This window comes from Phacochoerus africanus, chromosome 2 (genome assembly GCF_016906955.1).
Source record: "Phacochoerus africanus isolate WHEZ1 chromosome 2, ROS_Pafr_v1, whole genome shotgun sequence".
Lineage (NCBI taxonomy): Eukaryota > Metazoa > Chordata > Mammalia > Artiodactyla > Suidae > Phacochoerus > Phacochoerus africanus.
In genome coordinates this window covers 66,614,459-66,758,637 of record NC_062545.1, presented here as the reverse complement: position 1 = coordinate 66,758,637, position 144,179 = coordinate 66,614,459, and the positions used below count along the sequence as shown (strand labels likewise).

Below are 144,179 nucleotides of genomic sequence, written 5' to 3'. Positions count from 1 at the left end.
GAAATGCTGGGTGGCCGGGCCTTTAAACCACACTGGCCCAATTAGACCGGGAAGAATTTTCATTCAGAGGGTGATCATTGCTTCCTCTTTTCCACAGTGTGAACTGCAAAGCCTTACTACAAACAGACATCTTACAATCAAAAGGAAAGTTGCCCTGAGGACAAAGCCCAAAGGAGAAAGAGCAAAGAATCACCAGGAGGTGTGCTTTGCTATACACTTGAAACTAGCACATTATAAATTAACCATACTTCAATTTTTTTAAAAAGACAATACAGTTTAACCCAACCTGCAAGCCTCACACATAGGCCCAGTGTCTCTCCACCTTCATTCTATGCCCAGGTCACCCACCTTGATTTCTCCATTTCTTCCATGAATGGGTCCCACAGTGTTATTGCCATCCTCCAATGCCAGAAACTTTGCACAGAGGCCAGAAACCCTCTTAGCTCTTCTCTTTGCCTAGTTAACCCTTAAGCTTCCTTTGAAGTTCAACAGAAGGTTGCTTCCTTAAAGAAGACCTCCTTGATGTCATCTTCAAAATTTTCCTTGAGAAAAAATTTATTTGAGTGGTTAATTGCCTGTCTCCTCCACTAAACCATAAATTCCAGGGATTAAATTTGATTTTGCTCACATCAGATCTCCTGCAATACTGTCACCTAGCACCATGTAAACAATTGATAAATAAATGTGAAGTAAGTTAATGAGTTAATAGAGGTTGAAATCTGAAGGATAACAGGGTTTAGAACAACACCAAGAGGCTTTGAGCTCTCCACTCTTGCACTGACTTCTTTCTCTGCTGAATTTCTCACTTTGAGCAAAATGTAAAGTGGGAGCTTTCTTCCACCCAAACTTGCAGAAGCCATCTGGAGAAAAACATTAAAAGCTTTGTTGTCACAGGACCTGACCAAGACATGATGACCAATGGCTGCAAAGTTTGGCAGGAAGGGGAAGTGAATCTTTGCATTTTCCTGTTGTGCCTGTCGCACGTCAGAACCTGTCAAATCATTCCCTTCGTACTCAATTTACATTTTTTAAAAAGTGAAACACTATATTTCCTCAATTTTTTATATCCCATCTCTTTGGGGTCATAATTTGGGCAACAGATTGCATCTATGATGAATTTTGTGTGGCCCATCCCAAAATGGTGATGCCCATCAACAGACAATTGGCTTAAGAAGATGTGAGTAATATATATTACTCTGCCATAAAAATGAATGAAATATTGCCATTTGCAACAACATGAATGGATCTAAAGAATATACCACTTAGTGAAATAAGTCAGAGAGAGAATGACAAATACTATATGATATCACTTATATGTGGAATCAAAAAATAATACGATCTGAATCTATATTCAAAACAGAAACAGACTCACAGACATAGAAAACAAACTTAAAGTTGCCTATTCTACATAAAATAGATAAACAATAAGGATATACTGTATTGCACAGGGACTTATACCCAATATCTTATAATAACCTATAATGGAATAAAGTCTGAAAAAAAAGAATCACTGTGCTGTATATCTGAAACAAACACAATATTGTAAATCAACTATACTTCAGTTTTTTAAAATGATCTTGTTATTTGGATCAGCCCACTCTTCAAACATGTCAAAATACATATTGAATTCTATGCTCTGATATACCATCCATTCTTTTTTCAGATCATCTGCAAACTTAATCATCATGAAGACTCTTGTCGACAAAGTTTTTAACATGCTAAACACCTGAGGTAATATGAGAGCAAGTTAAAAATTGAAAAATTTACTCATTTTTCTTATTTTTATAATCATTTTTACATTTTACTTTTTTTTTCCGTTGTTGCTATTTTATTAAGTGCTTTGGATTTGTTTCTGTTGGCATTTTTTCTTCCCTGTTCTCTTCTCTTGTGGTTCGATGACTTTCTACCCCAAACAATGTAAAAATTCCTTCCCTTTTTTCCCGGATTCTTAGTGCTCCTCCAAGTCCTTATCAATGTGTGTTCAATTAGTTTTGTGAACATCTTTCCATCCTGTGTACAGTGGGCTCTCTTCCCATCCTCCCCTCTCCCATATACATATTCTCTTGTTCTCTTAACTTAGACATTTTTGTATTTTACTGCCTGGTTTTCATTTTTTGAGCATTGCATTTCCCTCTTAAGCTACCTTCCTAACTCAGTCATCTATTTATTCAATAAAAGTATATTCAGCAAAAACTATACGCTTGGCAGTGTGCTGGGCAATGAGACATCAAAGATTAAAAATATATTCTTCAAAATGTATTGTATAATGGGAAAACCCACACATAAACAACTGAAACACTATGAGCTGAGTTCAATAAAGAGGCATAGGCAGTGTTTTGGAAGTGGAAGCACACAAAGAAATGACTACATGGATGGTACTCCAAATTTAACCCAAAAAAGGGAGGCAGCAAGGTCGAGGAGGCCCAGGGAAGTGACAGACACGGAAAAGGAAAGAAGGTTCTGGCAGCCGTGTGCCAGAATTGGCTCACATCAGCTCAAGAGAGCAACACCTCTTCCCAACTTTGTCTTTAGTGACTTCGGGTTGGTAGTTGAATTCGGCCATGGAGGAAGTTATTACATGACAGAAATTGGCAAATGCTACAAATGTAGGCACTTTTATTTATTTTTATCAGGAAGCCAGTTGTTAAATATTTACCAGCACACTGCAGAATCAATGGATCCGAGGAGCTATTGTAATAAATAAATAAATAAATACATCACTAGAGTCTGAGTTCTAGAGGGAATGTGTTGGAAAGCTGGAAGAAGGGAGTCAGGGACTTGAACCCTGACACTGAGATTTTAGCATCTGGTCCTGAGTTCCCGCTGTTTCCTCTCCATGCCCCTCCCACAATTGCCCTCGCTTCACCACATTTCTCTGGACCAGATTTACTCCTCTCTACATCCCAGTTTCCTCCTAGGAGTATTTCTTCTGACCTGCTCAAGCCATCAATTACAGTCTAAGCTAATAACCTTTATCATTTTTGATACACTGAAGTTATTTTCTGCATTGGGACAGAATTTGCCTGGCCACTTCTGCACAGATTTGTAAAAAGGAATTTCTTTGGAATCTTTATTTGGCAACTAATGGCTGAACTGGCCTGAACACTGCAGAGGGAGAGAAGAAGGAAAGTGGACAGGGTGGTCTGTGAGTGATTATACCATGACAAGTAAACTCAGTCTAGGGCGGGCATACAGAATCAAAATTGGCATCTCATTTCTGCTCTAATCTAAGTGAGCCCATTACCTTTGGAGCATATCATTGAGTAAAAATTACTACAGAGTTTCAAAATATACTCTATCTGCGGAGTTCCCGTCATGGCTCAGTGGTTAACGAATCCGACTAGGAACCATGAGGTTGCGGGTTCTATCCCTGGCCTTGCTCAGTGGGTTAAGGATCCGGCGTTGCCGTGAGCTGTGGTGTAGGTTGCAGACGTGGCTCGGATCTGGCGTTGCTGTGGCTCTGGCATAAGCTGGCAGCTACAGCTCCGATTCAACTCCTAGCCTGGGAACCTCCATATGCCGTGGGAGCAGCCCTAGAAAAGGCCAAAAAAAAAAAAAATATATATATATATATATATATATATATATATACACACACACACACTCTCTCTCTCTGCAAGTGAGAATGATAAAAAGAATGCCTGGCATTAGGTTTTGTCCTGCTGTCTAATATTACACTAATTTTCTGATGCTCATTTTTGCCCCTGGGCATTCAGAAATATTTTCTTTCTGTTTATAAATATGTCAAGTATTCCCTTCTGTTGCTTTGATCATGTACAGCTGTTAAGTTAGGGCTAGTTTCAGAAAATGGCACTACAGGGTGAAAAGCACTGCATTCAGACTTTATCAACCATCTGGAGTGGTGAGCTGCTTTGATGTCCTAATATCTCTCTGATTTGATTTCGACAAAGTAGGAGAGTTTCTAGTAAAAAGTTCATTAGCATAGATGTAATTGAGCAATGCTCATACCTCCAGAAATTTGTGTTTATTGGAGAAAGCACAGTCTTTGCTGCAGCCATTTTGACAGGATTATCAAGTGAACCTCTTTTAGCCTGTCAACAAGGATGAACAGGAATTGTTTCTGATACTTAATATCAGGTAGCAGCTGCTGTTGATAGAATCTTCTTCACTCCACCCATTCTTTATTTCACATCAGCTTGGAAACTTCTATGAGAAGGTCCTGGGTATGCACTCAAGCGTCTTCTACAACAAGATTGATGCAACCTATACACCCAGAAAACTCAAATTCTTCCTGCCAGAATGAAACTTACAGTGTGGTACTTTTAATTCAAGCAGACACCTGCACCATTCCCTGCCAATTTTTGAGAGTACCTCATCAGAGGAACAAAACAAGAATTATAATGATACGTCAGTGAATTGTTTCATTCCTTTCCCTTCATAATGAAAATGCGGCCACAGAAATTACCTCTTCTACTAAGAACTGCAATTAATTTCATACATGTCTATGTCATTAATTTAAAATAAAAATGCATTTAAAAATAACTTTGTAGGCATTCCTGTCATGGCACAGTGGTTAACGAATCCGACTAGGAAACATGAGGCTGCAGGTTCGATTTCTGGCCTTGCTCAGTGGGTTAAGGATCCGGTGTTGTGGGTTTTGGTGTAGGTCACAGGCATGTCTCGGATCTGGCGTTGCAGTGGCTCTGGCATAGGCTGGCAGCTATAGCTCTGATTAGACCCCTAGCCTGGGAACCTCCGTATGACACAGGAAGCGGCCCTAGAAAAGGCAAAAAGACAAAAATAAAATAAAATAAAATAAAATAAAATAACTTGGTAAATGTAGTTTTAGAGAAGGAAAGATGCCAAGTAGTATACCTTGATTTACCCTCAGTCCTGATATTTCACAGTGTTAATTTGCAAGCTGTTTACATATATTCTGAGCACTGTGCATCAGGGATATACATTTTTGCAAACATAATAAATATGCAATTACCTAAAATAATGTATAATTTGAAAGGTTTTCAACTTCATATAATGGAAATCCCAACTCATATATAGGCTTACATTAACAGGAAAACCAACTATCCCACATGACAAGTTCTGAGGTGGGACAGCTCCAGAACTGGTTGATTGATGCAAGGGATGTCATAAAATACCCAAGTCTTTAATCTCTCTGTTCTGGATCCTTTTATGTCAGCTGTGTCTCTGCTACCTCCCCCTCATGATCACCAGGTGGTTGCTATAGCTGTCATCCTTATATACACAAAAAGCAATATCTGGCAGAGATCTAGCCCTTCCTTGTGTTCCTTTATAAGAACAAGGAAATATTTCCCAGAAGTGTCCATCCAATCACCCTTCTGCCTCATTGGCTCTACCCCAAAGCAGTCACTAGTAAGGGGAATGGGACTACCCAGATAAGCTTAGATTGTTCCAGATTGACCCTTGGGTCATGAAGAGGAGGCTGCCCTTAAACACAAAATCAGGATCTCTCAGCAAGTAAAAATTTTCTGCTACATCAGTAAGGCTCTTCAGTGATGGAGTTAGCCCAAGATTCTATCCTGTTGCCTTTATTCTCACTTTATTCAGATTGCATGATTTTACATATCTCCCTGCTACCTATTTACCAAAGACTTGAATTTAAGTCTCTAGCCCACAACTGTAGCTCTAGCTTTAGACACAAAATTCAAACTGCTAACTACTGCAGACTCTACAAACTCAACACATACATGGATTAGCTATCTTTTCTCCTTCATGTGGTCTGCATCTGATATTCTTTTTTTTTTTTTTCTCATGCCTGGCCTGTAGAGTTCCCAGGCCAGGGATCAAACCCACCTCACAGCAGCAACCTGAGCAGCTGAGTGACAATGTCAGATTCTTGATCCACCATGCCACAAGGGAACTCTGCATCAAATATTCTTTATCACAACTAATAAATTATGTAACATGTCTACCAAGCTAGATAACTCAATATCACTCTTAATTTTCTCCTGATTCATTTATTTGATTTCTAAACTGCTGATTCAGTGTTCTAAATATTCCTCAAAGCCTCTCCTATACAGTCTCCAATTTGTTCTATGTGACTCAAATTTATCTGTACCCTTTTCTACCTCCATTTCCATAGAATGATCTTTCTCAAACTAAAGGGAACTATCAGTGCCCTCCTTAAGTGTTCTATGAAATCTCAGTGGCCTACAGGGAAAAAAGAAAAGAAAAGAAAGAAAACCAGAATCATCTCAAGGCCCTTTACAATCCAGTCCCATCCAGGATAGCCTTCTCTTCCAACCCTCCCAAGAAGTACCCTCTAAATACCCGGACACTGAACAAAACAGGGAAAGGGGGAATTCCCATCATGCCTCAGCTGAAATGAATCTGACTAGTGTCCGTGAGGACGCAGGTTCAATCCCTGGCCTCACTCAGTCAGTTAAGGATCTGGCATTGCCATGAGCTGTGGTATAGGTCACAGATGAGGCTCGGATCTGGTGTTGCTGTGGCTGTGGTATAGGCCAGCGGCTACAGCTCCGATTAGACCCCTAGTCTGGGAACCTCCATATGCCCTAAAAAGACCAAAAAAAAAAAAAAAAAAAAAAAAGCAAGCAAAGGGGCTACACACAATCCCATTTATATCAAATGTTAGAAATATCAAAATTACAGTGACAAGAAACAGATCAGAGATTGCCTGAGACCAGGAGTAAAAGCCAGGATGTCTGAAGGACACGAGGAAACTTTCTGGGGGAAATGGAAACGTTCTAACTCTGTGCTGTGGTGGTTACATGACTGTTTTTCAAAATTCATCAAACTGTACATTTAAAATTGGTGAGCTTTTGATATGAAAATTAGACTTTAATAAAGATATTAAAAATACTCCTGTACCCAAACTCTAAAGAAACACTTTAAAAGCAATACTGAAAAGCTTCACCTATTAAACTGGCAAAGGTTCAATTTATACTACCCAGTGTTGATAGAAATTCATTAAAGGGTATATTTCCTACATGCCTGAATGGGAGCAATCATTGATAGTAATTTGAAAATGTGTATATCAAGAAACTTGATTTTTTTTTAATGAACTTGATTTTATTATTACCTTTTAATCAGTTAATTTGACTTCTGGGGATTTTTCTAAAGAAATAATCCAGGGAGTTCCCTTCATGGCTCAGCAGTTAACAAACCAACTAGGATCCATAAGGATACAGGTTTGATCCCTGGCCTTGCTCAGTGGTTCAGGGATCTGGTGTTGCTACAAGCTGTGGTGTAGGTCACAGACGTGGCTTGGATCCCTCGTTGCTGTGGCTGGGGTGTAGGCCAGCAGCTGTAGCTCCGATTTGACCCCTAGCCTTGGAACCTCCATAAACTACAGGTGGAGACATAAAAAGCCAAAAAGCCAAAAAAAAAAAGGGAAGAAAAGAAAAAATAAATAATCCAAAATACACTTTTAAAGGCTTATGCATAAATATGTTCATTGAAACATTTCATTATATGAGACCTCAGAAACAATCCAATGGTGGCAACAGAGGAAAATAATTAAGTAAGTCATTAGAAATCATTTCCTCATGGACTTCCCAAATGTCCCAGGCAGTCTTTCCTGACTCCATGGTTCTGCAGACCTGCATCCGTGTACCTATGACAGCACTGTTGACTGTGTCTTATTTTTATCAGTAGCTACCCCACCGGACTGTGACCTCTCAACATCAGGAATGCATACTATTCATCTTCAGAGCCCACTACCCAGTACAGGCCTGGCACATAATAGATGCTCAATTCAAATAAATAAAAATCTTTTGCTGGGAAACATTTGCCTGAGGTCCACCAGACATTGTTTGGAGTGATCTGCAGGGAACTTTTCATTAAGGACATGGTGGCCACTGCATAATATTGTCATCTCATTCTAGAGGCTTTGCATTGATCAGCTAGACAGATATCAATGTCATATGATCTTCAGGGTCTTTATTTTTACCACTAGATGTTTAATCATTCTAATTACAGGTATTTGGTGGCGTGAGCAAAGTTTGTCTGCAAATGAGATTTAAGGATCAGTGTCTGTACTGCAGCTTCAATCAGAGGCCTAATGGGGGCTACTGTTGTCCTCCTTGGGGTCTAGTAGAATTTAATTCCAATCCAGCCACACCATCCCATAAGTATCCAAGTTCAGCTGGCTTCCAGCTGTTGTTTTGCAGCTGAACATTTCACTCTGAATGTTAAAAAGAGAGGAAGTGCTCCCAGAACTCTACCAAGTTCCATGTAAATCACTTATCTGGTGACTGTAACTCAGGTCTCACTAGACACAGAATAATTTATGTTGCTTACAAGTTTGTTTATTCTGCCTCTTAATTCTAAATGATCTTTGAGGTCTTGTACTCTGTTCCTCAAAACCTCCAGCTACCTAATATAATGTTTTATATTTTACACTTTGAGAGAATTCAATAAATGCTTGTTATTATCTGATTGACTGTCCATTTTATTTATTTATTTGTTTTGCTATTTCTTGGGCTGCTCCCGCGGCATATGGAGGTTCCCAGGCTAGGGGTCGAATCGGAGCTGTAGCCACCGGCCTACGCCAAAGCCACAGCATCGTGGGATCCGAGCCGTGTCTGCAACCTACACCGCAGCTCACGGCAACGCCAGATCATTTAACCCACTGAGCAAGGCCAGGGACCGAACCCACAACCTCATGGTTCCTAGTCGGATTTGTTAACCACTATGCCACGACAGGAACTCCTTTTTTTTTTTTTTTTTTTTGACTGTCCATTTTAAAATCTGGATAATATTGAAGGTAATTATAGATGGCATGTGTATAGTACTTTAAAGTTTACTAAGTACTTTCAGGTGAATATCAAGAGAAAGGATAAAATACACTCCAACATTTCAGGCAAAGTCTGGTAGGTAACAATGCAATGCTATATACATTTGAGTGTACTTCTTATTAAGATTTATATGGGCAGCTGCATGTAAATCAATGAAGCCGGAACACACTCTCACACCACGCACAAAAATAAACTCAAAATGGCTTAAAGACTTAAATGTAAGACAAGACACCATCAAACTCCTAGAAGAAAACATAGGCAAAACATTATCTGATATCAACCTTACAAATGTTTTCTCAGGTCAGTCTTCTAAAGCAACAGAAATAAAAGCAAAAATACCATATGGTATTTGTCTTTCTCTTTCTGACTTACCTCACTTAGTATGAGAGTCTCTAGTTCTGTCCATGCTGCTGAAAATGGCATTATTTTGTTCTTTTTTATGGCTGAGTAGTATTTCACTGTGTATACATACCACATCTTCTTAATCCAATCATCTGTCAATGGACATTTGGGTTGTTTCCATGTCTTGGCTATTGTGAATATTGCTTTAATGAACATGCAGGTGCATGTGTCTTTTTCAAGGAAAGTTTTGTCCAGATAAAAGAAAGTATACATGTATGTGTAACTGGGTCATCTTGCTATACAGTAGAAAATTGACAGAACACTGTAAACCAGTTACAATGGAAAAAATAAAATTCATTATAAATAAAAAAGAAATAAAAGCAAAAATAAAACAATGGGACCTAATCAAACTGACAAGCTTTTGCACAGCAAAGGAAAACATTAAAAAAAAGACAGCTTACAGAATGGGAGAAAATAGTTTCAAATGATGCAACGGACAAGGGCTTAAACTCTAAAATATACGAACAACTTATACAACTCAACAGCAAAAAAGCCCACAACCCAATGGAAAAATGGACAAAAGACCTGAATAGACATTTCTCCGAGGAAGATGTACAGATGGCCAACACACACATGAAAAAATGCTCAACATCCCTGATTATTAGAGTAAGGCAAATCAAAAATACCACGAGATACCATCTCACACCAGTCAGAATGGCCATCATTAAGAAGTCCACAAATAACAAGTGCTGGAGGGGGTGTGGAGAAAAGGGAACCCTCCTGCACTGTGGGTGGGAATGTAACCTGGTACAACCACTATGGAGATCAGTATGGAGAGACCTTAGAAATCTATACATAGAACTACCATATGACCCAGCAATCCCACTCTTGGGCATATATCCAGACAAAACTTGCCTTGAAAAAGACACATGCACCTGCATGTTCATTAAAGCAATATTCACAATAGCCAAGACATGGAAACAACCCAAATGTCCGTTGACAGATGATTGGCTTAGGAAGATGTGGTGTATATATACACAGTGAAATACTACTCAGCCATAAAAAAGAACAAAATAATGCCATTTTCAGCAGCATGGACAGAACTAGAGACTCTCATACTGAGTGAAGTAAGTTGGAGAGAGAAAGACAAATACCACAAGATATCACTTATATCTGGAACCTAATATACTGCACCAACGAACCTTTGCACAGAAAAGAAAATCATGGACTTGGAGAATAAACTTGTGGTTGCTAAGGGTGAGGGGGGAGAGAGTGAGATGGGCTGGGAACTTGGGGTTAATAGATGCAGACTATTTATTACCTTTAGAATGGATAAGCAATGAGATTCTGCTGTATAGCACTGGGAACTATGTCTAGTCACTTATGATGTGCATGATAATGTGAGCAAAAATAATATATATTTGCATGTGTAACTGGGTCACCATGCTGTATAGTAGAAAACTGACAGAACTCTGTAAACTATCTATAATGAAAAAAAATAAAAATCATTATATAAAAAAATAAAACTCACTGCATAGGTACATATATATAAAAAAGAAAAGAAAAGAAAATCATAGACATGGAGAACAAACTTGTGGTTGCCAAGGGGGAGGGGGAGGGAGTAGGATGGATTGGGAATTCGGGATTATTAGATGCAAACTATTGCCTTTGGAATGGATAAGCAATGAGATCCTGCTGTATAGCACTGGGAACTATATCTAGTCACTTATGATGGAACATGATAATGTGAGAAAAAAGTATATATTCACGTATGTGTGACTGGGTCACCTTGCTGTACAGTGGAAAATTGACAGAACACTGAAAACCAGCTATAATGGAAAAAATTAAAATCATTATAACATAAAAAAAGATTTATAGCTTTTCACATGAGATGAAAGAAAATAAAAAATAATAATAAATTCCAAGAATTACAAAACGAAGAAAATGAGAGGTCAAAAACTGTTTTTGTAAATAAAATGTTACTGGGGGGAAAAAAAGAAGAAAATGGAATTTCTTACCCCTCTATACAAGAAGGCATCAAACTACAAAAGATCTTATAGCTCATGAAAATTACATCTTTGTGTTTCCTTAGCAAAAATAAAGTTTAAAAACCCTACAGAGTAATAGCATAAAACAAACTTCATTTTGCCCAAGCCCAAATTCATTACACCATGAACTAATTCCTTAATCTCCCCCAAACAACTCCTACTGAGCTTCTCAGCCCCAGTTAGGCACCTCCACCTGGTTACCCAACTAGTACATGCGGATATCCATGGAATGGCAATTAGATGTATGACTGACATTTCAGTGAATGCTTTAAAAATGCTGAAATATAGGCAAAACATTCATTTGCATAAATCATTTGACAAATCTAGAGATATGGACCCACTCTGAATACCTGGACCTGCAAATCCACCTAATTCAGATTATTTAACAAATTTTAAAATGGTGCTTTAACTTGATGCTATATAAAGACAGCAGGGCCTCTAAAAATATGTATACTATGGACAAATTCAATACAGTAGCGTACTGAAGAGTTAACTTTAGCACAATTACACATGCAACAAACCATACAACAGGGATTTGCAAAAGTCTCAGCCAGATCACTAAGGAACATATTTCTGCTCTGGTCTTGTCCAGATTTTTACTTCCTTTGCCATTCTAACTCTTATTTTCCACTGATCTTTTCCTGTGTTTGAGGCTGGCCCATAGTCTTGCAATACAGTGAGCATTTCCTTATATATGGATGTCTCAGAGATTATTATGAATGAGAATTTGTATAAGAATTCTCATCTCAGGATTCCCATTATGGTTCAGTGGGTTAAGGACCTGACATTGTCTCTGTGAGGATGCAGGTTCAATCCCTGGCTTCACTCAATGGGTTACAGATCCAGTGTTGCTGTGGCTGTGATATAGCCCTGAGGCTGCAGCTCTCATACAACCACTAGCCTGGGAAATTCCATATGGCACAGGTGTGGCCATAGAAAGAAAAATATATTCTCCTCTCATGTAAGAATTCATATATAAAAATATAAATTTTCACCTGCGTTTGTTCAAAGTTCAAATTCTAAGTTCAATGTTGTTTTGTCACAGCATATTTTCTATTGCAGGGATCTACACAAGGTCTGTTCACCTTTTGACAATACAAGATGCTGCCTCTAGGTGTGCTGCTGGACTCAGTGCCCCTATTTTGTGAGTTCCCTGGTCTTCTTTGTGTTTCAGTGGAAGTTCCATAAAATCCTGGGTTTGGAAAGGAAAGGGTAGCTTCTTGGCTTGGTTCTCTCCAGCCTATGAAACTTCTGTGTTGCTCTAGTGAACCTCATGCCTGGCTAGAGCACCCCCAGGTGTCTTAGATACCCCTATTTACAGGCTAAGGCTTTTGTACAACAACCTGAAGCTTTGCAGGTCCTCTTCATATGGAATTTAGCTCTTCCCACCAAGAGATAAAAAGCAAGTAGGGTTGGGTAGTAGCACCAAAGAGTATAATTGCATTTGAGAAAGAAAGAAAGAAAAGAAAATGCAAAGTATTTTGCCTAGTATCAGTCTTGCTCCAAAAGCAGGCTAATTGCAAACATTATCTCCAATGGTAGCATCTGGAATGTTGTAAGTCCAAATGCCATTATATTGAGAATGTACTTGGGACTGCTTACCTAGAAAGTTACTGCATTAAAAACCAGAGCTCATCTGAAAGTTACTAGGCATCATAAGGTAGCCATTTTGTTACAAGAATCATTGAAATAAGAATGCTTGAGAAAATTATGCTTATCAAAGGGGCAAGTGCGAGAGGGATAAATGAGGAATTTGAGATGAACAGATATATACTACTATATATAAAATAGATAACCAACAAGGACCTACTGTATAGCACAGGAAACTATATGCAGTTATCTTGCAATAATTTATAAGGAAAGAGAATCCGAAAACACACACACACACACACATATATATATATGTATAACTGAATCATTTTGCTATACACCTGAAACTAAAACAACATTGTAAACCAACTATACTTCAATTAAAAAAAAAAAGAATGCTTGGCATTCCCATCATGGCTCAGCAGTTAGCAAATCTGACCAGCAGCCATGAGGACGAAGGTTCAATCCCTGGCCTCGCTCAGTGGGTTAAGGACCCAGCATTGCCATGAGCTGTGGTGTAGGTCGAAGATGCGGCTCAGATCTAGTGTTGCTGTGGCTGTGGGCCAGCAGCTACAGCTCTGATTCAACCCCTAGCCTGGGAATCTCCATATGCTGCAAGTGCGGCCCTAAAACAAACAAACAAACAAACAAACAAAAAGAATGCTTGAGAAAATATAGATAACAGTAAATATTCCTTAGACAGCACTGGAATCTCAGCCAAAAGGAAAAATCCCAATAGCCAGGCATTTGGAGTGTCTAGCACATTCCCACAGCCATGCCTGGGTTAATCGGTACTTTGTGCTCTCCACTTTTGAATGTAAAGGTTTTCCTATCAACCCACCCCCTTGCTGTGCACCATTCCTGGCATTGGACAAACTGTATGTGTCCTTCCAACAAGGGCTCCCTTGTTTACAACGGAGCATCGTGGAAACCTTACTTATTACAAGGCACTGTTCTAGTGATTGCCACTTAGAAATTACAATTTCTTAGAGTGCCAATAAAAAAGAAAATCAGATTTTTCAGAGGTGAGTGTGTAACACCATGAAGCATGCAGACCTTCAGTAAAAACTAATCTCAAACACCCTGGAAGATTAATCCGTTTTTAATGAAGCTCAAAGCAATGATGCTGATACAGTTGTCTGAGCTCCACACGTGCACATTAATCCTAAATACACTTTTGGTTTTGTTTGGGAAGCAATTTCCACTTTCAAACTTTGGAAAATGTATCAGAACCCAAGGAGATATTTGCATTTAAATTATAGTACATGCTTTTCATATCAACTACTCTGGGGGGAGAAAAAAGGCAATCCTGATGAGATGACCAAAATAAAATTGACACAATGTTATTTATACAGTTTGCTTTCAACATTCACTGAGCAAAAGAAAAAAAAGGCCACCAAGATAGAAAATTTACTTTGATCACATAGAGAAAATATGCTGTGGAAACAGGATGTACTTTCTTTATTAAAGTATAGTTGATTTACAGTGTTGTGCCAATTTCTGCTGTATAGCAAAGTGACCCAGTCATACATAGATATGCATTCTTTTTCTTATATTATCTTCCATCATGTTCTATCCCAAGAGACTGGATATCGTTCCCTGTGCTATACAGTAGGACCTCATAGTTTATCCATTCTAAATGTAATAGTTTGCATCTACTAATCCCAAACTCCCAGTCCATCCCACTCCCTCTCTCTCCCCCTTGTTGAGTCTATTTCTGTTCTATAGATAGTTTCATGTGAGCCATATTTTAGACTCTATTCATCTTTCTTTCTGACTTACTTCACTTAGTATGTTAACCTCTAGTTATATCCATGTTGCTGCAAATGGCATTGTTCTGTTCTTTTTTTTTTTTTTTGTCTTTTTTCCTTTTCTAGGGCCGCTCCTGTGACATATGGAGATTCCCAGGCTAGGGGTTTAATTGGGCCGTAGCCACCAGCCTATGCCACAGCCACAGCAATGCAGGTTCTGAGCCACGTCTGCAACCTACACCACAGCTCAAGGCAACACCGAATCCTCAACCCACCGGGCAAGGCCAGGTATCGAACCCACAACCTCATGGTTCCTAGTCGGATTTGTTAACCACTGGTGTTCTGTTCTTTTTATGGCTAAGCGGTATTCCATTGTGTAAATGTACCACATCTTCCTAATTCATCTGTCCATGCACATTTAGGTTGTTTCCATATCTTGGCTATTGTACATAGTGCTGCTATGAACATAGGGATGCATGTATTTTTTTGAATTATAGTTTTTGTCTGAATATATACCCAGGAGGGAGATTGCTGGATCATACAGTAGTTTTATTTTTAGTTTTCTGAGGAACCTCTGTACTGTTTTCCATAGTGGTTGTACCAATTTGCATTCCCACCAACAGTGCAAGAAGGTTCTCTTTCTCTACACCCTGTCCAGCATTTATTATTTGTAGTCTTATTAACAATGGCCATTCTGACTAGTGTGAAGTGGTACATCACTGCAATTTTGATTTACATTTATCTAATAATGAGTGATGTTGAGCATCATTTCACGTGCCCACTGGCCATCCAAATGTATTTTTTGGAGAAATCTCTATTTAGGTCTTCTGCCCATTTTTTTCAATTGGGTTGTTTGTTTTTTTATTGTTGAGTTGTATGAGTTGTTTGTATATTTTGGAGATTAAGCCCTTGTCAGTTGCATCATTTGCAACTATTTTCTCCCAATCCAAGGGTTGTTTTTTCTATTTTGTTTATGGTTTCCTTTGCTGCACAAAATCTTATAAGTTTGTTTATTTTTGTTTTCATTTCTATTGCCTTGGGAGACTGACCTAAGAAAACACTGCTACAGAATATGTCAGAGAATATTTTGCCAGTGTTCTCTTCTAGGAGTTTCATGGTGTCATGGCTTATGCTTAAGGTTTAAGCCATTTTGAGTTTATTTTTGTGCGTGGTGTGAGAGTGTGTTCTAATTTCGTTAATTTACATGCAGCTGTCCAGTCTTCCCAACACCACTTGCTGAAGAGACTTTTTCCCATTTTATATTCTTGCCTCCTTTGTTGAAGATTAATTGACTGCAGGTATCTAGGTTTACTTCTGGGCTCTCTATTCTGTTCCATTGATCCGTATGTTTGTTTTTGCACCAATACCACACTGTTTTTATTACTGTAACTTTATAATACTGTCTGAAGTCTGGGAGAGCTATGCCTTAAAAGCAGGATTTTGTTTTTGTTTTTGTTTTTGTTTTTGTTTTTGTTTTGTTTTGGACCCGGCTGGGGCATGCAGAAGTTCCTGGGCCAGGAATCACCTGTACCACAGCTGTGACCCAAGCTGCTACAATAACAATCCTGGATCCTTAATCTGCTGTACCACAGAAGAATTCCAACAGGATGTCCTTCCAACTCACTTCCAGAACTTTGTTACCAGTTAACAAAAGGCTCATATGGAATGAGTCCACAATGTTAACTATGCCAGTTTAAAAGCACAGACTTCCCTCCTCACCTCACTGCATCCCAAGAAGAACAATTCCAAAACACAACTTAGATCCCCTAGCCCAGAAGTGGGCCCTGACTACCTCTGCAGCCCTCTCTGCTGCCATCATTTCATGACAAGCCTGTTCTCATGTCAGGGTCTTTATCAATCCTCTGCCTGGAACCTCTTCCATCAGATTTTGCTTATCACATCATTTAGGCCATTGCTCAAATGTCAGTTCCTCAGGAATGCCTTTCTCAACTATCCTAAAATTCCCCATCCTGCCCTCCCTACCATAATATGACCCATAAGTCTGCTTTATTGTCTCTTCACAACCCTTGTAACTACCTACAACTATATTGTTCATTTGGCAACTTGTGTGTTTTGTCTCCTCACTAGAATGGAGACTCAGGAAAACAGAGACTTAGGAGTCTTCATTTCTGTATCACCTGCACTTTTCCATCCTCTTTAAATGCTATGGGAGGACATGAGGGAGGGTAGATGCAAAGGTGGATGGAAGGATGAAAGATGGATGACAGGACAGTAAGAGGACAGATGGAAAAACAGATTTCCTTATCTAGTACCTACTTCCTCATAAATACATTCTTGCTCCTCCTTTTAAAAATATAGTTACCAGGAGTTCCCATTGTGGCTCAGCAGGCTAAGAACCCAACATTGTGTCCATAAGATGTGGGTTTGATCCCTGGCCTCACACAGTGAGTTAAGGATCTGGAATTGCTCCAAGCTGTGGCATAGACGAACAGCTGCAGCTCCAATTCAACCCCTAGCCTGGGAACTTCCATATGCCGCAGGTGTGACCATAAAAAGAAATACATATAGTTACCAACTTCCCTGAACTCTATATACCACCCTATTTCTTCCCTTCCCTTCATAGCTAAGTTCTCTTAGTAATAGCCTCCACTCACTTTAGTACTAATACCACTTTTCTCTTATAATTTATTGAGTAACATGATAACAAAACTAATAAGTGCCAACTATGGCAATTTAGTATGTATTTTCTCAAAGTTTTTATTTTGTTTATACAAATATATAAAGTTTTTTAAGGCAAAAAAATAAATAAAACTAAATTTTAAAAATTAAAAAAATGAAGAAACAGAGTATGCTTACTAAACTATAACTTTTTTATTTAATGAAGTGTTGAGGATATCTTCTGAGACCAAACATGCAGATTTACTCCTTTCTTTTTAATAGCTGCATAATATTCCATAGCATGCATGTACTATATTTTATTCAACCCTCTTGACAGACATTCAGATTGCACCCAGATTTCCACTATTATAACCATACTGCAATAAACCTACTCATACATATGTCTTCACATACTCACACTTTTATTTATATTGCATAAACTCCCTGTTCAGCTTTAAACTAGCTACAATTAATCTTCTGCCCACTCTCCCAGCTCCAATCACTCTGCAACAGCAGATGTCAACCAAAACCCTACCACTAACTCCTTCCTCCCCTGGAGTTCTATAGGAAAAGTACACAAGTAAGAATGATAGTCAAATGGGAACAAGAACTTGCCTATTTCAATAGTTGGATAAGCCTCAGTGCTTGGCTCTCTAATAAAAGTCAAGCTAGTGAATTCAGCTAAAGCCAGGAGCCTCAAGGAGGCTGTCAAGAACAGGGAGGGCCTAGAATTTTACCCAATCTTCAAGTTAATAATTCAGCCTGCTACAGTGTCATGGATGCTGGCAGAACATGCAATACTCTTATGTCAGAGACAAAAGATGTATTACTTCACTGCATAGCAAAAGCCCTGAGCTTCATGATCATGTTAATTACTCTTTCCCCCAGGTCCCCTGGGACAACACAAAGCAACCCAGGAAGATGCTGTTCACACAGTGGTCTGCATCACAGCTGAGGAATCTCAAGCTTAGGAGACCTCAATCTTTTATAATGGGCTACAAGTAAAGCTGCCTGAACTTTGCCCAAAGGGAGACTATTTTTATTGTACTGGAGAATAAATAAACCTTCCCTTTGCTCCAAAAGAAGACACTATCTTTATCTTCCAAGGCTTTTCGCTATACAAATATCCTTAAAGATGTAGTCAGTTCCTCTTCTTGCAAGAGGTGCAAACACGAAAGAGACCCATGTAGAATTGTCTCCAGCAGAGTCTCCCTCCCTCCAACTTTAAGATGGCCAGTTTGATGGAAAAAAAAACCTAGAAAACTATATATAGAACTACCATATAACCCAGCAATGCCACTCTTAGGCATATATCTGGACAAAACTTTCCTTAAAAAAGACACATGAACGCACATGTTCATTGCAGCTCTATTCACAATAGCCAAGACATGGAAACAACCCAATGTCCATCGACAGATGATTGGATTAAGAAGATGGGTATATATACACAATGGAATACTACTCAGCCATAAAAAAGAACAAAATAATGCCATTTGCAGCAACATGGATGGAACTAGAGACTCCCATACTGAGTGAAGTAAGTTGGAGAGAGAAAGACAAATACCACACGATATCACTTATATCTGGAATCTAACATACAGCACAAATGAACATTTCCACAGAAAAGAAAATCATGGACTTGGAGAATAGACTTGTGGTTGCCAAGGCAGAGGGGGAGGGAGTGGGATGGATGGGGTGCTTGGGGTTAATAGATGCAGACTATTGCCTTTGGAATGGATAAGCAATGAGATCCTGCTGTGTAGCACTGGGAACTATGTCTGGTCACTTCCGATGGAGCAGAATGTATACATGTATGTGTAACTGGGTCACCATGCTATACGGTAGAAAACTGACAGAACGCTATAAACCAGCTCTAATGGAAAAAAATAAAAATCACTATATAAAAATAAACTGACCTGGGTTATCACCTCCATGAAGAACAAAGAAATAAAGGAAAAAACAAAGAGATTGGAAGATGGCTGAATTTATTACAAGACAGCATACCCTGATGAGATGTGCTTAGCACACCAGAGAAAGCAGTAACAACAAGAAAGAGCCTCCACATAGATTTGGGAAGCATAAGTCCTCCTCATGCCTGTACCAGTGCAAATGGAACTGGTGAATGCTACTTTATTCGGGGGAAAAAAAAAAAAAAAAAGGTTCTTTTCAGATGTAATTAAGCTAAGTTTTGGCCTCCAGAACTGTGAGAATAAATTTCTGGGGTTTTTTTTAAAGCCACCCAGTTTGTGGTAGTCAGTTACTGGAGCCACACAAAACAACCATGGTGGCCAACATATTTCTGACCAACAATGTATTTATTATTTCTCCCCTAGCTTGGGTTTCTAAAGTGCATTAAAGTCCAGGACGGCTTCCTACCATTTTTGAATATTCAGAAAACCTCATACTCTTTCAATGGCTGTGCTTTAAATGCCTTTTGCCACATTTTCCCTCTAGTATCCCTTTTTCGTCTCTTGTTCTCAGAGTCTTTTCAGGCACATATAGCTAAATTTTAAAATCTTAGCTATTGGCATATTTTTTCTTGATTTATTGGATTCATTGTTGGATCTGAATGCCTTTCTTCCTTCTCCCTTGTGACTTTTGCTATCTAATCCAGAATTTTTTTCCTAACATCTATCTCCAGATTCCACCTTTTTCGATACCTTATAGAAAGTGATATGAGATAAATAGGTTCCACGTCTGCCAAAACAAATCCTGTCCACCTTTCCTTTCCTGAAAAGGGTAATTCTTACATACAAGTACACCATCCATCAGTCCCATCCTTAATCCATGCCTGAACTCATTGTGTTGGAATGCTGTCTGACTCCCATTTAATACATCTCATTGTCTCTTTTTTAAGAGTCCCATCACCATAAAATTTCCCAAATATGTTCCCTCATGACAAGAGCCAAATCTTCCTCCCCACATATACTAACCACGACACCTTTAAACTCCCTTATTAATGACCAATGTACTCTATGCTGACTTTCCCAGCCTTCCAATATCAAACTTTCCAAATCTTATATAACGTCTAGAGGCTGCCCCAGTCACCAAGGATAGGTTCCCCATTTTTTCTTATTATTGATTCCCTGCCTGCCAGCTTTCAAGGGACCTTTCAATAGTTTCTGGTGTTCAGGGCTCCTTCTCTGCCAAGGTGGGGGATGTTGGGGGGTGGGGCAGAGAAGTCTTCCTAGTTCATTCTCTAAAATCTGAGTCTTCTTTCCTAGTTCTACCTTTAAGAACATTGAGAGAGGCATATATTTTCTTTTTCCTTCATCTGTGACTACCCTGGACTCTAAAATCACAGTTCTCATTAAAAAGTTTCTCCCTTTTCATTGTTTCTCAATCAATATATCTTCTCTGTCATCTGCTTTTTCTTAATACAAAACCTGAAGTTGAAGTTCCCCTTGTGGTGCAATGGATCAGCAGTGACTCTGGAGCACCAGGATGCAGGTTCAATGCCTGGCCAGTACAGTAGGTTAAGGATCCGTTATTGCCACACCTGTGCCATAGGTCACAACTGCAGCTCAGATCTGATCCCTGGCCTGGGAACTCCATATGCCACAGGGCAGCCAAAAAAGAAAAGAAAAGAAAAAAAACCTAAAGCTGTTGTTTCCTGGTAAGCATGTCATTATTCTCACTGTCTCTGAATAAACCTGACTCCTGTAGGCAAAGTTTCATAATCAAGACTTTCAAGTTTCCTCTCAATCCTTGAGTTTGTGAAATGCTTTAAGACTTTTGTCTATCATGGGCCCAAGGATATAACATCATTGCTGTATTCCCTTTCCTCTTTATCTCTTTATTAATAAGATTCTGGTGCCCCTTAATAATTAAATGCAAAGTCTGAGTTCCTGGAATCTACAACCCAGTTAATATCCAGTTTAGGAGTTCCTGTCATGGTACAGCGGAAACGAATCCTACTAGGAACCATGAGGTTGTTGGTTTGATCCCTGGCCTCACTCAGTGGGTTAAGGATCCAGCGTTGCCATGAGCTGTGGTGTATGTTTTAGACATAGATCAGATATGGTATTGCTGTGGCTGTGGCGTAGGCCTGCGGCTACAGCTCCAGTTAGACCCCTAGCCTGGGAACATCCATATGCCACAGATGCGGCCCTAAAAAGACCCCAAAAAAAAATATATATATATATAGATAGATAGATAGATAGATAGATAGATATAGATATATATATCTCCAGTTTAGAGTCAATAAGAGAATATACAGGATTTGAGGGCAGGGCAACCCCCAAAGCCTTTGGACAGATCAGAACCCAAGTCCCTGGAATTTGTTCAAACTAAGATAAAGAAGAGCAATTGGAAAGTAGTCTAGGGCATCTACCCATGCTTTACGATGCCTACCTCTGCCTGTGCCTAATCTTGAATTATTTCACATAGTGATACTTGCTCATTATACTAAATCTAGCTGTTTTATACTATAAAGGACTGATTTTTCCATCCTAACTGAAAAAAAAAAAAGGGATGAAGGAGAAAATAAACTTTGGTATCAACATTTGCTCCATTCCCAAATGTCTTCTAAAACAGAGCAAAAAGAAAAGGCTCATACATTGCTTATACAATCTCTCTTCCCAGCAAGCTACACATCAGCAGTATCTACAATGCCAAGGCTTCAGCCATGTCAAGAGCCCTGATCTCTTTGACTCTTTGATCTCAAAGGTTCTTTCTTAAGTAAATGTCCATTTAATAAACCTACTCTCATTGGGCACCCAGCATAATTTGGATTCATTGACAAGTCTTTGCCAATTTTACCTCCAAAACCCAATAGTGAGATTATATCTAAAAAATAAGCAACTATATATATATAGTTACAAGTTGAAAAAATGTAAGGGAAGCAATGAATAAAGAGTTGTGGTACAGAATAAAGGAAAGGACCTACTACCATATGACCCAGCAATTCCATTCCTGGGTGTATACCCAAAAAAACAAAAACACTAATTTGAAAAGATACATGCACCCTAATGCATTACTTACAACAGCCAAGATATAGAAGCAACCTAAGTGTCCATCAACAGATAAATGGTTAAAGAAGATGTGGTGTGTGTATGTATATGTGTTTCCATACACACACACAATGAAATATTACTCAGCCATAAAGAAGAATGAAATTTTGCTATCTGCAGCAACATGGATGTACTTGGAGGGCATTATGCTAAGTGAAAAAAGTCAGACAGAGAAAAACAAATACTGCATGATATCACTATATGTGGAATCTAAAAAAATACAACAAACTAGTGAATGTAACAAAAAAATAAGCAGACTCACAGATATAGAAAGTAAACTAGTGGTTACCAGAAGAGGGAAAGGGGAATAGGATGCTACAAACTACTGGATGCAAGATAGGCTCAAGGATGTATTTTACAACGTGGGGAACATAGCCAATATTTTGTAATAAGTATAAATGGAAAGTAAACTTTAAAAATTGTACAAAAAATAAAAATGGGGAGTTTCTGTTGTGGCTCAGCAGGTTAAGAACCTGACATAAGATCCATGAGGATGCACATTGGATCCCTGGCCTTTCTCAGTGGGTTAAGGATCCGGTGTTGTTGTGGCTGTGGCTTAGGCCAGCAGCTACAGCACCTATTCAACCCTTAGCCTGGGAACATCCATATGCCACAGGTGCAGCCATAAAAAGATAAATAAATGAATAAATGAATAAATAAATAAATAAATAAATAAATAAAAGAAACTCAGGCAAAGCCTCAGGAGGAAATAGTTAAGCTGACAACTAAAGGATAAATAGATTTGTAGGCTGACTCTATGTTTATCTCCTTTCTACCTTCCCTATATTTGCACAATATTAAATACACTTCATTTTGAAATATATTGAAACACATTAAAATAGAGCACTTTGTCAGTTGGCTTGACCTTATCTTCTTCCCAATTCAAATTTTGCAGAATCATAAATTTAATTTACAAATAAATTCATTTCATATGTAAATTTTTGAACTTTTTTATTATTAATTTAATTACACATCACTTAAATTCAAACACTTTTAATTACACATCACTTAAATTCAAACACTATCTTGAAACAATCAAATGCAATTTCTTTTAGTTAACAGGCATGTGCTTAACTATCTCAGCAGTTATTTGTTAAGTAGACAAAATACATCAAAGCATCATTCCCTCATGAAATGTAAACAAAGCTGAGAATTAACATTACTTAAGAGATTGAAGATATTTATTAAGTATCCACTAATAGGAGTTCCTGTCATGGCTCAGTGGTTAATGAATCCGACTAGGAACCATGAGGTTGCGGGTCCAATCCCTGGCTTTGCTCAGTGGGTTAGGAATCTGGCGTTGCCGTGAGCTGTGGTGTAGGTCCAAGACTCAGCTCGGATCCCATGTTGCTGTGGCTGAGGTATAGGCCAGCGGCTACTGCTCCAATTAGACCCCTAGTCTGGGAACCTCCATATGCCTTGGGTGCAGCCCTAGAAAAGATAAATAAATAAATAATATCCACTAATAAAAATCAGTGTTTGGAATTTTGTGGGTCTTTGCTATTAAAAATGAAAAAAAAATTCAGAATCACAAATGTGTAAATATAATATGTCTAACATTTGGCTAGAGGGATTGTAGTATTTAAAACTCAAACAAAATATTTCTTTAAATTAAAAAAACAACTTTGCATGTAAAAGATTTTCCTGATGAGAGATAATCTGGTAACTAGTTCTATAAAATTCATAAAGAAGAAAAATGTAGGTGGATTCCATGCAAGAGAGTAGAAAATGAATTTTCTCTGTCAGGAGCTGCATTCACAGATTTCATGGGATTGGCAGATGGAGCTTGGCTGCTTAGTCTTTTTATCCCTGTAAGTCTACTCAGTACCAATTAAGCAGTCCATTTCAATCAATTAGCTAATTCCAGCAACAGGATAAATTACTATCCAAAGCGATTCTTATAAATACATCCCTCTTCATCTAGAAGTGGAGGGGGAACAAAATTAAAGTAAGGAAAGAAAGGGAGCATATTTCCATCAAAGACTAGTACACAAATGTTGATAGCATCTTTCTTCATGACAGCCAAAAATTAGAAACAACCCAAATGATTAGGAACAGGTGACTGAATAGATAAACGGTGGTATGTCCACACAAGGGAATACTTTACCCTACATCACAGCCACAGTAACGCCAGATCTGAGCCTCATCTGCAACCTACACCACAGCTCATGGCAATGCTGGATCCTTAACCCACTGAACGAGGCCAGGGATCGAACCTGCATCCTCATGGATACTAGTCAGGTTTGTTACTGCTGAGCCACATCGAGAATTCCTTGAGCCCAAAATACTTTAAATGCATACTATATCATCTGTTCAAGCTTCCATCCAAAAATATTTATATGTACACAAACACACACACAAACACACATCCATCATTTCACTTTTGAGTGAAAAAAATAATTATCCAATGTCAAAGGATGAATCTGAGCACATTCACCCTGGTACTTAAGTCCATATCGATTTAGTACTTATTATTACTTAACATCTATCCAGGATATTTAATTTAAGCTACATTGTAATCCAGATGAAAAGAATTAATCAAATTGCTCACCAAAAATGACACTTAGAATATAATTTTAGTGGATGAGAAAAATTAATTTGTTCATCTGAAAGCACAAGGGAGTCTTCAACAGTATTACACATCAAGGGTGGGGACCAAACCCTGCCTTGCTTGACCAAGTCTTCTCACTCCAGTCCTGAGAAAACTACCACTTAAAGTCCCAGAGCATGAAAAATCCAACTGCCTCCATCTAGTTAGCTGGGCACGCAGGTCTTCCTGCACAGGCATTTGTGAAAATTCTGGATGGCAGTGCCTGGCCTAGGCCTTGAGGCAAAGCAGGGCCTCTCTGTTGCTATTAAATCTCAACACCGGAGTTCCTCTTGTGGTTCAGTGGTTAACAAACCCGACAGTATCCATGAGGACACGGGTTCAATCCCTGGCCATGCTCAGTGGGTTAAGGATCCAGAACTGCCATAAGCTGTGGTGTAGGTCGCAGACACGGTTCAGATCCCGTGTTGCTGTGGCTGTGATATAGGCCAACAGCTATAGCTCCAATTCGACCCCTAGCCTGGGAACCTCCATATGACACAGGTGTGGACCTAAAAAGACAAAAGACAAAAAAATAATAATAATAATTAAAAAAAAAATCTCAATACCATCACCAACCACAGCCTGAAACAATGAGAATTCCCAAGCATCTAAGTTTCTTTGTGAGATGGGGGAGAAAGCATGATAATAAGTCCCAAAGGAGCCCATGGTTCATTTTCAGTATCCTTGGGCCTACAGGCAAGAGGAAAAGAAGGGAGGGCATCCCTTTTAATACTGCTTGCCTGGCTCCCCTGGTAAAGGCAGCCCAGTCAAAGTCCTGAAATCTGGGCAGAGGAGCACCTCCTTTGGGGACTTGAAGAAATAAGAAAGAAGAGGTGAAAGGGTTATGTGCCATTCACATATCCAAATGTTTTATTCAAATCTTCTTGAAACAGAAACCTGTCCTGGCAGTCAGTAAAACATAGTGTTAAATATATAGATAGTTTTAGATATATATAAAAGCACAATGATATACATAAAAATCATGTACACACAAACACACACACACACACACACGAAAAGATTTATAACAAAGGCAATGTTTAACTCCATGGACTGATTCCTAAAAGGATAAGAATTTGTATGTATACCTCTTATGCAAGCTTTGTTGCGGAAGCATTTTAGTACATGTAAACAAACCATCACTGTAGCTAAAAATACAGAAATAGTCTCATTGTACAGATAGTATATCAGACTCACTAAAACAAGATACAACTTGTAGAGCACTTTGACTTTCTGTAAAAGAAACATAATATTAAATAAACAATATCAAAAGTAACAAGTTGAAAAATAATGTGAAATTTGAAATAAGATTGCCAGATGAAAAAGAAAGGTGCATTTTCAAATAATTTTGTGTCTAGTTGTTAAAATGGATGTATTATATAGCAATTTGGAACATGTTTCTAACTAAATGAAGTTCTATTTATAGGTAGTCAAGTTCATGTACATGCATGTATTTTAATATTTTAGAATAATACCGTCCTTTCTGGTAACACTAGAAATAAAAATACTGACATTATTCCATAAAACAGAGGCCTTCTCTTAGAAGTTACCTTTGTAATAAGCCCCTAATTCATGAGCTGACAACTTCACTTTATTTTGAAAGAGGATAACAATAATATCTACTACTTATTAAATATCTAACCTGTTCTAAACACTTTATATTAAAAAATAGCTCTAGTAGATGGGCAACATCATCCACATTTTTCAGATGAGGAGAGAGAGGTTCAAAGAAGTAACTAATACAGCATCTCTGATGGGATCTGGGATTGGCACCAATCTGTGTCACTACATGCATGTGACAATGTGGCTCTACCCCAGTCACCTGTAATTCTGTTTCATGAAGCCCCAGGGGTCCTCCTAAGGTGCCTCAGAGGAAAAGATAAAATTGCTGAACAGGCAATGCCCCAGCTCCCCCACCCCAGTATCAATTCAAACAGCCTTCAAAAAATACTGAGCGCCACAGCTCTGCATGCCCATTATGATCTTGAGCATTCCCAAACCCCAGGCCTGACCTGCAGTCAGAGGTTCCTGTGGCCCCTCCACCCACACCCACTTCATCCATTCATTCCTTAAATAAACATTTGTGAACTCATGCATGTGTCAAGCACTGCTAAGAAGGAAATTTTAAAATAAGACATGTTTAAGTTGTTTATTTGGGATTTTTCTTTTTCCTGAGATAAGTCTGTGAGGCTATCAACTTTTTTCTTAGAACTGCTTTTGCAGTGTCCCATAGGTTTTGCATTGTCGGTGTTTTTCTTCAAAAAAACCAAAAACACCCCACAAATAGCAAATGTCGGCAAGGATGTGGAGAAAGGGAAAACCTCATATACTGTTGGTGGGAATGGATATTGATACAGCACCACTGAGGAAAACAGTGCTGAGGTGTTTCAGGACACTAAAAATAGAATACCATATGATCCAGCAACTCAACTATTGGGTATATATCCAAAAAATGAAAACACGAATTTGAAAAGACAATGCACCCCAATGTTTACAGCAGTTTAAAACCACCAAGACATGGCAGCAACCTAATCGTTCATCAACAGATGAATGGATAAAGATGTGATACACACACACACACACACACACACACAAACACACACAATAGAATACTACTCAGCTACAAAAAAAGAAGGAAATTTTGTCATTTGCAATGATGTGGATGGACTTGGAGGGTATTATGCTAAGTGAAATAAGTCAGACAGAGAAAGACAAATATTGTATGATATCACCTAATATGTAGAATCTAAAAATTACAACCAACTAGTGAATATAACAAAAAAGAAACAGACTCATGGATTAGTGGTTACCAAATAAATTAGTTTTATCAGTGGGTTACCAGTGAGGAGTAGTTACCGTGAGGAAGAGGCAATATAGGGTAGAGGATTATATGGTACAAGTTATTATATATAAAATAAGCTACAAGGATATAGCCTACAAGACAGGGAAGATAGCCAAGATCCTATAACTATAACTGGAGTATAACCTTTAAAAATTGTGAATCACTATATTGAATACTTGTAACTTTTATATAATATTGTACATAAACTACACTTCAATTAAAAAAAATAAAACATAGATAAGCCCTTCAAACACTTATGTACACCCAGACCAGGAATCTGTAACTCAAGAGCCCTTGAAGTCGAGATGGATAATAAAAATGAAGCAAGTCCCAATGTAAGCAGCAGTGAGGTGCTGAAACATGGGGTGATGAGGGCACCCAGAAATTAAACATCACAGGAAGCTGCTACCACCCATCTGACTGAGAACCAAGGGAGGCGGTGCTACTAGAGCCCCAGAGGTTGGTCCTGGGGGCAGCAGGGGGTCCTACAGTGGGGACACCAACAGCAACTGCAACTACTAAGGAGGCACAACCAATGGCTTTTCCTCTCCCCTATTACTCCCGCTTCCCTCACCTCTCACCTCCTCCCATTGGCCACACCAAACCAGAAGCCAGTGAGTAAGGACGTCAGAGAATAGTAATGTGAAGCAGATAGGCTCTGGGACACTGCGCAGAGCTGGGGAAAGCCAGGGGGTGGAGCTGACAGCACACTAGCCAATAACCCATACTATCCTATTTCTGCGCTACAGGACTGATTTCCAGATACTCCAAGTGCCCCTTCTCCTGCCATGCCATCAATCTCCCTACCTACATCCCGGACACCCTGCCTTGCACTGCCTTTGTTTGCTGCAGATGTCTTATCTTAATGCCTCCTCATCCCAGCCATAAAATCCTCCTTTGCTTGACCTGCTTCTCTCTATAGAACTCACATGGCTCTGAACCCCAGTTCCACCTTGCCATCTACTCCCAGAAGGCCCTCCTCTGCAGTAAGCCATGCCTAGGAGTTGTTCAATCAAGATTTAAATTGTTGGATGTAGACACTGTCACAGCTCCATGCAAGTTCTCAGCATGCAGCCAGCAGGCATCACTCAGAGGCTGACACTGTAGTAATATTCTTAAGTAACCGAAATAAAAATGAACGCTTCCTCGCCCTCACCAGGGCAGAGTAGGAAAAAAAAAAAAAAAAAAAAGTGGCACAATACAACCATTTGCATTTAATGAATAATTTACTTTTGAAACTAGATGAGAATCTGGACTGTGATAAATCTACTAATTACACATGAAAATAAGGCTCATTCACTGCTTCAAAACTGTTCCAAACCGCTTAGCCCAATTTCCATCTGAACTTTGACCTCTGATCTTACATTGAATAGCACTGATAGATCCTCCAAGCAAGAAATGTCACATTAATTATTTTACATTAATAAACACAGAACTGAGCAGGAGAATGTGGACATTAATTTTTTCAAAGTCTATTGAATCAGAAATCAAAAAGCTTATCAGCAAGTATTTTCAAATTTCACATATGAAAATGATCTCATCCAATATCTTTTTCTAAGGAAAAAAATCACCTGCTTAGCGGTTTTTTTCTTCCCTTAAAGAATATGCAAATAAATTCCTTCCTAATTGTCCCTCTCCTGGAATGTTCACACCCTAACAACAGCACTCCAAGCATAGACTACTTCTTCAAACTCCAATTTTATAGCTTTCCAATTTTTAATTCCTTTGGGTTTTACTGAAATAAAATCTCCTTCACAGGTGCATTGGAATTGTGCCTAATAGAAAAAGAACATGAGCAGGAACCATCAGACTGCCTACATCATTGGTGAAATTCTAGATGGGCAACTCATTGACAATTGAGAAAAACTGGAGTTGAGATAATCACCACAAATTTAAGAAATTAGTATTAAGTGCCTTCTCAGATCTATAAGTCTTAGCTGATATTTTTGGAAGCTCATTTGTGGAAGATGATTATTCAACGGCATTTAGATTTCTTAATAAAGTCATGATTATGCTGTCTGGAACTCCAGTGATATATAAATTTAAATATAAATTCCCTTGGTATCATGCATATTTTAGCATATAATAGTTCTACTAGATAACATAGTAAAAACATTTTGTTTGGTTCCAATGAAGGTAAATCCACCCAGTACACTGATTTTTCTCCCCAAGTCATTTATCCTTTGAATACTTGTGCAGCCCCTCTGAGGAATACAGGTTTTCCCAGTGAGAGACTTGTTATATCTCATCATGCGCCCTATCTGCGGGGAAGACACTCATCCTACCCTTTGAATTATCCAAGAAAGCATGGCTTGATGTGCCTTCCACAGGACCCTAGTACCTCAGGATGTGAACAGTTATTTAACATATCCTTATATCTACACACATAAAGGAGTATAGTCAAATAATTTTGAGAAATGCTAGATCAAATAAAGCTAAAGTTTTTTTCCTACAGGACTGCTCAGAGAATTTAACATGCTAATGTGTACTGTGAGTCTCCACCAAGACGATATAATCAGCTTTGTCACAAAGCATCTCTTAGGACTAATGTGCTTACTCTTCAGGAAGATCCTGTTCCATGATGTAGGAGACAGATGCTCACACGAAAGTAATTGAGGCCAACCAGGAGACACACCAAGTAAGAGAAGCACAGAAAGCCCAATCAGGCCTAGAAATAAAAGAGGACAAATTAGGAATATTGAACAAGAGCTACCATTTATTTACTCTCTCCTACATACTCAGTGTTTTTTCCTATCCTTTTTTTAAAAATTGAGGTCTAGGAGTTCCTGTCGTGGCTCAGCGGAAATGAATCTGACTAGCATCCATGAGCACACAGGTTCAATCCCTGGCCCCACTCAGTGGGTTAAGGATCTGGCATTGCCGTGAGCTGTGGTGTATGTCGCAGGCGTGGCCTCAGATCCCGAGTTGCTGTGGCTGTGGCATAGGCCAACAGCTACAGCTCCAATTCAACCCCTAGACTGGGAACCTCCATATGCTGTGGATGAGGCCCTAAAAGACAAAAATAATTGAGGTATAATTAACTTATTATATGAGTCTCAGGTGTACAACATAATGGTTCAACATTTGTATCTACTGCAAAATTATCACCTCAATAAGTCACCATACATAGTTAACAGAATTTTTTTCCCTTGTAATGAGAACTTTTTAGATCTACCCTCTTACTAACTTTCATATACACAATATAATATTACTAACTGTAGTCATAGCCACCATGCTGTATGTACATTATATCCCCATGATTTGTTTATTTTATAACTGGAAGTGAGTACCTTATGGCCCCCTCCACCCATTTGGCCCACCCTGTTATCCTTCTCAATACTTCCACCAACACTTGAGTGTAAATCATATCTCCATGTTAAAGATCTGAAAACTAGTGTTTAGTAAGATTAAATGGATTTCCCAAGATCCCATAGCTCTCAGGTGGCCCTTGGAAATCAAAATGACGAGTGCCTTGACTCCGGCATACTCTCTCCTCTGTGCTATACTCCCAGCCAGCCAGAAAAACATAAAAGGCAGAATAAAAGAGTAAGTGGTCATAGAGAAGCAAAAAGAAAGACCATCTGCCCCACAGACACACTTGCCAGAGTCTGCTGCCCTGAGGAAAAGCTGACTTCTCAAAAACAAATGGATATTGCTTATGGCTACTCTGTTTTCAAGGCTGCCCTTCAGGATCCTGCTTCACTCTGGTTGCAGGTACATGAACCGAGGTCACTGAGGCCTCTTCATCACTGCCATAGACTAAGCAATACCCTGGTCACACCCCACCCCAGTCAGCCCTAGAGGCTGCAGCTGGCTGGAGTAATCCAGTAGGGTCCTAGAACTGACCCTTCCCAGCTCACAGGAGCCAATTTTCTTTTCTGTTTTAAAATTTAAAATGTATTTTTAAAAAGAAAAAAAAATAAAAACAAATATAGTAAACCTAAAAAGCAAAAAAATAATAATAATAATAACCAGCATTACTAAGTATTATTTTTTAATTTGGTACACAATTCATACAAGAAATACCTAGAAACAACTACTAGAACATTTTCATCATTCCACAGGAGCCAGTTTTGTGTATCTCTTCCCAAATCCACATTCACTGATGCCAGGTTGGGAGCCTGCAACTGGCCATGGTGAGAGTATTTACACAACAGAAACTGGCAAACACTACAAAGCAGGGAATCTGTGGTGGAATTTTTTCCAGAGAGCCATTTTATTCACATGCCACTGACTGAGTCTTAACCACAAAATAGAAGAAAAAAAAAGTGGCAAGATTTCTAGCTAAACAAAATACCATAGTAATTATCCTCCTTAATGTCAAAGTCAAATATTAATAATCTGTATACATATGTGCTAATGGGGACTGGTACCGTGTATAATGAGAGATTTGATTATTTCCTACTGTCCTCTAATAAGCTGTATGATGTAGGACAAAGCAGAGAACTACCTGAACAGTAGCTGTCTCCAGCCCCATCCCATCCTGGGATCACAGTGCCCAGGCCCTGAAGAGTCTGGGTTACTTGTTCAAATAGTACAAATGGGACTAGGTCTCATGTCCCTTTCCTACATAGGTCCATGGACCCCAAGCTGCAATGTTGGTTCCCCAAAAGCTCACAGGAGCAGAAGTGAAGATATAGGGCTGCACGAGCTACTTCCAATATTCAAAAGGTCTAACATAAATAATACATTAATTTCTCATAAAACCATAAGTAAATCTTGAAATTCTTACATTTGCTTTTTGTTGTGGTTGTTTTGCTTTTGCTTATAACATTTCAGTCTGGTCGTTTGAGTTACCTCAAGCTGTTGCAGTCTTTCCAATGGAAAACCACTTCTGACAAATTTTTAAAAATTAGACAATGAGCTGATTATGCCATAAATGATTTTCGTGTGATAAAGTCACCTAAACTGGAGTGGAAAAGTGCGGAACCATTGAACATATATAACAATATTTGAAAGATAAAACTGGTTCTTTTAGAAAGTTAGACTCACTCAGAGGAAGATATTCTCCCCAGATAGTGAAAAGCCAGAGGAGACATCCCATTTTCTTCCTGGCAGTCCTCTTGAAAAGAGGCTTTGCACACTGGACTCTTCAGCACCTGCCACTAGCTTAGTAACAGTGAGTGTCCACAGCCTTAGAGAAGAAACTTCACAGGCTGAGACAGAAAGTCTCCACCTAACATCTCCTAGACCACTTGCCCCACACCCTACCTTGCCCTCTCTCTGCAGTGAAATGTTTGAGCCATCCCAGATCTTCCCTGAGGACAGACAGCACTAGGAAAACTGTAAACCATATTTCAGGAGCATCATCTAAAAGAAAACAATCATGAGCCCCTGCCCAGCTCTTGTGTACACAAACCATCAGCAGATGGAGCCCTTCGCTAATTCAACAGTTCTTCCGGGCCAGCTTCCATGGCCTGTCCTAGTTGCATTTTCGATTTCAGGTTCACACTGAATTCCTATTGTTATTAGGATTTGCTCATTATTATATTTTGTAGGGAAGCATGAAGGAACTGCTTCTGCAACTGAATGTTTGGAAAATTAAGATGACTTTTGTTAGTATTAGAGACAATATTTGATGTGCTGTCCTTATATTGTTGAGTGTGTGGAAATGGAGCTTTAGTTCATTCATGCCATGAATATTAAGACCTGTGTGTGTTGCAAGAAATATCACATCTCTTTATTCTCTATAAATCAATCTAATATTGATTTGGGTCTCCATCTCATAAGGCTGTGGGGAAATTTAGTAATAAGTAGGACTTCCTCAACTCCCAAATTCAGGTCCTATAGATGTTCAAGAGTTTATGCAATTTCAAAGGAAGAGAAAGCATGGAGGGAGCCTCTGGCCATTGTTCATCTCTTTGGCCAAGTTACCAAGATGCGTCTTATTGGATCCTTCTCTGCTCCCTCTAAACCAAATGTAAGACATAGGAATCATCTTTGGGGCTGGAAAATTCTGAAGGCACATCTGGTCTTACATCCCTAGAGGGGAGAGCACACAGCCATCCTTCTTTGGGGTATTGCCAGAACCACAGCCAAATTCCCTTCTTCTCTGGGAAGCACAGATTTCTCTGTTCTCGGCTCTCAGGAGTCTCATCTTTAAGTCAGATAAAATGCTTTTCTCTCCCTATTTCCCTTAGAGCAACAGTCATCAGCCTTGGCAGTACATTGGGATAACCTGGAGAGCTGTTAAAAAAAAAAAAAACCAACAATGCAGATTCCTGGTTCCCACTCCCGGAGATACTGACCTAATTGATGAACAGTATGGCTGGGACACTGAGTATCTTAAAACTCCTCAAGTGATTCTAATGTGCAGCCTAGGTTAAGAATTATGCCTTTTCTCATAACTTTCCCAACAAAGGCTTTCTCTTCCCTCAGGGGGCTTGGCCTTTGGAAGCACAAGCCAGACAAATAAGGGTCTCTTCTTTCCACCCTGAGGGTGTGCTACCACCTACCTGAATGGACAAAAGGGAAATACTGAGAGTAAAAAAATGTATATATCATCTTCACATTATTCAACCTTGTGAATTACACACCATGCAATAGACAAAGACAGTCCTTTCCACAAACTAATTTGCATTCTCACTTGAATCAGAGAGCACATTTCCTTTCAAGTATTTTCTATCTTTGAACATTGAAAGGTGATATCATAATAGCTAAACAACAAACTTATGAGATATACTACCCAAAATAAGATTTTAGTTGTATAAATCTTTTTGTTAAGTTTTCTTTAAATATTTGTATTTAGGGAGTTTCCATTGTGGCTCAGTGGTAACAAACCTGATTAGCATCCATAAGGATGGAGGTTCAATCCACTCAGTGGGTTGAGGATCCAGTGTTGCTTTGAGCTGTGATGTAGGTCGCAGACACGGCTCAGATCTGGCATTGCTGTGGCTGTGGTGGAGGCCAGAAGTGGCAGCTCCAATTCAACCCCTAGCCTGGGAAATTCCACATGCTGTAAGTTCAGCCATAAAAAGCAATAAATAAACAAACAAATAAATAAATACATGTGTTTAAATTTTTTATTTTTTATTTATAATGAAAAATGCTCTCTGCATAGTTCGAATGATAAATTATGTGTGTCATAAATTCTGACCAAACAAAAATAAACCAGTGGGACCTAATTAAACTTAAAAGCTTTTACACAGCAAAAACAACCATTAAAAAAAAAAAAAAAAACACAGAATGGGAGAAAATCTCTGCAAACTAAACAGCTGACAAGGGACTCCAAAGCATACAAACATCTCATGGAGCTTTATATTTTTAAAAAGCCAATCAAAAAAAAAAAAAAAAAAGGGAAGAAGATCTAAATAGACATTTCTCCAAAGAAGACAAACAGAAGACCAGAAAACACACGAAAAGATGCTCAACTTCACTAATTACTAGAAAAATGCAAGTCAAAACTACAATGAGGTATCACCTCATGCCAATCAGAACGGCCATCATTAAAAAGTCTATAAACAATAAATGCTGGAGAGGATGTGGAGAAAAGAGAACCCTCCTACTTTGCTGGGAATGTAAATTGCCACAACCACTATGGAAAACCCTATGGAGCTTCCTTTAAAAACTAAATATAGAACTACCATATGATCCAGCAATCCCACTCTTAGGCACCTACCCAAAGAAAAACATAATTCAAAAAGATATATGCACCCCAGTGTTCACTGCAGCACTATCTACAATAGCCAAGACATGGCAGCAACCTAAATGCCCACTGACAGAGAAATGAATAAAGAAAATGTGGTACATATATACAATGTAATATTATTCAGCCATAAAAAGAACAAAATAAGGCCATTTGTAGCAACATGGATGCAACTAGAGTTTCCCCTAGAAAGTTAAGTAAATCAGAGAAAGATAAATATTGTATATTACTTATATGCAGTATCTAATAAAAATGATACAAAAGAACTTATTTATAAAGCAGAAGCAAACTCACAGATTTCAAAACCAATCTTATTGTTCCCATAGGTGAAACCATTGAGGGGAGGGAAGAACTGGGAAGGTGGGAATAACATACACACTACTGTATAAGATAATCAATGAGAACCTACTGTACAGCACAGAAAAATCTAGTCAATAGTTTGTAATAACCTATATGGGGAAAAAATGAATATACCTATATGTATGACTGATTCACTTTTCTGTACACCTGAAATGAATACAACATTGTAAGTCAACTATACTCCAATAAAATTAAATTAAAAATAGAAATTCTGACCAGCAAAACTCTAATTTGTATATGTATAAAATGGACATAATGATTTAATAGCTTGGCGTTGCAAGGTTAAAGTTCTCTGTAATTTGAAACATAGGAAAATGTGATTCTTCCTTCACAAAACATGTTGAGCAAACACTAACTTCTGGGGAGTTGCTTTATTAAATATTTTCTTCCATCTTAATCCACGACACCGTTACCTATGACTATGAAATCTGAGGGAGTGAGAACTCTATAGCAGAGCTATTCTTCACCCTTCTACAGTTCTGAACATTAAACATGATTCTCAATTTGGATATGCCATCCTTTATATTAAGTTTTCAGTGTTAGCTATATTTAATTGAATTTTAATTTCATTTATATAATTGACAAAATTGTAATATATTTAAAGCAATGATTGACTACATCATGAAAGAACCCCTTCCCCCAAGTTAATTAACACATCCGTCACCTCACATATTTACTTTTGTATGTGTAAGAACATTTAAGTTCTACTCTCTTAGCAAATTTCAGTTATAAAATACAGTGTTCTCCACTATAGTCACCATGTTATACTTTAGATCCTCAGACCTTACTCATCTTCTAACTGAATGTTCACACCCTTTAGCCAACCTCTCCCTACTTTCTTCACCCCTATGGCCCCTAGAAACAACTCTCCACTCTCTGTTTCTGAGTTTGACTTCATTTGTTGGTTTTTTAGATTCTAGATGTAAGTGTCGCTATGCAGTATCTTTCTCTGTCTGGTTTATTTCACTTAGCATAATGCCCTCCATGTTCGTCTATGTTGTTGCAAATGACTGGGTTCCTTCTTTTTAAAGCTGAATAATATGCTCTTGACTATATCCCACATTTTCTTGACCCATTCGTCCACTGATGGATACTTAGATTGTTTCCATGTTTTGGCTCTTGTGAATAATGCTACAATGAACTTGAAAGTACAGATATCTCTTCAAGATAATGCTTTCATTTCCTTTGGATATACACTCAGAAGCAGACTTGCTAGACCATATGGTAGTTTTATTTATAATTTCTATTTTTTTTTTGGTTTGTTTGTTTCTTTTGGTTTTTTTGGGGGGGGTGTTTTTTGTTTTTTTGTCTTTTTTCTATTTCTTGGGCCACTCCCGCGGCATATGGAGATTCCCAGGCTAGGGGTCGAATCGGAGCTGTAGCCACCGGCCTACGCCAGAGCCACAGCAAAGATGACCCCTTTATAAGGAAGTGAGACACCAAAAGATTTGTTTTTTAAAAAAATAAGTTTTTTCCATAGAAAGCAATTTATCCAAATTTAGAAAATTTGTGAAGTGCAGTAATGCACAATAGAAAAGTCATGTGTTCTCTCAATTTAAAAGGTGAGGGAAAAATCACCTATACTCGTGAGAATGAACTTTTAACATAACAAAAATTTATATTTTTAGTGTTTTCTATAAAAAATAAAGTTTTTATTTATTAGAAGTAATAAAGTTGTTTTCAAAAAAATGTAAATGCAGGGAGTTCCTGTTGTGGCACAGCAGAAATGAATCTGAATAGTATCCATGAGGATGAGGGTTCTATCCCTGGCCTCACTCAATGGGTTAAAGATCCAGCATTGCCGTGAGCTGTGGTGTAGGTGGCAGATGCGGCTCAGATCCTGAGTTGCTGTGGCTGTGGCTAGGCCTGTATCTGAAGCTCTGATTCGACCCCTAGCCTGGGAACCTCCACATCCCACAGGTGCGGCTCTAAAAAGCAGAAAAAAAGAAAAAAAGGAAAAAATGTAAATGCAGAAATGCAGAAGAAAAAAATCACCAAAATTCATAAGAAAACTGATTATTTTATTATAAAAATTACTTTATATTATTTGATCCCCGATTGGAAAATACATGCCAAAAATACTGAACAGTGTATAGTATAAAGAGTAAAATCACTGATGTTCTTATGAGCTTCTGAGAAGCTTCCTTTCCCCTCTGTATTTCAGTGTACAAGGATGAGAATATATGCTATTGTAAAAACTACACATATACACGTTGTGATTTAGGAAAATGTATATGATCAAAAGTTAGGTAAAGCAAGAATAATGCAATCATATATTTACAGTCAAAATCTCAACTAAATAGATGAGGTTATATATCTTGAAATTATATTGACCATTTTGTTTGTACTATGCTTGATTTACTTAATTTTAAATACTTCCGTTTATGCATGTCAGCAAATACTACTCACCATAAATATAAAAAGTGAGTGGGATGGACTTGGAGTCTGGAGTTAGTAGATGCAAACTATTGCATTTTGAGTGGATAAGCAATGAGATCATGATGGAGGATAATGTTAATAACAAAAAGAATGTATGTATATATATGTATATATATACATATATATATATATATATATATATATATGTATAACTGGGTTACTTTGCTGTATAGCAGAAATTGACAGAACATTGTAAAAAAAAACTGTAATAAAAAAAATTTTAAGTGAAAGGGGCGGTCTTCCTAAAGTATGGAGGATTGAAAACAAAATGGCACCTCTACCCCTTCCTTCTAATCTTTGGTCGCCAGAGCAGGATACCCCCAGAGTCCAGACACCTCTTTCTTCAAGTTGGTAAGAGGCTGAGGGGTGGGCTGAACCCCAAGGCATCAACCACCACAACAATCTCCCCCAGCCTGAGAACTCAGTCCTTTTCTAGGGCTCCATACCCCTTCCCCACAGACCACCAGAGAAGGGCCAACTCCCTGCAGGTGCAACTCTGCAAGCTCCACACACAACGGAATGGAAGCTGGCTTTTTATTGGTACATTGATTTCTAAGACCCACTCAGAAAAATAGGAGCTGATTAATATTATTAGCTCAGCCATTTATCTCACTTAGGGACACAAAGTTTAAACAGTACTAGGAATCAAAATATTTTATGTGACTAGGTTATGATGACCGGTACAAAATCATCTATAACTCATTTTTTTTTTCAAAACAGCATATTCTCAACCAAGCAAATTCAGTGTGACTTTTAATTTCTTATCCTTAAAAAAAAGGTAATAATCTTTTTAAGGAAATCCCTGCTCTTTTACAATTAGTTTTCCAGGAGTCTCTGCCTTTTGCTTGTGTTGAATGAGTATCTCAGTTCTGAATGGATTGCCTCATATGTTCCAGAAATTCCTCAACATTTCTTCTCTTCTGATATTTATTCTCTTCCTGGGGTCATTCCTGTGATGGGTTTGACGCGTCTGCTGATTTGGGAGTAGCTGCTTCTCATTTAGAGAGAACTCTGGCAGCAGTGAAGAGAATGAATGTAAGACTGGAGACCAGGTAACAGGCTTCCTTGACAATCCAGATGAGAAATAGTGAAAGCCAGAATCAGACCCACATCAATGCGATGGAAAAGAGGGAATATACTGATTCCTGTTTTTGAGGAAATTTACTGGGTTGGTGGAAAGTCAAAACACAAACTGTCTTTCTCGTGCTTTTTATCAGCCTATTATAGGTCATATAAAGACCATACAAGAGTTCCCGCTGTGGTGCAATGGGATTGGCGACACTTTGGAAGCACTGGCTCACAGGTTCCATCCACAGCTCAGCATAGTGGGTTAAGGATCCGGCATTGCCATGGCTGCAGCTTAAGTATTGACTGCAGCTGTAGCTCAGATCTGATCCCTGGCCCAGGAACTCCATATCCTATGGGGCAGTGAAAAAAAAAAAAATAGGGAAAAAAAGGAACTGTTTGAAGAATAACATCTCAATGTCACCAGTTTCCCCACCTGCTCAACCAGGACCCCAGCCCTGGTGGGGTGCCCCTTTGTTATTTGAGAAGTTGCCAAAAGAAGGCTCACATGTGTACACAATGTGTCTAATCCTGCTAGGCTCCACTGCTCCAATGATCACCTCCAGGGACCAAGTCCTTATAGAACTACACAGTGGCTTGAAATAATGCCCAGGCCATAAGCAAATTGACAAATAAAACTCCCTTATGGGGCAAGCTCAGTATTGCCTTTTTCTCAGAATGAGTACTCACCCAAAAGAATTTCAGTTCTCATGTGAATGGACCTCTAGTATGATCATGTCCACCAGCCAATGTCCACTGGATTTACATGGATGTAACTGAATCACATTGGAGTTCAAACTGTAACCACCCTGCTCACCACTCTCATTACACCCCAGATAAACATTTAAAATAATAAAGTAGCAATTTGTGAAATTATGAACATATAATAGAGACAACAATTAATATACACATTCACAGATTAAAAAGAGTACTATCGTTAAGGAGAAACTGTCCGAAACTAAGGATCTTTAAAGATCCTTGTGTGGCCAAGGTACCCAGAGCAGTTAAAAGCAGGAGGAGTTCCAGGAAAATTAATCTGCAGAATGAAAGCTGTAGAGGCAGGACTGTGTTCACACGTCTAATGAATATGTGCAGGTACTATGCTAGCACTTGGAGATACACAGATCATTAGGGTAGGACTCTGCCCTCTGTAGCTTAAAGTCTATCTTAGATAATAAGGTCTGTTAAATGCAGAAAATACTGTATCTACCACATTTAACAGTGTCAATATTCAGAGGAAGAGGTGACAAAAAGCTGTAAGGAGGAGGTGATATTAACGTTGGACCTAGAAGAATAGGAAATAGGAAAACAGGACACAAATAGGAAACACGCACAAATAGGAAAAAGAGAATCTCATGCAAAAGAAAGAACATAAGCAAATATACAGGATGTGTTCCAGAAATTACACCTATTGCTTAGATGGACCAGGAACATGGTAGGAGGCAGGATAAGAACATTAGGCCAGGCTCAAGCTGTGGAAAAACTTGAATCCCAAGACTGTGGGCTTTGTTCTGCAAGCAGTGGGGATTCCCTGAAGAGCAAGCTATAGAACCTGAGCTGAGGGGTTTTTTTGGGGGGAGGAGTTTGAGGGGGGAGATCTGAAAATAGTGCATGGTGTAGAAAACAAGAGTGGAGAGTGCATTTATCTACGGATGCAAAGATGAGTTAAGAACCTTACTGAAAATATTAAAGTAGAAAAATGGAAGGCTTTTAAAGTCAATGCCAAATGAACAGCCAGGAGGTGAAGAGTAAGAGAGATATGGCAGAGTAGAATAAGCCACTATGGAGAAATCAGCTTTTCTAGCTAGTGGCAAAGGAGGCTGGTGGTGCAGTTAAGAGACATGACTTGAGAGGGGAGGGAAGAAGATGACAAAGGACTTGCTAAGGCATGCAGTTGGGAAGTCATTCAGGGACCCAGCTCCTAGAATGGGCTTCTCAATACAACCTTTGGAAATCCATGAATCCCCAAAGTTCATGCAAATGTTGACTATGTTTTGCCTTATTTTTTTGTTTGTGTGAGGGTTTTTTTATTGATGTTTTTGTTCAGTTTTTTGGAAAAAATGCACAAACATATAAATATACTCTCAATCACATCTAGATTCCCTACCCCCACCCCCACAAAAAAAGCTTAGTTTAGTTCTACTGGTCTAAATGGACAGAAATGCTTCATGTTGAGGAGCAAGTGGTTAAAAGCAAATATGAAAAGGTTGGTAGACTGTGGAGGAACTTAAAAGCCAGGTGGAGGTGTCTTGAAAAAAGGGGGAACCAGCATTTTTGGAATTGGGGTGAGAAGCAAGGGAACTCATGTTTGAGAAGATTAATTTGAGGTGGAATGCAGAACTGAATAGAAAAAGAAACCAGAAGGAGAAAGTTCAGTTAAGAGGGCACTGCAACAATCTAGGTAACAAGAGGGCACTGGCAAGAATAGTGAGAGGAGAGCCTGGAGACAATGGAGGAGAACATGCAAGGACGAAGAGAATGGTTGAACATGGTGGGAGGAGAAAGGCAGGTCTGCCTGGTGATCATGACACTCTTAGCAGAAACAGGGATGGCAGGAAGGGATGGGGCTTAGTGAGCAGATATGTTGCATGTGCTCAGTGTAAGCAGTGCTGGAATATACAAGCAGAAATGTTCAGAAAGCCATAGGAGTCATCAGGGAAAAGTTTCAAGGTGGAGGTTGAATTCATATATCGACACCACCAATAAAAGCTGAAAGAGCAGTCATGAGAAAATGACTATTAAGAAAAATAGACTCAACCTTGAATCAGAATAAAAAGGAAACTACCCGAATCATAAAAACAGAAACAGGGCCTGGCCAAAAAAAAAGAGAGAGAGTTCCCTGATGGCTCAGTGGATTAAGGATCCAGCATTGTCACTGCTGAGGCTTGAGTTACAGCTGTGGTGTGGGTTCTATCCCTGGCCTGGGAACTTCCCCATGTTGAGGGCACAGCCAAAAAAAAAAAGAAACAAACTAACAAACAGCAGAGATGAACTAGATCCTGGTCCATGACCTTCCGCTAAATAAAAACAGCAATCTGGTGACCACATTGAGTGCTGCCAACCTTATTTTAGAGAGGAAAATAATAGAATGTCCAAGCTAAGGAAAGTGCTCAAAGGAACTTACTTTCTAACTTGATGTCAGAAAAAGATCACCTCATCTGAAAGCTCTGCTTCTCTATAAGTAGCGGTGTGGCCTTTCCGGGTCCCAGGGAGAACCTCTGAATTACACACATCTCCCTCAAGCAGGCATAGCCTTACAGTCTTGGCTGGAAGATGGTTCAAAATAACCAAAAGATAATCTGGAAGCACTTGCTTTTGCCCTTCACCCGTCTGCCTTACCTTCCTACCCACCCATGGCTCTCTTCTTTTCCCCGCCATGTCTATCCCAGCTCCACTGTTCATGCCCTCCAACAACCCATAATTGCTCCAGCTCCAACTTAGCTCTCAGGAAACAACAGCACCTGAAAGAAAGCACACTTTAGAAATGCCTGGAGAAGATGAGAAAAGAAGCACAGGAGTCACTTCAAACTGTAGCAGCCATAACTCCCATTTACCGACAGATCAGTACTAAAAGAAAGCCCAACTTGCTTTGTTCTTAGTCCACGAATTCTTCTTAAATGTCTGCTTTAGAATTAAGCAGTGAGGGGAGAGAGGGAGCGAAAGGCCAGAGAGAGGACTTGGGGAAAAAGAGGGAAAAGACTACTTTTATTTTTCCTATAACAAATAGAAGATGAAGAATTCTCATCTAGTTCATTGATCTTAGCTCTTCAGAGATTCTTTCAGGAGCAATTAGAAGCTTTGTTCATGTCCAACAATTCTGCCCTCAAGGAGAGCTCTTTCCTAGGTGAAAGGAATTGATCACTTTGAAGGAGGCAGTTTAGCATATTTAGACGATTTTAGGTTGAAAAAGTCAATTTGATAGGATGTTCCATTTAAATCACATGATGAAATACAATACTTGGTTTAGGCCAGTTTGTTGTTTTCCATATGGAAATGCAGCAAGAGATTCTTTAAATTATTTTTATAGATAAATAAATAAAACATGGATCAAACCATGCCTACCAGAAAGTGACTTTTAGTATACTACATGGAGTTATGCTAGAAAAGAAACAAAAGTCTGTTCATTCCTAAGGCATTTTTATTCATAGGTATTGAATGATTATATACAACTCTTTGAGATTTTCTCAAAGAAATTGAAATTTTTGGAGTATTTTTGGGCATGAATGCTATTTTAAATTCTTAGCAAATGTTATGTTAACCTAGCATTCCACCAGTGGTCACCCTCCACCAGTAGAGAAGCACTGAAGAAGTTAACAGCCACATAAAATAAAGGTATAAAAGAAGTAACAAAGCCAGCCTGGTGCTGTTGCTTGTATTAGCCAGGGCCCATTCAGGACACAGAAATACACTAGGTATTTTAGTGAAGAGAATTTAACATAAAGATTAGTTAACCCAGGTATTGGAGAATCAAAAATGGCAGGGGAATACTACTCAGCCATAAAAAAGAACAAACTACTGCCATTTGCAGCAACATGGATGCAACTAGGGATTCTCATAATAAGTGAAGTTAAGTCAGAAAGAGAAATACCATATGATATCACTTATATCTGGAATCTAAAATGTGGCACAAATGAACCTATCTACAGAACAGAAACAGACTTACAGACATAAAGAACAGACTTGTGGTTGCCAAGGGGGAGGGAGAAGGAGTGGGATGGACTGGGAGTTTGGGGTTAGTAGATGCAAATTATTACATTTAGAATGGGTAAGCAATGAGGTCCTAGGATATAGCAAGGGAACTGTGACCAATCTCTTGGGATAGAACATGATGGAAAATAATATGAGAAAAAGAATGTACACAAACGTATGACTGGGTCAATTTGCTGTACAGCAGAAATTGACATAACACTGTAAATCAACTATACTTTAATTTAAAAAAAATTTAAATGCCAGAAGGACAATACTGAGGTAAAACCGAAATGTAACTGTAAGGAGCAATGACCACCCCTTGGGCGGGAAGACAAAGGGAGAAGTTTTGAAGTATTAAAACCCAGAAGCTTGAAGGGAGAACCCCTCAGAGCTGGCTCCCAGACTTCTGAGGAGGGAGATGCTGCCTGGCTTAGCCAACCACGAAGAACCATTGCTGTGGGAATGCTGACAGGAACAGGAAGAAGCAAAATCCTGACTTCTGGTCTCCTTTATTTTTTTTATTATTTTTTTTTAAAGGGCCACACCCACAGTATATGGAAGTTCCCAGACTAGGAGTTGAATTGGAGCTGCAGCTGCCAGCCTATACCACAGCCTCAGCAATGCAGGATCCAAGCCTTGCCTGCACCCTACACCCCAGCTCACGGCAACGCCAGATCTCCCACCCAATGAGTGAGGCCAGGGATTGAACCCACATCCTCAGGGATACTAGTCAGATTTGTTTCTGCTATGCCACAGTGGGAACACCCCAGGTCTCCTTTAGACAGGGTTTAACAGGGATCCAAATGGCAAAGGAGAAGTTCCAGCATCACAAAGCAGAGTATACAAAGTGTTTAAAGCTCAGTAATCATAAACCAGCCCAGCGTTGTCCCACATTTTCAGAGGATCCTAATATACTTAATCTTGTTTCCCCTGCTTGTAGAAAGTTTCCAGTGCAGTCATAGTATTTCACCAAAACACAATGCATCCTCTTATGCAAAAATGGCCCAAGAAAGGGATTAAAGGAAAATTAGATTATTAACCTTATCAGGAAAAGAAGAGCAGTCTGGGACTGGATTGACAACTAGGATAACACTATGTTTTCATCTTTAACATCTGCCTTCGACTTTTCAGTTCAACCCTGTGTCTAGGGTTAGGAAAAAATAATAATTCAGATTTTCATTAGCATTTGGTTGTTTATGAAAATTGGCTTTCAAGCTACCAAAGAAAGATGTTGGTTCTCGAGAATCACCCTCTCTCTTTCTCGCTCTCTTTGTGTGTGTGTGTGTGTGTCTTGTCTTTTTAGGATTGCACCCTTGGCATATGGAGGTTCCCAGGCTACGGTTGAATCGGAGCTGTAGCTGCCAGCCTAAACCACAGCCACAGCAATGTGGTATCCGAGCCATGTCTACAACCTACACCACAGCTCATGGCAATGCCAGATCCTTAACCCACTGAGCAAGGCCAGGGATCGAACCCGCATCCTCATGGATACTAGTCAGGTTCGTTAACCACTGAGTCATGACAGGAATTCCACCCTCTCTCTCATATTTTTAATAACTGCTTATTGATGGAAAGAAATAGATTTTATTGACTAGGCTACAGCCAGCAGTGGCAGCCCCTACCTAATTAGTCCTACAGGTAGAAGTTTTTGTTATCTAAGAGAATGGAAGTTCTAAAACTGTGATATATTATCCCAAACCCATCCCACAAACACTTATAATGAATAAAATATTTTTTAAATTTCCTCTAACATATAATGACATCACCAATATTTTTCAAGTGAGAATGAAGCAACAGATAAAACATATTCTCATTTTGGTGAAAATAAGCATAGCAAAACAAAAGAAAATATACAAATATTGTGGGATTGTGTTAATTATTAATTTTATCTCATTTATTTACTGTTAACAACAATGTAATAATAGTAGCACTGTTATTTGTGGCGCTATAGCCTATGTGTCAGGTCTAGGGCTACTCTTGAGAACTCTGAGGTCTTAGTACCATTTACTTGCCAAGAAATGAAAATCTGGACCAGTAATTTGCTCTTACACCTTCAGCAGATGGACACAGAGAGAAATGCCAATTGCCAGTCTGTCAGCCTCAAGAGTTCCAGCACTAAATTATATGTATTACTTTGTGAAGGAGAGGGAAAGAGCTACTTTTTTTTTAATGGACTATGGTGAACAAAGTTTTAAATACAATAGAGTATTTTGTCTTTTATCTTTGTTTATTGAGTGTCCATTGATTCAAAATTATCAGGTGTCCTGCTGATTTACTAGGTCTGGCTCTTGTGGTTTACCATTTTTCAAAAAGTTAAACTACATTAGGTGTATTTATTTTATGTTAAAATTAGGATTAAAAGCCAATTTCAAAGCCAGCTGGTACTACCAACTAATCCGATAGCTGGGGAGACTTCTGTTCTACCAGGAATGTTTTTGTTCCCACTGAGATGCTGAGCACAGCCTAAAGTATGGCAGAAGAGGGAGTTCCTGTTGCAGCTCAGCAGTAATGAACCCGACTAGCATCCATGAGGATGCGGGTTCCATCCCTGGCCTCACTCAGTGGGTTAAGGATCTAGCGTTGCCGTGAGCTGTGATGTAGATTTCAGACATGGTTAGGATCCTGTATTGCTGTGTCTGTGGCAAAGGCCAGCAGCTGCAGCTACTATTCGACCCCTAGCCTGAGAACTCCCATATGCTGAAGGTGCAGCTCTCCTCTTGATTCATCCATCTGTCTAAATTTTGTTGGGTTCATGAATTTTTATTTTAATCATACACATACTAAAGACTTTCAACAATCAGAAGCACATAAATTAACATGAATTTGTTTAAAACAGAAACAGTGCTCTTTTTCCAGTTTCCTTTATTAATCCCTAACTAGTTCAAGTTAACATTAATGCAAAATACACCTATAGTTCTTTCACACATTAAAAAATTGGGAGGAAAAAAGACATTAAATTAGCACGGGTATGGAGTTCCCGTCATGGCGCAGTGGTTAACGAATCCGACTAGGAACCATGAGGTTGCGGGTTCGGTCCCTGCCCTTGCTCAGTGGGTTGATGAGCCGGCGTTGCCATGAGCTGGGGTGTGGGTTGCAGACGCGGCTTGGATCCCGCGTTGCTGTGGCTCTGGTGTAGGCCTGTGGCTACAGCTCCGATTCGACCCCTGGTCTGGGAACCTCCATATGCCGCGGGAGCGGCCCAAGAAATAGCAAAAAGACAAAAAAAAAAAATTAGCACGGGTAAAGTACCTACTATCCAGACACACAGAAGTGAACAGAAGCAGCTTGAAAATGAGAAGAAAGCAACAACTAAGAAATACAACTCTGAACATTCTCTGTGCTCATTCTCAGTCAGAGCTAATAGAAATGGATACTTTAGCCCAGTTAATGGATGGACCTGCTTTCATCTTGCTGTTAAGGCACAGTGGCTCCTTTTTTCTGATTCAGTGGTGGCATGAAAATATCTGACTGCATTTTACCTCTTTACTATCTCAAGAGCTTAAAGAAAATGTTCTATCAGCTGGAGCCTCTTTGCAATATAACATATACTCTTTAAGGAATTGTTTAATAAACCCTGAAAATCTTGATCTACAGTTGAAGAAAGGAACTAAACCATGGCAAAGTCTGTCAGCGGCAATCACCGCCAGTCATTTGTGGGTGAGATGTGGTGTGTCGTCAATTTATACCCGCTATGAGCCTCTGTGGCAGCTGTCCTCTGGCTCACAGGATGAGCCCTTAACCCTTCTGTAGATGGAAATTCTGCTTCCTTATTATGCTGATTCAGAGGGCTCATTACATTCAACTCAAGGCTCTACTCACATTATGGACTACACAGTAAATACATAATTTTTAATATAGGCATTAAGAATAGGCACAAATTTTAATTCGATAAGTATTACTGAATATCTATTTTATGTAGAGACCTGCGAGGATGCCATGGAGTGTTGTAAAGAGAAGTAAGACTTGCTCCCTGACCTCAAAAGCCTGGTTAGGGAGACACACACGATCATATAAAATCCCAGTAAAATATGATCTATGCATTACTAACAGAATGGGAGCCCAAAGCCAGCTGAGGATATTCATTCATGTGGAGGAGACATTTAAGTTTAGCCTTAAGGCATGGGTAGAATGTAGAGAAGTAATAAAGTAGGGAGACTGGGGAGAGAAGGAGGGATTCAAAGCCAAGGCATCTGTAACACTAGCCAAGGGATCTGTAGCAAGATCATCCTGGCAAGTTCAAGGAAACATGGCTAGTTCAGCCAAGCACAAGAAGCGTGAAGAGACAGAAATGAACACAAAGACAGCTTCGGCACACGGGAGCTCTGATGAAGTCCTACGCGCTAAAGTTTCTAAGCCTTGCTTCCCTTGTTTTTGAAATGAAGTAAGTAATATTTGCCAAATTAGACTTTTTTTAAGGTTAAAAGAAGTAATGTATATGAAAGCACTTTATAGCACCTTTATAAGATGCAATGTATGATTACAATGAATCTACAGAGGACTTAAAACTTATGCAATGACAGAGATTGAAAACTCATAGCCCATTGACTGGTTTTCTTCCTGGCACATGGATTTTTTTTTTTAATAAGAGCATTTCAAATAAAAATCCTTATTTTCAGCTTCTCTTGAATAATATCAAGGTCTGATCTGCTGGCCTCACATATCCATATGGCAAACATGGGCTGGGCTAAGTAGCAGCCAGTCCTTAGAGATGATGCACTCTCCAGTTTGCAGCATAATATCCACCCCTTATTGTCCTAGTCCAGACCACTTCCTTTACATCGTTGCCCCATCACAGGGTCTGCTGACCTCTGCACTAAGTAGTCGCCAAATTAGCAATGTTTCTATGCACCCAGCCACCATCAGAGATATCACAGCAACTCCAGCCAGATCCTAAGCCACTGATCACCACCCTAGCAGTGTATTGGGAGTTCCGTCCCTACTAGTGGTTGCAGTTTGGTGGATCTATAATCAGTTTGGTGCCTAAATCTGAATAGCCAATATTGCTGAAGATTCACAACCATGCTGACTGAACTCACTTCAGATTTCTGCCTGCAAATCTCAAACAGGCTTGAAATTGCCAGAAAATTCTACTGCATTTTCCTAATAAGTCACTCTCTTCTCCGAGATCTTTGTCTGTCTTTGTCCTTCTTCAAATCCCCAACATGCCTCTAACCACACCTCACAATCATCCTCACAGTTCCACCCATCTTTCAGCAGCTGAGCCCACATGCTTGACTTCCCCTTCTAAAACAGAGTAAGTAGCCCTGCTCCAAAACCCAGGCCTACCTCAAAGACACAATCCCTTCCCCTCTGGCCTGTGTCTATTCAAAACAAAACTCCTCCAAAGAAGCTTCTCCCCTTTCTAAATCTCCCATTTTTTCCTCAACCTACTCTGATCAGGAAATACAGTTTTGTCTCCATCATCTCAGTGAAATGACTCCAATTAACAACTGCCCTGATGATATCATCTTGTCAAAGTCACCGTATTCAACTGACCTGACTTCTCAGGAAGAGTTAACAGAACTGACCACTCTCTCTCTCTAGGCTTCTCTGAATCTCATTGATCAGCTATTTCTCTCATTCTTTAGGCACTCTTTCTCATTCTCTTTTGCTAGACTACTGGACTGCTACATGGTGAAGGGCCCCAGGGCTTGGTTCTCAGGCCACTTTTTTGTATATACTTCCTCCTTTAGTTTCATGGATTCAGATATAATTCATATGCTAATGATCTCCAAATTTATATCACTCCTCCAAATATCTCACCTTACCTCCAAGTATTCCATTGCCTGCCCAACGTATCCATTTGGATATCTAATAAGTACCTAAAACTTGCCATGGATAAAACAGAAACGTTGACTATCCCACATCAAAATATGGCCACAGACTTAGATCTAGATTGATTCAAATACAGATGATACAGATATAGGTAAAGAAACAGACATAAAGATAGCTACATACATATTCCTACTACCAAGCCTTCTCCATTTATTTATTAAAAAAATATTTATTGAGCACCTACCATTTTCCAGGTATGTTCTAGGTACTCAAGGAATAAAATAAGGAGATCTTACACTCTAATAAACGGTACAATATTCACCCAGTTGATTAGGCCAAAATCAGGATGCATACTTGATTCCTCTTTTTCTCTTGCACTCCATGCCATTCTTAGCTCTAACCCCAAAACAGCCCAAATTTAACCACATCCCACCAACTCCCTTGCCACAACCGAAATCCAAGCCATCATAGTCTGGATTTCCATCCTAACTGGTCTTGATTCATTCTTCTCTCTACTTTTTATCTACTACATAGAGGCCCCAGTGACCTTTCTAAACCAGATAATACTGCTTCTCTGCCTAAGCTCCCAAAGGTCTTACACTACTTCTAAGGTAAGATTCAAACTCCCAACTATGCCCACCAAGTTATGTATGACTCTGCTTCTTCAGATGAGGAAACTTAAAAAGATACTAAGAAAGTGACTAAGGACTTCCCTTGTGACACAGTGTGTTAAGGATCTGCCATTAGCACTGCAGCAGCCTGTGTTGCTGCTGTAGCGCTGGTTCCATCCCTGGCCAAGGAACTTCCACATGCCACAGGTGCAGCCAAAAGAAAAAAAAGAGAAAGAGAAATTGACTAAGATGACATTTCTAATAAGCTGTAGAGCCAGATAGTTTGACTCTAAAGCCAATTCTGTTTATTGCTATACTATATTGTCTCCCTGGGTTCAGGGAGTTCGCTTACTGGACTGCATCTGCTCCATGTCAAAAAATCCATTATGTGTGAGCACTTGTCTTGAATGGCCTTCTCTTGTGGTGCCTTGTTTCCTGTGGCCCTGAACCATGTCCTTTTAGAGCATAGCCCTCACTGGTCTCCAATTTCAGCCAGATCTAATTCTTCCCAAGACTGTATCTGGCTCTGGTATATTTCACAGCTACCTCACACAGACCTCTGTCTTAGAGACTCAGAAACCAACTCGCCTGATATTAATAATCACTTCTTTCCAGAAATTTCAGCTTCTAGTGTGGATAACAGATTCCTTTCTGTACTTTCCATTTAGATCTCAAAGAGAAGAATCTGACAGACCCAGTTCACCTTTTACTGTTTTCAGGTCAAAACAGATGTTGCTAACCAGCTATGAACTGGCTCATGAATCAGATGCCTTGAAGTCCTCTGCATCCAGCCAACAGAAGGGGAAAAGAGAGTGTGGAGAAGTCACACCCACTTCCTTAGTCTTGGCACGGAAGTGACATCAGTTCCACTCACATCCCTTCAGCAAGAACCAGCCACATGGAGATATACAGATGCAAGAGAGGCTGGAAAATGTGGTCCCTGGGTGGATAACAACATCCCAGAGTCAATTCTATACTATGAGTGAGAAGAATAATTTTTGGTGAAGAACTGGCTGTATCTGTCACACCCCATTGTTAAACATTTAGGGTTTTTTTTTCCCTGGTTTCTATATTCATAGATAAAAATAAATAAGAATTCTATAGATATAGCATTTTTACTATTTTTATTCAAGTCAGCTTATTTATGTCAAAATGACTTGAGGAATAATACCATAGTTATTTCATGCCACTGAGATCTCACTACAGCAATTGTTAAAAAATTGAACAATTCCCATTAATGACTTTACTTCATGACTAAATAAGTTTAGTCATAATTCATTTTTCATGGAGCTAATTCTCACTGAGTAATCCAGAAATTGCCCTTAAATAAAGCACTTTAATTAACAACTAGTAAATGGTTAATGGGACTTGCCACTCTGTGGAAATAGCAATTTCAAAGATCATTTGACCCACTGGTACTAGTCAGGTTTATCAATTTGATATTTGTTAAAGACCTACTGAAAGCCTGTCACATGATATATGTTTATTTTAAGTTATTTTTATTGTATACTGTATAATAACTATAGCATTGCCTAAATACTGTAACTAAAAAGCAAAAAAATAAAATTTACTTTTATGTGTCAATGTTGTCATTTATACGCACATGCTGATTATAATGATGGTAGAAGAATTTTGACTATATTACATTTCAGTAAATAATTTTAAGACTTTGCAATATTAGGACTTTATTAAGGTAAATATTTGTAATCTTAAAGGCATTTTTCTAAATAACAAGGAGACCATATATCTAATTGTAATAACTCTAATCTTAAAGTCACACTGAGTCTTCTAACTAAAAATTGTATTAAATTTTATGTCGTGGAAGGGATAATACCAGTTCTTAAAAGTCACTTTGCATTTAATTATGCCTAGTTATCAAAGGAAACAGGTAAAATCACTTAATCTTTAAAATTGATCATGCATTTAAATTCATGTACAGCCTAACCCAGAAACTATTCCTGGTGTTTCCTTTAGGAAATAGGCTGCTCTATCTCTTTATTCCAAAGAAAGTGAAAATTATTTCTGGCTTACTTTACAAATGCAATCAGAGTATTTCATGCTGAACAACCTGATTCAGACACATGATTTGCAATCTATGTAGAGATGCACCAATCATCCTTGATATTCAGCCAAAAATCTGCTTGTTGGCTTCATCTCTGGCTGCAGGCTTTGGAAGTTTGAAGAGCCAAATGCCCACTTGAGCATCGTTTCAGTTATCCCTGAATTTGTGCCTGGTCAATGATCACAAGATGACATAGGTTAATATATCTAGTCATCATGACAACATCAGTAATAGCTACAAGGCATGTCATTCTGATTTATCATTATTATCTGTATATTTCTTTCAAATATAGATAAGCTTTTCAGATATAAATTAAAGTGAAAATATCTTATATCATCTATAAGTTGAAATTCCACCTAGCTGAATCAAAAATGTATGTTACTGCAAAAATAAAATTCTGCAAGAATTAATGAAAATTGAGTTGACTGTTAACTTTCTGCATAAAAATATTAAGGCTGTTCAAATATCAAAAATGATAAGGGAATTGATTTATAATTAATGTAAATATTAAGAAAGTATGTTAACTAAATAATCTAATAAGAATATGATATCTTGAGTCAACAAATATTCATATGACTTAGTAATGAAGGACTGAACAGTAGCTGTGAGATATAATCTAGTCATTTGGTATATAAGCATGAATAACAGAACATGAATTTTAAGAAAGATATTTAATTTATATTTTTAAAATGTTATTTAGTTATTAATTTATATTTTTAAATGTTACTTGGTAATTAAAATGTGTTTCTTAATAAAAAGTGCTTTTTAAACTTCTTCACATCTTGTAAAAATAAACTAAAAGTAGAACAACTTTGTTACCTCAAAATTTTGTGATGAGGAAAAATTGCAAAGTCAAGTAAGACAATATCCATAACTGATCACTTTTGGTCCAGACATTATAAAGAATATAGAGAACATGAACCCAAAAAAAAGGAAGGGAAAGAAAGTGTTAGAGAAAAATGAGATTACAAAATTATTTCTTTTCTTTTACTGGTGTCCCTTGAATGTGAGAGTCTTTACATATTACAAAATAAGAAACTTACAGAAGCAATTTAGCAGATAAATGGCTATTTCCAAATGTTAATGTCAAAGATTTTAATTTTCATTAACTAAAGTTCTTAATAATAAAATTTTAATTAATATGTACATTTATTATGAGATTTCAGATTTTTTTTTTTGTATCCCAGAAGTTCATTCTGCTTGGCTTCAACCAAATATTACTTTCACACCCAGCTATTGAACATTGTGAACTATGCAACTGCTTCCACCAGAGAAATAATTTAAGTCTGAAAGATCAAAGTTACATGGGAAATACTCTCTTTGTATGTGTACCTAGCTTCTAGCCCCTACTAAGGAGTACCTTAGTAAGAAGAAGCTATATTATAGATAAACCTCCATAAGAGGATTTATTTCTCTTCTTCTTTGCAGTCATTGTGTGAAGAGGTAGAAATGTGCCAATTTCAGGTTTCTTCAGGATTGGAAAGTACTTTATCACTGATCAAACACTGGATAATGATTTACCATCAGAGAAAAAGATATTTCATGCACATAAGAACAAGAAAGCAAGGGTCACAATACTCATATCAGACAAAATAGACTTTAAAACAAAGGCCATTAAGAAAGACAAAGAAGGACATTATAAAATGATAAATAGATAAACTCAAGAAGAGGATATTACACTCGTTAATATATATGCACCCAATATAGGACCACCTAAATATATAAAACAAATAGAGACATAAAGGGAGAGACTGACAGGAATACAATAATAGTAGGAGATTTAACACCCTACTGACATCAATGGAAAGATCATCCGGGCAGAAAATCAATCCAAAAACAGAGGTTCTAAATGACAAAATAGACCCATTGGACTTAATTGATATATATAGGATACTACAGTCCCCTTCCCCCCAAAAAACAGCCAGAATACACATCCTTTTCAATTGCCCATGGAACATTCTCCAGGTCACAAAACAAGTCCCAACAAATTTAAGAGGACAAAAATTATTTCAAGCATCTTTTCTGACCACAAGAGTATGAAATTAGAGGTTAACCACAAAAATATAAAACAGGAAAAGAACAGGCACATAAAGACTAAACAATATGCCAACAACAACAACAACAAAAACCACACACAAGAAAAAAAACAAGAAAACTCTCAAATAAAAACCTAACCTACCACCTAAAAGAATTAGAAAAATAAAAAGAAATAAAACTAAAGTCAGCAAAAAAAAAGGGGGAAGGAAAGATCAGAAAGGAAATAAAACAGATTTTAAAAAATAGAAAAGATCATTAAAACTAAGAGATGGTTTTTTGAAAAGATAAACAAAATCAACAAAGCTCTAGCCAGGCTTACCAAGAAAAGAGAGAGGACCCAAATAAACAAAATAAGAAATGAAAGAGGATAAATAACAACTAATATCACTGAAATACAAAAAAAATCACAAGAGAATACCATGAACAGGTATATGCCAACAAACTGGACAACCTAGAAGAAATGGACAAGTTTCTAGAAACATAGCCTTCCAAAACTGAGTCAAAAGAAACATAATTTCAACAGATTGACCATCAGATGTGAAATAGAATCTGTAATTTAAAAAAAAAAAAAAAACCTTCAAACACAAGTCCAGGACTGGACAACTTCATTGTGGAATTCTATCCAACATACAAAGAAGAACTTAGACCTATCCTTCACAAACTTTTCCAAAAAAAATTGAAGAAGAGGGAATAATCCCAAATTCATTCTATGAAGCCACCATCACCCTGATACCAAAACCAGACAAAGACACTACAAAAGAAGAAAGTTGTAAGCCAATATCTTTGATGAATATAGATACAAAAATCCTCAGCAAAATGCTAGCAAACCAAATCCAATAATACATTAAAAAGATCTTAGATAGTTTGATTCATTCCAGAATTGCAAGAATGGTTCAACCTTGCAATCAGTAAATCAATCAGTATGATACCCCACATTAACAAAAGAAAAGACAAAAAACTACATGATCATCTCAAGTAGACACAGAAAAGACATTTGACAAAAAAAAAAAAATTCAACATCCATTCATGATAAAAGTTCTCACCAAAGTGGGTATATGGGGAACACATCTCAACACAATAAAATCTCTTTATGACAAACCCACAGCAAACATAGTACTCATGTGAAAAGCTGAAAGCCTTCCTGCTAAATTCAGGACCAAGAAAAGGATGCCCACTCTCAACACTTCTATTCAACACAGTACTGGAAAGCCTAGCCTGAGCAATTGGACAAGAAAAAAATAAATAAATAAAAGATATCCAAATTAGAAGTGAAGAGCTAAAACTGTCACTATCTGCATATGACATGACACTCTATATAGAGAACCCTAAAGTCTCCACACAAAAATTATTAGAACTAATAAATGATTTCAGAAAAGTATCAGGATACAAGATTAATATACAGAAATATGTTGTATTCTTTGCCCCAACAATGAAATATCTGAAAGAGAAAGTTTATTAAAATCTTGCTTAAAAGTCACATCAAAAAAATAAAATATCAAGAAATAATCTTAACCAAAAAGGTGAAACACTTATACACTGGAAACTAAAAAACACACTTATAAAGAATACTGAAAATGAGACAAAGAAATAGAAAGGTGGAGTTCCCGTCGTGGCGCAGTGGTTAACGAATCCGACTAGGAACCATGAGGTTGCGGGTTCGGTCCCTGCCCTTGCTCAGTGGGTTAACGATCCGGTGTTGCCGTGAGCTGTGGTGTAGGTTGCAGATGCGGCTCAGATCCTGCATTGCTGTGGCTCTGACGTAGGCCGGTGGCTACAACTCCGATTTGACCCCTAGCCTGGGAACCTCCATATGCCGCGGGAGCGGCCCAAGAAATAGCAACAACAACAACAACAAAAAAGAAATAGAAAGGTAACACATGCTCTTGGATTGGAAGAATCAATATTTTTTAAATGGCTGTAATACCCAAAGCAATCAACAGACTTAATGTAATCTCTATCAAAATATCCATGATGTTTTCCACAGAACCAGAACAAAAAATCCTAAAACTTATATGGAACCAGAAAAGACCCAGAATTGCCAAAGCAATCCTGAGGAAAAAGAACAAAGCTGGAGGCATAACCCTTGTAGACTTTAGACTATACTACAAAGCTCAGTAATCAAAACAACATGGTAATTGGCATTAAAAACAGATGTCTAGCTCAATGGAACAGAATAGAGAGCCCAAAAATGAACCCACACCTATGGTCAACTAATCTATGACAAAGGAGGAAAGAATATACAAGAAAAAAGACAGTTTCTTTCTTCAACAGTAGTGTTGGGAAAGCTGGATAGTCACATGTAAATCATGAGCCCCAGCCCAGCACAATGGATTAAGGCTTAGGTCACAGCTGCAGCTGGGATCTGATCCCTGGCCCAGGAACTCCAAAAGAAAAAAAAAAAAGTTCTATGACTCAGAAAAAAAAAAAAGCAGGGGTGTCTTCACCACACTGATGTCCTAAGCCTACCAGGCAGTCCATTTGCTCAAAACTAAGAAACCAAACTAAAGGGAAGGTAACCAAACCAAAGGGGAGGTAAGTACCCCTCCCCTTCAGGGGCTTTCTTGGAGCCATGTGTGAGTGAGTGGCCAACACATAGCATTGTACTCAGAGTCTGTCCCCAGACCTTGCATCTGGCACCATTTAGGCTGGAATTAGGGTGGTTTTTTTGAGGTTGGCTTTTCACAAACAAAAACCACAACCACTTAGAATTATCATCTACTAGACACATGATGACACAAGGAAGCTCTCATTCTGGTGATATATTCCTACAGTGAGCAGAGAACAGGCCAAGAGAGACATGAGCAAGCTCTTGATTTTCAAGGATGAGTCTGGTGATTGATTATGTGCAGGGAGGCAGATACCCCTCTCACCCAACTAAGGGCTCTGCTTAGGGCTGTGTTGTCAAAGAACCACTATGAAGGGCCCTCTGTCCCCACCCTAGAAATCCACATCAACCAGGATGCAAATCATAAGCATGTATCATACACACATATATATGAAATCATTCCATGCCTTTTCATAATAACTGAATGTCTACCCATTTAGATTCACTCTACAGGAGTTTGAGTGGCTTGAAAACTTTGGAAACTTCAATATAAAGAATTTACCTCTAAGAAGAGAAACACACTTGACCCCAATAGGGCTCAAAGCCTATTGGCCCTTAGAAAAGGAAGGAAGAGAATTAGAAGGGCTGTAAAAGGGCATCAAAGACAGGTCAATTTCATAATTTTACCTGGAGATAGTTCTGATAAGTGAAGTGACTCCACTCCAGAACTTAAAGATGAATCTTTTACAGTGAACAAATAATGAACCTGAAAACACTGGCTCAGTTCATCAGTTCTCCCAAAAGGAACTCAAAAATGCCAAAGGCAACAATTCTTAGGCTCTACTGTACATACAAAGCTTAACTAAAGACTTTAATAGGAGGTAATGAGCCCAACTAGTATCCATGAGGGTGTGGATTCGATCTCTGGCCTTGCTCAGTGGGTTAAATGATCTGGCATTGCCATGAGCTGTGGTATAGGTTGCAGACAAGGCTTGGATCCTGAATTGCTTTGGGCTGTGGTGTAGGCCAGCAGCCGTAGCTTGGATTTGACTCCCAGACAGGGAACTTCCATATGCCACAGGTGCAGCCCTAAGAAGAAAAAAATTATAGTCATAATATTAAAGACTTTAATAAAGATATAATGAAGGATTCCTGCTGTTGCACAGTGGATTAAAGGATCCAGCATCGCCTCAGTTGTGGCATAGGTTGCAGCTGTGGCTTGGATTCAGTCCCTGGCTGGGGAACTTCTACATGCCATGGGTGCAGGCAAAACATATATATTTTATATATATAATGATTTTTTAGGGAAGGACAGATTCCAAAAAAAGTCCAGACTTATTGTAATCAGCTCTATGTCTGATTCTGAAACATGAAACAGATAGTAAAGGAAAATCTAAAGCTGAATCAGGAATCTTTCAGATTCACATTCATTATCTGGGAGACACATAGTACAGCAACTCCTATGGGCTGAAGTTTCAGCAGGTACAGAAACACAACAGATACTTCCCCCCAGAAATTTTTTGGTGCTAACATTTGCTTAGATAAGACAAAATGCAATAAACATGTTTTAAACCTAATACATTCTGGTGTATAAGAAAATAAAAAGATATCCAATACCCTGTCCCTACCCTCAGCCTAAAGGACTTAAGAACCAAAGATATTCTGATCAAATATGAAACTTCATGATCTTTAACAGTGAGTATAGGCTACTCACTATAACAAATGGTCCCCAAACTCAGTGGCCTAGAAGATATTTATTTTTCAGGTCACAACCCACATAGTTGTTTGGGGGAACCTCCCACATGGTGATTCAGGAATTCAGGCTGCTTCCATCTGGGTGCCCCCACCCCTTTCTTCTAGAGCCTTGGAGTCTTCACCTAGATTCCTGGCATCAAGCTGGGAGACAGGAGAAGAGGGAGAGGTAGAGAAGCTCATGGGAGCTTTAAGCGCCAGGCAGGCCTGTGCATCATTCCTGCCCACATTCCACTGCCAGAGGTCAGTCACATAGTTCCACCTGACTGCAGGGGAGAAGAAGAAATGCCATTTCTCTAAATGCCCAAGAGGAAAAAGAAATAGGTTTGATGAACACACCCAAAACTTGAAAATCTACATCAAGTGCTTTTCCCTATTAAATTAAATACTAACCTAATCAGAGCAAACCATCTCAAAGAAGCATTTTTCAGTCTCTGTAAACATTCTATTAGATTGGATAATTATTCCCCAATCTTGACTACCTCCATGCAGAGGATATAGCCATGCTCTCTGCCATATAATTTTCTAGGGCTTCCCACCATGGACAGAGTTTATTGCTACCACCCATTGGCAATGAGCTTAACCGCATAACTTGTTTTGACCAATGAACATTAGCAGACAAGGCACGAGCAGAAGATTTAAATCTGCATTCATGGTTTGGCTCACTCCCTTGTCCTCCTGTGATCCATTCGGAAGAGAGCATATCCCAGGTGACTACTGCCCCTTCCACATAGGCTTCAGGCTTGAACCTGATTAGAAGCCTGGAGTCCAGCTTAGCCCAGCCAAGCCCAGTCTACACTGGCCAGCCAGAAGCAGAGCTGCAGACCCATGATCACAGAAGTGAAGATTTACTGTTGTAAACTACTGAGATTATGAGGTTGATTGGTATGTCGCAAAAACTATTACAATTCCCATGTTCATATACATCATCACCCAGCATGACAGGTTCCATTACCAGGGGTTAGTTCACTGAAATATTTTTAAAACAAAGAATTGCTCATCTATATCCAATCACTATAATTCAAAATGACTAGTTTAGGAGTTCCCATCATGGCTCAGTGGTAAGGAACCCGACTAGGATCTATGAGGATGAGAGTTTGATCCCTGGCTTTGCTCAGTGGGTTAAGGATCCGGCATTACCATGAGCTGTGGTGTAGGTCACAGACACGGCTCAGATCCTGCGTTACTGTGGCTGTGTTCTAGCCTGGTAGCTGTAGCTCCGATTTGACCCCTGGCCTGGGAACTTCCATATACCGTGGGTGCAGCCCTTAAAAAAAGCAATAATAATAATAATAACAATAATAATAATATTGCCCATGCAAAATGACTAGTTCTGTGGCCTTCCAAAAGTGAGAAAATAGTCTCTTTTTTTAAATAAAGTTTTATTTTCTCAGGAAGTATATGAGATTTCACTTAGGAAATAATAAGATTTATCAACAAATTTTTCAGAATTTATATATCTAAATAATCATTAGCCTTCAAAGATCTGGGAGGGTTATATACTTATTCCATTAAGCCCACCACGACTGAAAGCTTTTTCAACTTCTAGTCATTGCCTTTACTTTTAGGGTTTGTGGCACACTTATTATCTCCATTTTCAGATGAGGAACTGAGGCAGAGAAGGTCTATGTAACTTGCCCTATTCTACTCTCAAGCATCAGGATCTGAAGGCAGGCAGCCTAATGACAGTCTGGAATTCACCACGTGCCCATGCTCTGCCAATCAGAAGTCCTAATCCCAAATTTTCCACTTGGACAAAATCAGCTACAGGCCATGAGGGAGTGATGGGGACTCGATTTACCAGCATGCCCTAAACAAGTTTGAAAACATATGAAGCAATGGTTTTCAGACATTGGACAATGGGCAGCAGAGAACAGAGATCCCAGAAAGAAGGGTGACAAGAAAGGCCAGCTGAGCAAGGGCCACCACTCACAGCCAGGGGAGAGTTTCCAGGTGTCAGCAAGGGCATAGGACTCCCAAACAGCCCAGCAGTCTCCCTGAGCCAAGGAGACTGAGCTCAGAGCTCAAGGGAGCCCAGGTCACCAGAATGCATGGAGTAATGCCCCCAAGAGGAGGGAGCTCCAGAGACCAGCAGCCCGAGTGTGTGAGGAAACTCCCAGAAGCCAGGACACTTCCACTCAGAGGAGCAGGCAGAACAATTTCCTGAGATTACGTGGGGTGGGAAATCACGTGTCCCTCACCCCAGCCAGAGTGGAAAGATCCCCTGCAACAGGGGAAGTCCTTCAACAGATATCATCACAGTAATGGGGACAAATTAGCCCTTGACTAAAGATTGTTCTAGATTTGTCTAATAAACCTTAAATGCCAGGTCCTGAAGCATGCAATGGTTTCCGAGTGATTTGACTGCATCTCAAAACAAAGCACAAAAATACTGAAATGGAAGTTCCCTTTGTGGAGCAGCGGAATGAATCCAGCTAGTAGCCATGAGGTTGGAGGTTCAATCCCTGGCCTTGATCAGTGAGTTAAGGAGCTGGCATTGCTGTGAGCTGTGGTGTAGGTCGCAGACATGGCTCAGATCCTGTGTTGTTGTGGCTGTGGCGTAGGCTGGCAGCTGTAGCCCCAATTCGACCTGTAGCCTGAGAAACTCCATATGCCATGGGTGCAGCCCTAAAAAGCAAATATATATATAGAAACAGATGCAAAAACCTTCAGCCCCTCAAAACACTTCATTTGCAATGTCTGGTAAGCAATCCAAATTGCCACCATGTATGTAAAAATCACTGTGAGGTAAATAAAATGACCATGAGGTCCTAAAGAAAACTCACCCAGAAAATTACCCAAAGAAGAAATGAGGGCAGAGATCACATGTGAGGAAAAGGTGAAACACGAGGAACAAACTGTTCTTTCTGGGGACTTGTGGCCTGAACCCGTCACAGGAGAGAAGGATCTGCTGTACCTGAGAAGAGACAGAGAACCACCTTTCTGAGGGAGCCGTGTAATTCTCCGGATGGTATTTTACTAAAAAATGATGATGGTAATTCAGTAGTTAATTGACTGACAGTACAAACGAAGGGAAGGAGAAGAAACAAAGAAAATATATGCCAACGAACATGTTGGGAAAACTGCTCTACTCGAGGGACAGGAAGTTAGAGTTGAGAGCATCATCTCTCCTAGCACAGTTCACATGGTCCCCTCAGCAGGCAGGCATCTGTTTCTTGGTTTTACTGAGAATCTCCAGGGAAGGGAGTTTGGGGTTTCTGTTTCAGGCAGAGACTTTCAGTAGCTAATTGACAAGAAAAACCTCCCAGAGAGGCGTAAATGGGGAAAGAGTGGAAGAGTCGGGATGTAACAGATGCTTCATTCTCATGACAATCTTCCTCCTACAAGTGAAGAATTTTCCAGACTCCAGAAGAGAGGACTCTTGTAGCATACCAACAATTCAACAATGCCTTCATAGACCCCCAAAGAGAATACCTTTATGTGTGAGTAGAAATTATCAAGAGCATCCCTGCTAAGATATAAAATATTTAGTTTCCCTCCCTGCCTTTTTTATTTCATTTACCAAAAAAAAAAAAAAAATGTCTTCTAAAGGAAATAGCTTAAACTCTCCGTAAGACATTGACAAAGAGGCCTTCTCACTCACATTCAGCCTTGCTCTGCTTTCATTTACTACCAGGGTGACATGAGAGGAAAAACTCATTATTAAATCCAAAAGGATATTGTATCTGTGACATATTTTTTAAAAGGATGCTCCTAGATTTCTAGAATATTTAGTACAGCTAGACAAAGCAAGTGACCCGGGTGGTAATACAGGCTAGATTCAGCTGAGACCATAACATTTTATATCAAATTGGTCATAAAGTGATTTTTAAAAGCCTTCAGAGATGGGATTGCAGGAATAGATTAAAAGGTTGATAAACTTCAGCGGTATGCTCTACTGAGGAATTCTGTCAAGCAGATACGCCAGAAGTCATTGGTTCACAGGAATAGATGGTATCACCCCTCCCACCATTAGTTTTTGAGAACAGAAAATTGTTTGGCAGATTTTATCTAGCCCTGCTTCCTATTTATGTTATATTAGTATCTAAAACTTCAATTTCTGCTGCTTTTCTTTAACATCATCTGCAATCATAGAATGAAAGTAATTATCGCCCCTGAGGCCCAGTTATTGGCTAACATTTCCCAGTAGTTTTGTACAGTTCAAGTAACAAATCCTTCACTTAAATTATCAAGCCTTATCTCTCTGCCTATTCGAAGTGATTTCTCCTCAACTGCAAAATATTTAGCTATAACAACACCCGTAAAATGAAACAAGAAGGGGCAGGTTGTCCTGTCAGAGACACACAGAGTGGTTGAATGGAGGGTACACATTAGTCTATTATCCTGCTATTTGTTCTTGTACCAACTGTGTTAGATGGGGCTACAGAGAAACTGGTTTTGCTCTTACAGGGGTTAACGGAGGGACTGGGCAGAATGTCAACATTACACAAGGGACATCCCATGGAACTTTTATCTTATAGGGCTAGCTGTTCAATTCAATGTCATATTTACTGAACTCCTGCATGATGCCTGGTCCTGGGGAAGAAAAAGGTTGGGTGGACATAGTCTCTGCTCTCAAGAGATTGTCAATCTCATAGGGCAGACACTGAGTAAGGACATAATTACAATGCAATGCGTGGAAAATTATAAAAGGATGTGTAAGATCGGAGCCAGCAGAGATGAGAGGCATCTGACTCTACCTGAGAGGGAAAGCATCCCAGAGGATGTTGAATTGAGCCTCGAAAATTATGAAAGAAGTTGCAAAATTGATAAGCATGGCTGGGGCTGGGATTCCAGACAGAGAACAGGATGTGTAAAAGCCCAAAGGGATGAATGAGCCCAGCCTGTTCAGGAGTCTACAAATATTCACTTAAGGATAAGACTACATGGGGAGGCTGCCCAGGGGAGGTAAGGATGGGAAGAAGATGAAATGAAAGGTGGGCTTGAAGAAGTCCAGAGAAGCTAATCACGAAAGACCTTGACTACCAAGATGCAGAACTTTCCTTCATCAGAGAAGTCATGGGCACCACAAAGCATTTTATGCAGAGGAATGACATGACTGGATTTGCATTTTAGAGACAATTCTAGCGACAGTGTCACGGGAGATCTGGAGGCAGGGCCAGACTATGGGCTGAGTTCAATAATTCAGGAGAGGGTCTGAGGGCCTGAACTAAGGCAATGACAGTAGAAGGGAATAGGAGAGAGTGAAGGGAGAGATCTTCGGGTGCTGGAATCAAAAAACTTATTTGGCAACTGGTTGGACATCGTGGGTCAGAGAAGAGAATCAAGGACCACATTCAGGTTTCCAGCTTGGGTGACTCTCAGGGGATGGTGGTGTCACCTGAGAGGCTGACGACAAATAAGATGTATCCATTATGCTGTACAGAACAGGGAACTCTACTCAATGTTCTGTTATAACCTACATGGGAAAAGAATTTGAAAAAGAATGGGTGTTTCTATAGGCATAACTGAATCACTTTCTTGTACAGCAGAAATTACCACCACCTTATAAATCAACTACACTTCAATAAAAATTTTAAAAATGAAAAAAAGAAAAATGTATCCGTTAGGCATACAACAGAGCTGGTTTGGCACTGGACACAGGGTTCTAAAACTCAGAGATGTCAGGACTAGAAATGTAAATCTGGAAGTCTACATCATAGGAAGAGTTGGAAGTATTAAGGCGTAGGAGTTCCCATTGTGGCTCAGCGGTAACAAACCTGACTAGCATCCATGAGGACACAGGTTTAATCCCTGGCCTTGCTCAGTGGGTCAGGGATCCAGCATTGCCATGAGCTATGGTGTAGGTCGCAAATGTGGCTTGGATTCCATGGCTGTGGTGTAGGCTGGCAGCTATAGCTCTGATTCAACCCCTAGCCTGGGAACTTCCATATGCTGTGGGTACGGCCCTAAAAAAAATAAATATAAGAAATATGAGGGGTAAAGGCACATAGGAAAAGTGAAAAAAAGAGAGAGAGAGAGAGCTGAAGCTACAAATAGGAATCCATTTCTAGCTGCACACCAGGTAATACAGCATAATGACTTCAGCTCCAGTTTTCTAGCTGGGAATGAGGTCCATCTCAGCTCTGTTAGCCTGAAAGAGCTGGGATTGTGTTCTTCTCTTGTCCTCTTGTTTGTAAGCTTGTATACATACTTGATATTTTTTTAAGTAACTTTTTCAACTATTCCTATGTCTCCATAGAGTGAAGAAGATTATGCAACACACCATATTGACCAAAAATCACCATAATTTTTCAAAGCTCAAAAAACTGGGGAAGTAGTAGATTTTCTTTTCTCTTTGAAATTCTTTAATGAGAGAGATCTATCTAAATTACCTATATTAGCTCCTTTCTAAGAGGAAGATTTTTTTTAATAAAATCACAATTAGTGGATTTTTCAAATGGCGAACTTTCTTTGCAAGCCTGGAATTAACTGTATTGATGCCTTCTTTATGTGACAAATACTTATGTAATATGAGGTGCCAGTGCTTTACAAAGGTTAACTCATTTAATGATTTTGGTAGATTGTTTTCAAAGATGGTTACAATTCCCCCCATGCCTGTAAGTACACCCCTTTACAAGGTGATACTGTCATCCCCCCTATTAAGAGGGAGTCCCTTTTCTCCATCCTTTGAAACTGGGCTACCTTGTGACTTGCTTTGACCAACCAAATGCATCAAGATCTTGTGTGACTTCCAAATCTAGGGCTCCAGAGGTCTTGAGCTTCTGTTCTCACCTTCTTGCTTCCCTCTTAAGAGGAGAAACTGGAATTCCCCATTGTGGTGCAATGGAAACGAATCTGAGGATTCAGGTTCGATCCCTGGCCTCATTCAGTGAGTTAAGGATCTGGCATTGCTGTGAGCTGTGCAGGCTGCAGACGAGGCTCAGATCCCGCATTTCTCTGGCTGTGGTGTAAGGCCAGCAGCTGTAGCTCCGATTTGACCCCTAGCCTGGGAAACTCCATGTTGTTAGAACTTACCCATAAAATCATCCTTGCCTGGTGGCTTCATTCACCATAGATATTTTACTAAATTTTCTATTTATTTTCAACTTATTCTTTGTTTGTTAGTCTATTCATTTTAAATATCTAACAATGAGGCTTTCCATTTTTTAGTCTGTTAAAATACTGCAAATATTGACATTTTTCATTGATACAGTTAACAAAGAAAAGCTAAAGCTATGACTTTTCTCTTGTTATCAATTACCTTAATGCTGACTAAAAAAATTTAAGCAACAGTGAGATTCGAATATCTTCAAGAATATGAGAGCTCAAGGTCTGCGCTATGCCATTTAAAAATCTACCAGTAGGTGGGGCTCTAATATTAAATCATAGAATCTGTTTGACAGCTTGTACCTCTTTTTGTTCCTTGCACTAATCTCACTTTCTTTTATAAAGAACAAACTATATTTATTCTGAAATCAAAACTGAAATCAAGGTGACATTTTATAATAATTTATGGACATATACTATAAAAGTAGACATTAAAATTAAGTTTTTAGAAAAATACCTACAAAAGTCACCTATATAAATATAAAAAGAAAACAAATCACCAAAAACTATTCATTACATTTACGTACTTGAAGCAAATACATATTTGCATATCTAAATATATATCTGCATATATTAACTACATATTTAAGTATCTAAAAATAGAAAGGAGTTAAATTACAATACATTCATACAGAAGAATACTACATGTTAAAAATAATATTCGCAGATTTTTTTAATGATATGGGGAAATGCTCAAGGGAAAAAGTAAAATACAAAATCAATTTGACAATATTTATAAAAATTGCACATGTGCACAGAGTAAGAACTTGGAAAGATATCAACATGTTGACATTGATTGTCTCTGGATAGTGAGGCTATGGGTGGTTTTCATCAATTTTTTGCACCTCTTTTTTTTTTCTTTCTTTTTTCTTTTTAGAGAGCCACACCCATGGCTCTGATTTGACCCTAATCTGGGAACTTCCATATGCTACAAATGCAGTCCTAAAAAAATATTTTTTAAAAAGATCAAAAAAAGAGAGAAATCACTGCATTTATGTTTTATCCTTTGCCACACTGATGCATATACTCTGATTTCCTTCAAGAGCAGGGATGTGCAGATGTCCTGGGGCATGCTCTCTGAGCTGGCAGGGAGAAAATGAAGCCATCATAGGTCACATACTAATTCTCAGAAAAGATGAAAAGCCTGAAAGGACCAGAATGCACAAAGTACAATCACTCCACATGGAAATTGTTAGTGGCAAGGGGGTCAACATCATCAATGTGTTGTTTCTAGTTCTACATTTCTAGTCACTTTTTTTGGAAGTATAGTTGACATGGAATAAAATTTGTCCCTTTTGGGAGAGGGCACATCAGAAGCACACAAAGGTTCCCAGGCCAGGAATCAAACCCAAGCCACAGTAGTGACAACCCCAGATCCTTAACCCACTAGGCCACCAAGGAACTCCAAAATTCATTCATTTTTAAGAGTACATTTGATGAGTTTTGACAGATGTTTGCAGTGGCATAACTGCACACATAACCAGGTTATGTATAACCACACATAACCAGGTTATAGAGCATCTCCATCATTCCCAAAGAGTTTCCTCATGAGTCTTGACAGTCATTCCCCTCCCCTGGAACTTTACATTTCAGGTGGATACATGACACTATGTCCCAAACAAAAAGTTGTGACTTGTGGTTGACAGGTGCAAAGGTACTCATAGGAATAATACGGTATTTGAACTTAAGACTGCCCCCCAAAACCTGGGCCACCAGGATCCATACATATGGAGACTAAGAGATTTCAAGTTTTAGAAAAGTAGAGAAAAAGGAAACCCCACAAGATGGTTAAAAAAAAAAAATTGGACAATATAGAGGAGATGGGAGCAGAAAGGGAAATGTGAATTAAAAAAGAGATTGGAAAGGGTGGGGCAAGAGAAGAGTAGACCAGAACACAAGGACATATTTTTAATATATATTTCTACATTTTCTAAAATAATCCAAATATTGAGATTGGTGAGGGAGAAGCCATGGAAAATAAATCTGGAAAACGCTATTAGGCATTAGAAGGAAGAGAAATGGAGGAGGAATCCAGGATTTCATTTGTTTGCATTTAAACCCTGAGTTAATGTATTTCCCATGTACACTGAGCCTGGCTATGTTTTGAGACAGTCAACATTTACCTTGGGGCCCCTAAGCCAGTGGTTCTCCTTCTTTGTTGTGTGCTTGGCAAACTTGCAAACAGCAGGGTTTCAATCAGTACACTCAAAAGGGCAGATCTGCCCCCACTGTGTTGATCGCAGGCTCCTCGCCATGAACCCGGAGCAGGTGGAGGGAATTGAGTGTGAAAGTCTGGACCCTGGGCTCCTACATTCTCCAGAGGCAAAGGCATTCTTTCTTTGACACCTGCATGACTCAAACTGTGCCTCCCACCACCCAGTCAGAGGGAACAGCAGGCTGCTGCACCTCCTCAGCTCTGCCTTGGTCTGAGAGACGGCAACATAAACATACGCCTGCTCAACTGTGGCAGAAATTCATTATCCAAATAAACTGACCTTTGTTCCCTTGCCTGTAAAGGGTTTGCAGTACAGGAGCGTCCTTGGCAGGCTGGATGATTCCTTGTCTCCTTTGATGCCATTCTCCCCAAAATAGCCATCTCGCTTCTCTATTCTGACAGGAAATTTCCAGGTTGCATAAGGATCCCTCCCACACCACGCTGTCCCTGACCTGGACTAACCTAGTTCCATTCATCAGCTTGACTCACATTCCATACCTGCCCCAATTCTTACACTGGAACATGAGGCAATTGACGGGTGCAAAGGTGCTCTTGGTTGGAGTAGTGGATTTTCCCACCAGGTGACATGTTTGCCTTTGAACAAGGACTCTTAGAGCTTCTCTTAAAGCTGTGGTCCTTTACCAGGGTGATTTTAATAATGTGGAGGAAATGTTTAACAATGTGGAGATATGCTTGTTCACAACTGGGGGCATGGGGACCTGCTACTGGCATCTAGCAGGTAGAGGCTACAGATGCAGCTAACACCCCACAGTGCACAGACTAGTCCCCACAACAAAGAAGCGTCTGGTCCAGTTCATCCATCGTGAGACTAAGAAACCCTACCTTGAAGTTCCTGTTGTGGCTCAGTGGTAATGAACCCAACTAGTATCCATGAGGATGCAGGTTCAGTCCCTGGCCTTGCTCAGTGGCTCAGAGATCTGACCTTGCTATGAGCTGTGGTGCAGGTCACAGACGTGCCTGAGATCTGGTATTGCTGTGGCTGTGTCGTAAGCTGGGAGCTGCAGCTCTGATTCGACCCTTAGCCTGGGACCCTCCAATATGCGTTTGCAGCTCTAAAAAGACAAAAGAAAAAGAAAAAAGAAAGAAAGGAAAAGAAACCCTGTCTAGAAGGAATGTCTCAACCAGTGGAGACAGAAGACTCTGTGTCAGGCAGGCAAAAGGAACAATTTCAAGAAGTGGAGGTTTGTGGCATTCTTAAATTCACACTTATCCATGCCTGTCCTAACTCCTGGCAATAAAGGCACAGCCTAGTCTCTGCCATTGTTAATTTTTAGTATGAAAAAGTAGCCTTCGAGTTAGCTGAACACACGGCACAGCCCCAGTCTCTCACTGCTCACAGGAGTCATCCAGACATTGAAAGGATCACAACACAGCTGCTTCAAAAAATGCTCTTCCTCAGAAATACAACGACGCAAGCCCTTTTGAGGCAGCTCGTGTTTGGACACAGGACTCATACCAGCCTCTTGCTCCAGCCTATTATTAATCAGGTTCTTTTTCTGAGTTGCTGTTTTTCTGAGCATGTGGTTCAATTCACATTAAACCCCTCTGGGTGGCAGAGGATACTGTGAGGCCCTTCGCTTCTACAAACAGAAAAGACATAATATTCCAATATCCTTAATAGATTTGGCCCTAGAACTGGAAAATGATATATTCTGCAAATATAGTCACACTAAAACTGAGGCCCGACCGTAAGTCATTTCTTGACCTGGACCCAATGATGCGCATTTACACTTCAAACCTGGGGCGAAAAACCTGACAGCACCATTTGATGTTTACATGAAGACAGACATCAAAGACTACACTGTGTTCCTGCTCATTCTGCGGGCGCAGCTTTCCAGCAGAACGCGATTATACCTCTGATTACCTTCGCCTATTGTCATGGCAGTTTCATCTAAAGCTTTTTTAGAATTTAATAATTGCCTTTTGTTGCCCAGGATAATAGCGCAGGGGGCGCGCAGCACACAGGAAGCAACCGTGCACAATACCCGCAAGTAAGTGGCCAGGGGAATCAAAAAACAGACTAAATCCATGGGACTTTTGTAATGAAATAAACTATGAATAGAAGAATAAAATATAATCAATGGCTGGATGCATATTGTTACTTGGGAGCTTTGCTCAGCTACCACCATCATCAGATCAGAGGGAGTGGAAGCTGACGCCCACGACTTTAAATAATTATTGGATCATTTTTTTTCTCACTATGTATCATTCAGACTGTTCTGAACACCACCCACTTGAGGTTATAATTAGTTTTCTGATAAACCTTTTGCAAAATAAATGGTTCTGCTTTTGTAGTAATCGAGGTATGAAAACGGGGTACTGAAAGGCAAGGGAAACAATGTGCTTTCATTTCAGGTGCCAGGAACTGAAGCTGCATTTGAACACTGATCATGGACTCAGTAAATCATATTTCTCAAATCTGCTTGGAAATTATGAAATCCATCATATATTACATGCACAGAACATTATCACCAGAGATGTCTACTACCATTTTAGGTTTAGATTCCCATTAAGGATTTGATTATAAATATCACAAATGCTCCTTGACATGGGCACGTACAAGCAAATAAACCCACCTCCTCCTCAGGAAGCAGGTTTATTTTCAAGAGAACTATTTCTGAAAGAGAGATGAGGCAGAAAACCAAGTCACCAGTTACTAATGTTACTGGCTAAACAATCAACACTAGGAGAGACTCTAGAAACTATATTTTACCAGCTCATTTAACAGACGAGAAACTTAAATCCCAGAGAGATTAAGCAATTTTTCTTAAGGTCACATAGCTAGTTAGGGGCAGAAATTTGTTTCTAAATACTTAGGAGAGAGAAGTTGAACTTTCAACAAACTGGTGTTAAAGAACTCTGAACACTTCAGTGACAAAGATCACAAAGACATACACATCAAACTCAAATTTATCAGTTATTCATTCTCCAAGTTGAGTGTCTTTACTGCCTCCAGTTCTTTTCAGATCTCTAAACACCATTCATTCTATCTGCCTCCAATTTGATCATGCCATTTTCCTAACGGCTCTGCATCACCTACAGATAATAGGTTAACTTCTTAACTTGGCTTTCAAAGGCTCTTTCCATCTGGCCTTGACATGTTCCTTCTCACTTTTCATTACTATTCTATGCAGTGAAATTCTCTGCCAGGCCCAGGATACACTATACACATTTCAAAGTGAGCACTTTTGTGGAGTTCCTGTTGTGGCACAGCAGAAATGAATCTAACTAGTATCCATGAGGATGCAGGTTCAATCCCTGGCCTTGCTCAGTGGGCCGGGGGTCCAGCATTGCCCTGAGCTGTGGTGTAGGTTGCAGACAGGGCTCGGATCCCAAGTTGCTGTAGCAGTGGCTGCGGCTCTGGCAGTGTGTGATGCATGATATATGCACATTTGTGTATTCTGAATATTAAAATAAATCATCTGGGCTGCTTAATATTGAGGTAGAATGCTGTCAGAAAAAAAAAAGTTAATGATTATTTGCTATTAGAAATAAAGGAAGATGGGAGTTCCTGTCAGGGCGCAGTGGTTAACAAATCCGACTAGGAACCATGAGGTTGCGGGTTCGGTCCCTGCCCTTGCTCAGTGGGTTAACGATCCGGCGTTGCCGTGAGCTGTGGTGTAGGTTGCAGACGCGGCTCGGATCCCGCGTTGCTGTGGCTCTGGCGTAGGCCGGTGGTTACAGCTCCGATTCAACCCCTAGCCTGGGAACCTCCATATGCCACGGGAGCGGCCCAAGAAATAGCAACAACAACAACAACAACAAAAAAGACAAAAAGACAAAAAAAAGAAAAAAAGAAATAAAGGAAGATGATCTTTTATCAATTATATATGCATGATAGCCATGTACATTATTTTCTTTATCTTTAGTGACTAAGTAATCAGTGCAGTTTTCAAGCACATATGTTGGGTGGAGAAGGAGTAACATTTTTATAATTTTACTAAATTAGTTCTCAAGCCCCCATTTCTACCTCAAAACAGTAAAACTCATACTGGCCAATTCAATTCAATTCATACTTCGCACTTAAACTTGGCCTTTAAAGTTTTTGCAAGTCCCACCCAGCCCCTGGCTCCTGCTCCTCCTTTTCTCCTTCTTGACATCGGGGTAGTGGAGTGGCTTCCATGACATCACCATGTGGGGGCCTGAGGGAGGAATATCCAGTTCCATGCTAACCTATGTTTTATCTGATCTCCACTGAAGGTTTTAATTAGATTTGGGTCATAGTATCTTTGTTCATTGCATCTTTGTTAATGTTCCCAATCCTGACATAACCTTCAGGCATCAGTCCACACCGCCTTCATCCAATTCCTTCTAACCACACAGCTCCCCACCAGGGAGTATCGACTCTCTCAGCCATTCCCACAGTAGTCTTTGCGTGTGAGGAGAGGGCAGGTCACTTAGCTGCTTTCCAGCATACTATTTGAGAGACTGGAATTTGAGGTCCTCTGGCCCTTCTGTCTGTACATGCTTCCAGCCATTACTATGCTTTTCTCTCCTATTTTTCAATTCTTTTATCTTCTGATTCCCCTTATCCTAAGACAGACTCAGCTTTATCATCCAATCTGCCTAAATTTTTATTTGTATATAATATTTTTAACTGACAGGAACTCGTTATGTTCTGAATTTTTCTTTTATAAAAAATTGGATCCTGTTCTTATTTCAGTGACAAAATATCATACTCTGGGAATACTTTTTTTTTTTTTTTTTTTTTTGCTTTTTAGAGCTGCACCCATAGCATATGGAGGTTCCCAGGCTAGGGGTTGAATTGGAGCTACAGCTGCTGGCCTACACCACAGCCACAGCAATGCCAGATCCAAGCCTCGTCTGCGACCTACACCACAGTTCACACCACCACCAGATCCTTAACCCACTGAGTGAGGCCAGGGATCAAACCCAAAGCCTCATGGTTACTACTCAGATTCATTTCCGCTGCACCACAATGGGAACTCCTACAATTTGTTTTTAAGTTTTCTTCTTTTCCCTACACTATCTTTTTCTCCTCAGAGTTTCTTTTTTTCCCTGTCTTGGTCACTGTCATGTTAGAGGCATTCTTTTTTTTTTTTTTTTGGCTGTGTCTGTGGCATGTTGAAGTTCCCACGCCAAGGATCAAATCCACACCACAGCTATAATCAGAGCCACAGCAGTGATAACACCAGATCCTCAATCCACTGAGACATGACGGACCTCTGAGGCATTCTTCAAATAACTCTGATTCTCTAAGTAGGAGAGACACTTAAAAACTAAAATAAAACTCCATGTCTAGAGACAAGCCTCATTGAAATTCCTGGTTCATTCCACTGAAGGTCCTCAATTTATTACGGTTATCCTGTCTTTTGTCCTTATGGGTTTATGTGCTTTTATTCATTAATATTATGAAGACATGGTCAGGAAGGAATGAAGATAAATTCATGTTTTCATTATATCAGACTTTCTCTGGCTGGATTAAAACAAAATTAAATGGAGACAAGACTAGATGATCCCAAAGCAAACAAAACTAGTAAAGCTACATAAACAAAACTTAGTCTAGCTTATTTCATGAATGTAAAATTTAACTTATTGTTAATGCCTCTGATAATCATTAACAAAATTGAAGTCATCTTCCTAAAATTGTATAATTACTTTAAACTGATCCTCTGTCATCTAGAAACTCCATGTGATAATCAATCATTGTAAAGGTTAAATACTTTACTTTAACCTTTATAAGCCATCCTGTAACACCATGCCTCTGAGCTTCATAACAGTTTCAGGTTGAAAGTCTCTGTTCATGAAAAGTTTCTTACTTACTCAACAAAATATTCATATCAAGCCAAGCTCTCTGAATATCCTTTGACACTGGCCATATCCTGGATAGTCATGAGTCACATTTCTCATGACTGAGGATACCTCTTGTTCCTCTATCTTCCAAGCTGTGGAGTCAGAGTTATAGTCCTTTGGGAATCTAATATATATAGTCACAACACAACCCCTTCCATTCATAAGTTTAAAAAAAAAAAAACTTTTCCACTCATTCAGTGAAGAAATTCATCTCTTTTGAGTCCAACAGAATTGCTTAATTTGAAGATTATGTTTTCAGAATTCTAAAGATCTTTTCTTCTCAAGGACCTAACTCTTATAAAGCAATAGTACACTGGCTTCCTAACTATTATTTCTGCTGCGGACATTTAAAGGCTTTTTTGGAACTGAGAGCTAGAAATTACTATTTAGTTCTTGGCTGAATCTGTCCTCCATTTAGGATAATGAATTCTACTTTAATAATGGGTAGAAAGTCTCCCTGTACGTGAAATTGAGTACAAAAGGAAAACCAGAGTTAAAACTGCCAAACTGTATTCCATTAAAAATAAATGCTATTGGAAGGTAGTAAATCAATCATGTATAAAACTAGAAGGAAGGTTAAATGACAAAATTAGTAAAATCATCTAGAAGTTCCTGTTGTGGTGCAGCAGAAATGAGTCCAACTGGTAACCATGAGGTTGTGGGTTCCATCCCTGGCCTTACTCAGTGGGTTAAGGATCTAGCATTGCCATGAGCTGTGGTGTAGGTTGCAGATTTGGCTCAGATCTGGCATTGCCGTGGGTGTGACGTAGGCCGGTGGCAACAGCTCGGATTTGACCCCTTGCCTGGGAAACTCCATATGCCATAGGTGAGGCACTAAAAAGAAAAAAAAAAAGGTAAAATCGTCTATGTCCACAATAAGTAATTAAGGTAGATACAAAACAAAAAAGATACAAAATATTGTGTCAAAACTGTACTTATAATGGGAGAGAAGTAAAAATGCAGAGTTGTAAAAATTCATGCAAACTTAAGAAGTCAGCAACTTAATCATGTATACAGATTGCTACATATAAACTTCATGGTAACTATAAGCCAAAAATCTACAATAGATACACACACCAAAAAAAAAGACAAAGGAATCCAAACATAACAGTAAAGATAGTCACCAAATTACAAGGAAAACGAACAAAAGAAGAGCAAAGGAATATTCAGGCTTAGCAGAGGCAAAAATATTATATATCGAATGGATAAATAACAAGATCCTACTGTATAGCACAGGGAACTATATTCAATATCCTTTGATAAATCATAATAGAAAAGAATACATACACACATATATATGTATAACTGAATTGCTTTGCTGTATAGCAGAAATTAACACAACATTGTAAATCAACCATACTTCAATAGAATAATTTTTTTAAAAAAGAACAAAGGAATGAAAAAGGAATACAAAAACAACCAGAGAGCAATTAACAAAATGGTAATAAGTACATACCTATCAATAATTATTTTAGGAGTTCCCGTCGTGGTGCAGTGGTTAATGAATCTGAATAGGAACCATGAGGTTGTGGGTTCGATCCTTGGCCTTCCTCAGTGGGTTAAGGATCCGGCGTTGCCGTGAGCTGTGGTGTAGGTCACAGACTCAGCTTGGATCCCACATTGCTGTGGCTCTGGTGTATGCCAGTGGCTACAGCTCCAATTAGACCCCTAGCCTGGGAACCTCCATATGCCACGGGAGTGGCCCTAGAAAAGGCAAAAAAAAAAAAGACAAAAAATAAAAAATAAAAAAATAATTATTTCAAATCTAAATGGACTAAATTCTCCAATCCAAAGATACAGAATGCCTGAATGGAAACAAAAAAACAAAAACAATACATATACTGCCTATAACAAACTCACTTCAGATCTAAAACCTCACACACAGACTAAAAGTGAGAGAATGGAAAAAGTTATTCCAGGCAATGCAAATGAAAAAACAGCTTGGATAGCAATACTACATCAAACAAAAAAGACTTTAAAACAAAAACTGTAACAAAGAAGGACATTATATAATAATTAAGAGATAAGTCCAACATAGCAATTGCAAATATATATATTCTCAACAGAGGAGCACATAAATACATGAAACAAATATTACCAGACATAAAGGGAAAAAATTAGGCATAACATATTTATAGTAAAGAAAAGACTTTAACACCCCAGTTATATCAATGGACAGATCTTTCAGACAGAAAATCAACAAGGAGACTTTAGCCTTAAATGATACATTAAACAAGATAGACTTAATAGACATATAAAGAACATACCATCCAAAAGCAGAATGCACATTTTTTAAAGCACACATGGAACATTCTCCAGGATAGAACACATGCAAGGCCACAAGTATCAGTAAATTTAAGGAAACCAGAATCATATCAAGCCTCTTTTTATACCACAATATTATGAGACTAGAAAGCAACTGCAAAAAACACAAACATGTGGAAGCTAAATAATATGCTGGTAAACAATCAATGAATCACTGAAGAAACCAAAGAGGAAATCAAGAATACCTGAGTAGGATTTTCTGTTGTGGCCCAGCAGGTTAGAGTCCAACTAGTATCCATGAGGATGCAGGTTTGACCCCTGGCCTTGCTCAGTGGGTTAAGAATCCGGCATTGCTGCAAGCCATGGCATAGGTCACAGATGTAGCTGAGATCCTGCATTTCTGTGGCTGTGGTGTAGGCCAGCAGCTGCAGCTCCAATTCAACCCCTATCCTGGAAACTTCCATATGCCATGGGTGTGGCCCTAAAAAGAAAAAAAAAAACCTGAATAAAAATGAAAATGAAAACACAATGGTTCAAGATCTATGGGACTCAGTAAAAGCAACTCTAAGAGAGATGTTTATAGCAATACAAGTCTACCTCAGGAAATAACCAAAAGAAATCTCAAATGAACAACCTAACCTTTCAACTAAAGGAATGACAGAAAGAACAAACAAAACCCAAAGTTAGTAGAAGGAAAGAAATCAGATCAGAGCAGAAAGACATGAAATAGAGAGAAAAAGCAATAAAAAAAAACTCAAGGAAACTAAAAGATGATTCTTTGAAAAGATAAACAAAATTGATAACCCTTTAGCCAAACTCATCAAGAAAAAAAAGAGAAGGACCAAATAAATAAAGTCAGAATCAAAGGAAGAAATTACAACAGACAACACAGAAATTACTATGAACAAGTACATGCCAATAAAATGGACAATCTGCAAAAAATGGACAAACTCCTAGAAATGTACAATATCCCAAAACTGACCCAGGAAGAAAGAGAAAATATGAACAGAACAATTACCAGTAATGAAAGTGAATCAGTAATTTAAAAAAAAAAAAAACTCATAACAAACAAAAGTCCATCACTAGACAACTTCAGAGGTGAATTTCACCACACATTTTGAGAAAAGTTAACATTTATCCTCTCAAACTTCAAAAAATTCATAGGAGAGAACACTTCCAAACTCCTTCTACAAGCCAGCATCACTGTGATACAAAAGCCAGGCAAAAATATCACCAAAAAAAGTAAATTCTAGGCCAATATCACTGAAGAACATAGATGCAAAAACTCCTCAACAAAATGTGAGAAAACCAAATTCAACAACACATTAAAAGGATAATACAATATGTTCAAGTGCTATATAATAAATACCACCATAAATCTATCCCAAGGATGCAAGAAGGGTTCAATATCAACCAATCAATGTTACATATCGCATTAACAAACTGAAGAATAAAAATCACATGATCATCTTAATAGATGCAGAAGCTTTTGATAAAATTTAACATCCATTTATAATAAGGAAAAAAAAACCTCTCAATAAAGTTGGTATAGAGGGACGTAAGAAAAGTCATATCTGACAAGCCCATAGCTAACATCATTCTCAACAGTGAAAAGTTGAAAGAATTTCTGCTAAGATTGGGAACAAGAAAAGGATGTCCATTCTTGCCATTTTTATTCAACATAGTACTGAAAGTCCTAGCCCCTGCAATCAGACAAGAAAAAGAAATAAAAGGAATCCAAATTGGAAAAGAAGAAGTCACTGTTGGAGTTCCCATTGGGGCTTAGAGGTAACGAACTTGACTAGGATCCATGAGGACATGGGTCTATCCTTGGCCCCACTCAATGGGTTAAGGATCCAGCATTGCTATGAGCTGTGGTGTATGTCCCAGACATGGCTCAAATCCCACATTGCTGTGGCTGTGGCATGGGCCATCAGCTATAGCTCCAATTCAACCCCTCGCCTGGGAACTTCCATATGCCACCAGTGTGGCCTAAAAAATAAAATAAAATAAAACTGTCACTGTTTGTAGATGACATGATACTATACATAGAGAATCTTAAAGATGCCACCAAAAACTACCAAAATCATCAATTAATAAAGTTACAGTGTACAAAATATACAGAAAATTGCTGAATTTCTATACACTAAAAATGAACTATCAAAAAGACAAATTAAGAAAACAATCTCATTTACAATCATATGATAAAGAATAAAATACCTAAGAATAAATCTAATTAAGAGGTAAAAGTCTAGTTCTTGGAAAACTGTAAGACCAAGACACTGATGAAAGAAATGGAAGACAACACAAATAAAAGGACACACCATGATTATGAATTAGAAGAATACTTTCAAAATGAGCATACAACATGAGTTCCCGTCCTGCCACAGTGGTTAAAGAATCTAACTAGGCACCATGAGGTTGCAGGTTCAATCCCTGGCCTTGCTCAGTGGGTTAAAGATCTGGCATTGCCATGAGCTGTGGTGTAGGTGGCAGATGCAGCTCAGATCCCGCATTGCTGTGGCTCTGGCATAGGCTGGCGGCTGCAGCTCCAATTAGACCCCTAGCCTGGGAACCTCCATATGTCACGGGAGCTGCCCTAGAAAAGGCAAAAAGACCCCCCCAAAAAAATGACCATACAACCTGAGACAGTCTATAGAAATTCAATGCAATTACTATCAAAACACCAATAGCATTTTCGCAGAACAAGAACAAGTGATTCTAAAATTTGTGTGGAAACACAGCTAACCCTGGATAGCCAAAATTTTTGTAAAAGAAGAGCAAAGCTAGAGGTATGAAGCACTCTAATATCAAATTATACTACTAAGCTATAGTAATCAAAATAGTATGGTACTAACACAAAAACAGACACATAGATCAATGGAACAGAATACAGAGCTCAGAAATGAGCTTACACTTACATGGTCAATTAATCTATGACAAAGGTGGCAAGAATATATAACTGGAGAAAAGACTGACTCTTGGAAAAGTGGTGCTAGGAAAACTGCATAGCTACATGCAAAAGAATCAACTTGGACCACTCTCTCACACCAGGCCCCAAAATAAATTCAAAATGCATTAACAACTTAACTGTAAGACCTGAATTCATAAAAATGTTAGAAAAAAATAGGCAATATGTTCTTTGACACTAGTCTTAAAAATATTTTTTGGATATGTCTCCTCTGGCAAGAGAAACAAAAGCAAAAGTAAACAAATGTGATTACATCAAACTAAAAAGCTTTTGCACAGCAAAGTAAACTTTCAATACAATGAAAGTTTACCTACTGAATTGGAGAAAATATTTGTAAATGATATATCTGATAAGGGATTAATATCCAAAATATACAAATAACTCACACATCTTAACATCAAAAAACAAATAACCTGATTAAAAAATGGGCAAAGAATATGAATAGACATTTTTTCAAAGAAGACACACAGATAGACAACAGACACATAATAAGATGCTGAAAATCACTAGTCATCAGAACCACAATGAGATATCACCTCACATCTGTCAGAAGGGCTATTATCTAAATAAATAAATAAATAAATAAATAAATAAGTGTTGGTGAGAATGCAGAGAAAGTGAACCCTCATACACTGCTGGTAGGAATGAAAACTGATGCAGCCACTACAGAAAACAGTAGGGAGATTCCTCCAAAAATTAAAAATAGAATTACCATACCATCCAATAATTCTACTTCTGGGTATTCAACCAAAGAAAATGAAAGCACTACTTTGAAACAATATATGCACCCTAATGTTCACTGCAGCATTATTTACAATAGCCAAGATATAGAAACAGCCTAAGTGCCCATCAATATATGAGTAGATAAAGAAGGGGTGGAACACAATGGAATATTACTCAGCCATAATAAAAGAATGAAATCTTTCCATTTGTGACAACATGGATAGACTTGGAGGGGATTATGCTAAGTGAAATTAGTCATAGAATGACAAATACTGCATGATTTCCCTTATATGTGGAATCCTTTCTTTAAAAAAAGCAACTGAGGAGTTCTGTTGTGGCGCAGTGGTTAACGAATTCGACTAGGAACCATGAGGTTGCGGGTTCGGTCCCTGCCCTTGCTCAGTGGGTTAACGATCCAGCGTTGCCATGAGCTGTGGTGTAGGTTGCAGACGCGGCTCGGATCCCGCGTTGCTGTGGCTCTGGCGTAGGCCGGTGGCTACAGCTTCGATTCAACCCCTAGCCTGGGAACCTCCATATGCCTCGGAAGCGGCCCAAAGAAATAGCAAAAAGACAAAAAAAAAAAAGCAACTGATAAACATAACAGGAATAGAGTTAGAGATATAATTACCAAACAAGTGGTACCCAAAGGGGGAGGGCAGTGTGGGGAGGAGAGAAATAGGTAAGAGAGATTAAGAGGCACAAACTTCCAGTTACAAAACAAATGTATCACAAGTATGAAATGTACAGTGTGAGGAATATAGTCAATAATTATGTAATATCTTTGTATGGTGACAGACAGTAACTAGACTTATAGTGATCATTTTGAAATATACAGAAATATGAATCACTATGTTGTAAAACAGGAACTAACGTAGTGTTGTAGGTCAATTATACTTTAAAAACAAACTCATAGAAAAAGAGATCAGATTTGTGGTTGCTAGAGGTAGAGCTGGGGGGTGGGGAATTGGATAAAGGTAGTCAAAAGGTACAAACTTCTAGTTATAAGATAAATATGTATTAAGGATATAATGTACAACATGATCAATATAATTAACAGTGCCATGTATTATACATGAAAATTGTTAAGAGAGCAAATCCTAAGAATTCTCATCTCAAGGAAAAAATTATTTTCTATTTCTTTAATGTTGTATATATATGAGATAAGGGATATCCACTATAGTCATTTCATGATGTATATAAGTCAAGTTATTATGCTGTACACCTCAAATTCGTACAGTGCTGTATGCCAATTATATCTCAATAAAACTAAATAAATGAATGAGTGCCATTGAGCTGTACTGAGTGTGAATTTGGCTCCTGTAGAAATCAGAAACATAAATGGTCAAGTCAAAATTCTAATCCAAAGTAATGACCAAAAGAAATCAGAGTTGGAAGACCAGGGCTTTGGGGTTAAGCCAGATAGAACAAAGAGAAAATATGCTTCGGAACCAAAGTATATAAGCTACTTTACATATCTGACCACTTACAGGTGCTTTCCTTCTTCCTAGACAGACACGTTAACCCAGGAGGCCCAGCAATCCAACAGCAACAGGAAAATCTCATAATAAATTACCAAGCTCTGTTGAGTTCACACTAATAGGCTTGAGTCTTCTCTCTGGTGCTTTTTTCCCATGAAGAAGCACGTGAGTTGGAATTCTCAGGGTCACACAATGAAACGTTAAAACACCAAGACTTACAAACACACTTTTATACCAACAACAATGAACATGGCTAAGATCTTTCACCAAGGGCAGCATTTAGTTCCACGATGGGGAAGATCCAACCTAGTGTAAGTTCACCTCAACACAACAAGTACATGATGAAAAATGGTGCTGGGTAAAACACAAGATTCAAAGAGGAAGATTTCCTTTTTTTCCTAAAATAATGGACACTCCATGATGAAATCTTCACTTAAAGGAAAAATGCCATGAAGAATAATTTTTATGATCCAAACTAAATTTTGGATGATATTTTACAAGGTTGCCCCTAGGGTGTGCAGGGCCCTGGTCACATATTTCTTGTGGACCTCTATCTATGTAAATAGTTTGATTTGGGGTGGGGGAGGCCTGCACCCTATGGCATGCATGTAGAAGTCCCCAGGCTAGGGACCAAACCCTCACCACAGCAGTAACCAGAGGGACAGCAGTGACAATACCAAATCTTTAACCCATTGAGCCACCAGGGAACTCCTAAACAATTTGATTTTTAAATGTATAACTAAATTCAGAGCCTATGTGAAGCATAGTAATTTAATGATGTAGATTTAGAATAATGGGTTGAGAAAAAGTACTTATATATTTGTTCATTGCTCATTTAGTACATGAAGATTCTTCATAATGTCTAGTCGCCATCCCTTCCTACCCATATCCAGGAACCATCTCTGTTTTGTTTTTTTTTTTGTCTTTTTTGTTGTTGTTGTTGTTGTTGCTATTTCTTGGGCCGCTCCCGCGGCATATGGAGGTTCCCAGGCTAGGGGTCTAATCGGAGCTGTAGCCGCTGGCCTACGCCAGAGCCACAGCAACACGGGATCCGAGCCGCGTCTGCAACCTACACCACAGCTCACGGCAACGCCGGATCGTTAACCCACTGAGCAAGGGCAGGGACCGAACCTGCAACCTCATGGTTCCTAGTCAGATTCGTTAACCACTGCGCCACGACGGGAACTCCTTCTCTGTGTTCTTTATTGCTAAATGCACCACTGCTGACTAATCATACATATGTCACTGAAAAATGTAACAGTGTTATTTTTACTCACAATAATGTGGATTTGCAGAATGTTTGATTAAAGCAATATAGATTTGGGCTTCCCATTATGACTCAGCAGGTTAAGAACCCAACATACTGTCCATGAGAATGAGGTCTGATCCCTGGCCTTGCTCAGTGGGTTAAGGATCTGGCATTGCCACAAGCTGTGGTGTAGGTCACAGATGCGGCTCAGATCCAATGTTGCAGTGGCTGTGGCACAGCACAGCAGCTGCAGCTCTAATTTGACCCCTATCCTTGGAACTTCCACATGCCACAGGTGTGGCAATAAAAAAAAAAAAGAAAAAACAATACAGATTTGTCCCAGCATTAACTAATACTGGTTACATCATTACACTTCATGGTGATTCATTTACCATGCCCCTGTGAATACTGGTTTCCAATGACTCTCTTAACATCTGTTAACATGCTTAATTGCCAATAACTACAAATGCAAGTTACATAGACACACAGGAAAATTTATCTTACGGTCATTAAAACTTTACTTTTTGGAACTTTGTAGGATAAATATAAAACAATATATCTTTCAATCATATCTTCTCAAATTCTTTAAACCATGATCACTGCATTCCTAGAGGGTTATCTCTTTCTAAATGTACTCCTGCCTTCAACACAGGCCACCAGGCAGGAAGAGAGGCAAGGGACCCTTGAGCAAAAGAAAAGAGCGATTTCATTTGCTCAAAGATTATTTGTTCATCATTTGGCATGGCTTACAACAGACTTGGAAGACTAATATCACCAAATCAGTCAGAGGCATGAAAGGATGTCAACTGAAAGGCTTGTTAGCACTGCAGAGTTACAATCTTGAAAGCAAATAGGTAGGACCACCCCAGGAAGACTGCCTGCAGAGAATGTGGTCACCATCTGGGTGCCAGATTCAGGGAATAGACAGGTTATAGGATCCTGCCACTATCCCTGTCACTCTTGTCCCCAGGTGATGTAGCCAGAAGATAGCACTGCAATCAGAATACAGGCAAGGACTGACACACCAGTCCATACAGGTCCAAGAGTTGGAAGCTGGCTATCAGTAGTCCAGGGTCTGAACTCCTTCCATGTCCACTGGGCACTATCTTGTGAAAGAAATGCCAGAGCAGCCAGAAGGAGATGGGAAATTAATTTCCACTCACCAGGCCTCCTTCCTGGAAAAAGGCCCAAACTTAGGGCCTGGAGATGACCCTACAGATGCAAATCCTGGAGCTCCTCTGGACATCTGGTCAACTTCACATATGGCTGGTATAGGGAGAGGGCATAGAAATGGGACAGGGCCCACACAAGAGTCACCTAGAGGGGGACTTAGAAATTTTCCATAAAGGCTCTACAAAGTATCAGGCCTTCTGACATCCAGGGCTTAGGATAGGCACCCCCTGCTCAGGTTTAAATGTGGTACTAGTATCATACTAGGAGTTGTCACATAGAGGGAAACTTGAGACTTTCTGATGAATACAAAGCTTTTCTCAAAGAGCTATGATTTATTTTCGTGATATCACATCTAGGGATTAGGGACAATATCTCATCTACTAATATCTGGGTTCTTTAAAAGTGTCTTTTTCTCTTATCCTTTTTAAAAATTTCCTTTCCTTTTTAAAAATTTTGGATGGAATTAATTATCCCATTAAGACTAAAACTGAAAAAAAAAAAATTTACTAGGGTTACTTTGTAGCCAGAGGGATGAATTGAAATCATAGCTGTTCCAAAAAGGATATATAGCTTTGAGAAGTTCAATTCACTTAGTCTATTTCCTTATCTGTAAAATGGGGATAATTGCCTCCTTCATAGACTCATGAGGATTAAATAAATGCCCACAAAAGCACCTTGCATAGCCCTTGTCACATAAGGATTCAATAACTGTCTGGTTCTGTTTTCTCTTCTTTTATAGAAGAGCGATTTTTAATGAATAAAACAATACAAAGCCAAAATTAGTATTCATGTCACATCCAATTTTGTCCCTAGCATGTGTCCCCATTTGCTTGTCCATGTGTTGGTTCTTCACAATACTAATTAGGTCACATCAAATGTGCCGTAATTGACCATGGCACTTGTACAGGTTTACATTTTCACACACAAAAACTGAAAATAAATTAATAACCAGCAATTTTGACAATTATGGTCAATTAAATTGTCAACATAACATTTGACATATATACGTTCTGTTTAAAAATAAAAATTGTCTATTAAAATGCAGATTAGCAACCAACCACAAAGTTCTCATACTTTTCATATGAAAAAGGAAACAGAGATAAAATGCACATATGTCACTGTGATATTACCTAAACTTTTTGCCTTATTTCCCCCTAAAAAAAAAATCCTATCAGTTCTCCATGAGGAATCAAGTATTACTATGTATATTAATTGAAATTATTTGTAATACATTTTCCTTTTAATAAAAATTAAATACAAGAAAATGCTTAAAGGATGGGAATTGAGAGGAAAACACTTGGAACAAACATGACATTGAGCTTTTTCTTAATTATACGGTTTAATAATAAAAATATTAAAAATCCAATAGAAAAAAACAAAGACACAGAAATATAATTTCCATAAGCAAATACATAGCTTGCCTAAAAACATATTAAACAAGTCTATTTTGTCATCAAAGAAATATAGATTAAAACTAGAAAATATTATTTCTGAACTGTTAACTAATTTTATTTAAATGTTTTAAGGATGTTGAAATTGGCTGTCTCATACACTACCACTGCAAGTATAAATTTGCAACTTGCTGTGGTCTAAGAGCCTCTCTTTCAGAAACTGATTAGTAATATTTATAACCACTTTCAAGGTATATAACATTTGATTAGTGATTCCACTTTTGAGAACATATCCCAACAAAGTAATCCAAAATATGGAGAAAGCTATTTAATTAAAATGAGATTCCCACTATCTTTAATAACATAAAAGTAGAAATAACCTAAATATTAAATAGTAGGAGTATGTTTATTTATATTATAGCACAATCATTCTGTTGCATTACTAGCATTAATAATGCCTTATAAAAAATAGGAAGTAAACTAGAAAATGGTTATCCATAAATGTTTGATGGAAAAAGAAAAATACAGAAGTGTATACTTGCTTTAAATTCCATTAAATTCATAAAGTATAAAACACACATGAAGAAATGATAATATATAAAGTAAAAAGATTAGGTTACAAATTAATAGGCACAGTGATCTTAATTTATATTTCATATATGTATTATTTGAGATTTTACTTTCCAACTTTTGTGATTTATTGGCATTATTTTTAATCAAAAAAATAAATTGATTTAAAATTTGAATATGAGAAAGAATTAGAAGGAAATATTCCCCAAAATACCAGTATTTATTTTAGGGTAATGAGATTAGATTTTTTTTAAAATATGTAAATCAATAGATAGTGATGATGCTGAATCTCAGCAACAGATACAGGTCCCTCTGAAGTCCAACAATCTCCTAAGAGAAGCTGGGGCCCCCCCAGCTCTGGCCTATCCAACCCAGTGCAGACTCACAACACACCCTACCCAGTAGAATGGCCTGCCTTACATGCCCAGAAGAGGAAAAACAAATGCCTTTTCCATGGCCACCTCACAGGCCCAGATGGAGTCTCTGTGCCTTTGAGAGCTTTCAAACAAGCTAATAAGTGTATTTAATATTAGAGACTATTTTGAGAGCTTTCAAGCAAAGCTAATATGTGTATTTAATATTAGAGACTATTTTGAAAAGTAACGGCAATAAAGTGTGCCTTTGAGAGCTTTCAAACAAGCTAATATGTGTATTTAATATTAGAGACTATTTTGAAAAATAATGACAATAAAGTGTTTCACTAAATTAAAAAGTAAAATAATCCAACAATAGGAAATCATCACATACCTTAGCTACTACATGTGTAGTTTAAACAGAGCATCTTGTAAATTGTGGGACTTACTGATGTTGAAAATAAACTCAGTTAATGACTCTACAGTGACTACTATTTGGTAATTAAAAATGAAATGTAAATGACAAACAGAGGCTCATGTGATCTTTTCCACTGATCTACATCACATGCATCAGTAGACAACAGTAGCAACAAAAAACTTTGCCATAAACTAGCATCAGGTCTCAGGAACAGACCCAACACTCCTATCACAGCTACTTGGAAAAAACAAGTTTAGTATGACATCATGCATTGAAAATAGGATCGTCGTTAGTGCTACCATGAAGCTATGACAAAATAATGTCATAGATGGGAGTTCCCATCGTGGCTCAGTGGCTAACGAATCCGACTAGGAACCATGAGGTTGCAGGTTCGATCCCTGGCCTCACTCAGTGGGTTAAGGATCTGGCATTGCCATGAGCTGTGGTATAGGTTGCAGATGCGGCATGGATCTGGCGTTGAGGCCAGTGGCTACAGCTCCGATTTGACCCCAAGCCTGGGAATCTCCATACGCCACAGGAGCGGCCCTAGAAAAGGCAAAAAGACAAATAATAATAATAATAATAATGTCAGAGAGAATATTTAGTGAAACCTGTGGAATGTCTACCTGCATGGTTACTTACTGTGTGGCAGGCTCTTAAACTGCATTATTTCATTTCATCTTCTAAAACCCTGAGTGTTAGTGAATGGTAACCATTTTTTCCAGGTAAAGAAAATGAGGCTCAAATAGAAAAAAATTTACCAGAATTCAGCTTATCAATGTGGAGCCAGGATTTTAATTCAACCCAGGATATCCAGCTCCAGAGCACTCACTGTCAGTCATATGATAGAATGCCTTGATTTTTAACACCAAAATAACCTGTGATGAAAATCCAGACAGGAAGAATGTTGAAATGTAGCCTCAGCACTCATTGAAAAATAGGCTAATAAAGATTAGAAATTTTATTTGCTGGTATTAATGGATAGACCTACTTTACCCATATTAGACTACATATTACTTCTCTCAAATATATCTGCTTGTAATATTCCCTCCATTTGGCATCCCTTTACCCTTTTCAACCACATCTGACTAAACCCTGCTCATCCCTCTAAGTTATTCCTAAATGTCTCCTTTCCATTAACCCCACCAAATGATGACTTTCCCTTTGATATTCCATAGTATTTTGTATGTATCTGCCTTGTATTTTAGCTATGCTTTCTTATTTATTATATCATTAGAGTAGAGTTACACCTCCTTCATTTTAGTAACCTCAGAGCAACTGACACCTGCTACCATTCCTACATTGACAAATGGGATCCATGTTCCCATCAAACAAATATTAAAGGCAAATACAAAAGGACCAAATGTTTTCAAGTAAATTAACTGTATCCCAAGGCAAAACTCCAGAATATTTATAGGAATGAAAAACTGTTCAGCACCCAACAAGGTAAAATCCAGCGTCTAGTACTCAATCAAAAATTTCCAGATATTCAAATGAAGAGAAAAGTCAATTAATTGAAACTAACCTAGAGCTGGCACAAATATGGGGATGTTCCAACAAGAACATTAAATCAGTTCATTAACTCCATTCCATAGAAGGCCATATTCATGACCATGAAAACTGTGCAGTCACACAGAACAAAGTCACACTTAGAAGAACACTACCTTTGGTTTATGCTCTGCTGTCATCATCCTGAAATTTTTAATAATTTTTAACAAGAAGAATTACATTCTCATTTTTCACTAGGTCCCACAAATTACATAGCTTATTCTGAGTCTGAATATATGTTCAAAAGGATTTATAGACACAGAAGATATTTTCAAACACCCAAAGTGAACTTATAGAAATGAAAAATACAATGTTTGAGATAAAAAATATATTAAAGGGACTCATGATAATTTAGATATTGTAGAAGAAAAGATTAGAGAAGATGAAGACAACAAAAAATCCAAAATGAAACACAAATAGAAAAGAGAATTTTAAAAATAAACTATTGGTGAGCTGTGGAAAATCATAATAAAGCTAACATAATATGGAAATTAAGTCTCCAAAGTAGAAGACATAAAAAATATTTGAAGAACTAGTAGCAGAAATTCCTCCAAATCTGATGAAAACATAAGCCCACATATTCAAAAAGGTCAAAAAACTTGAAGCATAAGAAACATAAGGAAAACTCTATCAAGATACATCATAATCAAACTGTCCCAAACCAACAATAAACAGAAAATCAGATAGCACAAACTATTATGTATAGAATGGATAAACAACAAGGTCCTACTGTATAACACAGGGAACTCTATTCTATATCCTGTTATAAACCATAATGGAAAAGAATATGAAAAAGAATGTATGTGTGTGTATATATATATGTAACTGAATCATTTTGCTGTACAGTAGAAGTTAACATAACATTGTAAATCAACTTCAATAAAGTAATTTTTTTTTTTTTTGCTTTTTAGGGCCGCACCCATGGCATATGGAGGTTCCCAGACTAGGGGTCAAATCAGAGCTACAGCTGCCATCCTATGCCACAGCCACAGCAACAAAGGATCCAAGCCACATCTGCAACCTACACCACAGCTCACGCAATGCCAGATCCTTAACCCACTGAAGGAAGCCAGGGATTGAACTGGCAACCTCATGATTCCTAGGTGGATTCGTTTCCACTGTGCCACGATGGGAACTCCCAAAATAATTTTATTTTATTCAATACTTCAATAAAATAATTTTTAAAAAATAAAAGTGCAGGAGTTCCCATCATGGAGCAGTGGTTGATGAATCCGACTAGGAACCATGGGGTTGAGAGTTCAATCCCTGGCCTTGCTCAATGGGTTGGGGATCCGGCATTGCCGTGAGCTGTGGTGTGGGTCCCAGGTGCGACTCGGATCCCACGTTGCTGTGGCTCTGGTGTAGGCTGGTGGCTACAGCTCCGATTTGACTCCTAGCCTGGGAAACTCCACATGCTGCGGGAGCGGCCCAAGAAATGGCAAAAAGACAAAAATAAAATAAAAGTGTACAATTTTAAAAAAAGAAAATTAGATAGAAGCAATCAGAGATGAAAGACACATTACATACAGAGAAATAAGGACAAAAATGACAGTAGATTTCTCATCAGAGATATGTGCAAGATGACAATGGAAAACCTTTAAAGAAACCCAAATTAAGTGTAAAGGAAGTAATACAAATTGGATAAGAAATCAATAAAGTATAAAACAAACAAAAATTCTTAACTTGGAATTCTATACCCAATGAATTATCTCTCAAAAAATAAGGGGAAAAAAAACTTTTTGAGACACCCTAAAACTGAAAGAATTCACTACCAACAGATCCACAATAAAGCAATAGTAATGTAAGTCCTTCTGGAAGAAGGAAAATGATATCATATGGAAATGTGGGTTTACACAAAGTAGTGAACAATAGCAGAAAGAGCAATCACATAGATAAATATGTAATTTTTATTATTATTCAAATCTCTTTAAAATGTTTGAACAAAAGTAATAAAGTAGTTTAGGGCATGTAAGATTTGTAAAAGTAAAATTAATGGCAATAGCACAAAGATGAGGAGGGGAGAAATGGAAGTATACTGTTATAAAATCCTTATACTGTGTGCGACATGGCATAGTATCACTTGAAGGAAAGATGTGTACTATAAACTCTAAAGCAACCACTAAAATAACAAAAGAAAAAACAATGGCCTAATAAGTCAACAAAGGAGATAAAATTGAGTCACTTTAAAAATTTGTTTAATCCAGAAGAAAACAGTGAAAAAGAGAAGAGGGAATAAAGAATACATGGGGCAAAAGATGGACTTGACCTGAAGGGTATCATGCTTAGTGACGTAAGTCAGATAGAAAAAGACAAATACTATATGTTTTCACTTATATGAAGAATCTTTAAAATAAAACAAATGAATGAATATAACAAAACAGAAACAGACTCACCGATACAGAGAACAAAGTAGTGGTTACTAGTGGAGAAAGCAGTGGGGGGAGAGACAAAATAGAGGATGAGAATTAAGAGTTACAACCTACTAGGTATAAATTAATAAGATACAAGGATGTAAGGTACAGCACAGGTAAAATAATATAACTTTATATGGAATATAATCTATAAAAATAGTGAATCACTGTTGTACACCTGAACTAATATAATATTGTAAGTCAATTATACTTCAATTTTTAAAAAAAAAGATAAATTTAAACCTAACCATATCAGTAATTACAATGTAATCTAAACCCCAATTAAAAGCAGAGACTGTCAAATTACATAAAAATATAAGACCCAACTACAGGCTGCCTAAAAGAAAAAAACTTCAAATATAAAGACACAAATAGGTTAAAAGTATAGAAAATTATATATCATGATAAATCTAATCAAAATAATGCTAGTGTGGCTATTTTAACGTTAGACAAAGTAAATTTCAGGACAAAAAATCTTACCAAAGATAAAGAGGGTAATTTCATAATTATAAAATTGTCAATTGATCAAAAAGAAATTAAAAATTCTAAATATTTGTATATCTAACAATAGTTTCAAAGTACATGAAGTAAAAGCTGATAAAACTGTTTGGAGAAATAGACAAACCCACAATTACTGTCAGAGGTTTCAAAACCCCTCTCTCAATAATTGATACAAGTATACAGAAAAATCAGTAAGGATATAGAAGATTTGAACAATACTAGCCAACAACTTGACCTAATTGACATTCGTAAAACACTCCACCCAACAATAGCAGAATGCACATTCTTTTCAAGTGCACTCATAACTTTTACCAAGATAAATCATATTCAGGGTCATAATACAAGCATTAGAAATATAAAAGGACTCAAATCAAGTAAAGTATGTTCTCTAACAACAATGAAATTAAATTATAAATCAATAGCAGAAAAATGTCTAAAATATCCCCAAACATTAGGAAACTAAATAATACACTAAAGAAACCATAGGTCAAAGAAATCAAAAGGGAAATTTTTAAATATTTTAAACTACATATAAATGAAAATACAACATTTCTAAATTTGTGGATGCTGTAACATAGTATTAATATGAAATTTTAAAGGAATAACAACCTATGTCAGAAAAGACAGGTCTCATAAGACAGGTTTCTCTTTTTTTTGGGGGGGGGGCCCACACCCATGGCATATGGAGGTTCCCAGGCTAGTGGTCGAAGTGGAGCTGCAGCTGCCAACCTACATCACAGCCACAGCAACATGGGATCTGACCCACATCTGTGACCTACACCACAGCTCACAGCAACACTGGATCTTTAATCCACTGAGCAAGGCCAGAGATCCAACCCAGATCCTTATGGATGATAGTCAGGTTCATTACCATTGAGCCACAACAGAAACTCCAAGACAGGTTTCTTAAGAAAGAATAAAGAGGACGAGGGAAAATTAAATCCAAATCAGTGGAAAGGAAATAATAAAAATTGGACAAGAAATCAATAAAGTAGAAAACAAAAATAATAGAGAAATTCAATGAACCCAAAGCTGCTTCTTTGAGAATATTTTTTAAATTTGATAAACTTCTAGCCACACTGATCAGTATCAAAAAATAGAAGAGACGGGAATGAGAAAAGTGAAATCACTACCAATTCTATGAATACTAAAAGGATAATAAGGGAATATTATGAACAATTTTATGCCAATAATTCAACAACATGGATGAAAAGGACATATTCCTTGAACAACACAAAGTACAAAATTTAAATCAAAAGAAATAGGACATTAGTAGGAATGAAGGAGCGAGGACTTCAAAATTCTCTCCTCTGTAAAAGCAACAAGAACACAAAAAAATCAGCATTTCACAACACTGACAGTTAACCAAAGGCTTGTAGCAATCTGTAGTCCATTTATTTAAGACAAATGGCTGAATACCAGTAAGGACAATAAGCTCTGTGGTATTTTAACTTGCTGTATTTCCATAAACTGCTCTCCAATTCTTCAGTAGCCTTGAAAACTAATAGTCTAAAATCACACCTAGAAGTCAGTGGAGGGGGACAGAATAGGTTTGAAGTTCCTCCAAAGCCTCATTTTTAGGGACTTTCATTATTTTACCTGTCTGGTGATTCAATGGAAGATAACACTTACAAGGTTTGTCTACATTTGTCCTGACTCAGAGCTCACTTAGTGTAACCAGTGCTTTCTCCAGGGGTATTTGCTGAGAAAAATAGCAGCAAATAGTTTAGTTTGACATCATGGCTGCCTAATTAAGTTAGACTATAGTTAGGTAAAAAATATGCTAATCAAATAACTTAAAGGGAAATCTGGAAAAGGATATATCCATAGGGGATGTTATGAACTTAACTGTGTAACACCTCCCTCCCAAATCCATATATTGAGGTCCTAACCTCCAATAACTTAGAATGTGACTGTATTTGGACAAAGGGCCCTTTTAGAGTTAAGTAAAGTTCAACAAGAGTCATAAGGGTAGGACCTCGAGAGTGATTAAGATGGTGGAATAGAAGGACTGGAGCTCAACTTCTCTCCCAAAAACAACAAAATTCACAACTAAAGACTGAGCACTCTTCACCCAAATGGACCGGAAACCTTAAAAAAGATACCCTACTCCAGAAGAAAAAGAGGAGGCCACATTAAGAGGTAGAGGGGCCATTTCACGATACAAACAACCCCATACCTCCTGGGAGGGAAGCTCCACAGACTGGAAACTAACTGGTTCACAGAGACTCACCTACAGGAGTGAGAATTCTGAGCCACACATCAAACTCTCACGTGTGGGGATCTGGCTCAGGGAGAAAGAGCCCCGGAGCATCTGGCATTGAAGGCCAGAGGGGCTTGTGCGCAAGAGCTCCACGGGACTGGGGGAAATGGAGACCCCAATCTTAAAAGGCGCACACAGACTTTCACGTGCACTGGGTCCCAGGGCAAAGCAAAGTCTCTAAAGGAATCTGGGGCAAACCTGACCGCAGTTCTTGGAGGACATCCTGGGAAAACAGGGGTGAATGTGGCTTGTTGTGAGGGAAGGACATTGAAAGCAAAGCTCTCGGGAATATTCAGCAGCAGTGCCTTTCTCTGGAGGTGGCCATTTTGGGAAAATCTGACCCCACCCGTCAGCCAGCTGCTGAGAAGCCCCAGGGCAAACAACAACCCAGGTGGGATCACAGCCCCACCCCTCAGTAAACAGGCTACCTAAAGACCCCTCAGGCACACAGCTACCTCTAATCCCATCCAGAGACTAAACCCCATCCACCAGAGGGATTAGAATCAGCCCCTCCCATCAGGAAGCCTACAGCAAGCCCGTCATACCGATTTCAGCCACAGGGGGGCAGACACCAGAAGTAAGAGAGGCTACAACTCTATTATCTGTAAGAAGGTCACCACACCAAAAACCTATAAAAATGAAAAGACAGAGGACTATAACTCAGATGAGGGAGAAAGGAAAACCCCAGAAAAACAGCTAAGCCATGAGGAGATTCTCAGCCTCCAGGAAAAAGACTTTAGACTGTTGATGCTGAAGAAGAGGCAAGACATTGGAAATAAACTGGAGGCAAAGATGGATAACTTACAGGAAACACTGACCAAAGAGGTACAAGATATAAAACTTAAACTAGAAGAGATGCCAGATACAATAACTGAAATAAAAAATTCACTAGAAGCAGCTAACAGCAGAATACAGGAGGCAGAAGAACGAATAAGCGAGGTGGAGGACAGATTAGTGGAAATTACAGAAGCAGAACAGAAAAGAGAAAAAAGATTGAAAACAAATGAAGAGCGTCTCAGAGAACTCTGGGACAACGTGAAACACACCAACATCCGTATTATAGGGGTGCCAGAAGGAGAAGAGAGAGAGAAGGAGACACAAAAAATATTCCAACAGATAATAGCCAAATACTTCCCTAACATGGGGAAGGAATTACTCACTCAAATCCAGGAAGCACAACGAGTACCATACAAAATAAACCCAAGGAGGAACACCCCGAGACACATACTAATCAAACTGACCAAAATTAAAGACAAAGAGGAAATCTTGAAAGCAGCTAGGGAAAAGAAACAAATAACATACAAGGGAACCCCGATAAGGCTATCGGCAGATTTTTCAGCAGAAACTCTGCAGGCCAGAAGGGAGTGGCCTGATATACTCAACGTGATGAAAGGAAAAAATATCCAACCAAGATTACTCTACCCAGCAAGGCTCTCCTTCAGATTTGAAGGAGAAATCAAAACCTTCACAGATAAGCAAAAGCTGAGAGAATTCAGCAACACTAAACCAGACTTACAACAAATACTAAAGGAACTTCTCTAGGCAGAAAAGAACAAGAGAAGAAGGAAAGAAAAAACAAAGTAATTAATAAAAATGACAATAAGAACATACATATCAATCATTACCTTAAATGTGAATGGACTAAACGCCCCAACCAAAAGACAGAGACTGGCTCAATGGATACAAAAACAAGACCCATATATATGCTGTCTTCAAGAGACCCACTTCACTCCTAGGGACACATACAATTGAAAGGGAGAGGATGGAAGAAAATATTTCATGCAAACGGGGATCAAAAGAAAGCTGGAGTAGCAATACTCATATCAGACAAAATAGACTTTAAAATGAAGAATATTTTCAGGGACAAAGAAGGACATTACATAATGATCAAAGGATCAATCCAAGAAGATGGTTATAGCAATTTTAAATATCTACGCACCCAACACAGGTTCACCACAATATAGAGGCAACTGCTAACAACCTTAAAAGGAGAAATTGACAATAACACAATCATAGTGGGGGACTTTAACACCCCTTACAGCAATGGACAGATCAACCAGACAGAAATCAATAAGGAAACACAGGCCCTGAACGATGCATTAGACCAGATGGACTTAATAGATATTTATAGGACATTTCATCCAAAAGCACAATACACATTCTTCTCAGTGCACAGGGAACATTCTCTAAGATTGACCATATCCTGGGCTACAAATCCAACCTCAGTAACTTTAAGAAAATTGAAATCATACCAAGCATCTTTTCCGACCACAATGCTATACGACTGGAAATCAACAACAAGAAAAAAAAACACAAAAAACACAAACACGTGGAGACTAAACAACATGCTGCTAAACAACCAATGGATCACTGAAGAAATCAAAGAGGAAATTAAAAAATACCTAGCAGCAAATGACAATGAAGATACGACACTCCAAAACCTATGGGATGCAGCAAAAGCTGTTCTAAGAGGAAAGTTATAGCAATACAAGCCCACCTCAGGAAACAAGAAAAAGCCCAAATAAACAAGCTAACTTTACATCTAAAGCAGCTTGAGAGAGAAGAACAGACAAGACCTAAAGTTAGCAGAAGGAAAGAAATCATAAAAATCAGAGCAGAAATCAATGAAATAGAAACAAAGAAAACCATAGAAAACATCAATGAAACGAAAAGCTGGTTCTTTGAAAAGATCAACAAAATTGATAAACCCCTAGCCAGACTTATCAAGCAAAAAAGAGAGAGGACTCAAATCAATAAAATTAGAAATGAAAAAGGAGAAGTAACAACGGACACCACAGAAATACAAAGGATCATAAGAGACTACTATACGCAACTATACGCCAATAAAATGGAAAGCCTAGAAGAAATGGACAAATTCTTAGAAAACTACAATCTTCCAAGACTAAACCAAGATGAAATAGAAAATATGAATGGACCCATCACAAGAACTGAAATTGAAACTGTGATTAAAAAACTTCCAACAAACAGAAGTCCAGGACCAGATGCCTTCACAGGTGAATTCTATCAAACATTTAGAGAAGAGCTAACACCTCTCCTTCTGAAACTATTTCAAAAAATTGCAGACGAAGGGATATTCCCAAACTCATTCTATGAGGCCACCATCACCCTGATACCAAAACCAGACAAAGATACCACAAAAAAACGAAAACTACAGGCCAATATCACTGATGAACATCGATGCAAAAATCCTCAACAAAATACTAGCAAACCGCATCCAACAATACATTAAAAGGATTGTACATCATGATCAAGTGGGATTTATCCCAGGGATGCAAGAGTTCTTCAATATCCACAAATCCACCAGTGTGATACACCACATTAACAAACTGAAGAATAAAAACCGTATGATCCCCTCAATAGACGCAGAAAAAGCCTTTGACAAAATCCAACACCAATTTCTGATAAAAACCCTTCAGAAAGTGGGCATAACAGGAACCTACCTCAACATGATAAAGGCCATATACGACAAACCCACAGCAAACATCACTCTCAATGGTGAAAAGCTGAAAGAATTCCCGCTGAGATCAGGAACAAGACAAGGATGTCCGTTCTCACCACTACTCTTCAACATAGTTCTGGAAGTCCTAGCCACAGCAATCAGAGAAGTAAAAGAAATAAAAGGAATCCAAATTGGAAAGGAAGAAGTAAAACTATCACTATTTGCAGATGACATGATACTATACCTGGAGAATCCTAAAGACTCTACCAGAAAACTGTTAGAGCTTATCCACAAATTTGGCAAAGTTGCAGGATACAAAATCGATACACAGAAATTGACAGCGTTTCTATATTCTAACATTGAAAAGGCAGAAAAGGAAATTAGAGAAGCAATCCTGTTTACCATCACATCCAAAAGAATAAAATACCTAGGAGTAAACCTACCTAAAGAAACAAAAGACCTGTACTCTGAAAACTACAAGCCACTGATGAAAGACATCAAAGATGACACAAAGAGATGGAAAGATATACCACACTCGTGGATTGGAAGAGTTAATATTATCAAAATTGCTATACTACCCAAGGCAATCTACAGATTCAATGCAATCCCTATCAAATTACCAAGGACCTTTTTCACAGAACTTGAACAAAATATTTTAAAGTTTGTTTGGAAGTACAAAAGACCCAGAATAGCCAGAGACATCCTGAAAAAGAAAAATGGAGCTGGAGGAATTAGGCTCCTGGACTTCAGACTATACTACAAAGCAACAGTCATCAAAACTGAATGGTACTGGCACAAAGTCAGACATATAGATCAGTGGAACAGGATAGAAAGCCCAGAATTAAACCCATGTGCCTACAGCCAACTCATCTATGACAAAGGAGGCAAGGATATACAATGGAGAAAGGACAGCTTGTTCAATAAGTGGTGCTGGGAAAACTGGACAGCCACATGGAAAAGAATGAAATGAGAACACTCCCTAACACCATACACAAAAATAAACTCCAAGTGGATTAAAGACCTAGATATAAGACCAGACACTATCAAACTCCTAGAGGAAAACATTCGCCAAACACTCTCTGACATAAACGACAGCAACATCTTCTCAGATCCACCTATCAGAGTATTGACAATAAAAACAAAAATAAACAAATGGGACCTACTCAAACTTCAAAGTTTCTGCACAGCAAAGGAAACCCTAAACAACACAAAAAGACAAGCCACAGAATGGGAGAAAATCTTTGCAAGTGAATCGACTGACAAGGGATTAATCTCCAAAATTTATAAACACCTTCTGCAGCTCCATACCAAAAAAAACAAACAACCCCATCAAAAAATGGGCAGAAGATCTAAACAGACAGTTCTCCAAAGAAGACATATGGATGGCCGAGAAACACATGAAAAGATGTTCAGCGTCACTCGTTATTAGAGAGATGCAAATCAAAACCACTCTGAGGTACCACCTTACACCAGCCAGAATGGCCATCATCCAAAAGTCAACAAACAGTAAGTGCTGGAGAGGGTGTGGAGAAAAAGGAACCCTAGTACACTGTTGGCGGGATTGTAAATTGGTGCAACCACTGGGGAAAGCAGTATGGAGATTCCTCAGAAAACTAAACATAGAACTACCATTTGATCCAGAAATCCCACTCCTGGGCATCTATCCAGAGAAAACCACAACTCGCAAAGATACATGTACTCCAATGTTCATTACAGCACTATTTACAATAGCCAAGACATGGAAACAACCTAAATGTCCATTGACAGAGGAGTGGATCCAGAAGATGTGGTACATATACACAATGGAATATTACTCAGCCATTAAAAAGAACAAAATACCAGCATTTCTTGCAACATGGATGGACCTAGAAACTATCATGCTAAGTGAAGTCAGCCATCCAATGAGACACCAACATTCAATGCTTTCACTGACATGTGGAATCTGAAAAAAGGACAGATTGAACTTCTTTGCAGAACAGATGCTGACTCACAGACATTGAAAAACTTATGGTCTCTGGAGGAGACAGTTTGGGGGGTGGGGGGATGTGCTTGGGCTGTGGGATGGAAATCCTGTGAAATCAGATTGTTATGATCATTATACAACTACAGATGTGATAAATTCATTTGAGTAATAAAAAAAAATGGGAAAAAAAAGGGTAGGACCTCATAAGGATGGGACCTTAATGCAGTAAGACTGATGTCCTTATAATAAAATGAACAGGCACTAGGGATATGTACACATAGATGAAAAGGTCATATGAAGACATAGTGAGAATGCAGCTATCTGCAAGCCAAGGAGAAATGCCCCAGGAGAAATCAAACCTATCAACACCTTAATCTTGGATTTCTAGCCTCCATGATTATGAGAAAATAAATTTCTATTGGTTAAGCAACTCAGTCTATGGTATTTGTTACAATAGCCCTAGCAAACTAATGCAGGGGCTTTGGAAAAGCCATGCATATATGTAAAATTGTGCACATGCCCAGAGCTGTTTACATGCTCAGGAAAGATCTGAGAAAGTTCTAATCCCTAGCTGCCTTAATCCCATTGTGGTGCAGCAGAAACGAATCTAACTAGTAACCAAGAGGATGCAGGTTTGATCCCTGGCCTCACTCAGCAGGTTGGGGATCCAGTGTTGCCATGAGCTGTGATGTAGGTCGCAGACATGGCTTGGATCCCACATCACTGTGGCTGTGGCATAGGACGGCAGCTGCAGCTCCAATTTGACCCCAGCCTGGGAAGTTCCATATGCCATGGATATGGCCCTAAAAAGTAAATAAATAAGTAAATAAATAAATAACAGAAGTGAAGGCTAATGCAGAGTTGTAAATTGCCCGTTGTTGAAGGTATGCCCCAATATGCACACAGATTCCCTTAGGAAAGACAAAGATTTATTGGTTCCAGGAGTTTAAGGAAAGCACCATTTAATCACTAGCTGACCTCTAAGATATTGATATACATTTCTATCTATATCTTAATGTAACTATGTGTAGTTTATTAACAGGATGAATTGTATTAATTTCTGAATGTCCAATCTTGCATTCATGAAATTGACCCCATTTCATCATGATGTATTAACCTTATTCTATATTGTTGAATTCAATTTCAGTGGTGACACATGACAAAGAAAAGACTTCACAAAATTAGTTCATAAAAGTCATTAAACAAACAGCAATAACAACACACCCTGATGGCATGGCAGGGGCGAATCTGATTTACAAAGTTGATACTTTACATTATTTAAGCTGTGTACTTTTAAATAACAACAACAAAATAACAAAACATCCATAGAAACAGGAAAGATTTCACACAGAGAAGAAAAAAGCATTGCATAGAAACCGTCCCTGAGGAAGCTCAGTGAAACATACTAAACAAAGACTTTAAATTAGCTATATTAAAGATGTTCAAATAGCTAAATGAAATCATATCTAAAAAACTAAAGGAAGTGTGAAAATGATGATTCACCAAAGAGAGAATATCAGCAACAAAGTAGAAATTACATTTAAGAGAACAAAATAAAAATTGTGTCATTGAAAAATACAATAACTAAAATGAAAAATTTACCAAAAGAGCTCAAGTAGATTTGAAAAGGCAGAAGAATCAGTGAACCTGAAGTTATGCTAATTGAAATTATCCAATCTAAGGAACAAAAAGAAAAGAGAATGAAGAAAAATGAACAGAGTCTACTCTGAGACTTGTAGGGCCAAAAAGAAGAAACAACCCAATGTATATAAATTGATGAATGGATAAAACATGTGGCTTATCCATACAATGGAATATTACTCAGATATAAAAAGAGATAAAGTATTGGTATATAATATAACATGAATGAACACTGAAAATATTATGCTAAGTGAAAGAACCCAAACACAGAAATGCCACATATTATATGATTCCATTTATTTGAAATTTCCAGAATAGGCAAATCCATAGATACAGAAAGTAATAGTAAATTAGTTGTCTCTACAGGCTGAAGGAGAAAGGGGGAATGGGAAATGACTGCTAATGGGTGTGGAATTTCTTTCTAGGGTAATAAAAAATTCTGGATTTAGATAATGATTATAGTTGTAAAACTTTGTATACATAGTAAAATCCACTGAATTGTATACTTTAAAATAGTAAAATTTATAGTATGCGAATTATATATTAGTAAAAAATTGTATGAAAACAAAATGATTAAAAGATGTACAGCGGGGGAAAGAAGTGTGTTGGGAGTAATAACAATAAATTTTTAAAAATAAAAAAAAAGATGTACTAGATAGCCTGAACAGCTCTATATCTATTAATAAAAATGAATTTGCAATTTAAAATATTCCTAAAAAGATGGGTTCAGTGGTGAATTCTACCAAATATTTAGGAAGAATTCAACACACTCTTTCAGAATATTGTTGAAGTAATACTTCCCGACTCATTCTATGAGGCAAATATTACCTTGACGTTAAATCCAGAAAAAGCATTACCAAAAGAGAAAACCACAAACCAATATTTCTCATCAAATGAGATATAAAAATTTAGGAAATTGAATTTAACAATATATAATAAGGTTAATACGTCATGATAAAATGGGGTCAATGTCATGAATGCAAGATTGGACATTCAGAAGTTAATAAAATTCATCATATTAATAAACTATACATAGTTACATTAAGATATAGATAGAAATGTATGTCAATAAATATAGAAAAAACATTTGGTGAAATACACATTCCTGATTTTTTAAAAACGCTAAAAAGCAGGAATAAGAGTATTTCCTTAACCTGATAAAAAGGATCTATTAAAAACCTACAGCTTATACCACTCTTAACAGTAAAAAGTTAAATGTTTATCCCCTAACAGAAGCATAACACGAGACATTTTATCTCCTCACTTCTATTCAATATTTGTACTGGATATGTTGGCCAGTTCAAAAAGACCAAAGTAAAGGGTGAATGAGACAGGAAGGGAAGGAGGAAGGGATGGAGAGGGAAAAAGGCATCCAGATTGGAAAGAAAAAAATTAAAACTGTCTTTATTTTCAGACAATGTGTTTGTCTATATAAGATGGAATCTACCAAAAAGCTATTAGAACTAAGAAATGAATTTAGCAAGGCTGTAGGATACACGTTTAAGACACAAAAATCAATTGCACTTCTATATACTAGCCAAAAAAAGTAGATAAATTTTTAAATGTCATTTATAATGCCATCAAAAATACTAAATAATAGAGCTAACAAAAGGTGTGCAAACCTGTTCACTGAAAACTATGAACATTGCTCATAGATATTAAAGAGGACCTAGATAAAGAGCTATACTATGTACATAAGTTGAATACTCAATATTGTTAAGATATCAATTTTTCCCAAATTGATCTGTAGATTGAATGCAATCCCAGTCAAGATTCAAGAAGGCTTTTTTGTAGAAATTGACAAGCTAATTCTAAAATCCATATTAATGCAAAATACATAAAATAGCCAAAACAGCTTTGGAAAGAACAAAATTAGAGAACTAGCAAGATCTACTTTCAAATTTTACAATGCAATAATCAAGATTGCATAACGACATATCATTGGGAAAAAATACAGAGTCAAAAAGAAGATCCATACCTATAAGAACAACTGAGTTTTTACAAGGGTACAAAGAAATGCAGTGGGAAAGAACAATTTTTTCAGCAAATGGTCATAGAACAATCAGACATCTACATGCAAAAATGAACTATAATCCATACCTATTCCGACCCTCATACCAATATAAGAGATTAACTCTGACTGGATTATTGACTTAAATATAAAAACTTAAATTATAAAACTTCCATGAGAAAATGGAAGAAAAAGAAAAAAATAGATATACTGGACCTCATCAAATTAAGAACTTCTGGAAACAAAAAATTTCTAGAAAATGCAATCTTCCAAGACTAAATTATGAAGAAACAGAATATCTGAATAGACAAGTTACTATGAAGGAGATTAAAGCAGTAATCAAAAACCTCCCAACAAACAAAAGTCCATGACTAAGTGGCTTCATTAATCCTTCACTGTCCTTTTCAAACTCTTCCCAAAAACTGAAGAGAAAGGAATGCTTCCAAACTCATTTAACAAAGCCAGCATTATCCTGATGCCAAAACCAAAAAACAAAGGGCACTATATAATGATAAAGGCATCAATAAGAGGATATTAAACTCACTAACACATATGCACCCAATATAGGAGCACTTAAATATATAAAGCAAATACTAACAGACATAAAGAGAGAGGTTTATATTAAGATCAGCAAGGAAATAAATAGAGACCAAAAATACCAATGAAACAGAGAGCTATTTTTTTAAAGATAAAAAAAATTTTATATACTTTAGCCACGTTCACCAAGAAGAAAAGAGAGGACCCAAATAAAATAAGAAATGAAAGCAGGAGTTTCTGCTGTGGTACAGCGCATTTAAGATCCAGTGTTGCTACAACTGTGGCATAGGTCGCAGCTGTGACTTGGATTCCATCCTTGACCAAGAAACTTCCATGTGCTGCAAGTGAAGTCAAAAAAAAAAAAAAGAAGAAGAAGAAGAAGGAGAAGAAGGAAGGGAGGAGGGAGGAAGAAAGAAAAGGAAGGAAGGAAGGAAAGAAGAAAGGAGGAAAGGGAGGAAAAGAAATGAAGGCAAGAAATATAACAAGCAATACTACAGAGATACAAAAAAATAAGAGAATACTACAGTTATATACTAACAAATTGGCCAACTTAGAAGAAACTGACAAATTTCTAGAATCATACATCCTACCAAAAACTGAATCAAGAAGAAGTAGACAATTTGAACAGATAGATCACTAGTAGTGAAAATGAATTTGTAATTTAAAAATTCCCTGCAAACAAAAGTCCAGGACTGAACAGCATCACTGGGAAATTCTACCAGATATTCAATGAAGAGCAAATGCCTGTCCTCCTCCAACTATTCAAAAAAATTGGAGAGGACAAAACACTCCCAAATTCATTTTATGAGGCCACAATTACCCACAAAAACACCAAAACCAGACAAGGATGCTACCGAGAGAGAGAGACAGAGAGACAGAGAGAGACAGAGAGAGAGACAGACAGAGAGAGAGACAGACAGAGAGAGAGACAGACAGAGAAAGCAAGAAAGCAAGAAAGCAAGCAAGCAAGTAAGCAAAAAAGAAAGAAAAAGAAAGAAAGAAAGAAAGAAAGAAAGAAAGAAAGAAAGAAAGAAAGAAAGAAAGAAAGAAAGAAAAATTGATTGATTATAGGCCAACATCTTTGATGAATAGAAATGCAAAAATCCTCAACAAAATATTAGCAAATTGAATCCAGTAATATATAAAAAGGATCACGTACAAATGGGATTTATTCTAAGGATAAAAGGACGGTTACAATATTCACAAATCAATCAACATGATACACCACATTAACAAAAGAGAGTGTAAAAATCACATGATCATCTCAATAGATGCAGAAAAGGCATCTGATAAAATTCAGCATCCATCCATGATAAAAACTCTCATAATGTTATTGTAGAGGGAACATATCTCTAAAAACCATTTATAACAAAATCACAGCTAACAAAAACTCAATGGTGAAAAGCTGAAAGCCTTCCCTCTAAATTCAAGGACAAGACAAAGATGCCCACTCTCATCACTTCTATTTAACACAGTATTGGAAGCCCAGGCCACAGCCATCAGACAAGAAAGAGAAGTAAAATCCCCTAAATTGGAAAGTAAGAAGTAAAACTCGTTTGCAGATGATATGATACTTTACATAGAAAACTCCAAAGCCTCCACAAAAAAGTTATTAGAATTAATAGATGAATTCAATAAAGTGCAGGAACAAATTAATATACAGAAATCTGTTGTTTTTCTATACATTAATAATAAATAGTAACAAAAGAAACTATACATTTTTGAGGGACTTATTTATGGATTCTGTTATGATAAAAGTCTTATGGCATTTATTATCATATTTTTACATCCTAATGAAGCCGGCAAAGAGCTCCAAGTATAGGTAGAAGTGTCCTTTCTTCCACTTGAGCTCTGGTCTACATCACACATATTCATTCATGAACCTAGGATGAAGGGGCAGCAGCTAGCTCAGAGCAGGTGCTTGGTGAATTCATAACTTCACCATGCAGTATGGGAAAAAAGAGCAAGAAAGAGCATGATAACGTCTACATACATAACTGATGGGGCCCTAGCAGAAATAAAGATCAGTAAAGATCAACCACAGTCTAAGTCCACTGGAAGGTAAAATAAAAACCACACCCCTGTTTGTGAAAGACATAGTATTCCAGACAGGCATTAGAGGAGAGAGGTAGAGAAGTGGGTGCAAAGGTCAAGGAGAAAAAAATAAGAAAGTAAAAGGTGATACAGATCTTTTCATAATTTCTCTAGGAGAATGGGACCCAGACATTGTGGAAAAATTAACTACAAAATAGATACAATTTTGCCCTTATGTTTAGCAGTTTCTTTATCTTTTTTCTTTGCATGTATTAATGGAAATAGAAATAGTGTTGGGAAAAGTATAAAATCATTATACTTTATTATCTGAACCAAAGTCAAAATGAGAACTACCATGAATGTTAGCATGCTTTTCAAATTCTATGTGGAATTGGATGTATCCTGCTCCAATGGAATTCTGAAATGAGGTCAACTTCTGGCAGGTCACACGACTAACTCTATTAAGCCACTGTTCTGTGATCAGCTCCATATGCGTCACCCTTCTGCTGGGTAATTTTGTGCTCAGTCTGAAGATGTTATGAAAAATAGAAAAAAATTGGTATATTGTCAAAGGTCACATAGTACTGCAAAAATCAAGATACAGATGTATAATTGGTGAGAACATAATATCACTTCATTTAGAGTTTATCATAAAATTATTTCTTCTCCCAATGAAAATCAAGAAAAAGCAGTCTGTCCATGCAATGCATGAGCCTTGATTGTACTTTGGATCAGGAAAAAATTACAATAGCTATAAAAGATATTTGGGGGTTAACTGGGAGAAATTTAAATATGAAATAGACTGCTTTATGAAATTATTGTTCATTTCTTAAGTATGATGATATTATTTAGGAAATTTCTTTATTCTGACAGGATGCAAATGTCATGATGTCTGCAACTAACTTTAAATATATATATATATATATATATATATACACACACACACACATATATATACATATATATACAGGAGGGCATAAGGGGCAGAGGAGGGAGAGAAAAAGCGAGAAGAGAGGAAGAGAGGAAGAGGGGGAGGAGAAATAGAGAAATAGTGCTCAAATGTAGCAAAATGTTAACAATTATCAAATTGAGGTGAAGACAAGTATTCATTCTACTGTTCTTTCAACTATTCATTATATCTGAAGTGTTTCAAAATAAGCAGTATAAAAATAAAAATATATTCTTTATTAAATTCAATTTTAACACAAATGGAATGAAAAAAATTACAAGAAATTTCAGGCTTAAATGATAAATGGAAGGAATTCATGAACAATCTTTGCATACTTGCTGGTAACTACTATATATGCCTGGTGAAAAAAAATGAGGTTTAAGTTTTTGCACTCTTTCTTTTAGTTAAAAATTTTGCACCTTTGTCTTCCCTCTGCCACATTAGTATCACACTGCTCTGCATACATTGTTGGTAGAGTATGATAACAAATTCCAGATTTGATGTAACCATCTCTCTCTGTGCCATACACATGGTTTTTTTGTATTAATATTTTAGTTTCAGTTTTGCTATGAAATTGCCATACACTGTAGTATACTCCAAACATTAATCCAACAGAGATCAATTTTTCTCAGAGAAACCAGTACTACCCATAGATGTTCTTCAGTGAATAGCCTCAAAATTAGGATTAGCTCAAACCATGAAATAAAGGTGTTTATACAGCCAATGTGCAGGGCAGAGGATAGAGGGGAGGCATAGTGTTCAGCTCTGTACACCTTTGTCACTCCATAGTGCTGATGCAGCTGCAGAGCAGCGCAAAAGCCAGTTTGGGGATACAGATATATTTGTGTACACACACATTCTTCAAGCCATGTGTTCCATTTTGCACAGTACTCAACACTGCGGGTGAGCAGTACATACAGATATATTTGCTTTGTATACACAGTTTTACCCATAAAGTATATTTCAAGTTACTCCAGTTTGCTTAAGAATGCAAGAACCAAATTTCTGAATTCTTTTTACTATGGAAAGTGAATTTCAATTTAGGGAGTAGACAAACATTAGCATAAAATAGTCTTTGGGGGAAAGGATATAAAAGTCAGGAAGAAGTAATGTTTTATGACAGAATTGCAGAATTCTCCACCTTTGCTTTGAAATGTATAAACATAAAAATGTATTCAATAATCTCACATAAAAATTTTCAGTCTAATGTACAGTGAGTTTGAATTTTGTTTAAAATATCTAAATATACAATGAGTGAGCAAATTACCCCCATGCTGTGTTAAATGATTAAATGACTAAAAACAAGATAATGAGGTGGCTCTCCATAAATTAATGTTCACAACCTTTTATTAAATTATCAAAGATAACTCACAAATAACACCACAACAGTGGGGTACATAAAAATGCTATGCCACTTCTGCAATTCTGTTTGGAAAAATAACTCCGTCTACATAGAAATCCTTCATGAAGCTTTGGGAAGTGGAGATCATGCCTGGCAGCCTGCTTGCCAGCTGTTTGCACACGTGGCATACATCACATTCCCTCACTCAGGACCTCCTTTGCCTAGAACTGTCAGGTTTTTTGAGACTGCATACTTAACATCTGGATTTAGTCAGAAAAATTACAAGAAGTGCCCCCAAACAGCATGACCTGCGTCAAGAAGTTGTGAATTCCCTTTCACAGGCAGTGTTCAAGCCTGAGACCAGCCAAGCTCTTAATTGTAAGGTTGTGCTGGGAAAGTAAGGTCTTAATTGTAAGGTTGTGGTGGGGATGTTAAGCACCGGATGGGGAATTGGATCACGTCCCTTAAACCTCTGTAAATCTGTTGCTGTAAGATTCTTATAAATCTAAAGATTTAAAGAGGGAGATTTCTGTGGCTTTGAAAATCTAGATATTATTCTTTTTTTAAGAAATGCAAAAGTTGCCTCAATTTTCCAACTTGTTTTTCTTTTTTAGGAAGAGGATAAATTTTAAATTGGTATTCTCTTGTAGGCCCTCATGTTAATTGTACACATTTGGGGAATGACAAATATGACCTTTTCTCATTTTTCAATGGTAACATCTAACGATGGTGTTAGAAATGCATTGAGAGCAGCCCTTCAACCTGCAGATACTGACCTAAATGAATTTACATGTGAATGGTCTGCTATCACAGAAGGAACAAGTGAAGCCTGCCTCCTTTACTGGTTTTAGAAAGTGATTATTATTGCACCAATGAGCTTGAACAGAACTGGAATTCATATATCATGTTTCCTTACAAACACTCTTAAGTCAGTTTGCAATATCCCCTTTTAAATAATTATTGCTAAAATTGCTTTGATTTCCTAGCATCAGCCTAGTTCATATAACATTAATTTTCTATGATTCCACAAATACCTCTCACATTTTCCAAACTGAACTTTTCACGAAAAAAAATAAGGCCTGGAAGATAGTCAAGATAAAGGATATGGGTGTCTACACTAGAAGAAAAGCCTGCTGATATCAAGTGAAAAGAATAATCACCCTGGAATCTGACTCTGAAGACCTCAATTGCTTGGAAATAATTATGATAGAATTTTGCACATTTCATCTTGTGTATCTACAACCAAGAAAAGGGTAACAACTCAACCCAGATAGGTTGTTAGTACACAAGACAATGAGTCAACTGATCAGAGATTTAATTTTGTTTCCAGTTGGTGTTTGAATGTAGGCCATTTCTCCAGAAATTTCTCCCCATGTGAAAAATAATTTGGGGATTTTGTTTTGAACATTTCACCTTACAACTTGTCAGTTTTTCATCATACCTTGCTCTCAAATTTTTTTCCCAGAATCATCTCACACACCAAAGTTAAAACTGCTAAATTAATTCAATTTTCCACTTTTTATATCTCATATTTCCATGGAAGGGTTCAAAACTACCTGAGATTTTAAGGAAACGCATCAAAAATCTATTTAATTTGGCTTTCCATACACTTATAGGTGGTTTCACTTTTCTTTTCTTTTTTTTTTTTTTTTTGCTATTTTAGGGCCGCATCCATAGCATATGAGGTTCCCAGGCTAGGGGTTGAATCGGAGCTACAGCTGCCCGCCATAGCCACAGCAATATGAAATTTAAGCCACATCTGCAACCTACACCACAGCTCACTGCAATGCCAGATCCTTAACCCACTGAACAAGGCCAGGGATTGAACCTGTGTCCTCATGGATCCTACTCTGGTTCATTAACCACTGAGCCATGAAGGGAACTTCTGGTTTCACTTTTAAGCTTATCAATTCATTGATATTTTTACCTCAAAAACAATTTTCATAAAAAATGTTATTATATCTCATATTCTTATTACAAACTGCTATGAAATGCCAATAGTTTCTAGATATCACTGTAAGTAATGTGTTGAAATACAAATATGCATTTGTATTTTAATATCATGAAATGTTCATTGTACTTATTTTTATGTCAACAAAAATAAATATTTATTTTGTTTCTCTTTCATACCCTTTATTTCTGTTAAGGATCCTTAGTACACAGATGTGGTACCACCTAAAAGCTACATATTAAATAATTCTAGGTATAAATTATTATATATTAGAGGAACTTAAAATCATTTTAATATTTTTTTTAAATCTAGACATAAAACCATGAAGACTATAGTAAAATGATAGCATTCATATTTAGGAGCAACATACAGCTGCATTATCATATATTCAGATCCTGATCTTATGTTATGTGAAAATGATTTAATCACTTACTATTACTATCACAGAGGTTTACCCTCTAAAAAGCTGCCAAGAAACTCAGTGACTACTATTCAAGGCCATAGCTTACTAATGAAAAGTGAAAATTTTAGTCACATTCAGATACAAACAGATAAGATCATTATGCAGCAATTTGAATACTTTTTATATTCACCCCCAACTCAAGAATTTGTGTCCTAATATCTAAGGCAAAAGATTTAGAACTTTTTATTTCTTTCCTTGCATATTTGAACACCTATGTACCTCCATAACCTGATGACTTTAGAAAATAGTAAAATTATAAAGTTTTATATATAGGAAGCATATTATTCAAGTTGCCAATAATTATAAGAATATAAATAAAATTAATTTTAAAACTGAATCTTTTATCTGTACTTCTCCAGTATCCTATAAAAAGTTATTTTTTCCAAGAATATTTGTTATTTAAGGAAAAAGATACATGAAACTCAGAACAAAGATTATCACCATGAAAAATGTTCTATCATGAGATTATGAGATTGTCTGAGATCCTAATAAAATTTTTATGTCACAGCTCTTTGTATAGGTTAGGTTTCCTTACAGTTTGTAATTTTATTTTAACAAAATAATAACACACTTGATTTGCAGGTTTAAAACAACAATGAATTTGTAGCATAAAATAGAATATAAGCATAAATACAGATAGCCTTATGTTTTGTATAAACACTATTTGGACACATGAAAAGTACAGAATTAAATTAGACTTTTAAAAATCGATCCTACTCAGAAGGTGCACAGTCAAAATAATGTTAGCCTTGGACAGAGTTGTCTGAGGAGGCTGCACTTACTGCCATGATTTGCCATCGCACAAAACATTTTGGAACATTCCTCCCCTTTTAAATAGTGGCAAATCTCAGTCTTTGTAAGAGGATTTGATTTAGAAAAGATCATACATCTTTTTTTTCTATTTTCTCTATTCCTTTTATTTTTAATTTTATTTTATTTTTATTAGTGTATAGTTGATTTACAGTGTTGTGTGAATTTCTGCTGTACAGCATAGTAACCTAATCATACATATCTATACATTCTTTTTCTCATACTATCTTCCATCATGTTCTAGCCCAAGAAATTGGATATAGTTCTGTGTGCTGTACAGTAAGACCTCATTGCTTATCCATTCTAAATATAATAATACATCTTCAACAACCAAATTTGGTGGAACAAATTATCAAATCAACACAAATTTTTATACTGGAATAAGATAAAAAAAATTTTGTGCCCTTCCTAAAGTAGTTTTAAGGCATTGCTAGAAATTTTTTGAGATATTTGAATTACTAGAGTAAGTTTCTAGCTTCCTACAATGGTCACCTTAAAAAGAATATTCGTCTAGAAACTTTCCTTCAAATTTCATTACTTCCCGTCTCAAACAAATGCCTAACACGTTTTTATATACATAATAAGAAGGAGGAAAATGAGATAAACATCCTCTGGTGTTCTCTATAACTATGACTTTTGATTTCCTACATATTGAAACTTATTTTGTCACAAGAAAGATGAGCTACATTAGAGATCGGCAGCCTGACCCAGTCACTGTTTCTCAGTCTCAATACTATTGACCTTTGGGGCTGGAAGATTGCCGTCAGGGCTGCCCTCTGTACTGAAGATTGTTTCAGCATCCTTGGCTTCTACCCACTAGATGCCAGTAGCACCCCCTCAGATGTGACCATCAAAAATCTCCAGACATTACCAAATGTCTTCTGAGAGACAAAATCACCCTTAACTGAGAACCACTGGATTGAGTAATTGGAAATGTCCTTTCCACCCCAAGAGAAACAATATAAAATACATGTAGAGAACACTATTACACATTCTAAATATCCAAAACTAAATTAATAGGTATGAAGAATTAATATTATTATAATTTTTCTACTTATATATTCAAAAACAACTTCGTAATAATATAAATGAATATGTCTAAAATGTACTGTCATAAGGCACAGCTTAGTAATACACTAACAATATTAAGATTCGTATTAATATACACATATATACACATTTAGAGATATAAATATATTTGTGTAAATCTATAATTCTATACTTTTAGCAAAGAATTCCTCAAAACAATATGATCATTTAATTCCTGTTTAACAACCCTCAGACTCTGGAATAGTATGAATTGTTATAATTAATAAATAAATTTAAAATGACCTCTCATTAGGGAAAACTAGACAAAACACACATGGTAGCCATTTATATAGAACCCTCCTGTGACTTTTTTTTTTTGACTATAGAATATTTTTATTATTTTTTAATAGTTATTTCCCCAATACAATTTTTTCTCTACAGCATGGTGACCCAGTTACACATACATGTACACATTATCATGCTCCATCATAAGTGACTAGACATAGTTCCCAGTGCTATACAGCAGGACTTTTAAACTCAATACATAGTGTCTTGCATTACTCACCTTTAACATTCAGATTTCTATGGAAATGCTATATATTTTTTTAATCTACCATCACAGTCTGTCAGGAACTAGACTTTAATCAAGTAAGCAATACATTTCCTAAGATTTAAAATTTCTTTCCAGTTACCTATTTTTTTCCTGAGTATATACTTAACTAAAAATCCCTTGTGACAAATACACATTACAACTCTATTAAATACACAACTGCAATAAAATTTTGGTGAAATAAAATAGTAAAAATAGAATCATTACAAATAATAGTAGCCCAATATTTTTTTTCTTCAAAGCAACTTACCTCACTTCTGATTTAGCCAATATAATAAGTCCATATATTACTTTACAGGGCATTTCTACTGAGCTAAGACCAACCACAAGACTCAGTTTAGACCTACTGATTATTGAGAAAACATTACTACTAAAAACCCTTATCATAAATGAATAAAAGATTCCCAATGGTTCGAATTCCCTGTTTACTGGAGAACATCATAAAGCTGTTATTAACAGTATAGTATTATGGATTGTGACTGTCCCTAAATAAACCTGAAAGCTTGTCATAAAGTTGAAATGATATTCTTATAAATTGACAAAATTAATATACAATTTTAAGTCACAATTGTTTAACCATAAAGGGGGCTCATGGGTGTGCTGCTTTTCTTTTAATTAAATTTAAAAGTCTCCTCTGTAGTTATTGATGTGTGAACATATTTCCATAGAGAATTATTAAAATGAAGAGCAAAGCATTCAAATACAGTCAAATATAATTGTTTAAAGATACCATACATTCATTCATTAGCAGAGTATCCTAATATAAAACCAAAGGTAAAGCATGCCATAGGTAATTATTACTGGCTTAGCTGTCAGTTAGTCAAATCAACTAAAAGGCCAATTATTCCGAGGATACCCAGAATGGAAAGCTCATGTTGGCATTAGGTCATTTTGAGATAGTTACGGTTCCTTTTTATAGTAAATTAATTTCCCAGCAAAAACATCTGGCATATAACTTCATATGTTATGACCATACTTTAAATCTTTAACATTTGGAGAGAAAAGCAGTATTACCTTTAAAATGCAAGTAAGATAGTAAAAGAAAAATAGATAATAAAAATTTCAGACTAAGTTAGAATATTTCCATTTTTTCTAGTTTCATCATCTATATAACTTAAGAAACTCGACATCAAAGGACAAGTTTTCATTCAACTTAATAATTATAACCATGTGACTTCCCAACACGGAATTACACTCGCAGGTATACGTTAAAATAATGCATTGTAAGAATACAAAAATAAAATTAGGAAGGGTTTTGAAAATAGAAAAAGCACTAAATTAGCACACGTTAGAAAGCCTAATATAAGTATCAGGAGCAGAAAATGCCAAATGTCTAAAACTGAGATGATATATTTATGTCTTCCCTCATCTCAGAATTTAAATTGTGCAGCAGCCCTGGTATGTAAAATTCCTTCCCTAGGCTCTGCCTGAATTCAGCATCAGGCTATTTTAAATATTAGCTCAGTCAGAAGTAGCTTTGGACAGTCACTCCCTCCTGGATACTACCTGGGGTCCCTATTCACTGCTCCACCAGGGCATTTTGCACCAGGTTGTCACCGTCTTCCTGTCAATCTCCTCTGTGGACTGTACCCCAGACCCTGATTTATGCATTGCTCTAACTCCAGCATCCCAGCTCTTAATACAAATGTATTAGATTAAATCAAATAAATGCCCCAAAACATAATATTCAGTGGTTCTCAAATCTAGCTTCATAGTAAAATTACCTGGAGAGCTTTTTAAATGTTGATGCCCATACAACTTAAATCAGAATCTCTCTTGGAAATCTGTTTTTAAAATCTTGCTAGATAACAGGGATTGAGAGGAGGTGGAAAGGGAGGTTGTTATTTAAGAGATATAGAGTTTCAGTTCTGCAAGATTAAAGCATACAGGAGATCTGTTTCACAACAATGTACGTATATTTAACACTACTAAGCTGTACACTTAAAAATAAAGATGATAAAAAAAATTTATATGTTGTTTTTTACAATTAAAAAAAATTCTTTTAATCTTTCCAAATGATTCTACTCTGAAGCCGGGTTGAGAGCCACTGTAAGTACATGGAGAAGGTTAATTTTCCCCACAACCAATTCTGTTTATTGAATGGGAATGAGGGAGAGGAGAGGAGAGACCACAGTCTTTTCTCTTTTTTTTTAAATTACTTTTATTTTTTCCATTATAGTTGGTTTACTGTGTTCTGTCAATTTTCTACTACACAGCAAAGTGACCCAGTCACACATACATATATATTTTTTTCTCACATTATCCTCCATCATGCTCCATCACAAGTGACTAGATATAGTTCCCAGTGCTATACAGCAGGATCTCATTGCTTATCCATTCTAAATGCAATAGTTTGCATCTATTAACCCCAGATTACCAGTCCATCCCATTCCCTCCCCCTTCCCCTCCCCCATGGCAACCACAAGTCTGTCCATGAGTTTCTCTTCTGCAGAAATGTTCATTTGTGCCATATATAAGATACAAGATATAAGTGATATCATCTGGTATTTGTCTTTGTCTTTCTGACTTACTTCACTCAATGTGAGTCTCTACTTCCATCCATGTTGCTGCAAATGACATTATTTTACTTTTCCAACCAGTTTCCCAGACTGTTTACCAAAAACAACTTGTTCCTAAAAGAAGGAGGCTGGGGCTAAAGAAGGTTCAGAAAACCTAAGTCCCTTATCCAGAATCAAAATGAATGCTGGAATACTTAAAAATTGCAGAAATCCTGCAATCAAGAAACTGTTCAACTTATTTGTTTCCAAGACTTATTGACTATCCAGATCTCCCTCGACTTAATATACCCAGACAAACCCATTGCAAACTGAAAATACTGTAGTTTGAAAATGCATTTAATTACCCTAACCTACACAATATCAGAGTTTAGCCTAGCCTCCCTTAAAAGTGCTCAGAATGCCCACATTATCCTACTATAGGGCAAAATCACCTAATACAAAGTCCATTTTATAATGAAGTGTTGAAGAGTTCATGTAATTATTGGATACTGTACTAAAACTGAAAATCATAATGGTTGCATGGGAACAGAATTGTTGTAAGTGTATCCCCCCCCCTCCTCCCCGTGATCACATGGCTGACTAGGAGTTGAGGCTTGTGGCCACTGCTCAGCATCACAAGAGAATATCTGACTGCATATCACTAGCCTGGGAAAAGATCAAAATTCAAAATTCAAAGCATGGTTTCTACTGGATGCATGGGTTCTACCGAATGCATGCTTTCACACCATCTTAAAGTCGAAAAATCAAAAATTAACACATCCTAAGTCACGGATCATGTATAGCAATATAAAGAACATTTCCAATCAAAATGGTTTCTAATATTTGTAAATGATAGGCAATACTAGAACACTGCTAACTTAAACAAGACTGCAACAATTACAAACCATCACTAATGCAACATACTATCTATAATGTCTAAACATGAATTCATAGTAACTACATTATATTACTTTATTCTTCTTGGATACTGGTAGAGCTGTCTATTGCAGACCTCTCTATCATATGCTCACCAGGCTAAGTTCTCACCTGTGCTGATGAAGTTGGCACTGACCTGTCCCTAGACAATGCCTCTTACCCTTATTCATAGCAAACTGCATACCACACTATATCCTGTTTCAGTTCAATGTTTCTTCTGACATATATGGCAGGACAGTGTCATATACGCCCTCAGTTGTTAAACAATATAATTCCACATGTTGATCAAAATTTGGTTTTGAGGTACATGAGTGTGTTGAGAGAGAGTGAGCTTGGGGAGGCTGGGCCGGTGTTAGATATAGTTGTATCTGCTCCAGTGTGTATATGTATAATATATACTGTGAATAATGTGGGGAAATACAGGCCTTGCATCTGTCCTTGCCACCCCTAAACCAGCACTTTTGTGAAGAGTGATTCTGTAACAATTTGCTTGATTCTATGCAACATCTGTCAGTAAAGGAAACAGCTTTTATATCCTAAAACCAGAAGTGATGTAGCTATGGAAAGGAATCTATTTTAATGCTTTCCATAAATATTTGATTGCCTTTGTATACAAAAGAGATATGGACATTTTTCAAATTTTATTTGGTGAGGGCATAAATTTAATGAAAACTACAGGACAGAATAATATTATCATAAATCTGTGTGTTGCTAAATTCTGCAGTGTATTTGAGAGGCACATAATTGGGTTCCTTTAATTCAGGCTGCAAACCATTGTGTTCTTTCTTTCACAGTGAATTGCACATCAGAATAGCCACCAAAAAAAAAAAAAAAAAAGGGCACCATGATAGCCCTGTTTTTCTCTGCTATTCTGAAACGTGCTTGATAGTGCAGTCAACTTTGCAGTGTGGTTATTCCATAGAAGTGAAATTATAACATTATAATATAAAAGTCCTGACTTGTACCAGAAAAAGTAATCCCAAAACTTAAATCGCTTGAAATTTGTAATTCCCACAACACCACCCTAAGTATGACAACATTTATAATATAATATTAAACATCAAACATCTATCTTAGGTAATTATAATGTAAATGATATTTTGAACCCAATTGAGAATAAAATGCAGCTATAGTACTTTTTTATGACATCTATATTAATAAATGGGTTTGACCATTTTTACTGGGTTGACCATCAAGTAAGCAACAGGGAAGAAAGAAAGAAAGAAAGAAAGAGAGAGAGAGAGAAAGAGAGAGAGGGAGGGAGGGAGGAAGGAAGGAAGAAAAACAAAAGGAAAAGTGTGTACTCATATCTCATGTACACAAAAAGATCTTGAGCTCATTATTTAATCTAATCTGACCATTGAATTTTTTTCCTTATTTGATACACTCCAACTGGAGCTGATATAGCTCTAAATGATTTAGTGTGGTTTATGTTTATAGTAAATCTTTCTTTCTTAGGATGATATGCCAACCATAGGTAATCGATTAAAATACAATTCATTGATTGAGAAGGGATAGATAATATTAGAAAAGGCAATCATTTTTCATTTTATTGTTATCAAAGAATTAAAAACTCAATCACTTTATTCCATGAGCTTGAGTCTTGTAAATGTTGTAGATCATCTCTCATTAAAAAAAAAAAATACACGATATTAGAAACTAAACTAAATGAAGGTTTGGGGTCTTATGTACCTTAATGTGTATTCAACACTTACCTGAGGAGTCCAATTACATTGGTGTCTTGATTTTTGAGATCTGACTTAGAATCTGAAGCTGTTATAGTCAAATGTTAAAAAATATATATATCAAAACCAAGCAAGGGTCTATTCTCTTAAGCAATGGCTTTGTTCTTCTTAAATTATGTTGCTATGTTAAGCTATATTGTCTCTGTGTGCAAGTGGAAAGGAGAAACAGGGATAGCAATTTTCCTTAAAGTATTTGAACCTCTTCCCTCAAAAAAAAAAAAAAAAAAAAACCCAAAAAACAAACAAAAAAAAAACCCCACTTGTAAGTAACATTTTTAAAAGGAAAGGAACAGCAGTGGATTCATAAACTAAAAATTCCTTAAACATATTCATTTACTTGCATTATATAAACATTACTCCACTAAACTAGACCTGATTGACTGAAGAAAATGTAAAGACAAGTATCCCTTATCATTACCGTATTAAAGGGCATTTTTCTTACAGCAAAGTGCAAATTAAAGCTTTTATACAATAACCTTAACGAATTTATACAATAATCTTAACGAATTTCACCTTAAGTCGACCATCTGATAAGAGAAAAAATAATTTTCTTTCTCAAGGTAGTACACATCTCACTCTAGGAGGGGTCAGCAATTTCTGGCTCCAAATAGTAAGGCACATTCTGACTTGCGCCCCAAAAGGCCATGTCATTCTTATACAACTTAATCATCAGCTACACAGAGCAAAGCAACACTGCAATCTTTCTGATCATTTTAATGAGGACCCCTGGCTATTCAGTCATTGAAGTATAATTGAATTGCTCTCCTCTTATTTTCATAATAGACACTCCAACCTAGACCACGTTTATTCGGCTATGAGAAATGTCAGGAAGAATTGGAACTTTTCTGAGTGTCCCCATTAAAACTGAAAACATGCCACCCTGTCTTTTACATGAGCTGCAATCATTTTGCGTTGGTCTCATTATGCAATACAAGATGCAAATGTTCCAGTCACCCTTCTCACCAAACTGCAAGGCCAAGAAAATAAGCACACCAAAAATGTCTTGTTTTTATCTGTACCTTTTCTTACAATTTAATGTTATTTGTTCAATGTTTTAGAAAACAGGAAATAGGACTAACAAGTATCAGTGTTAATGATTTTCAGTAAGACTACAAGTAAGATTGGTATCTTTCTTCTTATTAATTAATCTATTTTTATAAAATGCAAAATTTTTCCCCGGGAATTCCCGTCGTGGCTCCTCAGAAACGAATCCGACTAGTATCCATGAGGATGAGGATTCCATCCCTGGCCTCGCTCAGTGGGTTAAGGATCGGGTGTTGCCATGAGCTGTGATGTAGGTCCCAGACGCGGCTCGGATCCTGCATTGCTGTGGCTGTGGTGTAGGCCAGTGGCCACAGCTCCGATTCAACCCCTAGCCTGGGAATTTCCATATGCCACAGGTGCAGCCCTAAAAAGAAAAAAAAAAAAATTCCCCCACAAAACTACATAAGCTGTTTAAGGATTAAATGAATGCCACTTGTAAAATAATATTTGTGCTCAGAGTTTGAGTTTGCAAAATTGATGTGCAAAATGAATTACAATAATCTTTGAAATTGTGTGAGTGCTGTGAATTATTATTTTATATTTTGGAGCTTTCAAACATAACTCAATTAAAGCTTAAACAAATCAAAACTATTTGATAATGTAGAACTTTAATTAAAATCTAAGTGTAAAAGTTAGTCCACCATTGAAATATCCATAATTTCATAAATCATAAAGGAGGTTAAGCATCTTGCCATTATAAATGTTTTTCCTAACATGGAATAGTCAGAGTTGAGATATCATTCATCAGATTAAATAATGATTATTTAGTTCCATTTCATTTAAGATAAATTTATACTTATTGTTAGCAAAAGTTAAGGGGGAAAGAGTCTCATATTATTACAAAATTTGGGAGGGAATTTAACAATATTGGTTATTTTAATGGTCGTTCCTTTTGACTCAGCAATCCACTTCCATGAATATATCCTTAAACTGAACATCTGTGCACACTCACACACACACACATACACACATACACAGATGTTTGTGTACACAGATACATATACGCAGATGTTTGTTGCAGCACATTCTATATTTGCAAAGAAAAACACTAATAACAAACCAAGTATATAGGCACAGATGTATTGTTAAGTGAAAGATAAAGCTGCACAAAGTACATGGACTGTAGTCTCCTTCCAAAAAACAGTACATAATAATATAGGTAAACGCATGTGTTATATTGCAGGAATATACAGCAAATTGTTAACAGTGATCATCTCTATGGAGTTAAAGAGCTCTATTCCATATTGTTTGAACACTTCTGATTCATTCATTCATCCAATCAATATTTATTAAGCACCTATAACATACCAAGTAGTATTCTGGGTGCCAGGGATGTGGCAGTGAACAAAACGAAGTCATGAGCTTGTGATGCTCTTAAAATCAAAAGAAACAATAAAATTTATAGAGAAATTTCTGGAATTTCAACTATTACAAGAAAATAAAGAAGCAAGAAACATTCACTCATTGTTCCTGTTGAAATTCTTTATTCTTGTCTTTTTGTTGCTCAAAACTTTTTTCTAATATTAGACTAATTATGGCCAGATCTCAATAACAGAAGCCATCATTAAAACAATCTCTACTAGGTCCAACACCTTTATTTTAAAAGGATTGTATAATATTTTATCATCCAAAACTTAGTTTTGTTCGTAATTATCCCAACATGCAATTGTATAAAAGTAACAAAATGCACTTGAGAGTTCATTAGAAATACTTTATATGAAAGTAATAGGATAACTGATATACATAAATATGACTATGTAACCATACCTGTGAGTATTTTAATATGCCTTAAATAATAACCATAGGTATTTTCACCTATATAACCACAAGATAATATTAAATTCATGGGTCTATAATATTCCCCCCCCTTTTTTTTTTGTCTTTTTAGGGCCACACCTGTGGCTTATAGAAATTCTCAGACTAGGGGTCGAATCAGAGCTACAGCTGCCAGTCACAGCCACAGCAACGCCAGATCCGGGCCTCCTCCATAACCCACACCACAGCTCACAGCAACACTGGATCCTTAACCCACTAAGCAAGGCCAGGGATCGAACCCACATCCTCATGGATACTAGTCAGAGTCTTAACCCACTGAGCCACAATGGGAATTCCTGTAATATTTCAATACTATAGTCAATTTACCATTTACACTTATTAGAAGTTTAAGATTTATGTTAATATTGCAAGAATGTAGACAATTCCATAAAACTACTGTAAGTTTATTGTAAAATGTATAAAGGTTAATATTAATTCATATGCTTCAATTTAATTAAAATCTGATTGGTACTCTCTCAATATTTTCCTAATGTCATAAGATTGTTCCCCCTTAAATTAATAAAAAGTATCTAAAGATTACTTCTTATAACTTATTTGATTTCAATAAAAAATCATTACATTTACTTACTTAGTAAGTACATAGGGTTTGTATTCAAGATGTTCTAAGCAAGTTACAATTAATCACCACCAGAATGATGTAACAGACAGATACAACATAAATAAAGAGGGAAAATTCAAAAAACTAAATACCTACCAAGTAACCTTGTAACATAATGCCATGGCCAACTGACAGTGAGACTAACAAATGTGAATGTCAATGATTTTACACTCAAAACAGCACCTATTCAGCAAGTGGATTCATTTGAATAAAAGATGAAATTGCCCAGCCATAAACTCCCCAAAGTTGGAAGTACTTCTCCTGAAGCTAGCTGTAACTGAAAGAATTGTCACTAGATGGCAGTGTGGGTCGAATACCGAACTGCTTACAAGTTAGCTCTTCAAATTTGGTACCAGACTCAGAAGGTGGACTATTTGCTATTATAAATAGATCCCTTCGTGAATAAAAAAACACATAAGCAAAGCATAAGAAAAATACTATGTAAAGGAGGAAGATTTTAAAGAAAAAAAATGCTCTAAGCAAGTTGGCTGTGCTGTTTACCTTACTAAGCATCTCAAATTTGAGAGTGCTTATGACAGCAAGAGAAAATTGCTGAAAATTTGCATTTCCAGTCCCTGCCTCCACCCTTGAGACTCTTAATTAGGGGTCTTAGATGTAATAGAAGCTCCATTTTTAAGACCTATTTAAGGCCATTTTAATACAGATGGTCCATGAGAAACAGTGCTCTAAAACCTGAATCCCCAAAGAAGTGGTGCATTTGGATAATGAGCTACAATTGAGTCGCTGATGAGCCCACAGTCTTCAGCCCCAATCCCTTCCTGCATTCTCTGCACATCTGAAATATTGTATGCAAATATCAGCACATCGAAGAAGAAATCAGAAGAAGGGTAGAAACTACTCCTGACCTTGGTTACAGCTTATTCAAAGACTGATCCTTTCAAAAATAAATGATGAAGCAGGAAGCCCTAGACTGTCAAATACAGTGAATTTGCTCTTTGTGAAGGACTGTGTCATACCATTCACTCCTGAATCAAGAACCGACATACTAACCCTATTACACCATTGGTGGGATTGCAAATTGGTGCAACCACTGTGGAAAACAGTATGGAGATGCCTCAGAAAACTAAACATAGAACTACCATTTGATCCAGCAATACCACTCCTGGACATCTATCCAGAAAAAACCATGACTCAAAAGACACATGTACTCCATTGTTCATTGCAGTACTATTTGCAATAGCCAAGACATGAAAACAACCTAAATGTCCATCGGCAGAGGAGTGGATCAAGAAGATGTGGTACATATACACAATGGAATATTACTCAGCCATTAAAAGGAATGAAACACCAGCATTTTTAGCAACATAGATGGACCTAGAAATTACCATGCTGATTGACATCAGTCAGACAATGAGACACCAACATCAGATGCTTTCACTGACATGTGGAATCTGAAAAAAGGACACAGAGAAATTTCTTTGCAGAACAGATATTGACTCACAGACTTTGAAAAACTTATGGTTCCCAAAGGAGACAGGTTGGAGAGTGGGGGGATGTGCTGGGGGTTTGGGATGGAAGTGCTATAAAATTGGGTTGTTATGATCATTGTACAACTATAAATGTAATAAATTCATTGAGTAATAAAAATAAATAAAGAAATATGTAAAAATAAGTAAATAAATAACAGCTAACCTGTAAAAAAAAGAACAGCTATACTGACCACCTTTTGCCACCATTCTAACTCTTCTAAAAATTCCTCTACATAAATCTGTTTTTTTTCTTTGGCCATGCCTGTGACATGTGGAAGTTCTGGGGCCTGAGACTAAACCCTAGCCACAGCAGTGACAATGCCAGATCCTTAATATACTGTAGCACAAGGGAACTCCTATATAAACCATCTACCTCTGGGAGTTCCCATCATGGTTCAGCAGTTAAGGAATCTGACTAGTATCCATGAGGACGCAGGTTCGATCCCTGGCCTTGCCCTGTGGGTTATGGATCCAGAGTTGCCATTGAGCTGTGGTATAGGTTGCAGACGCGGTTCAGATCCTTTGTTGCTGTGGCTGTGGCATAGGCTGGCAGCTACAGCTCTGATTTGACCCCTAGCCTGGGAACCTCCATATGCCGCAGATGTGACCCTAAAAAGCAAAACAAAAAACAAAACTTTCCACCTCTGAAAATTCAACTACAGAGGTCTTGGATTCTTCTACTGGCCTGTTTGTCTACACAAAGCCATCCCTTCCCACATGTTTCCTTGACCAATAGTCCTGTCTGAGGTCTGTCCAGCATTCACCTACTGTTTCTGCTATCATATCTCACCCCAGTCTTGGTTTCTCCTATAAAGACCTAACTTCTCCTATTTTACCAGTTGAGAACTACCTCAATCCATCTATTCACATTAGTGGCTGTCATCGGGGATGTTCATCTATTCATGTCTAATCTCAGGAAAATAGAGTGAGAGAGAGCTTTAAAATTGGTCAATTAATCTATGACAAAGAAGGCAAGAATATACGATGGAGAAAAGACAGCCTCTTAAATAAGCGATGCCAGGAAAACTGGGCAGCTACATGTAAAAGAATGAAATTAGAACATTCTCTAACATCACAGACAAAAATAAACTTAAAATCGATAAAGACCCAAATATAAGACCAGATACCATAAAACTCCTTGAGGAAAACATAGGCAGAATGCTCTTTGACATAAATAGAAACAATATTTTTTGGAATCTGCTTCCTAAAGCAAAGGAAATAAAAGCAAAAATTTGAAAATGTAATCTATTTAAATGTAAAAGTGTTTTCATGGCAAAGGAAACCATCAGCAAAGCAAAAGAAAACCCACTGAATGGGAAAAATATTTGCAAATGATATGACCAATAAGGGGTTAATATCCAACATATATAAAAAGCTCATACAACTCAACATCAAAAAACAAACAACTCGATTAGAAAATAGGCAGAAGAACTAAATAGGCATTTTTCCAAAGAGGAAATGCAGATGGCCCACAGGCACATGAAAAGATGCTCAGAATCACTAATCATTAGGGAAATGCAAGTCAAAACCACAATGAGATATCACCTAACACCTGTCAGAATGGCTATTATCAAAAAGACAACAAATAACAAATATTGGCAAGGATGTGGAAAGAGAACCCTCATATACTGTTGATGGGGATGTAAATTGGTACAGTCACTGTGGAAAACAGTATGGAGGTTTCTCAAAAACAAACAAGCAAGCAAACAAACAAAAACTTTAAATAGAACTCCCATATGACCCAGCACGTCTACTCTTGGGTAGAGATCTGGGGGAAAAAAAGAAAAGAAAAGAAAAAAACACTAATTTAAAAAGATACAGTGTTGTTGGGTTTTTTTTGCTGTTGAGATGTATAAGTTGTTAGTATAATTTTAGAGATTAAACCCTTGGAGAACAGTATGGAGGTACCTTAGAAATCTATATATAGAACTACCACATGACCCAGCAATCCCACTCTTGGGCATATATCTGGACAAAACTTTCCTTAAAAGAGACACATGCACCCGCATGTTCCTTGCAGCTCTATTCACAATAGCCAAGACATGGATACAACCCAGGAGTGGGATTGCTGGATCGTACATTAGTTCTATATTTAGTTTTCTGAGGAATCTCCATACTCTTTTCCATGACCTGAAACTTTTGAGGATTATAGGACAGTTATTTTGTAGAATATCCCTCAATTCGGATTTGTCTAATGTTTCCCCATGATTAGATTCAAGCTGTGCATCTTTGGCAGGAATATCAGATATTCTTTGAAGAAGTGACACTGTTCTTCTCACTGCATATTATTGGGTGATACACAATTTTGATTTTCACTGGTGATAGTCTTTTAAGAATTAAAAAAAGACTGAAGTATAGTTGATTTACAATGTTTTGCTGGTGTACATCAAAGTGATTCAGTTTTATATATATATATTAATATTCTCTTCCATTATGGTTTTTTTTTTTTTTGTCTTTTTGCCTTCTTTCTTGAACCACTCCCACGGCATATGGAGATTCCCAGGCTAGGGGTCTAATCGGAGCCGTAGCCACCGGCCTACGCCAGAACCACAGCAATGTGGGATCCAAGCCTGCAACCCACACCACAGCTCACAGCAATGCCAAATCCTTAACCCACTGAGCAAGCCAGGGATCGAACCCGCAACCTCATGGTCCCCAGTCGGATTTGTTAACCACTGTGCCATGACGGGAACTCCAGTTTATTATTTTAATAAAATATTCTCTCCCATTATGGTTTATTACAGAATATTGAATATAGTTCCCTGTGCTATACAGTAGGACCTTGTTGTTTATCTATTATATATATAGTAGTTTGTTTCTGCTAATCCCAAACCCCTAATTTATCCCTCCACCATTCCTTTCCCCTTTGTTTTCTATTTCTGTGAGCTTGTCTCTGTTTTTTAAATAAGTTTATCTGTGTCAAATTTTAGATTCCACATGTAAATGATATCATATGATACTTGCCTTTATCTGCCTGGCTTACTTCACCTAGTATGATAATCTCTAGGTCCATCCATGTTACTGCAAATGGTATTATTTCATTCTTTTTTTGTTTGTTTGTCTTTTTAGGGGTGTACCCATGGCATGTGGAAATTCCCACGCTAGGGGTCGAATCAGAGCTGCAAAATTACTACAAACTGAAGAAGACTGAGGATATATGACATTAAATGCAACATGTGATTCTGAACCAAAGATTTTTCTATGAAAGACATCACTGGGACAATTGCTAAAACTTCAATGGGGTATGGACATTTAATGTAGTTACCCATCAATGTTAATTTTCTGACTTTAATGGTTGTACAGTGGTCATATGAGGAAAAACCCTTATTTATAGGAAATATACACTAAAGTATTCAGGAATGGTGGGTCTTCAGTTTGGCAACTTATTCGCAAATGCTTCAGGGCTTTAAAAGATTTCTTTCCACTGTACTTCCAACTTTTATAATTTTATGATTGTTTCAAAAGATTAATTCATCAACCTTTTCTTTTTTTCCAAAAAGAAAATTGAGTGTGCATCCTCCAGGTCAGGCTCTGTTGCTGTGTTTTCCTGCTCTCTCTCAACTTCTGAAGCATAAGCCACTACTCCTTCCTTCTTTCTTCCACCTGTAGCTGCATCGTTGTGATTCTGCCACCATTTTCAAGTGGTGCCTGGTCCAGGGCTCTATCCTGAAGAAGGCGCTGGAGGCGCTTAAGGACCTCATCAACAAGGTCTGTTGGGACATCAGCTCCAGTGGCGTGAACCTGCAGAGCATGGAATCGTCTCATGTCTCTTTGGTGCAGCTCACCCTGCACTCCGAGGGCTTCCACACGTACTGCTGTGACCGCAATTTGGCCGTAGGTGTGAACCTCACCAGCATGTCCAAAACACTAAAATGTGCTGGCAATGAAGACATCATTACACTAAGGGTTGAATATAAGGCAGACACCTTGGCACTAGTGTTTGAAGCTCCAAATCAAGAAAAGGTTTCAGCCTATGAAATGAAGTTAATGAATTTAGATGTTGAGCAACTTGGAATTCCCGAACAAGAGTACAGCTGTGTAGTAAAGATGCCTTCTGGTGAGTTTGCATGTATATACCGAGATCTCAGTCATATTGGAGATGCTGTTGCAATTTCCTGTGCAAAAGATGGAGTGAAATTTTCTGCAAGTGGAAGACTTGGAAATGGAAATGTTAAGTTGTCACAAATGAGTAATGTTGATAAAGAAGAGGAAGCTGTTACCATAGAGATGTATGAACCAGTTCAGCTAACTTTTGCACTGAGGTACCTGAACTTCTTCACAAAAGCCATTCCACTCTCTCCTACAGTAACACTCAGTATGTCTGCAGATGTACCCCTTGTTATAGAGTATAAAATTGCTGATATGGGACATTTAAAGCACTATTTGGCTCCCAAGATCAAAGATGAAGAAGGCTCTTAGACATTCTTAAATTCCAAGAAAATTAAACTAAGCTCTTTGAGAACTGCTTCAGAGATACCAGCACATACTTAAGTGTTTTCTTTGTACCTCTGAACATATGTAGATATTGTTTTCTGTAAATAACCTGTTTTTTCCTCCATTCTCTACAATTTGTTTAAAGAATAAAGTCCAAAGTCAAATCTGGTCTTGTTAGCCTAGAAATACTTCTGCTTTAACCTAGAAACTCTCATTAATGATTTTTACAACCAAAAGATTTTGATTCTAAATGAAGTTTTAAGTATTGTTTTCAATTTAAATAAAAGTCATTTGAATTTCAAGCATCCCAGGACAGAGCCTTCATTTGGACCACAATGGTTGCAAGTATCCTAGGGAATTCACAATTCAAGCAACTTTTTCATGTAAATGTGCTTTTTTTTTTTCAGTCAGCTTGTTATGAATTAGATATAGCAATAAAAAGTATTTCAGCTACAGTAGGTGACAAAATACTTTTGCCAAACTTATGTTGGTATTCTGACTTGAGCTCAAGAAGTGAAAAGGGGAGAGTAGAACAAATCTTATATATTTTATTGTCATTTTTGTTAGCAGAAACTAACACTTTACAGAAGCTTAATATACCTAAAAGTTCTATGGGCTTTGTAAGACTAGCATTGATATAGAGCAGTGTTTCTTTAGCCTAGGGAGCCTTATACAGGAGTATTGCAAGTTTTTTTGTAGATGTGTGATAGGGCCCAAGGAGTATGTTTGTGCAAAAATAATTTCACTAGCGTAAGCCTCCTTTTGGGGGACTTATTCCCTTAAAGGATGAAGATGGCTTAAATTCCATAGGTGTTGAATTCAACCAAGAAAGTGAGAAGGCCCAGCAGTAACTGTGCTACAAGTTCACAAAATGGCATGCTGCACAGTGAGAATTCCTTTATTGCAGTTCTTTTTCTTGTGTATTTTGTGGTTTGGTGGATTAAATGACTGGTTTGGTTTTTTTGCACCTGCACTTAGTTCTAGTTACTGGACCCTAGAACTTCCTGTGCCCTCTGTGCAGTTTGCCTGAAGCATAGGGAAGGAGATTGGCTGCAAAGGGCCCTGATACATGTTTTTGGAGTGATGAAAATATTTTTATCTGCACTATAGTGATGGTTCCAAAACTATATGCATTTGTCAAAACTAATCCAATTGTACTATATTATATGTAAATTATACTTTAATAAATATTGACATTTTAAAAAAGAAAGAAAATTAATACATGTTCATTGTAAGCAGTGAAAGCAAAGATGTAAAAAGTAAAAGTTAATCATTTTCCCCAGTCCTTCTTTGTCCCTATGCTCCACAGAAACATTGTTACCATCCTGATATTTACATAAACATAAAAACATTGAAAGAGCATTTGCTATTAATGATCTTCTTGAAGAAGAAATCTCTCCATCCCTGGAAGTAGCAGAAATTAAAAGATACAATATCTTTAACAAATAAGATGGGCCTTGAAATCTTGAAATGCCTAACTAAATTCTAAAGTCTATCTGTGATTTCCCTTAGGATTTTGCATTAGGGACACTGAATTATGGGCCCAAACATACTGAATGACTTGCATGGAGGCTTCTGAGGTTTGGAAAGGAGAAAGGGACTCACAAGATTTTGAAAATGTGGAAACCAGGAGGTAAGACAATACCCTAAATGGAGTCTGGCCAGGGTTGAATGGTAAAGTGCCAGAAGTAAGTGTATCCCCATTGGTTAAAACTTTCTGAAGTGCAGCTTGCAACTTGTATCAGAACCTTTAAAAGTTTTTTGGTGGTTTTTGTTTGTTTGTTTGTTTGCTTGCTTGCTTTTTAGGGCCATACCTGCAGCATATGGAATCTCCCAGGCTAGGAGTTGAATTGGAGCTGCAGCTGCCAGCCTATGTCACAGCACAGCAACACAGGATCCAAGCCATGTCTGTGACCTACACACCATAGCTCATGGCAAAGCCTGATCCTTAACCCACTGAGTGAGGCCAAGGATCGAATGCGCAACCTCATGGATACTAGTCAGATTCGTTTCCACTGAGCCACAATGGGAACTCTTTGAGAACCTTTAAAATTTTTAATTTTCGGTGTAGTAATTTCATTTCTGAGAGTTTCTTCTAAGGAGGTAATAGGAAGGGAGGACAAAGATGTTTGTTGCATACAAAGATGTTTCTTACAATATTCTTTATAAAGGTGAAAACTTGGAAATAATTTAAATATTTAACCACAGAAAATAATCATGATACACCTACATAATGGAGTGCTATGCAGCCCCTGGAAGGAATTTATTTGAAGAACTTTTAAAGATTTGAGAAAGTGTTCAGAATATTATATTGAGTGAAGAAGCAATTTGAAAGGCTTACATAATAGCATAATCACAGTTATATAAAAACACATGTATGTAATTCCATTTAAACTAGACTGGAGGAAATGGAACTGTAGTTATCAAAGGTTTCTGGGTTGTGCACAATTCTGGATTTTTTTTTTTTTTTTTTTTTGGCTTTTGACTTTTTAGGGCCGCACCTGTGGCAAATGGAGGTTCCCAGGCTAGGGGTCAAATTGGAGCTACAGATGCTGGCCTACACCACAACTACAGCAACTCGGGATCCTAACCATGTCTGCAACCTACACCACCACTCACAGCAACACCAGATCCTTAACCCACTAAGTGAGGCCAGGGATCAAACCCTCATGGATACTAGTCGGGTTCATTAACCACTGAGCCATGAGGGGAACTCCCTACTCCTGGATTTTAAAAATACTTTTCTGTATATTCCATATTTTTAGAAAGAGGCTATATTACTTCTATACTCAGAAAAAAACACAACAAAATTCCTTAAAGTGTAAAAGAGGAAAAAAAGTGTCTTCCTATTCCTTTTTTTTTTTTTTTTGTCTTTTTGCTATTTCTTGGGCCGCTCCCGCCACATGTGGAGGTTCCCAGGCTAGGGGTCCAATCGGAGCTGTAGCCACAGGCCTACGCCAGAGCCACAGCAATGTGGGATCCGAGCCGCATCTGCAACCTATACCACAGCTCACGGCAACACCAGATCGTTAACCCACTGAGCAAGCGCAGGGACCGAACCCGCAACCTCATGGTTCCTAGTCGGAGTCGTTCACCACTGCGCCACGACGGGAACTCCCCTGTCTTCCTATTTCTATTAACATAGTTTTCTTCTACTTTCACTTTTTTCCCAGTTATATCTATCACTTGGAAGATTCAAAGCATGCTGATTTCACTAAAATGCCTACTTTTTTTTTTTTTTTTTTTTTTTTTTTTGCTACAGCCATGGCATGTGGAAGTTCCTGGGCCAGGGATCCAACCCATGCCACAAGAGTGACAAAGTCAGATCCTTAACCCACTGAGCCACAAAGGAACTCCAAAATGCCTATATTTTTTTTAATACACATGCTAATACCAAATCACAATATTCAACTTCCATCCTCCAAGTCCAATTGGTGGTAAAGGCTTTTTCTTTTCCCTGTCATGCTTTTTTTTTTGGATTGTGATTTTATTTATTCCAGTTTTACATCATCTCTGACTAACCAGCATGACTTCATCACATCATTGACAAAACTACTGAAAAGATTGGTCTGAAAACAGAGTTTAGAGGCTTGCTCCTGGAGACCTCGCTTTAGTGGACAGGGACAGTCATCCAACCAGGCAGAAGTCCAATTAATGAAACTGTCCGACAACCCATATTGCTCTATTCTGATAGCAGGAATTTTTTTAAGATATATTAATGTCAAATGACAGGCAATTAGACTATACCTGCCATATTTTTTCTGACCCATTTGTCCACTAACTCTAACAAAGTTAAATGAAATAGTCTGACCCAGCTTGTTTTTAATCAACATATTCTTTTTGATGCATTCATTTTTTTTTTCTTTTTACCACTGCACCTGCAGCATATGCTGGGTTAGGGGTTGAATCAGAGCTGCCACTGCCAGCAGCCATGCCACAGCCATGGCAACACTAAATCCAAACCACATCTGCAACCTACACTGGCAGAGAGGATCCTTAACCCACTGAGCAAGGGAGGAATGGAACCCACATCTTCACAGAGACAACATCAGCTCCTTAACCCACTGAGCCACAATGGGAACTCAACAATGCACTCTAACTGGTACCTGGTAAACCTTGATTCTAAGTGCAACTATGTCAATTTTACAAAATCTACTGTATAACTTACCCAATCTGCTTAGTAATGAAAGAAACGCAAGTTAGAAGAGAAGTGATAGTCCATCTTTTACCTACAAAATGTTCAGAGTTTGTGGTAATTTCTAGTGTTGTTGAGAAGTCTGTAGGGACATCAGACTTTCATGCAACTGAAGGTGGCCTTTCTCGACGGCAATCTGGCAGAAGTCTCTAAAGCCTTGAAAAACATAGACTTGCTTTGTTCCAATAGTTCTTCTTCCAGGAATTTATCCTCAGGTTATCATGGATATGCACAAACATATAACTACCAGTACATTTACTCAGCATGCTTATAATAGTGAATAAAAACATGCTAAAAGCCCCAAAACAGAAGATTCATTACATGTACATCTATACAATGGAATACTATGCAACCACTTAAAATGATGTTGTAAAATGTTTAATATCCTAGAAAGTTTAACACAATTTGGGAAAAAAAGGCAGGTTACAAAACAGAATACCTAATACATTCCTATGGGGGGGGGTGTGCACCTGCACACACGCTCGAGCACACAAATAACTAAAATGTATATATCAAAACAGGCAGAGTGGGAGTTTCCACTGTAGCACAACAGGATTGACAACATCTTGGGAGTGCTGGGATACAGGTTCAATCCCCTGCCCAGCACAGTGGGTTAAGGATACAGTGTTGCCACAGCTGCAGCTTAGGTCACAACTGTGAATTGGATCTGATCCCTTGCCCCAGAACTCCATATGCCACAGAGGGGGGCAAAAAGGAAAAAAAAAAAAAAGGCAGTGATTGTCTATGCATGATGAAATTAAAGGAAATTTATTTCATTCTATTTGATTACCTATATTTTCTAATTAGTATTCAATGCCCATTTATTTTATAAGGAGAAACAGCAATAACACTATTATAAACACTGTCTATTCCTACAGGCATGGCTGAAACTACTAACATTGTACAAATGACCTATTCCTCTTCTTCTCTTCTTACTCTCCATTGTATTTTGTTCTAACTTTCTCATAGCCCTTTCACATCCTGCTTCATATATGCCTCAAGGTGATTCTACTTTTTTACTAAAGAGTCTTTGAAGTCTGAGACTGGATTTTACAGCTCTATATATATCTCCACTACCATGAAGCATCTTATCTTATCATATGAAAGAAGATACAGAAATAATTTCTGGGAAAAGGAAGGAGTAAATGAATGTCTATGAAGGTTAGATTAAATGGGGACAAACTTTTATCAAAAGAAAAATCCCTTGGTAGTATCTAAGATATCATGGGTGTTCGACATCTAAAACATTGCATGAGGCTTAGTTCTGGAAAGAAGAGGGTTAAGCAGCTCTAAACTAGGGGGCTTCTAGATTGCTAAAGAGCAGAGGAAAGGGAAGGGGGGGTGTTCCTTGCTAGGGTCTCAGTGAGCCTCCCAGCCTACTGCCCGATAATCTGCTACAACTCCTATTTCCAGGTGAGCCACACACACTGGCCTCCTCTTGCCTCAGGTGCTCCCAGCATCATCCCATTGGTAAAGCTATAGGTCTGGGATACAACTTCTGAGCATGTGCACTGAATAGCCACACTCTCCTGTTTCATAGAGAGCCCTTGTCAACCCAATAAAGAAAGCTCCTATGACCAAGCACTTCAACTCCCAAAAGATCTTTTACTGTAGCTCACCTCTCTCCTGTGTTCCCAGCTCAAAGAAAAAAATGTGTTGTCCTTGTTCTTTTTTTTTTTTCCAGGTACCTCTTTTCTATTTCAGACATCCTTATAAAAATAAGACTCCAGCTCTAAGGGCAGGCATTTGGACCTTTCTGGCAGGGACTCCTGCCCTGGGCAAGCACACTTGATGATCACACAGTACACGGTCCCTTCTCTATGACCATCTGCTAGACTGGCTTTCTGCCCACTCACAAGCTCACTGAATTGTTTCACTAGGGCACAGGTGCCAGGCTACCATGGGTCTGAATGAGGAGCACACATAATACAGCAAAATGTTCCTCTTGCCTTCAGGAAGATCCTTCCCCATGACAGCCTTAAAGGTGTGTCACTATATGGCATCTGAAGCTTGATTAAGGCCAAAGACCTAGGGGAACTGAAGGAAATATCACCAAGCATCGAACCCTGAGGGAGGAGGGGTCATAGAGCAGAGCAACAGCAGCTGTGCTAGCAATGGTGCAGGGAGAGGTGTGGAGTAGACAAGGACCCTAGGAATCTGAAAGGAAAGAAGTTATTCCCACCCCCACCCCGATCCCCAGATTTATTTAAAATCAAGGAAGGAAATATGAACTGTGTGTGTAGCCCTGCCTTAACCTACAGCAGAGAGAAGTAACATGGGAGTTAAAGCCAAAGACAAGAGTGTGTGACCCAACTCTGCTCCTTGATGAGAGCTCCAGGCAGCCTCTGAATCTCAGCATTTTCAACATTACCTTTTATGACCCAGCCTTGGAGGCCACATGACATCACTTTCACACATTCTACTGGCAAAAGTAGTTACAATGCTCTATCCCACTGACTCAAGGAGAAATGTCAACAATGAGTTATAAGAAAGCATGAGGCACTATAGCCAATCTCCTAGGATAGACCATGATAGAAAATAATATTTTTTAAAAGGAATGTATATTATATATATGTATGAAGGGGTCACTTTGCTATACAGCAGAAATTGGCACAAAACTGTAAATCAACTATACCTTAATTTAAAAAATAGGAAAAAAAAGAGAGAAGAAGAAGAGCATAAGGGATGAGATATATACTCTCCATCTTCAGAAAATACCAACTTCCATGCCATACAAGCTTGATATAAGGATGAAAAGAAACCATTCACAGTCATTTTATAAGCTGTATGGCACTATATAAATGTTAGTAATTTTTATTACATAGTAATAATAAATGCTATATCTATTTTATTTCAGTTTATTATAGGAAGTAGCATCTAAAGATGAGGTTAAAGGGACATAGTGAACTTTAATTAAGAGGGAGATGCAAATCAAAACTACAATGAAGTACCACCTCACACCAGTCAGAATGGCCATCATTAGTAAGTCTACAAATAACAAATGCTGGAGAGGGTGTGGAGAAAAGGGAACCCTCCTACACTGTTGGTGCAACCAGTATGGAAAACATTATGGCAGTACCTCAGAAAACTAAATATAGAACTACCATATGATCCAGCAATCCCATTCTTGGGCATGTATCCCGACAAAGCATTCACTGAAAAAGATACATGCACCCCTATGTTCACTGCAGCACTACTCACAATAGCCAAGACATGGAAACAACTTAAATGTCCAATGACAGATGAATGGATTAAGATGTGATAAACTACTCAGCCATAAAAAAGAACAAAATAATGCCATTCACAGCAACATGGATGGAACTAGAGGCTCTCATACTAAATGAAATAAGTCAGAAGGAGAAAGACAAATACCATATGATATCACTTATATCAATGTGGAATCTAATATACACCACAAATAAACCTATATACAGAAAAGAAACAAACTCATGGACATGGAGAACAGACTTGTGGTTGCCTAGAGGAAGGGGGAGGGAGTGAGAGGGACTGGAAGTCTGGGGTTAGTAGATGCAAACTATTGCATTTGGAGTGGATAAGCAATGAGATTCTTTTGTACAGCCCCAGGAACTATATCTGATCACTTGTGATGGAACATGATGGAGGATAATGTGAAAAAAAGAATGTATACATATATATGTACAACTGGGTCACTTTGCTATACAGCAGAAATTGACAGAACACTGTAAATTGACTATAATAAAAAAAAATTTTTAAAGAGGGAGATAGGTGGTAGTAATAGCACAGAAGACATCTTTACTCAAATACCAGTAGGATAGTATTGATACCAAAATCTTTTTTTATACCAAAATCTAAAAGGAAAGGTTTATACATTTCTTTTTTCCCATTTCTAAAAAAAATAAAATAAAAACTCACCTGGACTTAATTACATCTTTTCCTTTTCTGCAGTTTAGGAGAACCCAGATGTAAGTCTTAGATTTTCTACTAAATCAACAGAATGAATATGAGGGAGTTGCCTTATTTGGGAGTCAAAATGATATTTAAAGTTTCTATAAGTTCTAGGAAATTGGGACTCTAAGAGTCAGTGGGATTCCCCTAATGAGTCAAAGTGTTAAAATTTTAAGGCAATTAATTATACAGATCCTGAATTTTAGCTTTTGACTCACAAACGTCCTTACATTGGAGGAACGGCCACAAAATTAAAGAGGATAAAAGAAAGGAGAGAGAAATATTGCCCATACCCAAAATGCTTGCTGGTTCGGTCGGTGGATGAAAAGAGGTTTCCAGGGCTCAGGACTCTATCTAAGCCGAATCCTACAGAATGAACTGAACAAGGGGTTGGGGGTTCCAGTATGTGTACCTCATTAAAGGAAGTTGGGTTCTAATACCTACCTAAGACCCAATATTCTCAAATTATTCTCCTATCTCCTTCACAGTCTCTCTTCTCACCTCAGCCCTTTCAGCAAGGTAAATATCAGAAAGTTTCTTGAGGCTGTCATTATTTTAGACAGTCATCACTGTCGGCACCAGAGAACTCTATCAGCTATTAGTAATCAAAATTACTCATGTGGTATTTCTCAGTGAAAAAAGCAAGCTTCATAATAGAGTATGTAACCACATCTGATATTCTTTCAACCAATAAATACTTGTCCAGTGAATGTATATGCTGTTATGTACATAGAACATCTGCCTGAGCAGGCACATAACAAACTGGAGGGAGCTGTTGACTCTGGCAAGGGGCACCAGGGGGCCAAGAGAGACAGGATGGGATGGAGACCTTGTTTTCACTAAATTTACTTTTGTACTTTTGGATTTTTATGCCATGGACATATATTACCTACTTGAAAAAATTCTTTGCAGTTACTCTGGGATAACTTGTTACCAGTGCAGTTGCAAATACGCTAGCACAGGGCTCCCTGATAGGAGAAAGAACCCCAGGCTTTTCACGCCACAGTTTTTTTCTCACAGTAGCTTTGCACTGGTTTCTATTTAAAGTACATCATAAAAAGTAGCATTATAGAGAATTTTTAATTTTTCTTAAGCTGGGTTCTTCTGAAAGTGGAACCTAAAACAAAGGCTTAGTGTAAGCGTTGATCTGAGAAGTAATCCCAGCTTGCAGAACACAGGAGAGGGCAGCTAAAGACAGGAGGGGAAGCCATTCCAAAGACGGGCTCCTAGCTAGCCTTAGCTATGGACCACTGTTCTTGACCCAGAAAGAGTGTCTAAGAAGCCTTATGAGATGCATGTCAGAATTTGGCCAGGAGATGAGAGAAGAAAATAGTTAACCACCAGCTCTGAATGTGTCCTCTTAAAACTCAAAAGCTGAATACTAACCCCCAAGGTGACGGTATTAGGAAGCAGAGCCCTCAATGAACCGCATTAGTGCCCTTAGTAAAGAGGCCAAGGAGATTTCCCACTGTGCTGGATGAGCATCTCCTTGGTGCCCCCAAACTCTTCATCCTATGTGGTGGGACGAGGCTGGAGGAGAACCAGAGCAGGGCGCAGGTCCAGAGTGGAGAATCCTCTCACTGTGGTCTGGGGATAGTGCTGCAATTCTTACCTTTGGAGATATTTCTCTGGCTTAAAATGCTGATCTCAGAAAGCATGTGTCAAGGCTATAAGTACATCCTTTAGGACCAGTTTGCCTGACTGATTGCTTGTCATCCAGGAAAGCAGAAAGAGCACTGTACAGAAAGGTAGAAATGTACAGAAGAAAGGGCTGCCTGAGAAGCCAAGCCAGGGGCACCTGGAGCAGCAGAGGAACCTGGGCTCTCTGTGCTGCAGGAAAGGAAAACACGTTTTGACCGAATTGGCCCTGCCCCAACTAGTCTCCTCCCAACCGCCCTGGGAAATAGAAGCCAATTTAGAAACAGGGAGAGGAGGAGTTCCCACTGTGGTACAGCAGAAATGAATCTGACTCGTAACCATGAGGTTGCCGGTTTGATTCCTGGCCTTGCTCAGTGGGTTAAGGATCTGGTGTTGCCATGAGCTGTGGTATAGGTCACAGATGCGGCTCAGATCCCTCATTGCTATGGCTGTGGTGTAGGCCAGAAGCTTTAGCTCTGATTCAACCCCTGGCCTGGGAACCTCCGTATGCTGCCAGTGTGGCACTAAAAAGCAAAAAAAAAAAAAAATGGGGAGAGGAAAATGGAATTGAGAAGTGGGGGAGATCTCCCTGCTTGTATGCAGATCTTAATCTCACATCAGCCCCCACAGCAGGCTTACCTCACACCTGAGTAAATACATGACAGACTACAGTAGTGTTTTCCCAACCTATATTTTTCAAACCCCTAGATTTTTAAGACAATAATGGCATCAGCTCTGTTTCTATTTTGTAAGAATATCAATACATGAAATATTAATCTAAATCATTTCCCCAGTAAAGCAGAATGACTGGAGAGCCTGTCACACATCAAATGAGCAAAACTGATAGTGAATACAGTTGCTAAAGCCCTAGTTAGTCATTTATCAAGTCTCTAAATGTCAATCTCTATCTTGAGGTTTTGACTATTACTCAGTTTTAGATACTTTCAATCTTAGTCACATATTATTTAATTTACAAATAAAAAAGTCATTAATAACAAGTATAGAAGTTCATTGTAATGAACACAACTAGTATCTATGAGGACGCGGGTTCAATCCCTGGCCTCGCTCAGTGGATTAAGGATCCCGAGTTGCCATGAGTGTAGTGCAGGTCACAGACACAGCTTGGATCCTGCGTTGCTGTGGCTGTGGTGTAGGCCAGCAGCTGCAGCTCCAATTTGACCCCTAGCCTGGGAACTTCCATATGCCTCAGGTGCAGCCCTAAAAAATACTTAATTAATCAAAAGTTTAAAGAACACTGCTGTTGACTACAGTAAGTTGATATAAGGAGCATAAAAATGAAAATGTAATTGTATTAAGATGCTTTTTACCCAATCAATACATTGTAACCATCTGTTTATAATTCTCACAAAGCACATCAAGATGTCTCTAAAATGTTTTTAAAATGTCAAAGCGATAAAACATATTAACTATCAAACTGTCTTTGCATTTGTTGGATATAAAGACTAATCACATTGTAAATGAGCTTTTTGAATTGGAAAGCTTGCAGGAAGCAGGCTAAAGTATTCTTTTCTGTTTTATCTCTTAGAAATAAAATCCCAATTATTAAAAACAGGTTAAATTGTTTTAAGTCCAAAATACAAGAATTATAACAGCCATAAAAGCAGTTTCATCTATTGTCATGCTTTAAGATAAAATTAGATTTTTATTGAGTTTCCATGTGTCTCAGCTGGCACTGTCACTGTAGTGGCTTGGGTCCCTGCATTGGCATGGGTTTGAGTCCTGGCCCAGGAACCTCCACATGCCATAGGTGTGACCAAAAAAATTAGATTTATACAAGTAAACACATATTCAGTACCTTAAGCCAAAAGTAAAGCTATATGAAAAAGTCACTTATTTGTCAATAAATCATTTTTTTGTCACATAAAGCAAATTTATCCACATGTACCACACATAAAGAAGAAATACAGGAGTTCCCGTCGTGGCGCAGTGGTTGACGAATCCGACTGGGAACCATGAGGTTGCGGGTTCGGTCCCTGCCCTTGCTCAGTGGGTTGGCGATCCGGCGTTGCCGTGAGCTGTGGTGTAGGTTGCAGGCGCGGCTCGGATCCCGCATTGCTGTGGCTCTGGCGTAGGCCGGTGGCTACAGCTCTGATTCAACCCCTAGCCTGGGAACCTCCATATGCCAAGGGAGCGGCCCAAGAAATAGCAACAACAACAACAACAATAACAACAACAAAAGACAAAAAAAAAAAAGAAGAAATACGTCAAAATTTTCCTTTATACAACTAAAGTCACTAGCACTGAATTGTAAGTGAACTTTAATCTAATCTTAAATAATATACTCTTCTAAATTAGTGCGTTTTTTACAAAACCACAGTAATCAAGACAGTGTAGTATTGGTACCAAAACAGACATAAAGACCAATGGAACAGAAAAGAGAACCCAGAAATAAACTCAGACACTTATGGTCAATTAATCTTAACAGAGGAGACAAGACTATAAAATGGGAAAAAGACAGTCTTTTCAGCAAGTATTGCTGGGAAACCTGGACAGCCACATGTAAATCAATGAAACTGGAACACACCCTCACACCATGCACAAAAGTAAACTCAAAATGGCTTAAAGACTTAAATGTGAAACAAGACACCGTCAAACTCCTGAAAGAGAACATAGGCAAAACCTTCTCTGATATCAACTTTACAAATCTTTTCTCAGGTCAGTCTCCCAAAGCAACAGAAATAAAAGCAAAAATAAACCAATGGGACCTAATCAAACTGACAAGTTTTTGCACAGCAAAGGAAACCAAAAAGACAACTTACCGAATGGGAGAAAATAGTTTCAAATGATGCAACGGACAAGGGCTTAATCTCTAGACTATATAAGCAACTTATACAACTCAATAGCAAAAAAAAGCCAGCAACCCAATGGAAAAAATGGGCAAAAGACCTGAATAGACATTTCTCCAAGGAAGATGTACAGATGGCCAACACACGCATGAAAAAATGCTCAACATCCCTGATGATTAGAGTAAGGCAAATCAAAAATACCACGAGATACCATCTCACACCAGTCAGAATGGTCATCATCAATAAGTCCACAAATAACAAATGCTGGAGAGGGTGAGGAGAAAAGGGAACCCTCCTGCACTGTGGGTAGGAATGTAACTTGGTACAACCACTATGGAGATCAGTATAGAGATACCTTAGAAATCTATACATAGAACTACCATATGACCCAGCAATCCCACTCTTGGGCATATATCCAGACAAAACTTTCCTTCAAAGAGACACATGCACCCGCATATTCATTGCAGCTCTATTCACAATAGCCAAGACATGGAAACAACCCAAATGTCCACTGATGGATGATTGGCTTAGGAAGATGTGGTGTATATATACACAATGGAATACTACTCAGCCATTAAAAAAAGAAATGCCATTTGCAGCACCATGGATGGAATTAGAGATGCTCATACTAAGTGAAGTAAGTCAGAAAGAGAAAGTCAAATACCATATGTTTCACTTATATCTGGAATCTAATAAATGGCACAAATGAACCTTCCCACAGAAAAGAAAATCATGGACATGGAGAACAGACTTGTGGTTGCCAAGAGAGAGGGGGAGGGAGTGGGAAGGACTGGGAATTTGGGGTTAATAGGTGCAAACGGATACGCAATGGGATCCTGCTGTATAGCACTGGGAACTATGTCTGGTCACTTGTGATGGAACATGATAATGTGAGAAAAAAGAATATACACATGTATGTGTGACTGGGTCATCTTCCTGTGCAATAGAAAATTGTCAGAACACTGTAAATCAACTATAATGGAAAAAATAAAAACCATTATAAAAAATTAAAAAATAAATTAGTGCATTTTTATTTAAAATCATTTCTATAGAATATTCATGTAACAATAACCAAAAAAAAATTTGAAGTTCTTAAAGAGATTTGCCAGATGATAAGTGATGGTGAAAGGGATTCATAAGTCAAAAGTATTCAAGAGACAGTGATTTATAGACAGGGTTAATGTCCCAGGTTCCAGAGACCTCTCCCACTGCCCCCTCCACCCCCGTCACTTGTGTCAGTTGTGCTGGCTGCAATCTGAAAGCCCCTTAACAATAAAGAAGTCTTTCTGTCCACCGTTAACATCATGGGCAGTCAGTCACAATTGGGTTCTGATTAAACCCTCTAAGTTTCACTTTCTATTTTGTAAAATGAGATCTCCTTCCCAAGACAGGTATACCATTAAGTGAATACAAGTGGCCAACACAGTGATTAGGCATTATGGTCAGCATTCAATAAATTATAAATGTTTGTGTGTATAACATTTATACACATAGATAAATATTCCCAGGAGAACAAACATACTAATTCAAATTTTCACTATGATCTAATTAACTGATATCACAGCAATTTCTGAGAAGGGAAGAAAGCAGAAAGTTTAAAAGAGGAAGATATTACTCATAAGGCACAAAAAGTGAAGACAAAATAGGCCGAACACATACTCTTGCCTAAAGAATGTTTAGGATAAAGAAAATACTTGCAGGAGTTCCCGTCGTAGCACAGCAGAAATGAATCCGACTAGGAACCATGAGGTTGTGGGTTCGATCCCTGGCCTCACTCAGTGGGTTAAGGATCCAGCATTGCCACAAGCTGTGGTGTAGGTCATAGATGCGACTCAGATCTGGTGTTGCTGTGGCTGTGGCGTAGGCCAGCGGCCACGGCTCCAATTAGACCCCTAGCCTGGGAACATCCATATGCCATGTGTGCAGCCCTCAAAAAAGACAAAAGACAAAAAAAAAAAAGTAAAGAAAAGAAAGAAAGAAAACACTTGCAAATAATGTAAACGTACTTGCCCCCTTCGGAATTAGCATGCACCTGAGGATCTGGCACCCAGGAAGCAGTTGAACAGAATAAGAGATGAGAAGGAAAGACTGAGTCAGCACCAACATCCAGAAAATTGCTGCCATGTAATTATATGCAATCACTATAACATACAACTAACTAAACACAATCACGGGGCCACAGGATAGAGCAGCTGAAAGGGACCCAAGAGACCACCTAACCAGCTGCAACATTGTGCAAAAGGCAAAATAAAGAGCCTTGGTGACCTGCCCAAGGTCACACCCGATTAGAGGCAGAGGCCAAATTTGAATTAAGAGTTAGGATTTCTAGTTCAATGCTGTTTATTATTTGGAAAAAAAAAAATTGGTGTGTGTGCATCAGGAAATGCAGGAAATAGTGGCATGGGACAGCTTCTGGAAGGTTTTTAACACTGAAAACAACGTGTGCTTGGCTGGCAGTAAGGTCCAAGGTTGACAAGGCAGCAAGTCTTTCCCCTAAGGACAGAAAACATGCTATATTCTTCCTACAGAAGGCAGAGGAAAACCTCCCTGCTGTCAAAATGACCTTTGCTTTCAGATATATTTTCCACATACTCTTCCGAGTGGAAATCAGCTCGGATCCCTTCCTCGGAAGAGTTAAGCATGGAATCACCACGCAAACGGAGCAAGCAGCCTGCAGAATGGCAGCAATGAGTTGGTTCCCTGGTAAACAGATTGAACATTATTGCTCTGCTTCATACCCTCAATGGAGCTCCGTCCCATGAATGGAATGGTATATTATAACTGGCATAAAATAGGCCACCACTTTAGTTACAACACAGGATTGTCCAAATAAACAAGCATTAATCATGCACATTATGTAGAGCATAATGCTTCAGAGAGCTTCTGCAAGCAGCTCCAAATGAACTCGACCAAATTATACCATCTGACAGCTGTTCCGTGACCTGTGGGAAATGAGTTGGTGGTCTCAGTCCAGTTCCTAGTGGACAGGTGTCCAAAGCACAAAAACTACCCTCACAATTGGGCCTAATTAGCAACCTGGTTGTTGCAGCCGCAGTAAAACCTGGAGCCCACATCAGTGCCGTGTTGTTGGAGGCTTGTCTGGACATCAGGTGGCAGCGCCGAAGGCTTAGTGCAGAAACGCTCACCATGGCGCCAGCACGAAATGTCGTTGCTTCAGGAGAAACTGAATGAGTCCAGCCCTGGCTCTCTGCCTCTTGCCTGACTCCTCCAAGCCAGAGATGTCAGCAACAGGGCACTGCTCTAATCCACAGAACGAACATGTTTGTAACGCTTAATGTGTACAAACTCCTATCTTTGACAAGAGCAATAGACTCACCTATCACACAAAAACTTAGATTTCACTAGATTCCCAACCATTCTTCAAAATCGTTCCCTTTGCCTCTTTGTCTTATCTGAAACATGCCTGTTTCAGAGGATACTGTCTCCCCTGAAGCCCTCCCAGGTGTGCAGCTGTTGTTCTCCAAGGAAAATACAACTCAGGATCAGGTATGGGGAAGGAGTCTCCTCCTTCCTAAATGTTACTTCCAGGCCATTCCTTCCCTCGACTCTTGCAAACTCCTCCAATGCCCAAAGCATTCAGCTCTGCCCCCATCTATCAACCTTCCATTCACTCCTCTTGCTCAGAAATGATGTTAATTCCTGGCTGAGAGTCTTCCTCTCCTATCCTCTCTTCTGAAATAATCAATGGTGATTTCAACGCTGCCCACCCCCCTCACCCCCGGGTGAACCATAAACACTCTGGCTTCTCAGTTTCTCATCTTCCTCACCCTAATGGTATTTTTCTCCTTAATGCCACAGCCACACACCCGTAGCTGTTCTCCAGAACTCGTCATTAGCAGAAACTGCACCACCTCAAAAATCTCAATTCGAATATCACTTCCTAGACCACAACCAGTCATTTCCAGCCCATTCTGTTACAGTGCTCTTCTCTACAGCTCTCCCACCACATGCAGACCAATCCGTTGGCCCACAGCTTTCTCACTATTCACTGAATCTCCCTTTCTCTTCTCTCATGTCATTATTGGCACCTCACTTTCCCTCATCCTTCACAACCAACCTAACATCGAGCCCTGCCAACTCTATCTCCAAATTATATTCCCTTATTTAAGTGAATTATATTATTTATTTAAATTACATTCACTTATTTCTTATTCACCATATCTGTGCATCTGCTTCTTTTTTGTTATCCACTAGTTTTTTGTATGTTTTAGTTTCCACATATAAGTGATATCATACAGTATTTGTCTTTCTCTGTTTGACTTTTATTATCACTTAGCATAATACCCTCCAAGTCTATCTATGTTGGTGCAAGTGGCAAAATTTCATTCTTTCTTATGGCTGAGTTAGTATTCTATTGTATATATATTGTGAGATATACACACACACACACACACATATATCACATCTTCTTTATCCATTTATCTGTTGGTGGACACTTACGTTGCTTTCATATCTTGGAAATTGTAAATAATCCTGCTGTGAATATTGAGGTACATACAGCCTTCGAATTAGTGTTTTGTGGGCTTTTTGGATACATAGAGTGGAATTTCTGGGTCATATGGTAGGTCTAGTTTCAGTTTTTTGAGAAATCTCCATACTGTTTACCACAGTAGTTACATCAATTTACATTTCCACCAACCAAGCAAAAGGGTTCCCTTTCCTCCACATCCTCACCAACATTTATTTGTGTTCTTTCTGACAACAGCCATTCTCACAGATGTGAGGTGATAACTCACTGTGGTTTTGATTTGCATTTCCCTGATGATTAGCAATGTTGAGCATCTTTTCATGTGCCTGCTAGCCATCTGCATTTCCTCTTTGGAAAAATGTCTATTCAGCTATGCCCATTTTTTAATTGCGTTTTTTTTTTTTTTTTTTTTTTGATGTTGAGTTGCATGAGCTGTTTATATATGTTGGATATTAACCCCTTTTTGGTGATATCACTTGCAAATATTTTCTCCCATTTAGTAGGTTGTCTTTTCATTTTGTCTATGGTATCCTTTGCTGTGCTTTTTATGTTTAATTAGATCCCATTTGCTTTTTTTACCTTTATTTCCTTTGCTTTAGGAGACAGATTCCAAAAAGTATTGCTACGATTTATGTCCAAGAGCGTTCTATCTATGTTTTCCTCTAGGAGTTTTATGGTTTCCAGTCTTATATTTAGGTCTTTAATCCACCTTGAGTTTATTTTTGAGTTAGAGACAGTTTATTCTTTTTTTTTCCCCAATACATTATTTTTTTCTACTGTACAGTATGGTGACCC

At 37.9% G+C, this 144,179-nt stretch overlaps 1 protein-coding gene across 1 annotated transcript; it reads left to right on the top strand.

The window, feature by feature from the left end:
* The first annotated feature begins 68,931 nt into the window (after positions 1 to 68,931).
* Positions 68,932 to 126,313, top strand: LOC125120643 (proliferating cell nuclear antigen-like). The gene is made up of 3 exons (XM_047769139.1): positions 68,932 to 69,000; positions 69,754 to 69,810; positions 125,504 to 126,313. The coding sequence occupies exons 1-3, from the start codon at positions 68,932 to 68,934 to the stop codon at positions 126,311 to 126,313; spliced, it is 936 nt and encodes a 311-aa protein (XP_047625095.1).
* The last annotated feature ends 17,866 nt before the right edge of the window (positions 126,314 to 144,179 follow it).

What these genes read in the sequence shown, in the direction of transcription:
- LOC125120643 (XM_047769139.1), top strand. Translation starts at nt 68,932, where the DNA reads ATGTCTCAACCAGTGGAGACAGAAGACTCTGTGTCAGGCAGGCAAAAG. An exon ending in AACAATTTCAAGAAGTGGAG is followed by an intron (nt 69,001 to 69,753) that starts GTTTGTGGCATT and finishes TTTGTTGCCCAG; the next exon opens with GATAATAGCGCAGGGGGCGC. An exon ending in ACCGTGCACAATACCCGCAA is followed by an intron (nt 69,811 to 125,503) that starts GTAAGTGGCCAG and finishes TTCCACCTGTAG; the next exon opens with CTGCATCGTTGTGATTCTGC.